At 45.4% G+C, this 139,423-nt stretch overlaps 1 protein-coding gene and 1 pseudogene across 1 annotated transcript; one reads left to right on the forward strand and one right to left on the reverse strand.

The window, feature by feature from the left end:
* Positions 1-21,429: 21,429 nt before the first annotated feature.
* Positions 21,430-88,522, reverse strand: LOC142588257 (uncharacterized; annotated as a pseudogene).
* A 14,443-nt stretch (positions 88,523-102,965) lies between these two features.
* Positions 102,966-133,379, forward strand: LOC142587230 (ribosomal oxygenase 1-like). Its single transcript, XM_075698100.1, has 5 exons — positions 102,966-103,065; positions 111,179-111,283; positions 118,950-119,091; positions 127,236-127,340; positions 133,226-133,379. Exons 2-5 carry the CDS (start codon positions 111,179-111,181, stop codon positions 133,240-133,242), a joined length of 369 nt encoding a protein of 122 aa, XP_075554215.1. The 5' UTR covers positions 102,966-103,065; the 3' UTR covers positions 133,243-133,379.
* Positions 133,380-139,423: the final 6,044 nt, after the last annotated feature.

Below are 139,423 nucleotides of genomic sequence, written 5' to 3' on the forward strand. Positions count from 1 at the left end.
CCGCTGGTCGTGTGTCTCCGCAGTGGGTTCAGTATTTGTTGGCTAAAAGTCGCGCAGTAGTAGTGGTGTGGCATGTCGGCTTTAAGTCTCGGTGAACTCTGGTGGTGTGAGATCCGCATTTCTGAAGAATTCATTGGTGCTGACGATTGAAATATTCAAGTGGCGTAGCGCCTCGGCAATGCAATTTGCGAACCGGCGCTGTGCAGCAGCGTCGTCGTGTTCGCCCCTTTTCGGCAGCGTCATTACATCGCACATGCACTTTTACTTGACGGGACTCGTAGGCGGAGGTATTGCACGTGTTTTTCGCCACGACTTACGTAAGTAATATAATGCATAAGGTGGTGTTTGCTCACAACTGTTCACGCGTCCTTGAAATAGGGCAGCGCATGTTTTCAATCGTGTTCAGCGCTAGTGCACTATCCGTCACTTCATGTGATTTACTTTTATCGTGGGCTTTACGACAATTATCGCGTAGTGCTGTGAACATAACGGAGCTTTAGTGATGTCACATGATCTGCCAGAATTCCACGAAATGCAGATTAGATGTTTAATATTATTCGTACTAAGGGCGCGATAAGCACAGTGAGGTGGAGCCTAATACTGTGCCCTGTAATCTTCAGCTGCATTTGTGCCCGTTTTTCGCGCTCTTAGTTTTAGCAACTGGACGCAGGGTTCGGTGCAAATTTGGGACGAATGAATGTGTATATACGTCTGCAATAGCTTCACCGCAACACATTTGTTACCCTGAACATACTGCCCCGCCCGCTTTACTATAATCTCAGGTGCTCTCGAACTCTCTATTTGCCGGTATTTTTATTTTCACGTGCTCAATGGTCCTACCGCAATACATATATATAGTGAGGTGAAGCTGATTAATGTTGCCAAGTGCTTTGACAGTGTCAGATCTAACAGTTATAGAATGACATGGCCAATACAACAGCTCACACCTTCACTTTAACAATTCTATTAGGACTGTCAAACTAATCTTACAGCACAGAAAAGCAACGTAAACACCTCAAGAGTTGATTAGCAAGTAATACTGGAAAGTTCAAGTCTAGTGACCAAGGGTGTGGTGAAGTGCTTTAAACATTCAACCAACACACCTTAAGTGCTTAAAAATTTCTAGAATATTGAAGCAGGCTGATCAGACTTACTTTGATATTGGTTGTTTTACAATGAAAATAATAGTACTGCATAAGAGGACGCAGGTGACTCGTGTGCTGCTTGGTTATGCAAACCACATGGGTGCCAGAAATACCCAAACATGGTGCTTGTTTACACACGCTGCTTGCGTCCACTAATCTAAAGCTCTCTAATGTCAGCAGTATAAAGAGAGGCTGTAAAAATATGGCTTTGAATTTCACAACTCCAATTTTGTTTCTTCTGTACTTGTACAACCTATGGTTTCGTGACAGCATCTGCCTAGCTCATTGACACATTCATTGCCACATTTTGCGACAAAAGCAGTGATGATTCAGTCAGAGTTGCCTGTCCTAATATTACTCCAATAATTCTTTAAACCATTCATTTTTTAAGCATGAAGCATGTCATGCCCAACTAGAAAATTAACCATGCAATAATCTACTTGAAGTGGCTAAAAAATCGGCAGTCTTCTGAAGTCAGCTTGATTTGCAGCTGCTAAAATTGGCTATTATTGAATTAGGGCAAGGAAGAAACGGCTTGAATAAACATATGTGTCTCATCAGAAAGTTGCGGTGGTGTGCTGCAGGCTAAAAGCCGTTTTGGCATTGGTCTACCTCTGTCCCAAAACCAGGCACCACAGCCAAGGCGACTTCACTTGGCTTTTACAGCTTCAAATTCGCTTTCACAAGCACGTAATACTCAGTCGAGGTGAGCTCAATGCACTTCACCCACACTGGGGATGCAAAGACATACGGCCAAGAGGATGCCACCTTGACGAGGCAGACACCACAGACCTCGAATTAAAAAATGACACCATCCCAAATGGTATACCCTCCATTCAAACCAGAAGGGCAGTACACTTACCTAGCTGGGCAACTAGGGCCTTCATCCAGAGTGTCAATGCGACTCTGCCCCAAGAGGCAGCGACCATTATGTGATATAATACTTGATGTAGGGGTGAAAATGTGCCACATTCACAAAATCGGGGTTTCAGGCTGGGTCCATTTCCGTGATGCACTTGATTGTGCAGAATGTGAAGGTGTTGAAGAATCGCTAGCAACATGCATCCTTTACACACTGCAAAGAGCGGCATGCTAACTAGAGCTTACTGGGCGCGTCATTTAAACATATAGACCTCAGTAAGCTGTAACACATTTCTGGCTATAACAGGATGCGCCAAATACTGTAATACTATTGAAAACATGCTGCTCGATTTTCAGTGCACATCTGAGAAATTTGAGGAACAAGCTGCAGATGTTTTCCCCGACCACCTCACAGTGACTGACCGTCACCTGAGTTGTACGCACCTTAATGACCGCTTGCCAAGGAGGGAATGGAAAGCCCCTATATACGATGGCAGAACCTGTTGTTGCTCTCGAGCATGTCAACACTTAAAGTGCACATGGCAAAGATGAAGTCATTTTTCAGATGTTGAGGAATCTTGCCGAAACAAGGAAGCAAGCACTATTGCTTGTAATCAATGAAATCTGGAATATTGGAATTCCCCACAGAGTGGAAACACTTGGTCATGATGCCACTACCGAAGCCAGGCAAGAAACCTGACACCATAGACAACCTTTGATCAGTCTCACTCACATTGCATATTGACTGAAGAAATGAAGGAATGAACCAGCATCTGGGAAAGACAATAGCCTCTTTCTGCATGAAACCATCGTCAATGCCAGCCGCTTTGGAGGAAAGATGTATGGGTTCTTAGTCACAGTCCAACCAAGAAGGATGTTGAGCACAGTCTGCAATGAGGAGGTACTGGTGGCCTTTCGTGAAGCCTGCCCAGTCATTAGTGGTGTGAAAGCCTCTAATGCAACCATATGTTTGAATATGAAGTTATAGTAAACAGCCAAAGACTTTTACCAACTGCACAGGTGGAAATGCAGGTAAAACCCGGACCAGCACACTTGGTTGCAGGAGTGATTCGCTGATGAGGTAAGAAGGTGACTTAACAGTTGGTGATAAGGTACACCGAATGCAGGTATGCGCAGTATGTATACATACTGTTAGGCTGAAACAGATTAATTTTCTCCAAAGCAATATCAGAAGCTCAATTTTGTTTAGGATGCCACTCATGTGCTTTAGGTAAGTGTGCACATCATCATCATCAGTCTGGTTACACCCACTGCAGCGCAAAGGCCTCTCCCATACTTCTCCAACTACCCCGGTCATGTACTAATTGTGGCCATGTTGTCCCTGCAAATTTCTTAACCTCATCCGCCCACCCAACTTTCTGCCGCCCTCTGCTACGCTTCCCTTCCTAGCAGTGTGGACAGGGTTATATACAGCGGCATAGGCAAATGATACAACTAGATACAGCTGTTATGCGTAATATTTTTTCTGGACTAAATTCTTGCTCCTTGAACTCATTCGAGATCATTAAGTGTAGCACCAAAGTAGTGGAACACTACCGAACAAAGGCATGTAGCGTGCACATCTCAATTCTTCTTATGCCAGTCTTCTTTTTTACACCAATAGCTGCTATGGGCCAACTCTCCTGGTTCTGATGTCTATTGGTGTTGTCACTCTAATTCCCAAATTTATTGCTAGAATATTGCAGATAACGTTCTCATTGTGATGTGTGGATTCAAACATATGATCAAAAGATTGGCAGACCACAATTCTACATTTCAGCCACTCTGCTGAAGGTACAGTCGTGGCGAATACCGATCCTGGAGAGTGCGATCTAGCCAACAGGTGCCATGATTGGCTAACACCTGTTCAATGTCTGCGTGCTGTATATAGAGCTGGCATCCACGCCTTCAAATTCTTACTCATCACTTTCCCCACTTGTGAAGGCAGTACTATGTTAATTTTTCTTTGTGAAGGCAGTACTATGTTAATTTTTCTTCTTACATGTAATGACAGTGATTGGGTGCATCTGCTTTGTTAATCTTCTAGTGCTTGGCTTCTCAGATTTACTGGATGGGGCTGGTTGATGGGGCAGAGCGCGAGACCTAGCAATGGGTAGCTCAAATATAGCTTTGAGAAAACCAAATTAATTCAGCAGTAAGAAGCTAAAGGGTTGTTTTTCTGGAGACCAGAGACCAAGTCTGGAGGAGGAAGAAAACTAGTCTTTCCACTTCAACACTGGGAGGCACAACTCCCACTTATTTTACTTCTTTAAAGGAGATTACTGACTTTGCACTGGCAAGTGTTCACTTCAACAAACACCGAATGAAGCAAGCTTCCTGTGCATATTTCACCATTTATTGCATCACTTTCACAGTATGAGTGAAACTCCAATTTTCCTTATGCCACAACTTGCCCAATCTTGTGTTTTGCAGTAGGATGTTAGCAGTGCTATTAAGGCACTTACATATTCGTGAATAGTAGTAGAGAAAAAAAAGTAAGAAAACAGTGGCTTTTTGTGCATCGACTATGCATGCACCTGGTGCTCTCATGTCCATTTTTTCCGCTATCTGCTAAACCATTCTAAACAAGAAAAGCTCATACGCAATTATTGTGCAGAGTCAGACAACTAAACGAGTATCCTTGGTAAGCAAGGTTTATTTATTTGGTGACATTTTCTGTGGCCTTGCTATTGAGCTTTCTTTTCATCCTTTTCCGCTGTGCAGATTCATTAAGAAGTGACAAGACAGTTTGACAATTTTAATAATTGAAAGACTTAGCGAAACCTTTTTTGGGTTGTTTTTCCTTGCTTTCAGACTCTGCACATTGCCTTTTAAGGCATGTTTTAAGTGTTTCTTTTTTTTATGGAGAGGGCATGTTAACATCTTTTACACCATGTCAATTATGTGGTGCCATAGTGTGTTCTTGGATGGAGTCGCCCTTTCATTCAGTACAATGTCGTTTTTTGTGTCGTAGGCCGTTTTACATTTGAGTATGAGTGTAGCATTTCGCTAAGTTTTGCCTCTGTCACCCAAGCTTGCTACCCACTGCTGTTGACATGTGACACACATGTGACTTTTGTTCAATAAAAGGAAGTCTGTCACTTATCTTGTGCACTGGTTGTCTTTTGTCTCTTTGAATTGCAATTTGTTGCCTATATTTGCTCTTTTGTTGCATTTCAGATTAGGAATGGCTATCATAATTGATATTTAACCATACTGCACACAATGTGGATGATATGTAATTGCAATATATGGCCACCATAAATATAATAGAAGTTAATAATTCAAGAATAGTGCCTTTGCATAGTGGTGCAGCCATGAATTGTGGCTATAAGGTACCAGCACTGCAAGTAGCACTGTTTGTGCAGAATATAGTTCAACTCTACTACTTTCAAACATCATTGTTTTTATCTGCATTTGTATAGCTCCAGTTCCTGTGAACAACACGCATCTGGCGGAAGAGTGGCTTGCACCTGCAGTGGGGCCCAATGAATAGCCCAATTTCTGCCCGTTTTCATGTTATTAGCATATTAGTTGAGGCAGTCGTTCTTATAGTAAACTGCTTGCGCAGTGTAGAAGCCACTGCGGGTGTCAGGATCTTGTACACATCTTCAGCTTTGCAGAGGGCACAGCATCTGGCACATAGTTTGTCACAGGCCATGTTTTGGGGGCAAGTTGGGTTTACTCACTTGCAAAGAGAGAACCAAGCTTGTTGGATATGAATCAAACCGCCTGTACACTCGGTGGCCTTCTTCATTTTGTGCGCCATATATGGTTATAGCTACCCTTGCTTTATGCACTTCTTGTCCGGCAGCAGTTTTGCTTTTGAAACACTCAAGATAGCTTTCAGCAAGCTGGACAGGAATAGCACTGAAAAACCAGCAGATGTTAATTGTTGCACTTGTCATGCGAAGCTTCCTACAGTATGATGGGGACGGAAATTAATGAAGGTGTTCCTCAAGGCCTTCTAGCTTGTCATGAGTTTGGAGCAATGTGATGTATAGCACTTTTCTGATCGCATACTATAGGTTCAGCAGGTGTGGCCATGGTTGAAGTGCAGTGCAAGGTCAAGAAAACAGATATCTATGAGCAGCACGCTGGTAAAGGAGACGCTGGGAAAACTAGTGGGAAGCCTGTTGAACATCAAATTGACCAAGCTGCTGGCTTCATCAGGCAAACTGTGATAAAGAGAAGGAAGTCATCAACACATCAGAAGGTTTTTGCGTATAGACACTGCTAAAGTTCTCAGGCACGTCTCTTGTAACACGCCAACAAATCTTAGTGCGCAGGCTATGCATGACCAACTACATATGCCTTCTGTTTGGACAAAGAACTGCTCATTGTAACTGATGAAGATGGAGTGGACAAAAAAAACGGCAGCTCCACTAATCTGGTTTCACTGGTATCAGCAGTGCTTTGTAAGTATGCATCGCCATACTCCCCACTGCCTTCTTGGTTGACATCAGCAAGGACCGGCTTGAGGCAAGGGGTAATAGACATCTTTACAAGCTAAAAATGCATGCATGCATGCATGGAGAGCACATTGTGTCCAAAAAGTTGGCACTTCACAGGGGAACTGGAGAAGAAACAGATTATTGACAGTGGCCAAAGGCAAGCTTATCTGCTACTAAACACCCAACACTGTTGCCATGTGACACCTCTGAAACAATCCTTCTGAAAGAAGAAATCATCCTTGTGCATCCATAAAGAGGGCGGATAGGCAAAGCCCCTTCAGCAATGCCGCCAGCTTCAAAAGGCCCACTTGGCACATCCTGAATGCTTCCTTCTTAGACTTTGCTGGGTGCAAGCATTCTACTGTCCAAAAGTTGTCATTGAGAGCACTGTTGGTTTGGTGGCAATACAGTTCAGAAGCGATTGCAAGAAACCTCCCTTCCGAGTTGGTCTGGAGGCTCATGGTGCTCACGAAGCGACACCATGAGACAAGCAAGGTGACCGGATGCCTCCAAGCCCTTGTTCGTGTATCACACTGTTCTGTTAGTAACAACCATCAGATCTGAAACCAACAAGCTCAAGTTCAGCACTCGTGTGGTTACTGTGGAGGATCCATAATAAGAAGCACAAAACAGAAAACTGAAGGGAAAGGATAAGGCACTATTTAACACCTAGTATTGCTGCAGCCCACCCCCTTTTATTTTGTCTGGTCATGCTACATTTTTTTCTATATATAGGCATGAACTTATCCTGTGCACAGCTTACTGCAGAGAGCATAGATGATGTTCCCAATCGGTGTCCGATTTTTATATACAGTATATGCTGGCTCAAAGAGGCTCGAAACACTGCAATGGAAGCTTCTAATAGAAAAGGTGCCTGGAACAAAAAAAAAGCTGTGCTGCAACCATCTTGGCAACATCTTGTCCCCTGAATAAAAATTGTGCTTCCGTATAAACTTGAGCCCTCCAGTTTAGAGTAAAGTACCAGTACACTTATGAACAATGAATCAATTCTCAAAGAGCATGTGCAGTCCAGCCAGAAGCATAGGTATGAATCCGCATTGTGCTCCTGCATTGAAGGTGAATAATGCGTTACAAAATGACGAATGTGCCTTAGTAAGCTTCCCTACAATATGCATTTGTAATGTACAAAGAATTGTCAATTAAGCTTACCAAGAGCACAGCTGCACTTGCAAATTATATCACAATTGAAAATAATGAGCAAACCTATGTGCCCTTTCCACTCTTAGTATGCTTTACTGCACAATGCTTATTTACACCCCTGTATTGCGGTGTAGCAAGCTACGAAAGAAACTTTGCATAATTAGGCTTTTTAGGATTATCTTTCTCGCAAGACACTAATATTTCGCGGTGAAGCCTAAGCAATGTACTGCGGTGAAGCATACTAAAAGTGAAAAGGGGCAAGAGTTCTTTAATCATACACTCGCGAACCCTCCGCCTCTCAGGTCGCCTAAGTGGACATACTATGCTGGCTGATAGCGGCCCGCTCCCACTTTTAGTATGCTTCACCGCGTAACTAAAATGTACTGCGGCGAAGAAGCCGTACATTTGTATTGAGTGAATAAACAAATGGTTTCTACAACAGTACAGAAATAAACGCGCACCATACATCAGTCTACCACACGGAAGAGCGTCGCAACATACGGTAGCTGATTCACACAGGCCGTGTAGCCCACTTATCAGTCGTAAAGGGTATTATGGGTAATTCAAAATTTCAGACGCACATGTGTTTATGTTTACGTTCGCACTCCTTGCGTAATAAGACTCCCAGAACTTCCACAATAGAAAGTAATTTACAACACACAAATGCAAAGAACACAGACATATGTCTCGTTTTCAACTCGGACGTCATGCAAATGACATATAGCGCGGAAAAACGTGAACATGCTGTGTGTTAGCGTCGTAAACTTTATACTAGGCAAGGCGCTAGCACACCACAGTCCCGCGACAGCCGCTAATGAGACCAAGACGGGAGCACATGCCTGTGAACGCGCAAACCCTAAGCCACACTGCTCCTCCGCCACCCCCGCTGAACGGGTGCGCCACTCGTTTCAAGCACAGCGCACCAAACACACATTCAGCGTTGAACAGTCGGCTGTCGACGCAGTTGCATTTACATGAATTGCAGCGAGCAGCACATCCCTCGATGTCCGTTAAGCAAAGTCGGACACGGCGACGCCACATCGTGGTTCGCTGAACTTCGCTGCCGAGGCGCTAGGCCACTTCGATATTTCAATCGTCACCACCGCCGGGTTCTCTAGAAAGCACGGGTCACACAACGCAGATTCTGTACTGCCAGAGTTCACCGAGGCCAAAGCCGCACTGCCGCACCACCACTACTCACGTCTTTCCGCCAAGTAACACAGAACCTACAACCAACACACAAGCAACGCACGTACAATCACATGAGCAATGTTAAACAACGCGCGGTCCAGAGAACGATCAGGCCGAGGACGAACACGCCACGGCGTCGCTCGGCGCCAGCATCGCGCCTTCTCAAAAATCCCTAAACAATGCTGTCCCTAGGCACCTAGGATCAGGTCACGTGAGGGATTTTTGTACGACAATTAGACGCACGCGCAGTGCAACGAGCCCTGTGTGATGACTGGTTGCCTGCAGCGGAACGACTGCGCTGAATTCTTGGCTGCGAGGTTTGGTGAGTGCGGGACTTTCTTCTTGTGAGCTTTGCCAGGCTTTTGTTAGTGTCAGAAACAGAGCTGGTAATTGTGGTTGTCGTTGCTGCCGGGTTAGTTTGCGGCAAGACAATAGTGGCAGTAGAGAAAGCAGCATTCAGAGCAGCCATGGATTTGAAGTCGTTGCGCAAACCGAAATTGCTGGAGCTTGCAAGAGAGTTGGGTCTGGATGTCTCGGACAAACTCAGAAAACCAGAACTGCTAAGGGCTATTCTTGAGTTAGAAGCTGAGGATGACGAGCTGTCGGAATGCCTTGAGACCATTGAGGAGAGGGAGACGGCAAAAAGACAGGAGCGCGAAATTAAAGAACAGAAAGAAAAAGAAGAGCGTGAACGTAAAGAACAGAAAGAGCGAGAGCAACAAGAGCGTGACCGTCAACACGCTTTGGAAATGAAGCGTCTCGAGGTAGAGATGGAACGCGCTCGTAATGGAAGTCGGGCACACGGTGCAGGAGAACGCGTATTGTTCAAAATGACTGACCTGATGCGGCCGTTTAAGCTTGGAGAGGACATTGGTTTGTTCCTGGTTAACTTTGAGCGGACGTGCGAGAAGCAGGGGTTCTCTCGGGAAACGTGGCCACAGCGCTTGCTCACTTTGTTACCCGGCGAGGCGGCCGACGTAGTCGCTCGCTTGGATAGAGAGGAGGCAGAGGATTTCGACAAAGTGAAATCGAGTCTGCTAAAAAAGTACAGGCTGTCAGCGGAGGCGTTCCGTCGGAAGTTTCGGGAAAATGAGAAAGGCAGAAGTGAGTCATATACGGAGTTTGCGTACAGGCTTATGTCAAACATGCAGGAGTGGCTCAAAGAAGAGAAAGCGTTTGGTGACCACGAGAAAGTTCTGCAGTGTTTCGGGCTAGAACAGTTTTATAGTCGGTTACCGGAGAACGTGCGGTACTGGGTCTTGGATAGGCCAGACGTTAGTACAGTGGCTAAAGCCGCCGAGCTAGCCGAGGAGTTTGTGACGCGTCGGGCTCGCGGAGCTAAGGACGGTCAAAAGGGTGAATTTGGCTCCAAGTTTGAGAGGCCAAAGTTCACACCCATGAGAGCCAACGGGAACACACGTAGTGCGGATGCGAGTGAAAGCAGTGCGACCGAACCTAAGGAGACGGCGGCAGCCGAAGCCGAACGCAGAAAGCGGTTCGAGACGAGGCAAGCGCGCGTTTGTTATACGTGCCAGAAGCCGGGTCACTTTTCGGCGCAGTGTCCGGAAACAAAACCAAAAGTTGTGTTTTTGTCAATATGCAGCACTGACGAGAACATGAAGCTTCTCGAGCCTTACATGCGAGACCTCCTCGTGAACGGGAAAGAGTGCCGAGTGCTTCGCGATTCCGCAGCTACGATGGATGTAGTTCACCCGTCTTACGTAGAACCCGATATGTTCACGGGCGAGTGCGCATGGATCAAGCAAGCCGTGGAAGCTCATAGCGTGTGTCTGCCCGTAGCAAAAGTGCTTATTGAAGGACCTTTCGGAGCACTTGAGACGGAGGCCGCAGTGTCATCTATGCTGCCTCCCCAGTACCCATACCTATTTTCGAACAGGTCCGATCACCTCCTGCGCGAGAAGGGGCTTTTGTTTGGTGAGGCTAGCGTTCAGGCCTTAACCAGATCGAAGGTTCGGGAGCTCGCTGCAAAGGCGGTAGTTGCGGCGCCGACGTTGTCGAACAATCAAAAAGGGTCAGAGGCGCAGCAAGCTGATATTCAGAGCACGCCCGAACTGAATAAAATTGAGTCTGTAACGTTAAAGGCACCAGATACTGGAGAGGAAATTCCCGATGCGGGAAAGTTAGAAGAGCTATCTGCAGATTTGCTCATCGCGCCTACGTCAGACGGACTTGATAGGTTGCTAAAAGTCAGCCGGTCGGCTTTGATAGCCGAGCAAAAGAAGGATGGCAGCCTAGAAAACGTGCGCTGCAATGTCAAGGAAGGTATCGCCAGGAAAAATGCGCGTTTTGTGGAAAGAGGTGGAGTCCTGTACCGGAAGTATCTAGACCGCAGGGGAGTGGAGTTCGATCAGCTGATCGTGCCTCAATGCTATCGTCAGGATCTGTTGCGCTTGTCGCACGGGGGTTCGTGGTCCGGAAACCTAGGAGTTAAGAAAACTAAGGACCGTCTCTTGCAAGAGTACTATTGGCCAGGGTGTTTTCGGGACGCAGACCACTTCGTGAGGTCATGTGACACCTGTCAGCGGGTGGGCAAACCAGGGGACAAATCGAGGGCGCCGTTGAGATTGGTACCTATCATTACGGGGCCTTTTAGACGGCTCGTTATTGATACAGTGGGACCTCTGCCGGTAACAGCCACGGGGTACAGACACATTTTGACTGTGATCTGCCCAGCGACAAAGTTCCCTGAAGCAGTGCCGCTTAAAGAACTCAGCTCAGTTGAGATAGTCAATGCACTACTGTCCATATTTGCGCGAGTTGGTTTTCCTGCGGAAATCCAATCAGATCAGGGCACAGTGTTTACTAGCGCTTTGACGACAACTTTTCTCGAAAGGTGTGGGGTAAAGCTGTTACACAGCTCAGTGTACCACCCACAATCGAATTCCGTTGAGAAGCTCCACTCCGTCATGAAGCGCGTGTTGAGAGCATTGTGTTTTGAACATCAAACTGACTGGGAGCTGTGTCTGCCTGGGGTGATGTTTGCATTACGGACCGCGCCGCATGCGGCTACGGGGTTTTCGCCAGCTGAACTGGTGTACGGTCGCTCGCTGCGATCTCCGCTTCGCATGCTTCGAGAATCGTGGGAAGGCAGGGGCGACGACCCAGTCGTGGTGGAGTACGTGCTTAAGCTCCTCGAACGCTTAAGAAGGGCACAGGAGTTGTCAGGTGAAGCAATGGCAAAGGCCCAGCAGAGGGCCAAGGTTTATTATGATCGGACAGCCAGGGTCCGTCGTTTTGAGGTGGGCGATGAGGTCATGATATTGCGCACATCGCTAAACAACAAACTAGACGTGCAGTGGGAGGGCCCAGCACGGATTGTTCAAAAACTGTCGGACGTTAACTACGTGGTGAGTCTGCCAGGAAAGCGGAAAGCACAGCAAGTTTACCACTGTAATCTGCTCAAACCTTATAGACAAAGGGAAGCAGTGGTGTGCATGATGGTAAACGTTCCTGAAGAGCTTCCGGTCGAGCTTCCGGGACTAGGCTCAGTGACGAACAGGAAAGACACCGATCAGGTCATTAGTGACTTAGTCAGTGGAGCATCGCTGTCGCCTGAGCAGAAAACCGAACTACACCAGCTCTTACAAGAGTTTCAAGGTCTGTTCTCTGAGAGGCCTGGTAGGACTTCTGTCCTTACTCATGACATAGAACTTACCTCCCCAGAGCCAGTACGATCCAAGGCGTACCGGGTGTCACCCCGCCAGAGCGATATTATGGAGGCTGAGGTAAAGAAAATGCTACAGCTCGGTGTTATTGAGGCAGGTGAGAGTGATTATACCTCCCCTTTGATTTTAGTTGAGGTACCGGGCAAGGAACCTCGTCCTTGCGTCGACTACCGCAGGCTTAATTCCATCACTAAGGATCAAATTTATCCGATCCCTAACCTCGAGGAGCGCCTTGAGAAAGTTAGTAGCGCTCAGTTTATTTCCACCCTAGATCTTGTCAGGGGTTATTGGCAGGTTCCACTTACAGAAGAGGCTAGTAGGTATGCGGCGTTCATTTCACCAATGGGAACATTCCGTCCTAAAGTGTTGAGTTTTGGTTTGAAGAATGCGCCATACTGTTTTTCAAGCCTCATGGATAAAGTGTTGCGGGGACAGCAAGAATTCGCTCTACCGTATTTAGACGACGTAGCGATATTCTCCGCATCCTGGTCTGAGCATATGGCACACTTGCGGGCAGTATTAACCCGCCTGCGCGAAGCGGGCTTGACAGTCAAGGCTCCCAAGTGCCAGTTAGCACAGGCCGAGGTTGTCTACCTCGGTCACGTGATTGGTCAGGGTCGTCGCCGCCCCTCTGAAATAAAGGTGGCCGCTGTGCGAGACTTCCCGCAACCGCGCACGAAGACCGATATTCGGTCGTTCTTAGGTGTAGCCGGCTACTATTAGAGGTACATCCCCAGGTACTCTGATATCGCGGCTCCCCTGACGGATGCTCTAAGAAAGACAGAGCTGCAAACAGTCGTCTGGGACGAGACAAAGGAAAGAGCTTTTAGCGCCCTAAAGAGTGCCCTAACAAGCCAGCCTGTGCTACGATCGCCCGACTACACAAAAGGGTTCGTTGTTCAGTGCGATGCTAGTGAGCGAGGCATGGGCGTTGTACTGTGCCAACGGGAAAATGGAGAAGTAGAACACCCCGTCCTGTATGCTAGTCGTAAGCTGACCAGTCGTGAGCAGGCGTATAGCGCCACCGAGAAAGAGTGTGCATGTCTCGTGTGGGCCGTTCAGAAATTGTCATGCTATCTAGCCGGCTCGAGGTTTATCATTGAGACGGATCACTGCCCTCTCCAATGGCTGCAGACCATCTCTCCCAAAAATGGCCGCCTCCTGCGCTGGAGCCTCGCTTTGCAACAATATTCCTTTGAGGTGCGTTACAAAAAGGGGAGTCTCAACGGTAACGCCGATGGCTTGAGTCGAAGCCCCTAACGTAGGAATCAGCCTCAAAATTGTTTGTTACTGATGTTTTTCTTCCTGAGGCAGGATTTTTAACATATTGTTTTTGTGTAGTGTTTCAAAGTGATGATATGCTTTCTAGTGCAATTTTCCAATTTGTGGACGCGTTCTGAGTGCTGCTAGACTACTGTAAGGAACTAGGCAGTGGTATAAAAGGGGAAAGAGCCTGGCAGGGCTTAGTGAGGGTTGTGCCGTGCTTGCTGACTAAGCGGTTGAGTTTCAGCGTAGTTATAACGCTTGCCGGGAACGAGAACAAAAATATGAACTCTCCCGAAGTCACTTTGTAGTGTCCTGTGCGAACCTGAACGAGAGAACGAGGCCTTCTCTGTGCGCTGCGCTCAAGAAACGTCGAGGGACGCCCGACTTCGGTTATGAGCATCATCGAGCGACATCCCTCCGGACAGCGGATGCAGTCCCCTGACCATCGGGATCTCCTTACCCCGGCGGGGCGGTCTGTTACGTTTCGCCTACGACGCGCGGTTTAGCCGGCGCGGATGCAACGGACGCCGGGGCTTCGTTCAAAGCGGCAGACATTTTGGCCCGTTCGGCGCCGCCGCTACGCCTCCCCGCCAAGCGCGTCCAGGCATGTTCCGATGCCACGTGTCTTCATGTGCGTGTGTGAGTGTATGTGCATATTGGTGCCCACGCTTGTCGAAGCGCGGCAGCCGGGGAGAGGAGCTCCCAACAACTGTGAAGCGAGGGGGTCTGACAGGCGCCGACACGACGTGTGAGCCACCTTCCCCTCCCCATTGTGCCCGACAGGCGCCGACACGACGTGTGAGCCACCTTCTCCTCCCCATTGTGCCCGAACGGCGCCGGCACGACGGCTGCGCCACCTTATCCCATTGTGTCCGAGCGGCACCGTCACGTGCTCGTCTATAGAGGGGTTCCTTCTTGCCCTCAACGTATAAAAGCAGCTGCCCCCGGACGCCAAAAAGAGGGCTCCGATTTCTTCTGTTGAGTAAAGTGCACTCCCGTCTCTCTACTTCGGTCAACCTGACCGCCAACTCTTTGCGATGTTAGAATAAACAAGTTGTTTTGTTGTTACCAGTCGACTCATGCTTTGCCGGGACCTTCAGATGCTTCCAGTTGTTTCCCAGGCCGCCAGGCCAACGCTACCCTTGGGGCTTGCGACCCAGGTGCAACAACGGGCGTCAGCGCCGAGTTCCCAACAACTCGTACCAGCGGTGCGATTACAACAAAACTCAAAGAAAGGTCTAGTGCAATCCGCCCTACAGGCCAACTGGAACAGCTTGGCGACGGTTGTTGGCAGAGGTTATGCTCAAATTCCGGCATGATGCAGAACTGCCAACGTTTTCTTAATTACTACTTTGTTCGTGTTACGTTGAGGCTCTCGAATTATGCAAGTGACAGATGCACATGCTGGAGAGCGCGCGAAATAGCACTGTAACACGTGCTACTCAGCGTTTCCTTTTATTTTCTTTCTCCTTTGTTTTTTCTTTTTTCTTTAAGTGTTCACTTTTCGAAACAAGAATCACTAGATTTTAAGTTTGTCTTTTAAATGCCACAAGCCTCGTCAAAATTGGTGCAGTGGTTGCCGAGAAAAACGAATTCTCCTTCTACATGTATTTAGATAGGAGCACCCGAGCTAAATCTTCCTCATATGAGGGGCTGCTATCAAAGCACATGGGAAAAAGAGAAAGCGTTTTTCTAGGCAATCACTGCACCAAATCTGATGAAGTTTGTTGCGTTTAAAAGAAAAAGTTGGAATGTAGTGACTGTTGGAAGCAATGTTTTGATTTAGGCCGCCGCTATTTTTAATAAAAATTGTTGAAAATTGGAAACTTTCAGAAAACGAAACTGTACAGTTTACAAGTCTAGCTCAGCAATGAAACTGATATCACAATTCTATTAATTACCTCTAATAGCACATTTAAAGCGGACAGAATTGATATTGTTATGCATCTCTTTTCAATGCACCTCTAATACGCGAGTAGGACTTTTGCAAAACCCTTGTAAGCATTGTAAGAAATTCACGTAAGATTTAAATCAACAAATTAAATTTTTCCGGATTGGTTGGTTTCACGGATGCAATTTACAGAACTATGATAGCTGTTCTTGATGCACCATTACGGATTCATAAACTTCATGCTTCGATACATTCAAACTTACCGATGTTCGGCAACATGTGTAAAAATATCCAGGCCCTAAATCAATATTCCGCGTGCAGCAGTCGCTAACAATTTAACATTCTCTCTGAAATTCAACAAATTTCGTTAAAATCGGCTCAGGAGTTGGCTCAGAAAAGCCTTCCTGCGTTTCGCGTGTGTTTGAATATAGGCGGCATCGGAGTTGGGTCCGAGCTGAAGCTCAGCCTTATAACAAAGCATTACAGGCTGACTGCACACAACTTGTAGGTATCCATCTAACGAAATATGTGGCCCGATCCCGAAGACGATCAAGCGTAGCAAAAAGGAATGCGGGCCCATCCCAAATGCAGTACGTGCTATATGGCCGCTCGATCAAAACGCACAAGGCTGCGCGTTTTGATAGAGCGGCTTGCGGCAGTGATGTCTATGACACTGCAGCGTTTCAAAGCGCTACCTGTCACGAGCGAACGATGCGAGAAACTTGCATATGCGACGCGCGGGTCAGACGTTTCCGAGAGCGACGGGGGCGACGTGCGCGTGTGGCAGTGGCCCGAGTCGAACAGACGACTCGGGCCACTGCGCATGCGCGGCCGGGCATTTGACTATACTGGAACTTGCATGTGCTACTTCGTATGTATGTTCCCGAAGGAACAAGCATAGAAGGAAGCAAGAAGCAAAAGAGTCGGCTACAAACAAATAAGTACAGAAGAAGTTGGTTGCAGAAAAGTGAAGAAAAAAGTAGAAAGCAGAAGTAGCCGTGCGTTGAGAAAGGAGTGAACAAACTGAGACCAGGGCGAGCGTTGAGCGAGAACCGCCGATCTACACTGAGAAGTTAAGTTGGCAAAAGAAGCATCGAGTGTATAGCATTTGCGTCATTGCCTCGCGCAAAGATGAAGATATCGACTGTGTGTACGTTTTGGCTCGGGTCTGGTCTGGCTGTGTCCCCTATATGTTATTCTCGCAATGTACGTGAATATTTTCAGCACTTCTTTTTTTTCTCTCGTGACGCCGATTTTTAAAACAAAGAAAGCCTTTAGAAGTATCTCTTCGGTAACTTAGGCTATCGCTAATATCGCCAGCCATTCTCTCTTCTGGGGCGGGGCGTCCTCAGTGGAATTCAGTCACAGGAAGGCTTCTCTCGAAATTTACAATTTTGTTAGGGATACAGAAAATTACCTTCTTGAACCTGAAATCATCATTTCTATTATTTCATTTCTTGATGTTAAATTATCCTATCTCAAATTTCTTAAGCTTTCATTTTCACATTTCTAAATTTATCTTTCCTTTATCTCTGCCGTGTAAATTTTATTATAAAATAAAACACGTGAAACCGCCTGCTTCTTGGCTAATCCCTCGTAGAGGCATTTGCCAAGAAGCGTTTGCACACAAGAACAAGTGACCGCCGAATGACTGCGAGAATGACAGCAGAATTGCTCGGTTTTACAGACTCGTCCGTCCGCCGGATTCTGACTGAAGTTTAACAAGTGTCGTCAATATGCTATTTGGTATTTTTCATTAATAGTATGTGGGCACAATCATTGTTATAAATATGTACACGCTTTATTCTTCATTGTATAAATCATACATGATACAACCATGTGCCAACCTGCTATGGTATCGCAAGGAGACTTGCAGTATCCAAAATTGCACTCTAAAAATTTTATCACCCTTAAGGGTGTAAATGACTTGTCCCATGGGTGACACCCTTTTTGGGTGTATTGATAAACCCCAAGCAAAGGGTATAAATTAACACCCCACAAAAGAAGGGGTGTTAATATGACGTCACCTCGCCTATGGGTGTAAAACAAACAACACCCTTTCTAAATGGGGTGTAACACAGACACCACCCTTTCAATATGGGCGTAGCATGGACAACATCCTTCCAAAAGGGTGTTATTCCTGCAAGTATTTTAGCGTTCACTACAGCTATGTAGTTAATGGGCAGACTAGCTGTTGTGAATGCTGCCTAGCCTTAGCTATGGTACTACCTTGTTCAGTATGAGCCAGAATCTGTGAGGCGTCGTCATATTGCGCTTCTGGTCCGTCATGTGGTAGCATAACGTGCGACCCTTTCAGGCAAACAATTTAAGGTTTCGCCATTGCAGCAAGGCACACACGCCATGCTTTTCGTAATCTTCCTCTGCAGTGACAGTACACTGCCGGCAGGATGCAGAGCGCAATAACAATGCGCGCTGCACTAAGGACACAGGATCTCCCACACCTTGGTGCACCAGTACTTATAACCCCGTGGAAACAGCACACAGCCAAAAGCATAGTTACATGCATTTCAGAAATAAAAAACCTCCACTTTTCTTGGTCAAAAATTTTCGCAACACCAGCTCGACCGGGAGGGAAAGACACCACAGCTCGTTGTTGCAGCTCATATTGAATGCAATAGAGCGCAAGCAATGCATGCATTGGCGACGGTAACAAGTGCAGTACTACAGAAGCATACATTTGCCTGTCAATCAGTTTTTTGCCGTTTTAAGCACACATTTTATACCTCTATTCATCAAAGTTGTCATTTATCTCCACGGGATGCTTCTACTAGTACTTTCACACATATGACTTAAAGGTAGCACTGAAAGCCAAAGAACAAAGTGCTTCCACGTCGAATGTTTCAGCATTTACGAACAAAACAGCATGTGTAGCTGTGCATGCTGTTCAATATATAAGCAAGCACTATTTCCTGAAATATATGTATGCTCCATTTACTGACAGTGACCTGCTTATACCCAATAACTTAGTTTATTTTTCACCATGTGCTTGCATTGAATATTCCACAGGCATTGTAAGTTAAGCTACCAGAATAACAATCAGCTAGTCTAAGGTTACCTAATTGAACAAAATCATTGTAAAATTTGTGACGAAATGTCAGTGTTTATTTCATTCAAGAGAAATGGTTACATAATAATGTTTGCACATTTTAAAGGTAAAAAGGAAGATGAGTAAAACCGTACTAATACAAAGACATAAGCACCGAATAATGGCACAGGCTTGTTCAATTAAATTTTAAGCAGAACAGTTTTTTTAAATAACCTCACTACGAACCATCACGTTTTCATTCGAAAAGCACTGCACCTTATTATAAAGCATAGAAATAACCAGTCACATAAGTAAGAACAAGTCTGAGTGTGTCTTTAACACAAGGATAAAAAGTTGGGCGAGTTGGTACAGTAACATGATCTTGGATTGTAGCGCGAAGTGACACAGACACAGACACAGACTAGAAGCAGACAGGATGAGCCCTAACTCTCAGCTAAATTTTTATTGAAACGACGAACACACACACACACACACACACACACACACACACACACACACACACACACACACACACACACACACACACACACACATATATATATATATATATATATATATATATATATATATATATATATAGTTGACTGCAAAAACCGCAGCACATCATGACTATTGAATACATAGTAGTAACATGAAGACGACAAACAAAAGCTATCAGCCATCAACTGCATGGCAAATCTGAGTGCAAGCTATTCTCTTATCAAGTATACCTGTAGGCATTGCGACCAATGTGCTCCCAAGATGTACGAGGCATTAGTCATTGCAGAGTTGTAAGGACATGGCAATCCTAGGATGATTATGTTCTTGAGGCTTTTTTCCCCACTTTCCATCTTTTGAAACTTGTATACTTTAGTCATGAAAACAAAAATGCTATAACTGGCGTGTGATAAGTTTTGCATCTTATTTCCTAGCAGCTCATTGAAACGAGCCACGATGACAAATTTAAATGCTGTTACCTCATCAGACATTCAAATTTCTTAAACACAAACAAAACCAGATAGGCTTTAGAGTGAGCATCACTTTAAACCAGTGTAATGTATTTAAGTTATTGCACCACTTTGTGCCAGGTAAAAACGTTAGAAACACAAAAAATGCTAAGATTCTACGGCCAACCGTGAAAACTAAATAAAAAAAATCATAAAGCTTTCTTAAACGGGTACAGGAGCTTTACAACTGGCCGTCTTGGTGATGGACACGCAGATAGATGAGCAGCCATTCCACTGAGACGAGAATGTTGAGGGCTTCGCATGGAAGTCTGTGAGATGCTGCAGAGTAGTTCTTGGTCCACGTGAAGGAGGTTGCTTGCATACACGTCTGGGCCACCATACTGAATGCATGGTGTTACCGGAACCTTTTCCCCCTGCATTGTGGTAAAAAAGCATGGTTAAGTTTATACGATATTTAATATGCAAAAAAAAGAGGTGAGGCATGCAGACAGGACACGAGAGTAGAGAAGTGAACACGAACGCGAAAAACATGAAAAATTTCATGAAATTGTTTTATTAGATAAAATTTTTTATACTATGTGTCATTCATTATGAGGGTTCATAACCGCAACACATTTAATACAGAAGCAGGTAGAATTATCGGTTTGGTCAGTTTGTACAAGCTCGTTTGAGGCAAGAAATCGAGTTTCACAAACACAACCTCAACATTCTTGATTGAAAAAGGAACACCTCACATGACATGCAGTCCTGTGAGTGGGAATTGCACAGTTCAAGAAAAACAAATTAAAACTCACAGACCGATCCTGAAAAAGGAATAAGCACCTGCTACTGCAAAAAGCGAATTAATTGATAGGTTTTAGTAGCACAAGGGCATTTTTGGCCAATGAGCGCCAAGTCTATACTGCAAAAGATAAACTTAGTGCATCTTTACAAAGCAAATATATAAAGATGACTAATGCCTCTCTGCACTACAGTTGCTTTGCTCTAGCGTGAAGTCATTTTAATGCATGCACACGTACATACACATGCTACATCCAAGTGTAACAGCTGCAGAATTAAAATTCGGCAGCAACAAAGTCGCAACCTTTAACCACTGATCTCAAGCTGTACTAGTGACTGGATGTAGTACCAATATCGCCAATGACGAGTTGCACTCTTTCTGCCCGATGTTATGCTGCTCTTATGTCAAAGATGAGTTACAGTCGGCATTGAGGGAAAGCTGCCCTCAAGAGCAGCTCTTTTTGTGTTATTTCTAACCAGAGACCAATGAATTAATATATTTTTAGAATGAGAATGACACAGAAAAATTGAGTACGTAAAAAATTTGGTACATTTTTCTGGAATTAACTTGGGGGTTAACGGCTAAAGCGGCAATCCAGACACTAGAACAAGTTTCGACATGTTTGCTACCAGTGAATGCTAGAAGATATGTTGGCATTCTGTAGTTTTGTCCAACAATGCAAAAGGGATTCTTAATAACTGAGGAAATAAATGGAAAAGTATCATGAAGTATATTTCGTGAATGTAATGCAGAATCACTGTAATGCAGAATCACTCAACTTCTGTTACTATATAATCTCCACTTGATTAACCTGCACTTTCTGAACTAGTTCAGGAGGTGCTGCATTTCACTACTCATTCCACCAGTTCAACGTGGCAGCAACTGCACGTTGTGATTTGTTCTACTTAGTGCAGGCTTTGTACAGGGCGAGTTCACAGCATTAGAAGGCAATGTCCAATGTGATTTCTGCACCATTAAATCTGGCAAGAAATTGTGGAGTTCACTTTATTAATCAAGGGCAAAAGTTTGTTGACACAGCTGTCTGACACCATACAAAAGAAAAAAGTTAAGCCTAGAGTTCAAATTTTTGGATTTACGGAGCATGGTATGCACTCATACACCGGTGAGTCAGGATGGCACTTTCTAGCTGCTCTTCGTACAAATGCACAGCAAATCTTCTTGTAGACCAAAACTTTCATCGAGGCCTTTTAAGTAAATCAGGGAAAGTACACAGAAACAGCTGGTACATACATGTCTATTAGTAGAATTAAGGAAAAGCTTTAACTCCAGTTTTAAACGCAGCGGAGAAAAAAATGCTGCCAGAGGTGACTCAAACGTAGCACTGAACCCTGAAAAAAACCAGCTGTGAAAAACACATTTCCCAAATAGCTTACGATTGAGTCGATGACATATGCATGGCTGCACAATGCGGCTGAGGCGGGACCAATTCGCAACAATTACCCCAAAGCTCTACTGTCACATCCTTTGGTTTTTCCAAAGTGCTACTTTTCAACTAATTGGTTGCTGCTCATCAACGTGCAGTTTTCGCATAGTGGCAAGAGAACAGGGGCAATAAGGGGGAAAAAAACATTTGATGCACTCACAGGCCAAAAGTTCTCTAGCACACATTAGCACAGCTCGTATGACGTCCCCATCACAAAGCATTTCTTTCTTAACACTATTTCTGTGATGGTGCTCAGTTATCGTCCCCCTTCCACCCCCTACCCGACCCCACCCCCACTGGCAACACAGGGTCACTCAGTCAGTTCACTTCGCAAAATTCATCTCAGTCCACATCTTCTCGGTCCTGTAAGGCTAGGGGCCAAAGCTGCGCTAATCCCAGTTGAGCGCCTTTCGAAGACACCTCAGTAGTCTACCAATGCCTTGGACGATGACCACGACGATGTCGTCGGTGGTCGTGACCGGAAGTAATCTTGCGGTGGAGACCGTGACCTTGATCGGCTTCTGGATAGATAATAACCGCAACTAGATTAGAAGCAATATGAAATTTACTGTTTTAGGACTTAAAGAAAAGAACATCGCCATTGACCTAATAATGCTTACGTCCACTTCCTAGATTGCAACCAAATCTTTATTGCTCTTTTAGCTCACATATTAATGGCTATCTCGCTTTGTCTGCATCATTATCTGACTATATAGTATGGTCACAACCTAGCTTGCAACAAAGCCACTACAACTTGAACAGTTCTGCACAGTCACAAGAGAAAGTACGATAGGATGCATTAGGCCATCATGTAAACATTAAAATATACTGTAGATGACAACTACATGCCTCTTGCAGCTGCAATCTTATACTAAGTCTTATAATAAGTGGGTGTTCCTTATAAAGGTGCACCGTACTACTGGAAAGGCAGTGCTCCAAATAAAAATCTACAGTCACCACAGATCCACGACTTCCACCCACCTTCGTCGTGAGTAGTAAGCTGGATTTCTTGTGTGCTCTGGAGGGGTGGGCACGTATGATGACTCGCCTGGGGGGCGGGGTTCAGGGCTTAGACTTTGGCTTCGCGAGCGGCTGCCAGAGCGACTGGAGTAGCCGTCACGGCCGTCTCGGCTTCCATCGGGTTCGTAGTCATAGTCGTCCCTTTCCTTGTGCCTCTTCTCCCATTCCCTAGGTGGCAGCATTGCAAAAACTAAGTCAGCCTGTGGACACAGGCTCACAGTGAAAGCAGCATCATTATGCATCCCAACTGCAGCAAGCTCCAGTTTACTCCAGAAAAAGAATGAAGCTTAACAGAACTCCCTGAAAGTTGAAGGGACACTGACGGGAAATTATCAAGCAGAGTTAGGTCAATAGACTATTCATCTGGAAGTCCATCATCACTTCCTGCGTTACAATATATAAGACTTCGTTATGTCGACAATTGCCACTGAAGGTCCAACTACTGATGCTCAATTTAAATCTCCCACAGCAAATAGCACGAGCTGACAATCGCCCACATGACCTTGCCCTTTGCGGCTCTCTGTGAATCGGGCAGTACCGATGTCATGCGACAGCTACCACAGTCCAAACTACTAGGCAGCACCACTCAGGGTTTCCCATTTTCACCATTTTCTCACTTAGAACTGTTCACGCTACAAATGACTGATTTGTTATTACAGAAGCTTACTCTTTCAATTCAGCTTGACTTAGTAGTTTTCTTAGTATCCTGTTAAGGGCACCAACATGACTGTGAATTAACAGAATAAGGGGAAACGTGTGGGTACAAACACTGCCAGTGATATAAAGGCCAGGAACCTCTGCCAAAGCAAGGTGCCAATGGCCAAGACATATGTTGATCAGATAAGTAGATATGTGAGGTATGGAAATGTGTGTTGATGTAGATCTAATGAATTGACCGATTCTATCCTGCTGACTTTCTCGACAAATGCTATTTCTTACTACTTTCCAGCCACCAAGACAAAATTCCTTCTGATCCATTAAAAAACCCAGCACTACCAGTTTCAATTTCCGAGACCTGAGTGGCTTTTTTCCCCACTGTGAACCTCTCCTAACCACAGCTGAAGCTCTAAAGAGTGAACATGGATCTATATCACCAGTGAACATGGCATATCACATGAAATGAACATGGAAGTCAATTTAAAAATTTTTTCGCTACTATCAGCACGCAATAAATGTACGCTTATGACATATATTTGGATATAAAAACACATTCTTTTGGTTGACTTTGTTATTACTACGTTGCACTATATAACTTGTACGCATCTCCTTTGAAGCTGTCATGCTAGTCTGGTCAATGCCCAAATGTTCCTTTTCATGAATCTTCCTATATCAATCATGACGCCTAGGCTATATAAATTACATTGAAGTTTGCCTTCAATTGCTTAAACCTATGTATCCTGCCAAGTAGGTGTTTGGAGGTCAGTTCTGGCCATGAAAAACACGATCACGTGGAAATTGAATATATCTTTCAGCTACTAGCATGCACACAATCTTCTCTATGCCTTCTTTTTGATATGACACCGACAGAAATGCATAATTAGGAATGACTGGGCCTTAACCCTTTGAGGGTCGAATTATTTTGAAAAAAACTTTCCCAGGTGGTCAAATTACTTTATTGCGGACCTTGAATGTACAAAATATGTTAGGTCGGGAATAAATAGTCAAAAATAATTAGGAACAGTATTTTGGTGTCTGCATCACTCAGAACTGCAAAATGTTCAATAGTATTTCCGAGCATGGAACTCCTTGAAACACGGGTCTGCGCACAGCGCCTTATCGCAGTCTGCACACCTAAAATGCGTGTCTGTTCTCTTGAAGCGAGTAGTTGTGTTGGCGCACACATGCCATCTCTGCGTACGGCTGCCTTGGGCAGAGGTCTGAGGCACCCTCTCACGTAAGCGCGTTGCCGCGGAGAGCGAGAATACCTTGTGAACGGCGCTGATAAGCAAGTGGTGATAAACAAGCTAAGAGCAGTGCCAATCAAGATAGAAATCAACTTCCGCCGCCCCTGCGAGAGCGTGCCGACAAAGAGAAAGACCACGTTTCAAGCGCCTCCGTTGCGATCACGCGGCGGAACCGAAACCGCGTTGCCACTGAGAGCGAGAATACCTCGCGAACGGCGCTGAAGCAAGCTAAGAGCAGCGCCAATCAAGATAGAAATCAACTTCCATCGCCCTGCAAGAGAGTGAAGACAAAGAAAAAAATGACGTTTCGCGCGCCTCCGTTGCGATCACGCGGCGAAACCAAAACCGCCAAAGGGGCGTTGCCGCAGTCTGAGCGACGCGCTGAAGCTAGCAATCAGCTCTGTTTATCTCCCCAAGAAAGTAGCACCAAGTTCAAACGCATCTTGTAAGTGCTAAGAGGTGGCAGCACCTCCCGATGAGCGTTCGTCATTATGGCGCGAAATTTCAAACGGAGGGTCGGAACCGTATCCGTATGGCAAAGACCTTGCGGGACAGAAAACCGCCGCCGTACATGTACGGCGAAAACCTTCAAAGGGTTAAAAGTCTGGAAATCATTCACACACGGCTTTTCACTCTCCTACCAGCACCACAGCCCTCGATTCTCCAGAGCAAAAGTGCAGCCAACTACTCAATGGTACTCGAGTGTAGTGTGACAAGGATGTTGTGCAGTCATTCTAGTATGGTGAGGCAACTGCATAACGGTGTATTGCAAGATACCGCTAGCCAAGACAATGTTCTGCAGAAACAGTAGGCGTTTTTGGGGGATGCGTGAAAGTTTTTTCAAAACTAACACAATGCTTCTGCACAGCTGGCATTGTCTTGAGCACTTCAAAAGCCGTTGCAGGCACTGTTTACCGACTGAAACATTTTGTTATAATGTACATGAGGTTCGTTCAATTACCAAAGTTTCTTCAATTACTACCATCGTCTGACCAAGCAAGCTCATGGCCAAGCACTGCGGATGTGTTTTTAAAGATGCACTGGAAACAAAAAAAATACACTTGAGCTAAAATAAAAATAGACTAAATTTGTTGCAAGTGCCAGGCCAATGAATTGGTGGTCGTGCCAAATGCATGACATAGCCTCCGCATAACATGCACATAGCTGGCCATGGACTTGGCACTCAACTGAAAAGGAGCATGCAACGCTACGCACTAGCACCATGCGAAGCACATTAAATAGCAGTGCCATGAATCGTACAGCTTCCTACAGAAATCAATAGAAGGAACTCTGATGCCAGTGCCTACGCGAGCTGCAAGTGTGGCAGTCCAGCCAGCACAGGAATGATGGATAGTGTAGGCAGATGTGCCTGAACTCCATACTTCTAGCTTCAAACGGCCTTGTGGTGTTGCAAATTACTCATTGTCAACAAAGGTGGTAGCTCAGAAATTGTGGAAGACAGTGTGCCATTAAAAAAAGAACAAAAAGCCGCAAGAATGTTTGAAGCAACAAGCACGGAGATTATACAAATCTATGTACTACCCCCGTCATTCCCACGGCAGCTTAATGATAGCAGTGACAAGTGTTCCCTCTAGTTTTTCGTCAGAAACTCTACGCCATGCTTAGCCTTTTAAAACACAAAAAAAAACACAGCAACAGTATAAAATACATATGCACTGTTTTCATAATCTTGTGGTTCAATTATTTAAGCTGGTTTTTTACCGTAAATACTGTTTTCCTTCTTGCTTGTTCGCGTCACAATTTATCAAGTTTGTGCAAATGCACTTGCGCAAGCTTTTTACTCTGTCCGCTATGTGACGCTCGTGAAAATACAGTAAACGACCGATTTTCCGGAAGCCAGATTTTTTGAACATGCCCGATAATTCGGATGGCTTCTCGGCACCACCACTATACAACAGAGTCAGCGTATAAGAGCACCTAAAATTTCGGACGCTAAACCTTTCACCTCCGATTTTTGCTCTGACCGTAGGTCCGAAACGGCATTAATCGAAGCCACCACCGCCGCCATTTTGATTATCTCACCACCTCGAACCGGCGCTCTGGCACGCCGTAGCCGTAGCCACCACCGCAGCAATGCTACGCCTAGCTGCTTCGACGTTCGCTATTAAGCTTTTGACGTTCAGTGCTGTGCTTTTCATTGAAAGAATTCGCCACTGTCCACAATGGCATCGACTCCACCTTTGTAATCCTCGCCGTTGGCTTCAAAGCTCGAAAAGCACAACACGTTGAATAATGCCAGTTCCCGAAAGTCAGCCTCAGCTCCATACAGCAATGATACGCGGTGAAGCATACGCGAAGTGTTGCGGTGAAGCATACCAAGAGTGGAAAGGAACAATTGTCACAGGACGCAGTATGTATACCTTAATTATACACGCGTGCACCCACAGTCTTCCGTCACAGTACGAACACCGATATGACTAATATTAAAGTCTACTGGCAGGTATTCAGAGCTTCCTCGGTAGTGCCTGTGGCGATTTGAGCCCTCCAGGGTAAGAAAGGCATGCATTGATTTTTTTGGATTGCGAAATTTTTCGGATGCTTTCGCAGCCCCTAGGGAGTCCAAAAAATCTGATATCGACTGTAAATGCATTGGATGTGAAAGCTTTATACTGCCTCTGTGTTTTTCATGTGCTAAAAGGCTAAAATGTAATATTGGCATGCCCAAACTGGCATTCTTTCAAGTTATATCTCTATGCCATGATCCATGTGCAGATCTAACGAACCTCATAACAGGCTCGCGTGATAAGCCGAGTTTTTTCCTAAAACCATTTTTCCTAAAATTTAGGATTCGCTTGATATCTTCAAGAACATCAATTTTGAGCCCCCTAAAAGGATGCCCTCTAATGCACCCCTACCCCCTCCTTCGGCAGTGAACATTTAAACTAAAATGCGGGGACGAGATGATGCGGAATGACAGCAGTGGTGGCAGCACGCAGAGAGATGGGGGCATGGCTTCTGCACTTGGCACAGAGCTGTGGGCACAATTACCATCTCTGTCATCATTGGATCGGTCCCGTCCAACGGGAGATTTTCGGCGAAGGAGGAGCAGTTCGAGAAAGACGCCGGACCTACCTCTGGCGAAGACGGAGGGCCATTCCCCGCAGTTCCTCAGCCCGATCCTGGTGGAGCAGAGAAAATGGTGGGATGCAAGCATCAGATTAACTGACTGTATCATCGAGTGTCCATACAGGTATGTCAATCAGGCAATCGCGAAGTGCCTGACAGACTGATCAAAATAAATAAATTAATTTTGAGGCGCTATGTGCCAAAAGCACAACCTGATTATGAGGCACGCCATAGTGGGGGAACTGAAGATTAATTCTCACTATCCATGGTTCTTTTATGTGCATGTAAATGTAAATGCGGCTGCCCCGGCGGGGTAGAACTCGCGACCTTGAGCTTAGCAGCTACCACAGTGGTCAAGTGTCCGACTGGTTGAATTTATAAGACTCGATATAACTGTTTAAACCAACTCCTGGCTTGATAGAGATGCTACTCTCATATGACTAAGCCGCCGAGCATTTCTACGGGGGTTGGTCAGTTGATTGAGCTGAATTGCACAATAGAAACCTTCTTCGAATGGTGGTGTCCAAAACATGATGCCTATTTTGTCATTATTTCCAAAGCCTGTTCTCGCAACCGTTGCCCCTGCTAAAGCTGGTAGCAGAGGGCGTCAACAAAGGCAAACAGGCTATGGTGTGTAGTTTGGAGATTCACTGTAGTTTCAGCACAAAAGCCTCAAGAACAACTAGGATTTACTGTGCCTACCCATCCTAGACGTTTTCGAGCAAGTGCTTATGGAGTTTAATCATGACTGACCACCATGCCCTTTGACACTGCATAGAAAAGCTCATGGAGGCTGCATCTCGCTCATATAAGTGGGAACAATCACGTTATACAGAAAACCATGGCATCCAAGATTTCAATGCATCACATTGTATGCAACAGGGGCAAAATTTAGCAATCACAAAGGGCCACGTGTGAAACTATTGCAGGTTTCAGCAAGCAGTTTATCAATGAAATGGCTGCATACTGCTTCCCGACCTTATTCCACAAACAAGCAATTCCTTAACACAATGCCAAACCTTTATTCGACGTTACCAAAACTTGTGACATCACAGGAGGCCGGTGCAGAAACATCTAGGTGGCATCGCCACCCTCCTTTTGTTTATTTTTCATCATTTCTGGCTTGCCGAATTTTCACCTGCAGGAAGAGGCTCACCGATTTCCAACTCCGATAGTAGTACAGTTGAACCCAGTTATATCGAACTTTCAAAAAAACACCTATCAGTTTGATATAAGTTTGCTAAACTGGTCGTCGTAAAATCACATACGAGCACTTTGTTGATAAAACTAGCTTAGTTTCACATGAAATGGTCCCGTACCTGCTTGGGCAACTTCGCTGCCCTGCGACAGCGCGCACTTCTCCACACTGCCTAAGAGTTGGAGCAGCTGAGGCCACAACCTTCCACATTTACGCAGAAGTGCTGGACTAGCGCGAGTGCAAGAATTATCTCAGAGGATGTGGGAAAAGGATTGTCGCTGCTTTTTTCATTGTGCCCGCTTTCACTTGTGCTCGATACAATGTCGGCAACGTAGTTTTCGTTTTCTGGCTCTCTCGTGGTCCCGGCACCATCATCCGCACTCATAAACTCATCGCCTGTCGATTTGTCAAATGCTTCCGGAAATTCTGACAGCTAGCTCCAAGCTTCGGCGACACCTGAAATGGCTTCGTCACACTCATAAGCATTTTCAGAGTAATCACGAGGCACACGGAAGCTGGCACGTCTGAAGCAGTTTCGGATGAACCACTTGTACACGGCCACCTTAACGTCTTATACATGGCCGTGCGTACATGTCGGATGCTACAGGCACAGTGTCGTTTGCCTGCCTTAGCACCTAATCTCGCTTTTATTCTTCAAGATTGTGCTGAGAGTGCACCTCAGAATCTTGTACACCGTGGTGACATCAGACTTCTTACCGCATTCGACTCGATATATGACTTCGAGCTACATGGGCCTGCCGCTTCGCGCTAGCCATCATGGCAACACTACAGAAGGCCCACAAGTCACAAACACAATGAACGAGAAAAGCAGCGAGGCATCCATCTCGCACAAGGGCACAAGAGCCTCTGATTGGCTATCTGAGCAAGCGCTGCGGGCGGGCCAGGATCACATTTTGCAGGGGGAGTCGCCAACTCACCCGATGCGGTGCGGTCATGGTAGGGAGAGCAGGTGGATGGAGACGCGCCGCCGGGCTAAACCAATTTTGGCATGTGTCGGTGGGTTTCCCCGCCGCCACAAGGGAAAGCGAACTTCCAGGGCCACTTTTGCTCTATATGACGTTCAATATATCAGGAGTCACTGATATTTTTGTTCAATGTAACCGTAAATTTCGCTATATATACTCGTAACTATACCTTGTTCAGAAATTGTTCGATATACAGGATAACTTGATGCAAACGGTTTCGATATAGTCGGGTTCAACTGTATAGTAATCCTACACATCTCAAATTAGTGTGTATCCAGGGTTCTCCCCAGAAGTTTTTGAGGCTTGAACATCTTGCAACCAGAGGGAAGGGAGGTTACACATGCAACTGAGCCTCTCTGTCTCTCTAGTACTACCATTCTACCATTTTGAATTGTAAATTGCCTAATTTTACATTTTGGATGTATTAACAAAACTAACACAAGCTAGCAATGCAGTTTATCTCGGATGCCAAGCTTCACTGGGACAAAGAAATGCACAGCTTGCCCCTGTCAAAAGGTGCCCGAAACACACGCCGGTGCTTCAAATCTGCATGAGGCAATCAGATCGAGCACTTCCTGTGCCCACGTGGCAGCAGTAACGAATTGTGATGCTAGTTTCATCATTTTTTTTCTCTTCTTTTGCTTTAATTTCTGCACGGCAAAGGCTCTGTGGCTATCTGAAGCCCAGATCACTCCTGTTTAAGAAGGATCCGAAACAGGGGTGTTGCATCACCGGAAAGTCGCACAATCAGTGGGGCGATGGCACCTGCTGATGGACAATTTTCTAACAGACTTTTGTTGACAGCGCACCAAAAAAAAGTGATCTCTTTCAACTTTGACATGACTTATCCTTTTAACATTTCCCCACGTGATAAAGGAACGGCCGAGGATCACCCTCCCCCAGAAATAAAGAATATTGACTGGTTAACTGGAGCAGTGGGCAGCAAATTGCACATTTCCACCACGACATTTCCAAGCTCTAGCTCAAAAGCTCCCATCTAATAAATGGGAACAGAGAAATTTCTTTGGGCAACCAATGCACTGATTTTGACGAGGTTTGCTGCACTTAAAAGAAAAAGTTAAAATATAGCAACAGTTGGAAGTAGTTTTTCAATGGCACTGCAACTCTCCCCTCAGCAGCGCCGTTCAATATTTCCATCTCCCCCTGCACGACCCTGTTATTAACGACGCAAAGTGCTTGTAATTAAGCGTTGTGTCGTGCAATGTATTGGCATGGCAAAATATCAATGAATTGATCAAAATCAATAGGAAACCCTGTGCTGGTCTGCAAAAGGCATCAAGATTGCATTTCTTTGACAGAGACCCAAACAATTTTTTTTGTCAATGTCAGCATGTACGTATAAAAGAATATTGAATACAGTGCAGTCCACTTATAACGATACCACATATAACGATATATTGGTTATAACGATGGGTCGACATGAGAGTGTCATTTTATGCATTAGGTCTATGGGGAAAAAAACCATTTATAACGATAGGTTATTCACCGCATACCGGATATAACGATCAAAATTTTGCCGTCTGGACGGCGTTTTCCGTGCCAAATAATCGTAACATTTGCGTTGCTTAGTTCCCTGAAACGAACGATGTCGAGACGAGGCGATGTTTACCTCCGTAAGTTCGTATCTGCTGCCATTACCGCGTAGCGCGCCCCGCCTCGCCCCGGCGCACCGGAGAATAGCTGAGTAGGCGCAGCGCGCCACAAGATGGCGCTAGCTGCTTCATGCACGTCGGCCACAGTTGCTCCGAAAGATAGAGAGAGAGAAAAAAAAAACGACAAGCAAAGCGGTGCGGTGGCGAATAAAGCGTCCTTCCTTTTCTTAGATCACTATCATCCGTCCCGCGTCTCTCTTTCTCGCGATAGGAGGCTGACGCCACCGAAGCAGCGTGCAAACAACGGTTCAACCCTGTTCGAAGATGGCGCCGACAAAGCCCAAAGCTGTGTCGCTTGACACGAAGATGGATATATTGCAGGACTCTCGATGCGGCTTCAGGTGAGCGCCCTTGTGAAGAAGTATGAGCTCGCCCAGTTAACGATATCAACCATCTTGAAAACCGGGAGCACCGCAAGTGTGAAGGCAGGAGCTATCAGCGGCCATGCCGATCAGCGGAAAAGGGGTTAGAGATCCTTTGTACGCCAATGTTAAAGAGGCGCTTTACCAGTGGTTCATCACCAATTTCTTCAAAAATGCGGGCTTTGTGCGTAAAGACTAACTTCCCCAACCCACTGAGACCAACACGGTGGAAGCCGTTGACATAACTGAGCTCTGGGAGCTCGTTCCTACCGTTGACACAAGTGGTGCGTCGAAGGAGGAGTTTTGACTGCAGACAGGGCTGCCTCGTTCCGCGATGAGGTCACCGACGAGGCGATTGCCGAAGATGTGCTGTCTCGACAGACGGCAAAGTTGTGCGACGGTGGCGACGGCAGCAGCGACAGTGACAACGAGATTGAAAGTGGCTCCTTGACACCAACCTCGATGTCCATGCAAAGTGAACTGTCGTCGATCGACTCCTTAATTGATTTTATGCATGCTGAAGGATTGCCGCCAGTGTTCGCGCAGCAGCTGGAATCCATGCACACCGCGGTTGTGAAGCTGAAGCTGCCGCAACAGCAAGTGCGATTTCGGACTATTTCGGCGCGCCTAACCCTTGACACGGTCATTGGCGCTAGAAATAAAGTTTGTTTTTCACGGCCTACTTTCTACATCATCTATTCTTTAAAGCAAGTAGCGAATTCGAAGCTGCAAAGGTATGTTCCACGTTTCTTTTTTCTTTAATAACTGCAGTCCAGATATAGCGATCATCGGTTATAACGATCATATTTTTCGTCTTTCTCGATATCGTTATAAGTGGACTGCACTGTATAATGAACCCATCCTCATTTTGACATTGACTTCAGAGTATTGAAGTTCAACTTACCGTATTTACTCGCACAATGATCACACTTTCTTGTCAAAAATAAATTGATGCAAATTCAGGGATGCGATCATTACGGGGGTTAAATTTCCCACAAAGAAATTTTTTTTTTTCATTTTGCATTTGCTGCGGGATGACAACAGATCAACAAATAGGCGGCTGCCCCTGTATGTAGTGCGGGGCACGAAAACAAAGGTGGCGGCCGGCGGAGCAAGCCGAACGCGATTTTTATTCTTCTCGTGAGTACATTACGTGCATTGAAACAGTTTCTTCCGTATCAATAATGAATAATATCGTTAATATCGGAAGTTTGCAGCAGTAACATAGCCATGTCCACTTTGAGGGGACAGATACAGATGGGCGCGCTTAGCTGCCAGTGACATCAGAACACATGGCGGGCATGCTGCGGAAACTGCGGCATTTGTCTTCACTACTATCCTAATACGGCACGTTTCCGCTAAGGGTAGGCAAATATCTTAGCCGTGTTACAAGCGTCGGCGTATGAATAGGGTACACTTCTAACATATCAGTGTAAACGTGGCTGCTATCGTTGCCGCTCACGATTTATTGCGTGACCATGAGTGCAGACGAGAAGAACCGAAAGGCACTTTTTTTTGTTGTTGTTGACCACAGCCATTATAAAGCCTACACATAATAAAGGCGAGCTTGGTTGTAGCCTTTTTTTTTTTTTGTCATGGAAATGCAGAAAGTAATGAAAGGAATGAAATGGGGCATCTGCTTGAGAATGGTTGGTGCATGCAGACCGCTTGGTTTGTCTTGAAGAGTCGTTCGCGTAGCATTCGACAGATAGCGCGATTATTATTAGCTAGACTTGGCACACAACATATCGCTGCGGCAAGTTCGGGGTGCGATCATTAAAAGGGAAATAAGAAAGAGCGAATTTTGATGACAAAATTCAGGGGCGCGATCATTACGTGAGTGCGATCATTATGTGAGTAAGTACGGTACTTGGCATAAAGCTAATGTTGAATTCCAATGGCGGAGTCGGAGCAAGTTTTCTGCTCATTTCGGAGCAAGTTTGTTCCAATGAGAGAGTCGGAGTGGATTCAGAGCGGGAGTCACTCCGTGGAGCAGAAAAAGATGCCCTACCAAAATCGACGGAGTGGACCAGAACTCTGCGTGACGTATTTCCTTTACCATGTTTGTCTGCTGGGAGGCGCCACCGGTCACGACTCGCGAGGAAGCAAAAGCTGCTGCACGCTCAACGAGATATCCATTCCGCACATTTAGAAAAACAGGTGAGCGGCGCTGAAGAGACAAGTGACCGGTGCGGTGGTGCTGGGAGCAAACAGAGGAAGGAAATGACAACCCGCAAGGCATCCTGGGTAACTCGGCGATAGAAGTTCCGCTTCCGCTTTGCTCCGGCGGCACAGGTTGTGTTCCACTTGCGGATATAGAGGCGTTGCTCTACGCCAGAGTCGAGTGCTCGCTCGCGGTGTCGGTCGGCTGCTCCGACTCCGCCATTGGAATTCAACATAAGTGGTACAACTAAGCCAGCACATTCAATAGCACACTGTACTCAACTAAGAACGGGAAAACGGCGATACGACAAGTTGTCTCAGGGCGTGCTCACCCAGCGTTCCTGCTGAATCTTGTCCTGCTTCTCACGCTCAGCCCGCTTGTCGGCCTTGTCTGTGGAGCGGGGAGAAAGTTAAAGAAAAAGGGGAGAAAAAGATTAAGCTAGAGGCACGTGGCAAGAGGTGCTGTAGCACATAAAACGATGTCTTCAGAGATGCTCACACAAGACCTACACATATGCAGGGTGTTCCAGCTAACATTAGGGAATGCGTTGCAATGAGCGTAGTTATTTCTTTTTTCAGTAACGGGTGTTACACCGTGCAGTTGCATAATCCCGCTGTAGTTTTTTTGTAATACATTCACTACGAGTAAATCGTGCAGGAAATAGTTACACGCCCCATACTAGCATGATGAAAACAACGAAATACCATTATTCAGGACACAACAACTTCCCTATTGAAACACACACACACACACTTTATTTATTTATTTGCTTAATCTCTAACTAGCCGAGTATTTATTTGCTTAATCTCTAACTAGCCGAGTAATTATGCAATGAAAGCTCGTTAAGTTGAAATTTCCTAATTCCAACTGACAATTCGAATTGCTCTGTTGGTCCATGCAAAGTCTTACGCATTTGAATAGAAAAACTCCTGCAAATTCAAACTCCAAGAACTGTGCAACAGTTATTTCGAACAAAGGTCCTCACTCCCACGGGCCGCTCTTCAGGCAAACCTGAGCCAAAAGTGAAATTTCGATGTGTTGCTAGCTACCTTAATTAATATCACGTGCCGTTAAAATGGCGAAGGATGTTGGACACGTGGGAGCACGACATGCATCCCGCCTCCATAGCTCACGGTTCCCCCCCGCACGGTCACCCTCGCACCCACAGCAAGGCACACGAGGGGCATTCTTATCGCACTTGTACTTTATATGGAACCTAGGCTTTTTCAAGCACGCGCTGATGGTGGAAAGATAAGAACTTTTCAATGTGAGCCCAGTGGGGGTGTTAACACGGTTTTGTGCGCCATACCGCACAATCGATCGGGCAGTATATTTAAAGGGGCTCTTTTTAGTTGGAACTTCATTTTATTAGAATAAATTTCTGGCCCCCTCGACGAGATTCTACTATACAAAAAATACTCCTAGTGGTGGAGGACTACTGATGACCGAACACTGTCGATTCCATGCTCATATATACAGTGGAATCTCGATGAACGGAAATCGCTTAAAGGGCCACTGAAAGTGTTCGGACAAATTTTGTAGACGCGTAGGGTACAGCTAAGGTAATCATTCGCACCACAATTTGTGTGAAGCATCTCATATTAAGTAAGCTACGGACGATTACAAGTTGCCTTCCTCCACAATCACGAAATTTCTCCTCAACTCATTCGCCGAGTGATCGGGGCTAAGCTCCACCTTCATTGGCTCTGCGTCATGATGGCCACGTCGTGTCATCGACTTCCTGTTCTCTAGGAGCGAGCGCGCGAAGCCTCTCCAAACTCTCCATGAGCTGCTTGGCAGTCGACCCCAAGCGAGAGCTATCAAAGCAGTGTGCGTTGCAAGCATTCTGTTGCAGCGGCGGACATGTCTGATATTCCAGAAACCAGAGGCGAGCTGGGCGTTTCGACGGATGGGTGAAGGCATAAACTCAAGCTGATGAAGGAACTTTAGTGTAGATGAATGTGAGCAGCCTGATCGGTCTGCACAGTCCAGCCACCTGGTGGCACAGAGCTTACCCAGCCAAACAAAGAGCTAATATTGCATTAACCAAGTGTAAAACATTTAAAAGAATTACAAAAACAATGTGTTAACGATTACATTCCTGTGAAAAATTTGCACCAGCAGCAAAGAAGAATGCACTTCGTTACTGCTACTGTGTTTGGTTGAGCTGTGCCACCAGGTGGCTGCACCATTCATGTTTGCGCTTCTCCTCTACCCGTGAACTGGCTCGGTCAAACGGCCCGGCCTAGCCTCCTTGCACTTGCGTTTACCCAACTACTAGACTCACTAAACGCTCTAGTGGTAGTAATCCACCGGTGTAGAGTGACGACCGCAAACGCGGAAATCCTGGCGCCAATCGAATAGCGACTGTCCGATGCACTGCAGCCACTCCTCTCATCTTCTGCCTCGTAGAGGGACACGATGTCGCAGCTTGACATTTTGCCAGTTGCTATGTTTGCAGCCTGCAACGGAACAAAGGCAAATCACGGTGCTCACGAAAAGACTGAGACCGACACTGACTGTGGAGCTCTCGTCAACTCGGAGCACATGGTAACACATGCAGACGACACTTGCTGTGTGCCAGAAGTGCTCAAGTGCAGTGAAGGCAGAGTGCATTCTCTTTCTGTTACTTTCTTTTTACAGAAACAAGTTAAATAACATTCTAATTATTATGAGCAACATTAGTTCACCATAAAGTTGGAAAAATTATTGATGATGTGCCCTGGGCAGCCAATCGAAGAGCTCGCCCTACTAGCATCATTAAGGCAATTCAAGTCAAATGGTTAGGGGCGGCTGAATATTCAGCCGAGCGGTGTGCTGCGATCAGCAGCGATGTAGATTTTCAAAACCTTACAATAAATTGCACGCTTTATGTGGAGCACTTAGATGCGCCAATGATCAGACAGATCTACTCCAACGACTCGGTATGTTTGTACAAAATCGTCAAAATCGTTACAGGGTCCCTTTAAACCGAACTGCCTCAGACGGAACACCATCCTCATGGTTGGTTGACTTTTTATTCATGCAATGCTCAAGCTTTGTCTCTCAGTAAATCAAACTCCTGATAAATGGAACCAATTTCCCTGGACCCTTGAGGTTCCGTTTAAAGAAAGTTTACTGTACTAAGTTTTTTTTTTCTTCTTTTTGGGGCTTCCACTAACATTAACTGGGACACCTGTAGATTGACTGATTGATTAATTGATTGATGTTGAAGAAATAAAACAACACAGAGCACTTACACTGCTTGTTGAGAGCAGCCTGCATCTTTCGCTTGAGCTTCTCCCTCAACGTGAGACCTCTCGTTCCTCCACCAGCAGCTGCACTGGCACCTGCTGGTGTCTAGAAACAAAGAACGAGCCACCAACATTCAGTCAGACAAGAGCACCCACCAGCAACACACACTGCAGTCACTCACGCCGCTGGCACAAGCGCAGAACAAGCCACAAGCTTGAAAGAAGTATGAAAGGACCACCTGAAGCGCAATCTTATTTTACCACTAATTACAGCAGCAGCTGTTACGCAACTTGGCTTTAATGATTTGTTTTTATGTCTAGTAGCAATTGCTTGTCACTATGACTACCTTGTAGCTACAGCAATGTCATGAGCAACTTGAAACCAGGTGCATGTATTTGGGAGTAGGGCATCTCTACTGTTAGCTGCAGCATAGACGTTCCGCTTCATTTGCTTTTATTTCTGCTCCAAAACTGGCTTGCTACAACACATGTATGTGATATGGTTAGAAAGATGCATCTATGTAGTGTGGTTAAACAATTAGATGTAATTTTAGTAAAAACTCACATTAGTATGGTAACAAATCAGTAATTGGTTTGATGAAGTATCTACTAATAAAAACTTGTTTGAGAATATCAAGTACACTACTTCAGACTATGCAAGAAGTTTCCCGTGGTTAAATCAAAATTTTGACATATAAAACTCTGCACAGGATAAATGATACATTGAGCATTACAGAGTTAAATAGATTCTCCTGCCTGGCACAATAATACAGCAAGGAAACACAAATGAATTGCACGCTACACAAATCTGATCGTAAACTGGGTTTGAACAGCAATTGAAGTACAGCCCTTCAGTTTCAAAGTGCAAATGGGTTCAAGCTGTCACATGCCAATGTTTAAAGAGGCCTGCAATTGCATTGAAAAGATGGTTGTGGCAATTTAAGCCAGGTGTGAGCTTCAATACTACCACTTCACACATTGCAAATATGTACAGTCACAAGGTAAATATGAAGATATCATCAGCAAAAAAAAAAATTAATTTCTTCAAGCACCATTGCACCAAGTGAATTTTTTTTCAGAGTACTGCATCACTCGAACACGCACATATGGGTTGCACCACGACTTTAGTCTGCATGACTAAGCTCTGAATAAAAAAGGAAGAAGGGACAACCAAGTGTCAATGCTAAAGAAGACAAGGTCAACATACATGCTTGTTCAAATGATTAAATGAATGAATTTTAATTATACGGCTCTATTCGGTCTGTTTTTCATGCTTATTATTATACTTATTTTGTACCTTAATCGTACTGTATTTGACAGGTGCCCTCCTTCCCATCGTGCACGGTGGTACAAGTGCATCAAAGCACCCTCCCTCCGCGCCATCTGGCGGAGGACGTAGCAGTTAAGTTAGATAGCACTTGGCGCAGCACGACAGAGGGTGACAGAAACATCCTGTTTATGACTAATTACAGTCGTTTTTGATTATATGCTTGGTTGCCAACTATTTCTGCGTGTTCTCAGCATGAGGAGGCATCTAGTAATGCCATTTTCTTGTTCATATGACATGTACAAGTCACCTAACGGACAATTTTTTTTCTTGCAGTGGTTACAAGATACCCAGAACCTACATACACCAACTCTATCTTAACTCAACTAAGACCTCGGCTTCAAAAAAATTTATTTCATGCTGGATGGGGTCTCTAAAACCTTTGCTTGCGACTGTACATATTTAGGCATGAAGTACTACCTGCAGTCTTCAGTCTTGTAATGCAAATGGCAAACAGAGGAGTTCAGAGCAAAAATAAAGTTACCCAATAACTAATCAGGTCTTCACACAAACAGGTGAGCACTATTTCTTGAGAAAGAGTTCAGCTGCTTTAGTTTTTTTCATTGTCCAAGGCACTTGTAAAAGCAACAAGACAGCGTCCGGCGTACATGACATGCCATTTCTTGCTTACCACAACATCTTTCCAGTGGTCAGAAACATACCATTGAACAAACAAATATACACAAGGACATGATGACACACATTAAGAAAGTAAAGATAGCCAAAATGTGACACACAGAGTTCTCCTACCAAGAAGAGGAAAGATACTTCCTTTAGTGACTATCCAAGAAAAACATTTATCTCCCCAAAAAAAGGCTTGAGAAAATGTTTTCACACTGGACGGCAGTTCCATATCAACATCAGCGAGGGCATGGTGAAATTTGTAATGCCGAAATTCAATAACCAAACAAATTAAGTTTTTCATTTAAGAAATGTTAGAAAAAAATATATCTGCGGGTTTTTTTTCGTAGCCCAGAGGAATGAATGCTGCTGTTTTTGTAAACTTGGTTGTGGGGGAGAGGAGGTAAGTAGAAGAGAAAGTGAGACCAAGAGCTTACTGACTTTGGAGGCAGGACCTGGTTTACTCACAGAGACGTTGGGTCTGCAAGAGGAGAGAGAGGGCAAGAACACTTACTGCAACGAAAGATAATTAATAAGTCTCACTAAAGTTTGCATTATTTCATCCACACATGCACAGAGATGCTTCACAAGTCGTCACTGACGAATGACAGGGCCATCATTTAGTGCATGATGACATTTAAAGAATTCTTCACAGATGCACGCCAATCCGACAATTGACACATCAAAGACACCAAAGCTATATAAGTGAGCTCTCAACACTTTAGAAATACTAGGGATCTGTCCGCTGGCTCATGACCGCACTCCAACACAGCTGCAGCATAAAGCATGATTAGGGCTAGCTGTTCTTAGCGACGATCCCACCAATTGCAGCACCATGGCATCAGCTTTCACCATTGCAGCTGTACAACCTCCTAGCTGACCTCCAACATGGATCCTCTATAATGCGACCCAGGAAACAAAATTACTGATTAACAAAAATTGGGTATTACAAGTGGTCCATTTGAATGAGATGTACGCAAAGTAACTTTTATGGCAAATCAGTTCTGTGGAATTCCGCAAGGTGGAGGAAGGTTCATGAAAGGAAAAATTGATGTACACCCGTATGTAGCACGAAGCTACCAAGGAAACCCACTCAGGTTTCACAGAAACAAAGCTTCAATTTTGAAGAAAACTCTCTGGGACCAGGATGAATTTTTCCTCCACTATGAAGCTTTGTAACTGAGGAACCCGTGTGGGTTTCCTTTGTAGCTTCATGATACATACGGGTGGATGGCAATTTTTCCTTTCATAAAGTAACTTTTAGTTTAAAATCATTGATCATTGCATTTTTAATCAAATTTGGGGCTCCAACACCTGTTGCATTGCATTTGTTATCGACATGCACCGTCGCATGTTGGGCTCTGCGACACAAAAAATGTTGCGGAACTGCTCTTAACAGCTTCATTGTAAAATGTGAAGAGCAGCCCTGAAACACCTTTGTTTGTGAAGGTGAGCAACACATTGGAATGAGTGCATTGCCTTTCAAGGAGTATATTCCCAGGTAAACTTTTTAAGAGGACCTAACCTGAATGAAATTACAAAGGTGAAACGTAGACATAGCCTAACCCCATTTCGTCTCAACTCGCCAATTCATATCGGCTCGGGCGATGCCAACCGCAATGCACCGCCTATTGTTCCTACGAACTACTACTAACGCTGCATTTCTGAAGCGAAAGTGCAGAATTTATATGGTATTTCGTGCATCTAAATGGCAAAAGAGCCAAAGAGTGAAAAAAAAGAAGACATTCTCAGTGCAGATTTTAGCAATGCACCAAAGGCTTTTTGATGACGTCAGAGGTAGCTTACGATTCTTTGAATTTCTCATTTCATTTCACAGTCATAATGACGCGAAGTGTGGCCAAGAAGATATTTATAGACCATTTTTGTGCCACCCTGCACAATTGATAACGTAAGGCAGCACCCTCCAAAGATACCATACACAGGCCTAACTTCAGCATGACAACGCATGGACATTCGCAAAAAGTCAGGGAGACAAGATTATCGGTGGCACCAGATTGACAAGTCATGCCATTAGAGTGGCTGACACTCGCATTTCCAAGATTAGTTTTGCTGTTTGCTTTTCTCCACGTCGAATACCTGTTACAGAATGTTACGGTACCTACAGGAATCACTGAACCAGAAAAGGTTAAACTGCTTTGTGCTATGTTAATGCGCCAGTATAACTCGCCAGTGTAACAGCAATCCTTACTGCTCATTTTTCTATTTGTGGTGATCCTCTGTTAACCACTTGATGCCGGCATTCGAGAAAAGCACCTGACAACAACAAAGCAGTTTTGACAGGACAGGCGAGATGCAACAACTAAGGCTACTTTGTTCCCTAGAAAATCTGGAAGGGCATGCATGCATATGACCAGTGGCTGGCGTCTATGAGCTGTCGCACTGTCGTATGTCATCGCAGACATGGCGCAGAGGGAAAAGGATGCAGGAGCCTAGAAAGTCGTAGGAGCGAGAGCAAACAATCTATTACGCGAGGTTGCAGGCTCTCTGCTGCAAGCGGCAGTGTGGCACTTGGCTTGCATGTTCACAGCAACATTGTCTACAGATCGACGTTTCTGTTTTGTTTTTAACTGTGTTCAAAAAGTGCTTCGTGCGGCTTTAAAACACACACCAATGCATTTCCATAACCGTATTAAACAGAGAGAAGCAATTAGGTCACGCAACTGCACCTAATTCCTTAATACAACAGGTGAAATAAATCATTTCAAATACTAGTCCCTAAAAAGGGTTGAATCATGTGCAGTTGACAGGCAAGCATCACGGAACAAAGGACAGATAAAGCATATTTTTTTTTTCTCTTTTGGTCTTACAATAACAGCTGGTAAAAACCGACATCTGCTTAAGGTTTCGCAGCGACAGCTTAAGAGTGCTTCCTTTGGTTTTCTCAGCGTGTATTAGTGGTACACAGGCAATGGCAGATCATTCAGACACCAATATTTAAGACATCCTTGATTACTCGGACAGCTCCCATGTACAATTAGCATGGAGGAAAGGCTGCACGGCTTATGAAAATTATTGTTTGGGGACAAAATAAACCCCAAAGGGTGCGAACTTTTTTTAGTGTGCTCACAGAATCATTCTTGCAATAACCATCACATCTTTCTTGCCACAGGAGGCCTGCGCTTTGTTTCTGAATGCATGAATTGAATTCAATGAACGCCTTTGAAATGTTCTTAAAATAAGCAACAATTCACCAGACATAGGCACTGCATTTAACGAAGAAACAGCGGCTTTACTACAGTTCTTGAAGCAAGCAAGTACGCTGCTGGTAGCATTGCCACTTCAGCTCGTGCAGCAACAGCCAACCAAAAGGAGCTTAAGCTTGTCGGTGCACTCAGCCAATAGGAGGTTCGCATTCACCGAAAGCTTTGTCAGGCCAATCCCCCAACAATTTTTTGTTTCTGCTTTCCTTATCCTGCCACTGTAATTGACGGAGACGAAAACAAAAATGTAAGCTTCAAGCTGTCAGTTGACACCAAGATTCGCGATGCTCGACAGTGTTGGAAAGACAAGACTGCTTCGTGAACTTCAGCGTACTTGCTCTGTTTTCGCTGTCTGATCTCGCTTTCCCGCCTAACCTGAAACTGAATGCAAATGCAAATTCACAAGCATGGTGCCATGCACAACATGGAGAAACAGACCTCATGTAGCAATAGAATCAGCATACAGGCCGGCCCATGCTAATTAGGGACAACGATTAACTTAATACAGTATTACACAGAAGGTCAATTTTACTAACAGCACATGTCCGATAAATCAGAAAGCAAAAAAAAAAGAGAGGACAACTGACAATGCCCCTTCCATTACCAGGAGCAGCTCTCTGTTACATTAAAGACTGCAACAACAGATACCTGAGGCTAGCTCACTATCGCCTATCACTACATGAAAAATTACTTTGCAATTGTAATTGGAGGAATCCACCAAGTTTTACCACCTTCTACTACAGGCAGAAGTGCTAAGCTGCAAAGATGCACTAAAATGAGCAAAATCCCTTCTTGCTCATCGATTGGCCACCAACCAGCAAGACACTTTGCAAAAACTCCGGCACAAAAAAATTGCGCCAATTTGTAGTATCATTAGAACAAAGTCTTGACACTGAAAGAAAACTCCGGGTTAGACTGCAAACATGGAGTACACAATCTTTTATCTCTCGTCATTTACTTTCTTATATTTATTTACTGCCCCCCCCCCCCCCCAAAAAAAAACGGTGCTTAGGGTTTTTCAAGAGGCGGCCCTGACAGCAGCATCACGATGCAGAGATTCTGTGTACTTTGTGCAATAAACATGATGTCAAAATTTATTGTGCAATTTACGTTCGCACGATACTGCAAGTACTAAGCAAAAAAAAATAAAAAATGCGGCATTACATTTTACTGTAACCATTTCAAGTACTGCCTGATTATCACACAGCCATGAGCGGAGTGTTGCAACCACGGGAATGAAGCTTCGCAACATGCTGGCCACATGGCACCACTACAGCTACCTTGGGAATGCGGTTAAAACCATACAAGCGAGGGGATAGCCTCCGAGATCAAACCGCACAGATCGCAGAGGGCCTGGGAATGCCATCAAACAGCTCAGCAGGCTCGGCAACCATGGCGCGCCAACTTTATGCAACATTGATGCTCTGCAGCTATATCTATCAGGCATCACCTTGTGACATCATGAAAGAGTGAAATAACTAGTGCCCCGAAAATTCAAGCTGAGGGTTATTCTCATTTAGCTTGTATTTTGAACATTCTGTGACTGATAACTTGGGTTTGCATGCATTGATTATTGTAATCTCTTTTGCTGGTAGTTCTTTTACATGCTAAGAAGAGGCCCAGAGCAAAAATGGTGGCCTTAGAAAAGTGTTGCAGGGCCCCTTAAAAGCACACAGCATAAAAAGGCAAAGTGCCATGCAGAGCAAGGCAGATGAGAGAGACATCACTTTTAAAAATTATTTTCTTGTCTATACAAAAATTGGCAGTTTCACTCAAAGAGCGAAGCATTAAGAGTGACAGCAAGGTTTAGCATTGTGCTCGAACGCTTAGGATGGTGTTCTAACAATACGCGCAGTAAAGAAAATTCAGCGTGAGCACATTGTGAGCACGTTGTTAGCACGCCATTCAAGGAGCTTGAACGTAATCCTAAAGCTTGATAATGCTTCACCCATCGCATGCAGCGTAGTTAGGAAAGCCAATATCAGTATTGCAGGCGTAGCACCTCAACGGTGCTCAAGACGAGACCAACGGAAAACTGTTGGCATTTGACAGCACTAAATGAAAAGATTGAAGGGACACTAAAGGCAAATATTAAGTTCACGTAGACTGTTTATATACCATCCCAGAAATCTCGCAACGCTTGTTTGATGCTAAAATAAAGACTTCGTTCACGAGAAATTTGGATCTGAAGGGTCCAAATAACTTTTTCGTAATTCAAATATCCCGCCACCTAACTGGTGGAGTGGTGACGTTGCATTCGCCATCACCACCCTTTGCTGCTCTCAGTGAGTAAAACGGCACCCGACAGACGGCGGTACCGAGCCAAGATGTTCCGTGGATTTGCCGCTGCAGCTGCTTTTTGGTCAAGTGGCGTAGACCGTTCAGGCATCCCTCAACATCACATGGAAGCTGAATTCTCTGCTACTTTCAGTTTGTGCTAGTTTCACGAGCCAGCAGAACTAGCGCAGCACTACGCGATAACGATACGGAAACGTGAAAGCGTGGGCAGCACGGAGTTGGGCGAAAGCGAAATCTTTAGACCGCCCGCGTCGTTAACGGTAACTTCAATGAGTTCTTTTTTTTAAGAATGAAATATAACTTGTGGACAAGTAGCAATTTATTTCATCTTATAATACAACACAAGCATGTTTTGTGCAAGGGGTAGTTGAGTACCACTGACAGAATTTAACTGAGGGGTGCTTTCGTCATCAGGAAAGTACTTGAATGCCCTGGGGCAGTCTCTAATCATGTCCTGCATTTACCTCAATTTCTCGTTTATTAAGGCTCTGTTCGCGATAATATTGACGCCTTAGCAATTCTCGAGCACTGATCTATTACCTTAGTTGACTTAATATTTGCCTTTAGTGTCCCTTTAGCTGGACGTTTACTGTCCGTTACCCTCATACCAGTATATGCACACAACTGCTCGGTGGAAACGCTAATGTTTATGAGCACAATGATCATGCCTGCAGCAGAAGGCAGAACATTGCTTCCCCGTCTCTGCTGCAGAGCCAATTGAGCGGGAATGACATCCACCTTGCTGTATCGCTTGTGCAGCCTAAAGCACCGCGCATTGCTCGCGTCTATGAAGACATAATGTGCTTATCAAACAAGACGCCAGCAATCTCGCCATCCTCACCGTCGCGCAAGCAGTAGATAGCACACTCGGCATGCGGGCCTGCGCATGCGCCATCGAAACCAGGACAGCACGGCAACGATATGTACACACCTCAACTGTTTGTATAAATGCTACACAATAAAAAGTGTTAATCTTTCAGAATTAATCATTCTCTTCCTGCCTAAAGAATGCGCTGAATTCGAATAATTTTACTGCACCGCCTCATTACGCAATTTGTGAGATGATTAGGCAGTGAGCCTTTCTGTTAATACATTAAACATTGTTCTTGCACACTTCTTTTCCAAGAAGCAACATTTTTTTTCTGCTCATTCGCACTCATCTCATTCACAAAATGTGTCAGAAAAGAATTTAAGGGGGGACACGGGTTGTGGCGACCAAAAATCGCGAAAAAAACCCGATTTTTTTTCTTGCATTTTTGGAATGTACAGCTATTATTGCATCTATATTGTTAATTTCATACCGATAACATCAGTATTTTAGCCGCAGTGACGCCTTATACGACATGTACTAGCTGAATTTCAGGCGGAACTTGCGCTGAAACGGCATATTTTCTGAAACGCGCGCCTGCTCTTCCACGTGTGCTAGCGCGGACATCTTGGTCTCATTTGAAAGAGGCGACTTTTCCCTTCAAGTTCCCGCCAGAACGGGCCCCATTCAGCCATTGGCCACTTATAAAATGCGCGGCAATGGATGGATGGATGGATGGATGGATGTTATGAGCGTCCCCTTTGGAACGGGGCGGTGGCTTGCGCCACCAAGCTCTTGCTACTATGCTGCCTAATATCCTACCTAGGTTAACCAATGAAGAAAAAAAAAAAAAAAAACACTATGAACTACCACGTCCAAATTTTCTGATCCCCTATTGCGAACTGTGCTTTTGTACGTCTCCATCTTTTGTCGTTTCCCTACTTTTCTTCCACCAATCTTCCAATCGCCTCTTACTGATGTCTATTGCGGACCTGTTTGCTTTACCACTGCTCCTGCTGAACCCAAGGGCTTCAAGGAGGCCAGTGGTGCCTAAATCGACCGCTGGGTACACGTCTTCACATTCTAATAAAATATGCTCCGTCGTTTCCCTAGCTTTACCACAGCAAGCACATGCTTCTTCTTCCTTCTTATATCTCGCTTTATAGGTGCGTGTTCTAAGGCATCCCGATCTCGCTTCGAAAAGTAATGAGCTTCCCTTTGAGTTATCATAAATGGTTTCTTTCCTAATTTCGTTTTTTCCTCTTAAGTAGTTACTCATGGCAGGTTTCTTTTCCATTGCCGCCACCCATGAGATTAATTCAGCCTCTCTGACTTTCCGCTTGACCTTCTTTGTTGCTGTGTTGCCCACCCCACAGGCCGCATACTTGCTGGTAAGCTTCCTAGTTCTTTTCCTCCACTGTGAATCAATGTTTTGCCTGTACAGATACCTGAACACTCTCCCAGCCAATTTACTTTCCTCCATATTCCTCAGCCGTTCTTCATACTCAATTTTACTGTGAGCTTCCCTCACTTCAAAACTAGTCCAGCCCATATCCCCTTGCACAGCTTCATTTGTAGTCTTCCCATGAGCGCCCAATGCGAGGCGACCCACTGACCTTTGGTTCCCGTCGAGTCCTGATTGTACCCCTGATTTAAAGCAAACAACCGCATTTTCAAAAGTAAGTCCTGGAACCATTACCCCTTTCCACATACCTCGGAGGACCTCGTACCTATTGTATCCCCGTAGCGCTCTGTGCTTCATTATGGCTGCATTTCTCTTCCCCTTGACTGTTATGGTTTTTTCCTGTGTTTCCATATATCCGTTGCCTTCGTTTATCCATATACCAAGGTATTTACATTCTGTTACCCGAGGTATTTCTTGGCCCTGTATCTCCACTGTCTGTTCACTGTTTTCATTGAATACAATAACACCTGATTTTCTAACACTAAATTTCAAACCTAAATTATTGCCTTCCTGTCCACAGATATTAGCCAGACGTTGCAAATCACTTTGCTTGTTTGCGAGCAACACAATGCCGTCCGCATAAAATAAACCTGGGAGTTGCTGCTCTATTACTGTACCTGCCTGTTTGTATGAGAGATTAAACCCGATATTACTTCCTTCTAGCGCCCTCTCCATCCTCACCATGTACATCATAAACAGCAGCGGGGATAAAGGGCACCCTTGCCTCAGTCCCTTGTTGATATGAACTTTCTCCGCGCTCCTCATCACTTCCCATTCAACGCAAACAGTATTTTCTAGGTAAATCTCTCTCAAAAGCTGTATACAATCGTTACCTAAGCCTTCCCCTTCCAGAATATCCCACAAAATGTTGCGGTCTACGTTGTCGTAGGCTCCTGTAATGTCCAAAAAGGCCACATACAAAGGTCTGCTTTCTGCTTTTGATATTTCAATACACTGAGTAAGAACAAACAAGTTATCATCCAAACGCCTACCTACTCTAAAGCCATTCTGAAGCTCTCCCAAAAATGCCATTATTCTCTGCCCATGCTTGAAGCTTTAATTTGATTGCCTGCATTGCTAGCCTGTATATTACCGATGTAATGGTCAACGGTCTATACGAGTGAATTCTGTCTTTCTCCCCCTTACCTTTATAAATTAAATTCATTCTACTTTGTCGCCAACTGTCTGGTATTCGTCTATCTTTTAAAGTTTTTTCCACTGCTTTCACCAGAGCTTCCTTACTTTTTGGTCCTAGTTCATTTATCAGCCTAACGGGAACCTCGTCTAGCCCTGTGGCTGTGCGCTTAGGAATTTTCTCTTCCGCTTTCTTCCAGTTTAAGTTTGTCAGCACCAGGTCCTTTTCCACTTGGGTCACTTTCATGCTCTTTTTTTCATCAAGTACAACCTCGTCATTGCCTTGGAAAGATTCGGCTGTTGCTTTTCGGATGTAATTTATTGCCGCTTCTCCTTCCAGTCTGTTTTCATCTTCGTCTAGGATATGTTGTTGTATTGTTGTTGACTTCCTGCCTAATAATTTTATGTGATTGCAGAATATTCTAGGTGCGGCCTTCTTTTTCTCACATATTTCTGACAACCAACGTTCACTTTCACCTTTTAATTTTGCTTGCACCAGTATTTGAACCATAGACTTTTTCGCCCGGTATATTTCCCATTTACTGGTTACTTCATCCTGTGGCAACTGCGCCTTCTTTGCCTGCCTGTGCTCTCGAGATGCTTTCTGTCGTTCGGCGATCGCTTCTCGTATCTCCTTGTTCCACCAGCTTTTCGGTTTCTTTTTTCCTTTCCAACGAACATGTTGTTTCTCTTTCCGTATTTCCGTCGTTATTACACTTAGAAGCTCACCATATTCCCACTCTTTACTTGGCCATTTGCCAAGTTCTTCCTCGACTCTAGTGACTGTATTTGCTATTTGTTCAGCATTCAAATTTGGACTGGCCATGTTGCTCTCCTTGCTCTCTTTCCCAACTACATATCCCATATTTAAAATGATGCGTTTATGGTCACTCCCTATGCTGCTATGCCCTTCCTCATCAATAACCATTTCTCTCAACTTATCATGAATTCCTTCTGTCATCAGACAGTAATCAATGGTTGATTGCCGGTTTCCCACTTCCCACGTGATCTGCCCTTCACACTTAGGCCCTGTATTCACGATCACGAGGTTATGTTGTTCGCAAAGGTCTAGCATTGACTTCCCGTTATTGTCGGTATAGCCATCTAAATCCTGTATGTGGGCATTCATGTCACCTGATAGGACAACCTCAGCACCATTCCCGAAACCCTTAATATCAGCGCTTATGCATTCCACTAACTCTTTATTCTGCTCTGTGCAATTTTTTCCGGTCCACAAATACGTAACTCCCAGCCAAGTTTCTTTCTCACTCATTGTACCTGATAACCAAAGATGCTCTTGACATTGTGAATTTACTCTTTTCCATTTGGCTCCCTGATGGATGAGCATTCTGACTCCCCCTCCCTTTCTTTCAGACTTAGTTCTGTTGCACCCTTCCCATACATAATTCTCAATAACTGGCGGCTCTTCTGAGTCTCTAAGGTGCGTTTCTGTAACCGCATACACCCCTATTTGTTCTCTATGTAACTGCTCCTCAATCTCTGCCCACTTTTCCTTTCTTCTGCCGCCCTACATGTTTATGTAGCCTATTGCATGGCAAGCTGTTGTTCTTGCTTTCCTCCTTTGTCTGTTATTGACGGCGATGCTCTTCTGGTGTTCCCCTAGAGGACCTTCTTTATTACTACCTACTCTGACCTCCTGAGCGCCCGCGGGCCCCCTAAAAAAGCAACAGCACGACCCCCAAGTCGCCAGCCCACTTCTCGTGCTAACCTGTAATTGAAGTGGATCCCATCTCGTAAAGAAAGGTACTAGAACGCCCTCCTATTCGTCACTCGGTGCACGTGACTTGAGCTTGCCTCCCGATTGGCGGAACTGCATGGCCATCATCTGCTCCGCGCTTGGAGCCGCGCACTGAGGTGCGCCATCTTGCCCCAGTGTCAACGCGATATCTGAAACGGAACGCAAATTTCGAACGCGGCACAAGCTTGGTGCGCAAAAAGTGGGACGGACACTCATCGAAAACTTTAAAAAACGCTGCTCAACACTGCAAAACGCTCAGGACGCCACAACCTCAGCGACTGATGCCGAAATCGTCGATGCAGCAACGGCAGGCCTAACGACCGCATCGGCTGCTGCGGATACTGTGACAAGTCCGCCTGCCGTTGACCGTTCGACCTAGCGCTCACGTACGGCAAGATACGATCTATCGGCAACCCTCCAAGCAGGAGGAGGAGGAAGCGAAAGCCAAAGCAAAGCTATCGGAGTTGTCTTCCGCTCCAGCGACGGAGAGGAAACGCGAGTGTGGGTGACAGTACCGATGATGCACTTCGCCCGCCTGATGGGACTACGTTTACGATTGTGGATTTGAGTGCCATGAACACTTTATAAACATTTGCGAACTGCAACATCTGCAGTGGTGCCTTATAAATCGTCCGAGACGAGCGGGAATACGGACTCGCTGTGAAGCAGCATTTTATGTGCGCAAATTGTGGAGAGATTGCGTCGGTGTGAAGCTCGCCGCGCGTTCACAGTGCTGAACGAATGAAACCCTTTGCTGTGAACGTTTTGGCTACGCGTGCCATGCAGGCAACGGAGAACCGACAGACCGCGCTCAATGACGTTTGTCTCGTTGATGGGCATCAGCCGTCGGGCTCTTCACACCAAAACGTGCCAGAGCTACGTGAAGACGAAGTTGACGCCAGCGGCCGATCGCGCGGCGCGTAATCTGACGAGCGACTGCGCACGGTCGGTTCGCGAACTTTACGCCGAACTGAACGTGGGTCATACTGGGAACATCGTTGTGTGCAAGGGCAAGGGCCTCAAAGGACATAATGAAAGAACTATGTCTAAATCCGAGAGAGCAAAGTCGCACCCTCATGGCCGAGAAAGATAGGCATCAAATGACAGCATCAGCCAAGAAATGCAAAGCATCAGAAAATTTGCACCAGTCCCTCAAAAAGCGGCACACCGGGGCTGGGAGTCAGCAGGACTACATGCCTGGTGCCTACTGAGCTGTTACAGCTGTAAATTTGTAAATAAAGTAGGGTTTTGCATGTTTTCTCACTTTTCTCAAAACATGTTTTTGGGTCACTTCACTAGACTGTCGAAGTGATATCTCATGATCTAGAACAGCTAGAGCACTAATTCTTTCTTTAGCAGAAAGCCTAATCTACATATTACAAAGTGCTGAGAGCAGAATTTCAAATTTGTGCGTATGTATATTTCCATTTTATGAATTTTCTTTTGGTGTGGTAGCCTTAGGTCAAGGAAAGAATTTTGATCACCTGCAGAATGGCTAATTAAAATTTCATTTGAAAACATTTTGCAGCATTGCAGTTATTGCACATTATAGTATCTAGCTATGCAATAATATTCACTTTCTGCTGAGCAGTTTCTTTTCCATTGTCTCCGGAAACAATGGAGTGGCAGCACCGTCAATCTCCTGAACTAATGAACCTACAAGAAAGATTATTGTATATTTGAAATCAGCACGAAAAACTAAGTAAGCTTGTATATTTTCATCAGATTTGGCCATAAGATGCAGGTAATAATCTTCACAACCCATGTCCCCCCTTAAAAGAAGTGTACTATGAACAAGCGCAGTAAGCATTGTTGATTTTGCGCCTTTTCTTGCCAGTGTGAACCATTAAAAAGTCATACACTGAGCCATCAGCTCAACAAAGAACACTTTATCAATCATTCAAGAAAGTGAGCGCAATGCACAACAAATTCTGTACTTTAAAATTTTATTTTATCCCCTTAAAGGAGCATTTTCAACACCTCTGTCAAAACAAAATGGCAGCCAGAGACTGAACAAAGTCAGCCAGAAATAGCTAAATACTGTCATAATAACATCAATCACACTTTTTTATAAGTAAATCAGCAATGGTTAAGCTCAATGTCTGGTGCGATTGGCAGGAAATAATCCTTATCTAAAAAGTGGCTAGCACCATGTTTTGTACATCAACACCAGCAGGACAATGAAAATTCCTTTCAGACAGGCCAGAATCTTGCCTCTTTTGCCAAAGTTGTGCCACGCTTTGCCAAATGTGAAAGCAAGCTCACCTCACTGCGTCCGCCGACGGCCAGTTGTGGCGAGTGCCGTTGGAGGCACCCGCCGAGCCCTGCTGACCCTTTGACGTCTCACTGCTGGTGCTGTTGCTGCATGACCGGTTCTTCTTCTTTTCCTCGTCGTCGCTGCTGCTCAGTGACTTTGACCGCGACCGTGACAGGCTGTGACGGTAGTAAGACTTTCGGAGTGGGCTCGGCAGCTTGCGTGGGGCAGGCGGCGGTAACGATCGCGACCGCGACCTTCGCTCCCGCTCATGACCCTTCGGCGACCTCGGAGATGAAGTGGAACGCTTCCGGCTGTGCCCCCAGTGCCTGGACCGCGACCTGTATCGTCGACATCGTAGTTATTCACCAGCCTATTTTCACACCCACTGCAGGACGAAAGTCTCTCCAATTACCTACCCGCGTCTCATACTAGCAAATTCCACATTATAGACCGTTTTTTCGTAGGCGCCGCCATATTGTGAACGCAGTGGCGCCGCCTATGAGCAGCGCCATACTGGCTTGGGTGAAAGCGGTCTTTTGCATGGCAGGTATACGCTCGGCGGTAGGTTCTGGCGTTTGTTTTCGCGGTCGTGCGGTCTGCTTAGTATGACGTGCGTCTTCTACGTGGTAAGCGGTTCTGTGAAACGTGCTGAAGTGGTTTAAGGCGTCATGGCCGGAATTTCTGCTGGCGTTGAGGTGGACGGAACACGCAGCGCGATGTGTGCGCGCATATATGAGCCTATACAATCAGCCTCGGAGATCAATTGTGTATTTCTGAATGTTCCAATCACTAATGTGACCTTATTGCAGTATTATCTTCTATTTCTAACTGCGGTTTATGAGCCATGAAACATACGCGACCATTGTAACAGCGTGGGTACCGTTCTGCTACGATGGGAACTGTGCTGTTATACTTTGACAAGCGTTCAAACTGTTCGCTGCAGGTGACATTGCGTGACTACTTGGTTGGATGGATGAGGTTTCCACCTATGAATAAAATAGTTTTGCCTAGTAATAGCAGCATACCTTATAGTCTGAATTAAGCTTGTCCAGTAAAGCGACTATTTACGAACTGCGCAAGCGTCCTAAGCAGTAGTAGGTGCCGGATTAGATATTTTTGTTCTATATAGCGCATGGTCCAAGCATACGGTATCAGCGGTTATATATTTATAAACATTGTGCGGCATTAGCCCGTTTTCTCTTGCTTTTTAGAGAAAGAGGATGGCAACCGATTTTTTTTTTTTTTTTCCGGTTGTGTTCGTTCAGTTCTCTACGACACGCTCACACGTATTAAGGAATTTGCGCTGAGAAATAGCCATCGCATTCTTTTTAAGCGAACCCTCTCATATATTATGGCTGTATACAGGCCAAAAAAGGCAATGCCGAAGCACACAGCTTATATATGTATCGTGCTGTCTCACCAACCGCAGTGATCGCTGTGTTGAGCAGCACCATGGGCCTCATGCAGCAAGGCTAGCGTAGACATATGGTAATTTGAAGCATACTTGAAATGCGTGAGAACGATGCCAGTGTGTCACAAATATTTGATAAAGCCTGCCGCTCAGATGGTTCGTAGTTGCCTTAGGTTGGCCGTGCACGAGCATGCACCCTTATGTTTTATGTTTTACTCCCTACACCAATCGATCAGTGAGCTGATTTACCATTTAATGCTGGTAATGCAGAGACGCCGGCTTTCTTTGTTGAATTAAAATCAATATAAGCAAAATAGTAAACACGCACCGCGACTGATAATGCGCGTACATCGCGGGTGATTATGCGCATCACATTTTTGCGCCCCCAAGACATATTTCTGCCTACAGTATAGTTACCGATGCACCGAAAGGCTTCACTGACGACCTTATATGAACGAACATGGCGTAAAGTTCACAAAGTGAGGTCTAAAACATCTCGAAATCGTTCCGCAGCACGCGACAGCAATACTTTCAAGTAGCGCCGCGCCGGATCGCCCAAGCCAGAGAGGAGGAAAACTCTCCGCGCGCCCTATCCTCCTCGCCCGATGAAACGGTCTATACCTGTAAACTTGCCCATTTTGTTACACTAACTGTAGTAAACCCACGTTTTAAGGAAATCAATTATTCAAAATATCGCTTTACTTGTAGTCTTCCATGTTTTTGCGTTTCTATGACTCTCCTTCACCACATCTGCTTTTAACAAAGTACTCCTTATAATGAAGTAAATTTTGTGTACAGGTTACTTTGTTACAATGAAGGTTTAGTGTAGTTCTTTGCCAATCCTGGTCACGCTTCCTTTTGCTTGGCACTCATTCCTAACTCTTCCAACTCCATTCTGCAACCAGTTGCCTGCCTCGCGTACTACACGGCCTGCCCAACTCCAATGGTCTGTCTTAATCTCAACTGCACCATCGACTACCTCTGTTTTCTCTCTCATCTACGCCCCTGTCTTACTGCCAAAGTTCGGCCGTAAATTTACATTCCATTTCTCATTATTAGAGACCCGATGTTCACGCACTAAAGAAGTTATGTTTAGGTGCCTATAACAGTCACTGAAGCTGTCATTAAAGGCATATATAGGTGCAAAAAGCTTAGTTTAGGCCTAATTAATATGAACTTCAACTTTGCATCTAAGTATAAATTATGATTTTCTAAGAAACACAGCCCACTAAACACTGGTTTTGTGACATTCAATTTATTTTCTCGATAAAATGGGATGAGGCAAGTTGTGTGGGTTACAATATTTATCTGAAGTAAATCCAGTGTGACTACACACCATGAGAAAAGTTGTGAAAGCAGTGACAAAGAAGCGTCATCTAAAAAATTTCTGGGTTCACATTGTGTCTGGAGAAAAGCAGAAAAGGAGCACTCTCAACATCTACAAAGTTAGCCGCACATACTTGTACTTCGAAACATTCAATGGTCCACTGCCCTCTTCCGGTCAGAACCTTCGACATATTTGTAGTGAAAGCCAAGAAATTTTGACCGAGACAGGTTGAAGTTTCGAACAAACCCTCAGCAGCAGGTAAATGTATATTATAGCGAACGTTTCCTGAACGCCCAAAAATTTGCTCCCCATTCCAGGTCAGAGCTGCACCCAAGCAGTCAGCTTTTTCGATTACGTCGGCTAAATATGTGAAGTGAGCAGACAAGTATGCTAGGTCACCTTGAAGCGTATCATTGTGTAGAGCAGTTTGAGCCCTTAGAGTATCGAGAATAAGCATATTTAAACATATAGGTGAACATGCTTACTGCAACAGGGCCAGTGGCGATAGCTCCGAATTTGGTGTGCAACAACCAGGGAGGAGATTTGATGGTAGCGGAATGAAAAGCCAAGCGTGTGCCGACGTTTTCACATGAAATGACAGGGCAAGTATGGCGAGCGGCTACGGTTGTCGTCGCACACGCCTTGTGCCTTTTCTTGCTTACATGGGGTCTAGTGACCGGAAAACGTATTATACAGTCACATTTTGGCAATGTACCAAACTTCAGTGCCAAAAAATCCTGTTTTCCGAGAACATTTGAACCGGTAAAAAAGAAGAGTAACTGTATTGGGTTTTTTTTTGTGCTTCATTAGAGAATGTTGGTGCCAGAAAATTGTAGGTAATGGGATCATATCAACAAGGTTCTACTGCATAAACAGGATAAGACTAGGGTAAAAGATCGAAAAAGACATTTTGAGGCCCTGACAACCCAATACAGTAAAACCTTGTTAAACTGTACCCGCTTAAACAGTAGTTGCAGTGAAGTCAAATCCCAACTCAGCAGCCATTGAACATAATGCGTTTTGTACCCACATAAAATGTACCAGCTTACTGCGTACGTATCGGTTAAGATGCAGTGCTTCCACTTTTTGTCAAGAAATCATGGTGGTACGGCGGCCTGGCAGAACAACGAGCCTTGGAGATCAGAACAACCTCCAAGCGCAAACGCAGAGGGCACTTGGAAGGGTGAAGCTACATCAACATCAGCATAATTTCGACGCCATGCCAGATTCGAAGCGTTGTGGCCCAAGTTGTGGTGTCATGCAAGCTAGGACAAAAACTGGGTGCTCACCATAGAAGAAAAATTGGACATCGTGCTGTCAAACGTGGCACGCAGAAGTCGGTGCTGGCACGCGAGAGGGATCTACCATTGACTATGGTGTGTGGAAATCGAAATGCGAAGGATAAGTCGGTCGGCAATGCTGCTGCGACCGTCAAAATACGTCAGCTACAAGGTTAGACTTTTCGAGGTTTGACTTTTCGCCATCGTTGCCTCTGTCGCTGCCGAAGTGTCACCTAACGACAGTGATGAGGACGACATGGAAAGCAACGGCCTGAGCTATTTAAGCCTGACACAAGCAGATGCTGCATTTTATGCCAGCCTCGTATGGGTGTTTGCCGAGAAGAGGGGGCTGGTGGAAAAGCTCGCTCATAGCTCGGGCGAGTTTGAGGCTGCTGTCGTCGCTGCTAGCCCGCCGCGGCATCAAACGAAAATAGCATGCTTTTGTCGTGCAAAGTGAATAAATACTGCACGTTTTCTGCCCTTTCATCACACTCTCTCGTAGTTCCGTTTCCAACAGATAAGCGGGCGATGCCACACTATTTCAGTTAAGCGGTACTACCGCTTAGTACATACTTTTTCTGAGCACCAGCCAACTACGGTTTAACGACGTTTCATTGTATAGGCACCAACATCAATGGGCATTTAGAGGCACGATAAAGGTGCCACTCAAATGTTTCCAGGTTGATAGTTCACGCTAATGTATTGAATCGGCACAATAAGGATGCAAGAAAAAAGGCATTTTGCCTGAAGTTCTGGTCTCTGCTGATTACACAGTGCTTAGTTCCTTCTCGAGATCTTTTTTTTTTTTCCCCTTTCTTCTTTTTCTTTTTTTGTTTTTCTAGATTTTCATCCCTGGAGTGTGTCAGTTGCACAGATTAGTACAGCTGGCTTTTATTAATTTGACCTTGATGAAGCCAGTGGGATTTACCGAATTATCCAGCAAGTCGAACTATTAAAGACAGAAAAAGAAAAGAACATCCAAACACACTGCAACAATGTCTGGCAGTATTCACCCATTTCCAAGGGCTCCTAAATTTAACACGCATCCAGTTTTTATGTGTTCATAGCAGAAAACAATGCGCACATAAATCTTCCACGCCCACAACTTTATAACGTAAAAAAAAAATAGTAAGTCTCCGATTCTGGCAATCGGAAATTACATGAATACTGCAGTAGTAACTTTACAGAACAGAAATCTACACTACATATATATCATTGCCAATCTCAGCATTTTATTGCTGTGTACTGATAACGACATGTTGCTCTCCTTTTGGTCCATTCGCTTGATAGTCCGTTTTTCTCAAACTGCTCCACAACAATCGTAAACAGCATGGTGGTCAACGCCCAGGTTAACCACTTCGCAAGTTGGTGACACATTCAGGTCTCCTGGGACACATTCAAGTCTTCAGAGTGTCCAAAGCACAAGATGCGACACTGCTGTCACTGGCCTAGCACGTAAAATAGCTATCCTTAGAATGAGCCTTTGTAGTGAACGCCAGAAGGCGGCGCACCGTCGTCGTCACTTTCGTGCATGAGACCTTGTTCTGCCACCATATTGTGATGACAACGGTAATGATGCTGGGTCTGATGGTAGGCTGCTGCCAATGCTGTGACAGCGCCCTTGGCTTGTGAGAATTGGCATTTTCGACAGAAGACAATGTGTCTTTGACACACTGTTCTCTGAACGCCAACGAGACGGATGCTGCAACGACTGCGGCCACCACTGTGCATGCTTGCTGACCAGTCAAGTTTAAGTTTTCTGGCGAAGGCAAATTTCATGATCGAAATAATGAAGCTTTTGGCCCACAATGAAATGTACCGACACCGGCCTGGAACCTTGGTGATGATCAAACAAACTGAAAAAATCATACTAGCTGGAGTCGAATTAACAGGAGTCTACTGTTTTAATTCGGTAGACCTATTTGTACACTTCTCAAGGGCAACAATCAAATCAGTACATCCTATCAGAAGAAGTATGGCAAATTCTCAAACCTTGAACGACTGCGTGATGAAGTCCAGCGGCCCCGATGACGTGGCGAGCTCAGTCGCAGTGACCGGGATCGCCGCCTGGAACCTCGCCTGGAACGGTACGATGCGCGGCCTCGGCTACGGCTTCTGCGGCGAATCCTGCCGCCAGACGACGACCTACAAAGAAATAATGAGGATACCAGATAAACAGCAACAAACTCAGTACAGCTCATTTTACTTCATTGATCTCAAAAGCAGGGGTGTGCAAATATTCAAAACTTCGAATAATGAATAGACTATTGTCAAATTTCATTCCGTCTTCAAATCCAAGTCACTATTCATAAATTCAAATATCTTTTGAATTCTTTTGAAATATTTCACAACGTCAACTGCGCCCTAATTAAGATAAAGTAGGAGCAGAAATGCAGTAGATTTTCACTGCCGTGGGCATAGTATAGACATAACACATGGCAACTCGTGTAGTGTAGCTGGCTACGTCACTTACGTAGTCATACTTTATAGGCTGTACAGCGATCATTCGCACTCTTCAAGAGCCCTGCGCATTGAAGAAACTACTTCTTCGCTTTTAATGCTCCATTTCTGTTTTTAACTTTCCTGACCTCACCTATACCAATCGATAGGCCATTATTGATGGTTCGAACTTCAAATTGCGTCTCGATCGGGGCACTTTGGTATAGCTAGCATGATCCAGCACATAAAAGAGGGACTATTTTTCCAGTTTCACTTTCGTGTAATTTTATTTCACTGTGGGGGGATTTTTAATGCGACTTTTGGTCGGCCGTGACAAGCGCTCGTAGCTTTCAACACGGTGTTGACGTCAAGCGCAGATGCGCTTTGGAAACAGTGAATTTCGATGGATTCCGATGAGTCTGCGTCATAATTTCTTGATTGTGGTGGCGGCACACATTTGGAAGATGATTTTGAATCATTGGACTTCAGCACAGACGGCGAAAGTGTGTCGAATAGCTACGAGAACGTCAACAGGTATCCGCGGACAGGTTTCGTTTTTCTACTCTGAGGCGTTTCGTCGCTGCCACACTCAGATCTAAAGATATCCGGCATGTTCTAAAGGTCACTGTTCTTATCTGCAGAGTGCCAACGTCGTTTGAGCAAAACCACTTGCCAGTGGCGGAGCAAAGAGTAAATTGTGCGCAAGAAAGCGGCCAGCAGAGGACCTTGGCATTGCAAAATTATTTCGCTCTGCAGCGCCGTGTGGTGGTTCATGAAAGGCGCCACACGAGCGCGACAGCCACTGGGCCTAACATTTTCCTTTATATGTCAAGAACTTCTACAGATAGAAAGCTTACATTTACAGGAAAGTTGTATACAGCTTTTCTTGTTTAAAAAGTATATTTCAAATTTTTTTAATGTTCTCTTGGTGCAAAGCAGCATCTATGTTTCTATGGAGTTTTCTCGTTTCCATAACATAGACTTTTATTAAATAAATTTTTGAATTGTTAATAAATGTTCGCTCGAAAGTAATACCATTAGAAAGCACATTCCTTCCTTCTACAAATTGATACCATACATCTTAATATCAAGCATTTGCTGTAGCAGTAAAAAAAAAGATATCATTTACTAGACTACCCAAGAACTGCCTAATTTCCCGAGGAGAGGAAAGTGTTAATAAAATATGCTTCATAACATACTACATAGTGACAGAAGGTGCTAACCTTACGAACACTGGGATGTTAACCTCGTTTTATATGAATTTTGATAACAGCTATTCATCACTCGAAAACTATTCGATATTCGATTCGATTCTGCTACTGTTGACACGACACACACATATAACGCTAAAAGTGCATCTGCAAAAGTGGACAGGCGCGCACATAGTTTCCAAGACAAGCAACTGCTTTAAAACTAGAAAACGTTTGCAAGGCGTACAAATAAAAGTTCCACTTATTTCATCTATGAGCAAAACAAATAAGGTTATAAGAAAAATTTATCATTTCCATATGCATTTTCTGAATAACCGTGGATACAGTTGCACAGACATTTCAAGAAGGAGAAAGGAGGGAGGGAGTGCACATGATGGCGTGCCCTGCCCCCCCATCACCCATTAACCAAAATATGTAGTTAACCAGGGTCGAATTAATGAGCGTCTACAGTACTTCATGTGCAAAAGAAAAACCATAAACCGGCATGAAAATCATTAGCACATTCTAACAGACCAGGAAAAGCTCTACGAGGGTGACCACTTTCATTAAAACTCAAACAAGTATTAAAGAAAATGCTTTCTCGAGTAGTGTCTCCCCTTAATGCTTCTGAACTTGGAGTTCAAAACTTGATGACCGTCGCTCTATAAACTCCACACGTACCTGGAACTTGAGGAACGCCTTCTGGACGACAGACGCCCTCGGCTCGAACCATGAGATGGGCCAGCATGACGATCCCTAGACCTGCAACAAAAGTCAGCATCGTTCACACATCTGCCAACCTGTGAACTCGAAGATTTTAGGGGTGTGCAAATACTCCAATATTCAATTTCGAATCAAATAATGGACGTTCTAATAATTGGATTCGCGAATCGAATATTCGCAGGTTCACGATAGTGTTGGCTCTTCACAATATAGTCATCCCGTCGTCCCACTACGTGCAACACTTTCAGCCGTTGGAGCATAGTGGATCCAATAGCGTGGCTGGCTTCGCTTCATAGCCCCAATGAGAAGATACTGTTGACACAGCATGAAACTGCATCTTTCGTCACTGACTCTCAATTTTACTAAGATGAATTCCTTTCTCTTCAAATTTGATTTTTCCAATTTCCAGATAATTTGGAAGACGTTGCAGCTCCTTCCATGTAAGAAAAACCCATTGGCGACTGCACTTACTTGCATAAAAGGTGAAACTTCAATAGAATGAAATTTCAATACCATAGACTCCCATTAATTTGACTCCGGTAAGTTAGATTTTTCGGTTCCAATCCTGACCAAAGGTCCCAGCTGGTGCCCATGCATGCATTTCTATGGGCCAAACTTTAGTTACAGTGAAATCTCGATAAACGGAAATTGCTTAAACGTAATTGTCCCTTAAATAGAGCACCATCCTCAAGGTTGGTTGGTTTTGTATTCTGGCAATTATATTCAGCTCTGTCTCTCAGTAAATGGAACTCCTGATAAACAGGAGTTCCAATTTCCCTGGTCCCTTGAGGTTTCGTTTAAAGAGAGTCCACTGTATTCAGATCCTAAAATTGGCCTTTGGTGGATAATCCGAACTTGAGTCGGCACGCAAGCGCCTGAACCCTATGGTGACTCAAATAGCGACCTCTTCGGTGGCAGTGACCGTCTTGGTGGAGCTTAGGGCACAGAGAATGCATTTAGCATACGCCATCTCAGTCAAGAATGCCTACCCTAGGAAATTTCCAAGTAAGAACCGTAGCTCACAATGTCTCATTTTACACAATTCTAATGCTTGCCTTCTTTTTCTGGCAATTTGGGTTTAAAATTGCCTGCTCGGTGCAATCGGATACGAAACCAAAACCGCCATTGCAGTGCTTACATGTAATACAAATGTACTGCGATGAAGCTCGCTTTAGAAAACTGGCTGCTATTGTGCAATAGTACCTATTTTTCTTGCTAAAAAATTGGGTGCACATTAGATTTCTACTTTGTTCAGGAGCTTCAATGTAACTTCTACGTTAGTTTTCTGCTTTAGACACGTAAAAAAAAATTGTGGGGTTTTACGTGCCAAAACCACTTTCTGATTATGAGGCTCGCTGTAGTGGAGGGCTCCGCAAATTTCGACCACCTGGGGTTCCTTAACGTGCACCTAAATCTAAGTACACAGGTGTCTTCGCATTTCGCCCCCATCGAAATGCGGCCGCCGTGACCGGGATTTGATCCCGCGACCTCGTGCTCAGCAGCCCAACACCATAGCCACTGAGCAACCACGGTGGGTTGCTTTAGACACGTAGAATGTGGGTGTGCATTTGAGTCGGGCACATGTTAGATTCTGGCAAATGCTGCCAAATGAATAAGTGGTGTGTTTTGACATTTTTAATGCATCGTGTTTAATTCCACCTGCTGGACAATTCAACCAATATTGTCGGTTCCGTTTGGGTCAAATTAACGGAAGTCAACTGCATAACGAATCAGATTGCCAGTTTGCCAACTTCACTATATCAAAGTCTGTAGTGGTCTTTAATTCTTTCTCAGTCTATAGCAACCTGGACTACACTAATTTCCACATGTCAAGTGGAATCAAGTCTCTTTGTTTAAGGTGCGTCCCTGTTAGCAACACAGCAACTCACCACGCGCCTTTTGGAGTTCATGGACCAGGCGAGATCTGCCTGTCACACAGTACAGAGGATCTTCCAGCAGCACAGTGACGTGGGCACTCAGCGACAGAGGAGTGGTTGTGGCTACGCTCACCACCGCTGATCGCTTTCCACCGATATCGTCACTAAGATTTGTGACGATTGGTTTGAATGTTTGTCCCCTCTGTTTTTGTGCAACCTTGTTATAACAATTATCAGTTATAACAATGGGATTTTTATTAGCACATGAATATGTGCAAAGGTGGGTTGGACTGTATGCGTCCTATACCATAAAATCCCGAGCAAGCGCCCCCACCCGTGCAACTGCCCCCCTGCCCGCCCCCCCCAACTTCACTGCTAATTTCAAGTTTCCACACCGTTCTGGGAAAGCCTCCCCCTCTCCCCACTCAGGAGACGGGGGGAGTGGGGAGGGGGGGGAGGCTTTTCGCACCTCATCTGGACAACACTGGCCTGCCAAATCCAGCTCATGAAAGAAAGTGTCTGTGGCTTGTCTCTTTGTTTAAGGTGCATCCCTGTTAGCAACACAGCAACTCGCCACGCGCCTTTTGGAGTTCGCGGACCAGGCGAGATCTGCCTGTCACACAGTACAGAGGATCTTCCAGCAGCACAGTGACGTGGGCACTCAGCGACAGAGGAGTGGTTGCGGCTACGCTCACCACCGCTGATCGCTTTCCACCGATATCATCACTAAGATTCGTCTGGCTCGCTTCAAATTTGTAGCAGAAGGCGCTTCAGAATGAACCGCCAATGCTCCCAAGCAGCAATGTTTTGCTACCATTGTTGCAGCTTCACCCTTTTCTTGCAATAAATTCACACGAAGAAGAAAACATGCCGATACCTGCGGAGATGCCAGCTGCAATGCAAGCATGGCCAATCCGCGGTTCACTGTCCGCCGTCGGAAGCCATGCACTGCAGCTGAGCTCGACTTGTTTTGAGTGATGAACAGCAATAACAAATATTTCGCTTAATAACGTTCCTGTTCAATAAAATTTTAAATCCATGCCCACACCATTTTTTTTTTTGGAAGAGAGGGGTAAATTTTGTTGTCGCCATCTTGAATTTTGGTGCCGTTCCAGGATTGAACCCTCCTCCCTCCCACACACTTTGCCAGTAACCACGACTTGCTTGAGGGGGGACGCTTGCTCGGAATTTTACAGCAATTCAAATTAACACTCATCCCTTTGCGTCACAAGATATGGCATAATTATTACATGGAAGGGGTCACAGATCTGAACCTATTTACCATAGAGCAGGAGGACTGACATGTTTCTGCGACCACCAGCCTCCACACACTTGCGCTAACGGCCAAAAGCACCACACATGGCATACTAGTGGCACAAAGAAGCACAATAATAAGTGATTTGGTGTAACCCTTACATCAGCTAGTTCCAGGTGTAATACGAGTAGTATATGAAGTGGTTATTCAGCAGAAATCGTGGGACACACAGAAAAGTGAAAATAACAGCACTGCAAAACACACGGAGCAAAACATTTATGACCACGCTACAGTAATACCTCGTTAACTTGAAGTAGTAAAAACCGGAAAAAATTTTGCAGCAAAAATTCGAGTTCTTTCTAAAAAATTCCCAACTACTGACCAGCTTTTCAACAAGAGCTTCTAAACTGCCTCTTCGTAAAGGTTTCAAAGAAAGAAAAACATACCAGAGATATCAACCAGCTCCATTTTGCGGCACTGCCATTTTATTCAGCGCAGGAAAACTGTGTAAGGCTGGTCTGCTTTGTGGTAGCACTTGGACATAGAAAGGCATCCTCGAGCTGATTCAAACATCGCATGAGCCGATCGTTACCGCCGCTGCACTCAACTTTATTTCACAGCAAGCGAAGCATGTTTCTTGTTTTAGCTGATGTAGGCACCTCTCTATGTCCTTCCATCGTTGTCAACCCCTTCACCTGTAGCCGTCCCAGCGATTTCGGCTTCAGTAAGTCCATGCCGCATGCGTTGCTTAGAATATAATTAAAACGGAAATCAAACCTCTGACGGCAAATCACATGCGTTCCATAAAGCAAACAAAACGAACAGTGTCAAACGTGTGTCAAATGCGTGCTGCCACTACGCACGTCAATCCCATCACATGACATGCCACATGGTTGCTTGACAAAGTTGCTATGCCACTAGGTTCAACTTGGCATTCGGGGGAAATGTCCGCTTTGTGGCAGGCGCGGCAGCCTCATGCGAAGCGTGTTAACGTTCTGGCGGCAAAGTTTTTCCACTCTCAGACAAGATTTCGAGATATCCGCAATTTGGCCCAAAAATACTTCCGAGATAAAGGACAATAAATACATGGCACGTATGGGAAATGGTTCGGTGCCGCGGAAAATTTCAACTTAGCCAATTTTTCTAGATGTGCGAGTTCGAGTTAACGAGGTATTACTGTACTTGTGTGGCTTCCACAACATTGCCTGCTTAGTACAAAACAAAGTACAGCCCCACATGATGCTCCACTCCGTAAACCCCTTAGCAACCGAACAAGTCAAGCCCAAACGGACCTTCCTAACCTCAAATGGTCTCGTGACCTTCGCCTGGAGAAGCCACCACTTCCACGACCGCCGTCACCCCTGGAGGACGCTGCGGCAGCCCTGCTTCCCGACGACGAAGCTCCACCGCCGGCACCAGCTGTTGAAGGTCCGCCAGCTTTCGCATGGCCTTTCTTGGCGGCGCCATCATCGTCGTCGGACCCTTCATCACCAAAGCTTGTGATGAAGGTGATCTCACCCATGTTCTGGGGAGATCTAGATCGTGACCGGGAACTTGACTAGGCTCTGAGGAGACCAAAAGAAAAGAAAAATATTCTTGGCAATTCGAAGTGACTCAGTAAAGTGGAAAGTATGCAGAAGCCTTCAAGACCACTTGCAACGAAACCTTCACTTGACTATATTCGCAAATGTGAATGTCACTGAGAACACTTTGACAGAGCCCTTAAAAGGCTCCTCACCAGAGCCCATAGCAAATTTTGGTTATAGGGTGGGTTCTGCCGCAAAAATTTTTCAAATCGGCTCATTAATAGCCGAGATAGAATTATTTCAGAGCCATGAACCCATGATTTCAGGTGGTGTGCTCCACTGCCAAGTGAAACACTCTCTCCACTTGCCCCGTCTAGCCTCAGCAAGTGAAATTCCTTCCCCGCATTCTCCCACACCGAACCTCGAGGATTGCCTGACACATACATCACGAGCCCCGACTTCATTTTATTTCTCTCTCGCTTTTTTACGGCGTGGCGCTTTTCCACTGACGGCATCACGCACGAGCTGTTGTGATTGTCTTGTTTCGCACAGCACCCAAGCACACCTGACTAGCGGTATAAGTCAGTGCGACACGAACACCGAGGCGGATACAAGCGGATCACAGAGCATGATCTCGCGCTGGAACCCGGTAGAAAATGACATAGTTTCAGTGTCTGCATGCGCGACTGCACGACGTGGGATCAAGCAGATGGAACGGAAGTACATCTTTCTTGCTGCGGTGTCAAGTAAAAAAAAAAAAAAAAAAAAACATGCAGACATTCGGTTTGGGTGTTTTATTATTTCTCTAATCTTTAATTTGTCGACTCTAGCAACATATTACACAAATAACAGATGTTGGCTTGAATAGTTCTCAAAGTTACGTGTTACCTCAAGCAACGTCACAGTAAAAACGTGTACATAGGCGCACTAGCGCATGTACGTCATCCTCCGGCTTGGAGCATGGTGGCCGTGAGGAGAAGGGAAAACAGCATTTCGTTTGAAATTTCAGACCTTTCTGCAGGGCGTAGCAATGTACTACTTTGCAGCCACGATTATTGTCACGCATTGTATGCTCTGCGCTTGTCAGCTCAAAACGGCCAGACCTGGTGAGGGGCCCTTTAAAGGGCTGCTAAATCATTCTCAGCTCGAAATTTTGTTATATGGTGACAGCTGTGCACGTCTACAATGAACATAGAGCCAATAAGGCTTCAACTGAGAGCTAGTTGTTACATCACTCAGTAAATTGTGCACACGTTCCTCTGTCCTTTTCATCATCTTTTCTTCGATATACCAGCGTAGTAAATCAAACATACAGCCATGAGAATTTTCCTAAACGATGCCATAATAGGAAAGTTACTGGGGCTCAATGAACAACACTGTGGCCACGGCAGTTTATCATTTTCACTACCTTTATCATGGGCACTTTCTCCTCTTTGCCATATATACTTCTATATGCTCAGTCTTACCAAGTATGTGCCATACAGCAAAAACTACATCTCGTGTCAGCAGAGCAACACATGAGACCAAAAGATTTGCTCCACCTCTGTCCACCCCTGATCGTCCTCCGTGTGACGTCGACTGACTAGAAGCTTCAAGGAATGAACAATGGCACACAATGGACGAGCACCCATCTCTGTTCTCAGAAAACACAGCCAGCTCTCCACCCCATGGCTCTCGTTCCTCATCGGTTGGCCAATCCACAGCTTTTACCTTGATGAATTCATGCACATGATCGTCACAGCATCTTGTACACTATGCGTGTTTATTTAAAGTGCGTTAAAAATGTCGGAGGTTGTTTAGGTGCCCTTCAGGCTTAGTACACACTTGTTTGTGCTGTCACGTAGACAAGTGAGCAATACCACTCGCCTAAAGTTCTGCGTCACGCGAGCACTGCCGTTGTTTGCGGGCACACTTTCTGCCCACCCTTGTCAGCGAGATGAGCGAGTTGAGTTTACACAGCACAACTGTGTGTGTGTGTGTGTGTAACATATTGGCATGAATGCAGTGTATTCAGGCACAGCTTCAGCGCCCATCTGATTGGCTGGCAGCGAACACCGGAATCAATCTCACAGCAATTAGCTGGACAGTGGAACCTTACACTGAATCAACCATTGGAGATGTAGATTTTGTTCGTCCTATTACCCCAGTGAGAGTAAGCCCTTTGGGCTGGTAATTGGGTAGTTTTTCTAAATACCAGCATTTCAACAGCCCCACAGTAGATGGTGCAAGAGCACCTGACAGTACGATGTGCAAGACAGATATGCGATTCTCCAAACACCCCACATTAGCTAGTGCTTGTATAAAACGTGCATTTAAGCTCTTTGGTAAAGGTAGCGCAAACTCTTTAGAAAGTTTTGAGCAGTTATGGAGTCTAACACTTCAGAGTTACCACTGTTCAACATGATATTAACACCTATTTGCCTATCTGATTAGCAGTAATTTGCATTTCTGCATATATAACTTGAAAAATATACAAGATTTTTGGGTGGTTAGAATGGGAGGTATTCAAGGACAACTAGAGGACCCAATCAATTAGCTGGCTACAAATGTGCCATTCAGTTTTATCCCTCATAATCACATTTCTCTGTCGGTAGTGAAAGTCCCTACCTGAATGGCTTGTACGTTGGGCTGGCTCTGGCTGCATAGCTGCAAGAAATGAAGGAGACACGTGCCAACAATTAATGCGCATGCATCCGTGTGCGTCGACAATTTTACGAGGGAATTTCTTTTTGTGCTGCACATGCACAGGGAAAAAAAAAAAAAACGAAACCTTGAGAGAAAGACGGCAAAAAAAATTCCAAACCGACCTTGGTGGGCTGGTGACCTTACGATTCTTGAGTTTCTTCTCCCGCAGAGCCCGCCTCAACCGGCGCGACTTCCGACCCTTCAACCATTGTGACTAAGAGTTAAATTCAATAGCAGCATGTCCCAACAGGTTACACCTACAACTGCCACGTAACGATGATGAGAGTGAAGCACTACAGTCCAATCACAAGGTAACAAACACAGATATAGTAAATAACTGGATATAACAAAGAAAATCCAACATGTTTCTTGTTGATATCAGCACGTAATGAGTGCTTATAACAAATATCTGATATAAGAAAGTATTGTGTCAGAAGTGACTTCGTTATAATATGGTTAGACTCTATTAGTCTTGTTGGTACTGCTTTCTTGTGCCTACAGCACAAACACACAGATGACAATGCAACAAAACAGGACACCGCTATGAAATGTGGTGCCCCATTCCATTCTTTGGCGATTCAAATGTTTGTGTTCTAGCCATAAGAAGGAAAAGCCAACGTGTGGCAGCCAAAAGCCAGCCAGCATGAGATTGCTGCTTGATGAGAATGCTCGCTTATCATGCTTATCGGGCTGGCTGGCACGAGGGCGAGACCTAAATACCGCATCACTTGTGGGCATCTGCTGAAGGTGTGACAATTGCGCTCTTCCACGGCTGAGTTTCAGTTATTGAAGTGAATTTGTCCATAATTCATTACACTGCAGAAAGTAGCAGCATCGCCGTTTGGCTCTCTGGAGCAGTTATGCTTGGATGACTGGCTTCAAATATTGCATTAGGATCAATCATCTTAACGCTGTGCCTAGCATGCCGTTTTGGCGAAGTGCCAGTAGCACCGTTGGGCATAAAGGCCGATGTGTCCAGTGCCGACACACATGAAAGTGACAGAGAACATTGCTGGTGCCATTTTGAAAAGGCTTCATGTGGTCTATGTGCAACCACCAGGATTCAATTTTCGCGATTTTGCTTATCTCGAAACACCACTCAACCTGAATATTTTTTTTCCAGGTTTTTACAGCTTCGAGTTAATGGGCACTTGCTGCACGCTCAACAGGACCAATCTAATCTTTTTTTTTAAATTAGCTGCTTTCAGCCTTTCCAAGAACTCAAGCTAGAAAACAGAGCAGTCGCACCGCTAGGCCGAACTGCCTAACACCCTCAGGAGCACAATTTGTCCTATGAAAACTCCCACGGTGCCTCACCGAGTACATGGCTTTCTCTTCTTCAAGCTCCCTAGCTTGCTTCAGTCTTTCCTGCTCCTCCTTGTCCAGGTGAAGGCACCTTCACAAAAACACCGACAACAAGACACTTGCAATAAAACACAAACTCCAGCTAACATGGACAACAGAAAACTACAGAAGCTTCGGAGTACCACCTCCGGAGCAGCATTTTCAGAACACTTCATTGGCTGACCAAGAGAACACATTGAGCTGAGGACCTCCACAGAGCAGCTAGCAGTACTCTAACAAAAAAAAAAGTCAAATAACCAGAGACTATCATCATCAGCCACATGAAGTCCACGGTGGGTTGAAAGCCCTCTCCAGCAATCACCAGTCAATCCCCAGTTCAGTGTCAGTAGACTCCACTCATTCCCGCAATTCCCCTTATCCACTTACCGGTTACTCCTTCAGCCATTCTCTACTGCCCTTCCCTTGGCACCTATTTTGTTAATCGAACCGACCACCAGTTACCTGCCCTTACACATCTCCTGAACTGTGTAACTGCTCTAGTTCGCCTTGGACTCAGCTATAATACCAGCTACCTAAGCTACCTAAGTGTACACAACAAGGGCACCCTGACCTAAGCTTGTTAAAGACTGAGTTTCAAATCAAATGTTCGAATTGCTGTCAAAAACTGCTAAATCTCGAACAACCAAGTATTTCACCAGACAAGCACTCCTGAGAGGCCCAAACAAAACAGTATAATACTACTGCCTACAGTGAAACTTTGTTAATTCGAATTTCAACGGACCAAATAAAAAAATGTCCCAATTAACCATATGTCGAATTATCGAGGGTATCAAGAAAACAATAAACATATGCATACTACATCAACACACTTTTATTTACTGAATTAATCAGCAAATCCTGTTTCTATTTTGCACAAAAGCAGTGCGGAAGCTGCAATTCTCATCTCGCGACTGATTAGCACTCGCAGCAGCGAAGGTTTCACGACTTCCTTCACAGTGCGGCCAGGCCGTTGTGGACAAAACCGGAGCCACTATCAACACGTCATGGCGACCATGCAGTCATGAAGGCACGTGACTAACGAGGTGCTAGGCGCAGCAGTAGATGCAAGAATAAAGGCTTTAAAGGCACAAATAGGCACGAAGCGTTCTGGTGCTGCTGTCATTCACGTACGATTTACGCTGATGACTATGGCAATGCAAACACCACCACTTCGTTTCAGTAGAGGCTAACGCTGTTTTTGCTCTTTTGCGTTACACATTTGCGGCACTCCGCACTTGCCGAGCTTGCCGAGAGTTGTACAACAACCGATGTGCGGCCACATACGTTCAAATTAACGAGAGTTTCATTGCATTAATGCATACGCCTGCCGGAACCAGAGGACGAGTTCAAATTATCTGATTTTCCAAATTAATAAGGGTCCAATTAATGAGGTTTTGCTGTAGTGCTGTCACATCAAGGCAACGAATGTGATTTTACCAACTAAAAAAGCAGCAGTGTCACTTACGAAATGAAATCCGTAGACTCCATGCCATAGGCGTGCGACTGGTCGTTCATCTCCCGTGCCTGCTCAATGGTGAGTTCGTTCACGTCAACAGTCACATCTGGTAAAAGAAAAGAGAATAAACAATTGGCTAATTGCCCCAATTTTACATACCACATAACAGTTGGGTTATGCATAACCACTGTAGTAGCAGTTGAATAAATTCAACCAGCTGCGATTTTATTATGTGCATCAAAGTCTAAACAAGCATTTTCACAGTTCACCCCCCCCCCTCCCCCCGTCAAAATACGGCTGCCGACACATTTGGAACTGAGCCGGCACCCTTGTGCTAAAAGCACAGCAAAATGCAATAGCTGCAGAAGGTCATGACACTTGAAATCAAATTATGGGCTTAACATCATGAAATAACAAACAATAAAAATATTCATGGCAGCAGCTGAATCATCATAACTGCAGCTTCTGCCAACAGTGTTACTAGCTGATCAGCCTACCAAACCTCTGTTTTTGTTTTAAAGGGGTCCTGAACCCCTCTCGGGCTTGGTTAAAAGACAGTCCATGGATAGCATACGCTGCTGTAAACATTTCAGCCATGTTTTGCAGTCATGCGCGGTGCATGGAGTGCGCAAGTGAAGCACGAGGTCACTTTTCTCCTAAATGCTCTCCTTTCAACAGAAGCCTGCTCCTCAATCTTTTCCGCACATTTACTGCAGATTCGCACATGCAGCTGCTATTAGCCAATAGCTGAGACGTCAATCAAGAAGAGTGTTTGGATCACTGCACTTCTTCCTACTGTTACTGTGTATATCCATTGACGAAGTTTCATAAACAGGCTGAAGTAAGTGAAAATCTGTTCTCAAATTTTGATAATACTTACTTCCAGAAGAAGCTGACTATCGTCTGCGCACGTACATACAAGAGTACTGGACAGTGATGTAAGCAGCTGACAATTTATACAGAACTTTACCTAGCCTTATTGGGACACAGTCCAGCAGAGGTATAACAGACACACAAGTAGAACACGAACATGAATGCTAGCATTTCCTCATTTGTGTTCTCGTTGTGTGTTTATTATACCTCTGCAGGGCCGTATCTAAATAATGCTACTCTAACTAGCCCCAATGCAAGCCTTAATCTAGCCAGGTCACAAAAGATAACTAGTAATCGCACCAAGATCAATGTCACTGAGGTCCTCTTTATCTTCTTCCTCTTCTGGCTCATCATTCTGATTGGACGACGTCGAGGGAGCAGGTGTGCTGTCCTCATACGTGTAGCCAATCGCCGCCTTCTTCTCAGCAAGCCTGGACAAACAGCGAGTTCATTCACTCATTACAACACATAAGTCTACAGATGAGTGCCTCAGATTTATAAGACTGAAAACTGTAACATCAGTAAAAGTTACCACGGAACTGACTGACTGACTGAAGCAGCAGCAATAAAGAGCACTAGACAAAGACGGTTGGAATGTCGCAAAGGTGTTTGTGCCACGAACGCTGGTGATGCATCAGAGTTGGTCGTGACATGACCAACTCTGACGCATCACGAAAGTGCTCATTTGCTAGAACTGTCACTGATGACACCCCCACTCCGACTTGTCAAAAATGTCACTGGTGGCACATTAGCATTGGTACTTACGTGTCGAACTCTGACGTGTCAAAAAAGGTGTTTGTGCCATGAATGTCACTGGTGACACATCAGAGTTGGGGTAACACATGACCAACTGAAAAGCGCTGATGTGTCACAAATGTCACTAGTGACACATCAGAGTTTACCACAAATCCTCCTGCCCCCCCCCCCTTTTATTTTACTATGCTGTACAAAAACCACCAAATCCATCCACTGTTCACATCTGAATCTGTGTCGGTAGTACAGCTACCAAAGAAAACCAACATGCACCAAATAAAATGTTACACATATGATGGTGGGTAGGCTACATACTGCCATGAAAGTCACCCTAACATCATTCAGTAGTTCACAACCGTACAAGCTTTAAAATATTAAATGACATTCGAATATAACAGCAAAATCAACATTTTGCATGCGGAAGCAAGCTTCACACTGTTTAAAACACTAACTTGATACAATATCAAAGATACTTGTGATTATGACTTTCCCAGTATCGTCACTACAAAAACCGAGTCTTTTAAGGGAGACAATACCCTTAAAAACATTGATCTTATTTTATTTGTGATTACACATTTACGAAACCTCATTTAATATCTGAATTCTAATGTATTTCTTTATTCATTTTGATGTACAATATGCCATTCTCAAGGTATTAAAAGATATACCTCATAATATCTCATAATAGGTAGTAATAAAGGTACAGTAAGGTATTGTGCCGCACCATGTAAAGTCAAATTATTGTGCCCCCCTCCACTCTCGCTGGCAAAACCTGCTGGTGCAGCATTGCGAGCAAGCTTTCGAGGTACGCTGCGCTCTTTCCAAAACAGCGTCCGAGGCAGCCATCTATTTTGCCTACAGGACGAAAAGTCCCTGGCCAGGAGTGCATCGAACATACAGAAATAGCTGTCAATTGTGCTGCTGAACTTCTAGAGATTTATAGTTTTGACCTCAGGTTGCAGAACACAGCAATGCTATAGCAAGCAGTGTGGTGAAAGCTGTTTCACGGCTCTACCACGGCATAGCCAGCACTGCATGCATATACTATACACAAGCATGAGGTTTTAGCAGCAATACTTAACAGTAAATTGTATTTGTACAACTTCACTCTGTCTTTAACACTGCCAGGCTTTAAAATACATGAGAAGAGGTCACTGTCTTTCATTTGATGTGTTTATACAAAAAAAGTGTGTGCATGGAAGGGGTTAAGGCTCCTTTGTTAAGCCAAAATGCTTCCTGGCATGATAAAGTGAAGCCTTGTGCATTTCAGTCTGCAGTTGCTCACTGCACTTTCAAAAGTGCAATCAGCACAAAGAGCACAGGAAAACACACAAGCAATGGTTCAGCAATTTATTTGAAACAAATGCAACTTTGTTTTACAAAAAGACCACATTCCAAAAAGCAACCACATGCTATGCAGACAATACAGCCAACTTATGTTAATTGTACAGATGTTAACATGCCCTGCCTTTATATGTGGAAATGTTTCAAGTCTCAAAGTGTGCCCCTACTTTGTAGCTTGTCCTTGGAACAATGATTCAAACAAATGCTAAATTTAGCACCATTGCTACACTGATAGAAGAAAACTACATATTAAATCTTGGAGAACAGAAAAAAGGGTATAGTAAACTTCCAATAATCTGACTCCGGTTAATTTAATTTTTTCAGTTAATTCGAACCTGGCCAACGCCCATGCATTTCTATGGGATTAAATATTCATCATTTTGATCCTAAAACTGGCATTCGCCGGATAATGCGAACTTGACCAGACCCCAATAATGACCCCTTTTAGTGGCAGCGCATGTCTCAGTAGAGCTTAGGGGACAGTGAATGCATTAAACAAATGCCATCTCTCTGAAATGCCTATTTTTGACCCACCCGAGAAAGATTTTCAAGCAGTAACGGTAGCTGACAATGTCCGGTTGTGGTACTTACCTGATTCTAACGAACACTTTTTGTTTTCGAAGGACATTGAGACGAAAATTGCCTAGCTGTGCAAACGATTGCGAAACTAAAACCGTGGTTGTAGCATTCATATGCTTTACCACATATCATGGCTGTAATACAGCGAAGCTGGCTTTAGAAAATCAGCTGCCGTTCTAAAAAATGAGGTACGCGTAGGTTTCTACTTTGGTGTGGAGTTAAGTCATTTCTACTTTAGTTTTATACTGTGGACAAATAGAAATTTGATGCACATTCGTTTCAGAGGCGTGTTACTCAAGCACATATTGCCAAATGAATCAACGGTGCTTCAGCAGGTTTTTGCATCTTAATTCGACCCGTCAGTCTCGTGAGGGTAGAATTAATGGAAGTTGATTGTATAAATTGTGTGATGAAGCACCAAGAAAGTTACCTTGCTCAGGTAGTGAAAAAGCATGGAAAAAGTGCTTCACACAACATCCACTGATGTTCTGTTGCAGATGCAAAAGCTGCCTCCTTTATCTGGAACACAATAAATTCCTTTGGAAGGCAAAATAAAAAACAGAAAGAGAAGTCATCAACGCATTCCACATCCATCTTATTCAGCCTTTACAGTGTTGCTACATCACCATTTGCTTAGCCTCCTATGCCAAAAAAAATTGTCGAAAATAAAATGACCTGATTCCCATGTTTTTCACCATCCAAGCAGTGTTTACTGCCAATTATTACTGCTTTCTGTAACCTCACCTGTAAATACTGTATTTTAACCTGTATGTTAACACTGAGCTATACGATAAGCTTAGTGAAAGTTAAAAAAGAATACTGGATGTTCATTTCTGTTTTTTTAGATATAAGAAGGGGTGCTTAAAAGCGAGCCACATTTGCAAAATGCTTGAATAAACAGCAACTACCCCGGTCATGCGCTAATTGTGGCCATGCTGTCCCTGCAAACTTCATAATCTCATCCGCCCACCTAACTTTCTTCCGCCCCTGCTACGCTTCCCCTCTCTTGGAATCCAGTCCATAACCCTTAATGACCATCGGTTATCTTCCCTCCTCATTACATGCCCTGCCCATGCCCATTTTTCTTGATTTCAAGTAAGATATCATTAACTCGCATTTGTTCCCTCACCCCAATCTGCTCTCATCTTATCCCCTAACGTTACACCCATCATTCTTCTTTCCATAGCTCGATGTGTCGTCCTCAGTTTAAGTAGAACCCTTTTTGTAAGCCTCCAGGTTTCTGCCCCGTAGGCGAGTACTGGTAAGACACATCAGTTATACACTTTTCTCTTCAGGGATAATGGCAACCTGCTGTTCATGATCTGAGAATGCCTGCCAAACGCACCCCAGCCCATTCTTATCCTTCTGATTATTTTGGTCTCATGATCCGGACTCGCGGTCACTGCCTGCCCTAAGTAGATGTATTCCCTTACCACTTCCAGTGCCTCGCTACCTATTGTAAACTGCTGTTCTCTTCCGAGACTGTTAAAAATTACTTTAGTTTTCTGCAGATTAATTTTCAGACCTACCATTCTGCTTTGCCTCTCCAGGTCAGTGAGCATGCATTGCAATTGGTCCCCTGAGTTACTAAGCAAGACAATATCAAGAGCGAATCGCAAGTAACTAAGGTATTCTCCATTAACTCTTATCCCCAATTCTTCCCAATCCAGGTCTCTAAATACCTCCTGTAAACATGCTGTGAATAGCATAGGAGAGATTGTATCTCCCTGCCTGACACCTTTCTTTATTGGGATTTTGTTGCTTTCTTTATGGAGGACTACGGTGGCTGTGGAGCCGCTGTAGATATCTTTTAGTATTTTTACATATGGCTCGTCTACACCCCAATTCCATAATGCCTGCATGACTGCTGAGGTTTTGACTGAATCAAACACTTTCTTGTAATCAATGAAAGCTATGTATAAGGGGTGGCATTAAAATTAGATCTTTTGTCTCCTGCGATAGCTTACTGGTATCCTGTCTTACGAAGTTACAACCGACTTCTACTGCACACTCCTTAATGATGCCCATAAGATTTTCGTTCATTGCTTCAACACTAAGGTTCTCTTCCCGAGTTAAAGCCCTATACCTCTTCTGTAGCTTGATCCGAAATTCCTCTATTTTCCCTCTTACCGCTAACTCATTGATCGGCTTCTTATATACCAGTTTTTTCCATTCCCTCCTCAAGTCTAGGCTAATTCGAGATCTTACCATCCTATGGTCACTGCAGTGCACCTCGCCGAGCACGTACACATCTTGTATGATGCCAGGGTTAGCACAAGGTATGAGGTCTATTTCATTTTTAGTCTCGCCATTATGGCTCCTCCACGTCCACTTTCGGTCATCCCGCTTGCGGAAGAAGGTATTCATTGTCCACAAATTATTCCGTTCTGCAAACTCTACTAATAACTCTCCCCTACTATTCCTAGAACCTTTGCCATATTCCCCCACTGACTTTTCTCCAGCCTGCTTCTTGCCTACCCTGGCATTGAAGTCGCCCATCAGTATAGTGTATTTCGTTTTGACTTCACCTATCGCCAATTCCACGTCTTCATAGAAGCTTTCGACTTCCTGGTTATCATGACTAGATGTAGGGGCGTAGACCTGTATGACCTTCAATTTGTACCTCTTATTAAGTTTCACAGCAAGACCTGCCACCCGCTCGTTAATGCTATACAATTCCTGTATGTTACCAGCTATATCCTTATTAAACAGGAATCCGACTCCTAGTCCTTGTCTCTCCGCTAAGCCCTGGTGGCACAGCATGTACCCGCTTTTTAGCACTGTATATGCTTCATTTGTCCTGCCAACCTCACTGAGCTCTATTATATCCCATTTAATGCCCGCTAATTCCTCCAATAGCACTGTTAGACTCTCCTCACTAGAAAACGTTCTAGCATTAAACATTGCCAGGTTCAGATTCCAATGGCGGCCTGTCCAGATCCAGAGACTCTTAGCACGCTCTGCTGCATCACAGGTCTGACCGCTGCAATGGTCAGTTGCTTTGTAGCTGCTGGGGACTAATGTTCTATTCATATAGAAGGTTGTGGCCAAGTACTGCACCAAGATGGGCAATCCTGCTCTGGTGAGGGAGTGCATTACCGGTTCTGGTCATCGGGGTCAGGCCACCAGGCCTGTTTATACAGCTGTATCAACATGTGGATTTTTTTTATCCACCAGTGGAAAATTGCATGGCACCGGGATTTGAACCACAGTCCTTTTGCACGTGAGGCAGATGCTCTACCTCTACGCTATCGCATCAGGGCGCATGTAGTAAGTAATTATACAGAAAGCGTTTTATTTACTGTAATTGGAGGTTTGGAGTAGATTAGTTCGACCACTCAAGGAGTGGGAATGGTTCAACTGTCAGAACTTCGACAAAAGGACTGGAATCACATAAACCACAACTCTGAAGGAATGAAGTGGTAATAGAATGGAGCGCCCCCACTCTGCAATTCTGCACCATGCCAATATATCCTGTTCTTGGGCAATGCCAGTGCAGCTCTAGAACCACAAAGACGACTGCACTACCAGGGTGAAACACATCGAAGGCCCGTCAGCTGCTGCATGAGCACGTGCTGCCAACGAGCAATCCTGCACAACACACACACACATGCAGTGCACAGACTGGTACCCTACGTAGGGGCTAGGACTCGCGAAAACTATAGTGTTCTCCACAAATGTGACGAGTACCAGGCCGCCGAACTCCTTGCCCTGTGCACGTTGCTGTCTATCTTCATGAGCCTAGATCCTGATGCAACCACTGGTGCCACGCTGCTACTTTCAAAGGCCACCACTAGGTGAAGCGCCAGGGACCACCCAGGCCAGGGGACATTGGCTTGGTCCGATACACAAACGACAGTAAACTTCGAATTGACAGGACTACGAATTGGATTAGTAAATTCTTACCTAACCGGTACCAATTTGTTACTGCTAATTAACTTTCTTCTCCGCGATCGCTAGTAAGATCTGGTGTGCCACAAAGCTCTGTATTGGGACCAATTTTATTCCACCACAAACATGACTCCACACAATAGTTTTGTTTGAAAACATATGTGAGTGCATATGCTTGTATCGGACAGCGAGAATAATTAAGAGTCAGTAAGCAATGTCAAATACATGCAATCTGGCTTACAAAACAAAAGGAACTGGTCACTATTTAGTAATAGTTTTCCGTTAAACAACTTCACCCTTGAAAAGTTCCTCATTCTACAAAGGTTTATATAGTGAAATATAGAAATATTTGGATGCATTTGAGTTATCACCTGGCCCAAGGAACTTCTAGTGGCAGCCTGTCTCGATCTCGCAATTCCTGGCACTGCCCAATATACAGCATGCCTGACTGCTGCAGTGGTCAAGTGCTCTGCGGCTGTAGGAAACCGAGGGATAAGAGTTGATTGCACAATTTATGGCATTTCCAAATTTTTAACTTAGTACCATCTCTATACTATGTCGACACTATGCCACTAGACCATTGCTCTGCTGCAGTCATCATAATATTAATTACTCATCGTATACACAAGCTATACAACTGTTTAGGCAAAATTTTAAACTGTGCGAGGAAGACAGGACGTGAACTGAAACATAGACACACAAAGCACAGGCTTCCAACTGGTTTTATTTTGTGAAAGCAAAGAATATATAAGGTACTTCAATATAGCAAAACAAGGAGCAATTGCAAATAATTTGTGCACAAGGTATTGACGAGAAATATCAAGGCCATGTCTGCATTAAGAGTGCAGGAGAGTCTTAATGTGCCCATCTAAGACTTTAATTCTTTCCTTGAGAATCTCCTCTTGCAGTGCAGGAGCTGCGACAGCAAAAGCTGCCTGCCTTATGAGGAACAGAATAAATTCCTTTCGAAGGCAAACTGAAGAACAGAAAGAGAAGTCATCAAGGCATTCCACATCGCTAAAAGGTGTGACAACTAAGTTAGCTCACCCTCTTGATCCCTATCAAGGAAAGAAATAGAATTCTTAGATGGGCACATTGGGACTCTACTGCGCTCTTAATGCACAGGTGGCCTTGCTATTTTTTGTCACTGCCTCGTGCACAATTTCTTTGCGAATGTTCTTTGTTTTGCCATTTTGAAGAACCTTATAAACTCTCTGCCTTCACCAAACAAAGCCAGTCGGAAGTCTACACTTTGTGCATGCATCTATGTTTTTGTTCATGTCCTGTCTTCCTCGCAGAGTTTAAAATTTTGCTGAAGCTACGAGCAGACTAGCCCAAAACATGCCTTACTTCAGTGTACAGCTGGGCTTGTTGGTAAAGCTACACAATGCAGCTCAAGTGTGTTTCTGCTCTTCCGTGTTCTCATAATGTGGCTCAGCCTTGAGTGCATGTGTAGTTTCAATACTGGCTACTATATTTTAACGACTAATATAATTTCAATCTTCAACTTCCAGCCAGACAGAGAACCTCATACTACATTTTGAACATTGCTGCAGTGTAGCAGGATTTCTGTCTAATGCATTGGCCTCTACCACCAAATGCCTGAGAAATTAAAAAAAAATTATGTAGATTCCAAGCACAGTGGGGATTCATGTTACAGGAGGCATACTGCAGGTAAATGGCTACATAGTGTTGGTTCGGGTTCTTCCAAACATTGCAGTGTTGACCAATGTGTTTGTGTATGGTGAGTGATTGCATATATATTATGACACAAGCTTTGTGAGGAGAGTACGAATGCAAAGGCATGGTTTCTTTGCCTCTTTCCTAACACTTTGTGGCGGCTGCAGTTTTGACAAGTGGAAAACTTGGCTTATGCAGTATGCGCGAATGGGTTTGAGACTTTTAAGACCAATTTCCTTGAGGCAAAGTTTAGCATGGAGCCAGTTTTGTCACAAGGAAGTTATTCCTACTTACACATGCCTGTTTTCTTTTTTTTTCATTTAGTTTCAGGTCCACCTAAATTATTGCCGTCATGACAGCCGTCACATATAATATGGTAGCATCAATCTTTGTATTAATCATTCGAGTATTGAAATCTAAAAGTTTGCAGCAGTGTAAAAGGACAGGAGGACAAGAGGAGAGAGGAGAAGAGAGGTTGCAGTGTAACAGAAATAGGCAAGCACTAATTGAGCGACAAGACCACTGGACACAGGAAAAGCAGATTTAGCTGAAACACAGCAGCCTGTAAGGAAGAGACGGAACATAATTCTTTGTGAAGCTTAGTCTGCATCACAGTTTTATATACCATCGGAGATCATGAACATGCCAGAGGCAAAGCATACTGTTACGGGGATGTTGGGAGTATAGAAAGACTGTATTTACAATATATATTGTCACGTGGTAGTGACGGTTGAGAAGGCAGCAAAACTATGATTGACGAAACAAGCGTTTTATTGGGCGAACTTGTGCCCTCAAAAGAGGCTACACTCAAAGAAGGATGGTAGCGGCGAACACGATCGGCGGTCGTCGAAAATCTGATGAGCGGGTCAAGCGCGTCGGCTTTTATACATCTGTCGTCGAATGTTCCGGAGCAGTCACTGGGACCTGCGTGCCTTCCACAATGTTCCACATTATTCGCGTCGCGCACACATGCAATCAGATAACACAAGTTGCGGTGAAAGACAGTGGACGGAACCATCGATAACATTCCAGAAACTTCTTTTACATGCAGGCGCGTCCTGTGCTGCGGGATAACATTTGTTAGGCGGCGAGAAGTGGTCGCCCAATAAAGATAAAGAAGTACACGTGTCAATATACAAGATGAGGCAGAGTAGTTAAGATGGCTGACCACCAACAGCACGCAGCAGGCAGCGTGCTGCGGTCTTCTTCCTCTCTTTTTTCATCCTTCCGTAACAGGACCCCCAGGTGGGGAAGCGCCGTCTCGGCTCATGGTAGGCAAAGAATCGTGAACGAAGTATGGCTTCAGCAGCGAAACATGCACGACGTCAACAGGCGTCAGACTTGAGGATGCATCAAACTGAAGTGGCGAAATCTCAATTTATGTCGTTAACTTGACTTAGGACTTCATAAGGCCCTGTGTAGTGAGACAGAAGCTTCTGGGAGAGGCCAACCCGACGACATGGTGACCAAAGGAGCATCCAAGCACCTGGTGTGAACTTAACATCGCGATGGCATCAGTCATAACTCTTTTGGTATATGCTGCGGGGCTAATAAACGAGATCGGGTGACTTGACATGCCCTGTGAGCGCGATCGATGACTTCATGAGCATGGTCAGTTGCAACACGTGGCACAGAAGGGATTACGATGTCAAAAAGCAAAATGGGGTTGCAACCATACAAAAAATAAAAGGGTGAATATCCTGCAGTGTCACGTCGGGACAAGTTATACACAAACGGCACGTAGGCCAGCGTGGTGTCCCAGTCACGGTGATCGTTGGAGACCTACATCGACAGCATCTCTGTGATTGTTCGGTTGAGACATTCCATAAGACTGTTTGTTTGTGGGTGGTAGGCGGTGGACAGCTTGTGCTCAGTGGCACAAGAGCGGACGAGGTCGTCGACAACTAGAGACAAGAATGAGCAGCTGAGGTCTGTAATAACTGTCGAGGTGCACCATGGTGGACAATGACGTCATGGAGGAGAATATCGACGACGTCTGTTGCACAACTAGTCGGCAACGCCTTTGGTATCGCATAGCGTGTCATGTAATCAGTAGCGATGGCAATCGACTTGTTAGCTCTAGTCGTCGTCGGAAAAGTGCCAGGTAAGTCAAGGCCTAAGCGAGAGAACGGTTCACAGGGAACTTCAACTGGATGGAGTCATCCGACAGGTGGTAGGGGAGGTTTCTTCAGGCACTGACACAATTCGCAAGTTGCGACATAACAGTGCACAAAGCAGTAGAGACCTGGCCAGAAGAACCGGCGTTGTACATGATCATATGTATGCAAAACTACAAGGTGTCCCACCGTCGGTGCATCGTGAAGTTGTTCAAAAGCAACAGATTGCAGATGACGAGGACGGCCAAGGAGCAACTCAGGGCCATCAGCATTCATATTGCGGTGGTAGAGGATGCCGTTGCGCGGCAAGAACATGCGGCATGTGCCGTCAGTGCTGTCAGAGTGATTGCACTCCGGCAATGATGGACTGTGAGGACTCGTCGCGTTGTTGTTCGGTGCGCATGTCAGTCATGTCAGTGAAAGCCATCACGCAGGTCACCGGATCATGCACAGAAGGATCAAGTGGATCCACGGGGTGACAAGAGGCAGTTAGTGTCCTTGTGGAGGCATCCAGTCTTGTAATTGCCAATAAATGAAAATTCCTGGAGCCACGAAGCCCAGCCACCAAGCCGTCCTGTCAGGTCCCGGAGGGAAGACAGCCGGCAGAGTGCGTGGTGGTCTGTAACGACCGAAAATGTACGGCCGTACAAATATGGCCGGAACTTGATGACAGCCCAAACTAAAGCGAAGCACTCCCACTCGGTGATGGGGTAATTTCTCTCGGCAGGTGACAGCAGGCGGCTGGCGTAAGCTATCACGCACTCCGTACCATTCTGTTGTTGATCGAGAACAACGCCGATGCCATGGCCGCTTGCGCCAGTGTGGACTTTGGTCGGTGCAGATGGATCAAAGTGGGCAAGTATGGGAAGGGTGGTCAGAAACCTGATGAGAGCGGCAAACGCATGAGCCTGCTTTGGGCCCCATGAGAATGGCGTGTTCTTCTTTTTGATCTGTCAAAGGCCGAGCAATGTTGGCAAGGTTTTTGATGAAACGATAAAAGTAAGAACACAGGCCGAAGAAGCAGAATGTGGCACAGGGAAACTGCGTATGGCACGAACTTTTTCCGAATCTGGTTGGACACCGGATGCGTCAATGAGGTGCCCCAACACGGCAATCTGATGGCGCCCAAATTGACACTTCGTGGAGTTGGAGGCCAGCTTTTCAGAAGACCGCAATAATGGCAGTGAGTCGGGTAAGGCAGCTGCCCAACATGGGAGAAAAAAAAGCTTCGTCAAGGTAACAAAGACAGGTGGTCCATTTGTAGCATCGCAGAAGAGAGTCCATCACAAGTTAAAATGTCGCACGAGCATTGCATAGGCAAAAGGGCATGACTTTGAAATGATATAAGCCATCCGGTGTGATGAAGGCTGTCTTCTCCAACCATTTCATCAACCGAAATCTGCCAGTAGCTGGATCAAAGATCGATGGACGATAAGTATTTAGCTCTGTGCAAGCGGTCCAAGGCGTCATCGATGCATGGTAGTGGGTAGACGTCTTTTCGCGTGATCTCATTTAAGTGGCAATAATCGACGAAAATGTGCCAGGCACCATCTTTCTTTTTTCACACGGACGACAAGCGTAGGGCTGGCTGATGGCTCGATGACCCCTTTGCGGAGCGTTTTGCCCGCCTCTGATTGGATGGCTCGACGTTCAGCATGCGATGCAGGATACGGACGCTGACAAATAGGATTTGTGTCTCCAGTGTTTATATGATAGTGAACAACAGATGTTCATCCTAAAGGCCTGTTGCCGAAATCAAAGATTCCACTGTACGATTCAAGCAGGAGACGTATGTCCCTGGCCTGTGCAGAGGTGAGGTTAAGTGCAGTCATTTTCGCAAAGTCGTCCGTTAAGGAACTAGAGCTGGGCGCTGCGATTGGCACTAATAAACCACTCTCAGAATTCAGACTCTCAATATCAAATTCAGAACCACTAGAAACGCTGTCCAAGAACATGCTGGCCGGAATCACTTGAGGGCACAGGCTGAAATTCAGAAGAGGTAAAACAATGTCATTATTAGTAACCGTGACCAGTTCAAAGCACATCGATGATGGGGCGAATCACATATTCACCATCAGGAACCTGTGGCTGGGCGGTCAAAGTGACGTAAGTAACTGCTTCGGGTGACAGACGCACATCACAAAGCGAGCACAAGTATGGTGGGGTGGTGCTCGGAGCATCGGTGAGTTGAGGCAGTTCTAACTGAAGAACGCCGGCCGTGCAGTCGAGGAGAGCAGAATGAGTGGATAAAAAGTCAAATCCTAGGATAACGTTGTGAGGGAAGATGTTGCTCACAGTAAAGAGAACAGAAGTAGGGCGGCCAGCTATACTTGCAGTACACATTCCAAGAACCAGCATTCCACCGTCAGCCATATGAAGCACTCGGGCAGCTGCTGGGGTGAGGACCTTCTTTAAACGACTACGCAGGCTAGCACTCATCACAGGTATGTGGGCTCCACTGTCGATGAGTGCTTGGACAGCTATGCTGTCTATTTTAATGCCAATTACACTTCTCCTTGTGTGCATAGACAGGGGATTTGCTGCAGCATTAGGCAATGCAGCACCACCTCTGAGGGCTGCATTTCTTAGTTTTACGAACAGATGCGGCCAAACGCCACAGGGGACGAAAGGCGACGTGGCTGTGGCGAACGCGAAGATGGGCGACGTGTTTGCGGTGAACGAGACTGGTGTCCGTGCGGCAATGGTGAGCGACTGTACCACATGTTCCTAGCAAAGTTGCCGCTGTTGGATTCGGCGGTGGGCATAACATTGCGGGCATTTTCATCAAAACGGCTCAGGTTGGTTGGCATGTGAAGTGTTAAGGGCCACGAGTTGTGAAAGTATTGGCGACATGACCAATGTGCCAGCAGGTGAAACATATCGGCTGGTCGTCCGCAGTTCTCTACTCAGTCGGGCTGCGATAACACGGAGAGAAGCGTCGGGGTGGAACAAAAATAGTAGAAGGGCGTTTGTTAGCTCTGGGATTGGCAACAGCACAGACAGAACGTAAGCCAATGTTTTCCTGGTGAATGATGGCTTGTAAGAAGGGGACTGAAAATGTTGTAGCATCAGGGATAGGCAAACAGAAATGCAGGCGCCATCGCATCCAGTTCACGTCAACGATTCGCACCACATCCTCCGATGGCGACGCAGGCTGGTGTGTGGGTTGATCTTCACACGTTGGCGTTGCAGCAGTAGTGGGAAGTCTGGCAAATGGTTGCAAGACGCATCGGCTTTTGGCGTGCTGGAATTGTCGGCACTCTTTAATGATAACATCAACTGTAGAGCAGCTTTTGCACATGAGCAGATTAAAGGCGTCGTCAGCAACCCTTAAGCACATGCCCGACCTTCTCAGCTTCTGTCATGTCGTGATCGGGTTTGCTTTACGACAAAGTGCCAGCATGTCTTGGATGTACAAGAGATAGGACTCCGTGGGGGATTGGGCACAGGAGGCCTGTTCCTGTTTTGCGTCAATTTTACGGCTGGCTGGTTTGCCAAACAACTCTGTCAACTTCTCTTTGCATTGGTCCCAGCTGGTTAGCTCCTCTTCGTGGTTTTCATACCACACATTTGCCGTGCCTCTTAGGTAGAACAACAGGTTAACTAGCACACGTGTGGGGTCCCATCTGTTGATTCCACTCCCACGTTCGTACATAGCCACCCACTTTTCAACATCGGTGCCATTGGTCCCACAGAAAGTTCCAGGATCCTTGGGTTGCGCAACCACAACCTTGGCTATGCCCGATGACAAGGTACAGCAAGATGCTACTTTACCCCCAGATGTCACCTCTTATGACATTTCAAGGCAGCGAGACTGAGACTGCACTGTATTCAGCGGCACTAACAACCCTGATGTAGAGGATTGACTTTCCCCCTATGTACAACGCATCAGCAGAATAAGAACAAGGAAATGCACCAAACAGGTGCATGGCACTAAACTGGACCCACTACCTGCTGTATGCAAGAGAGAATGAGGAAGAATGAGCTTCCCGTTACTCCTGAGCACCTACCTACAACTGCTTTTATGGGCACAGCATTGAAGCTGCAATTGAGGTAATGCCTAACACCACATGAAATACAAAGCACACTACGTCAACACAGAGAAACCAAAACAATTGCACACACTTCTCACCGAAATAGACACAACACCTGCTTTGTTGCATCTGAGCTGAAACGGGTGAATCCCAAACTCTATGTCACATATCTGAAAAAATTAGCTGCTACGAGATAACCAATGAGATTAATCTGGCGTGCTATGCATGCGCATCTTTAGCCTAATGGGTAAAGAATTGGGCTGCTGCACTAAGGACCCAGATTAACAACCCACCATCAGGCACATTACTAACTATTATTGAGCCTATCTGACTGGATGTATGAAGAAGCCAGGAGACAGCTCATGATAATGCTTTGCATAAGAGACAACGAAGCTGAACCCACGTTTTCTGCCTTGTGCTTGCAATGCTCTAACAAGTGAGCTTCAACGGCAGTTGTCCCAATGTCAATTTTCTTGGATAGCTGCGCATATGTACTAAGCATAGACGTGGGAGTGCTAGGCAGCAGTACTCACAGTTATGATGGCAGACGTGTAGTATCCTTTAAAACACCAACATATCAAAGCACATGATCTTAGAAGCTGACAACTCGCTAATAAACACTCGTTTTCTACCATGAGGCCCCAAGGCACCCGAAATCAAAACATTTGTATCTTATGAGCGAGAAAAATCAGGGGAATCATGCAGCTCAATTTTTTGTTTATAACAAGCATGTGATGGCAACAGACAATGAAGCAACAGTGACTACATAGAAAAATGGGTTAGAGCTGACGACAATCATTGGCAGCTCACACTATAATGCTTTCTCTACAATTTATTGTCTCAAGACATCTGGCAGCAAATCCTCTGGATTCTTCTTCTACTATGTCTCTTGCAACTGAAATTTTAAATGTGTGTAACACTTCATGGCAACTTAGAACACTTAAATGGTTAAGCATCTCCATATCTTAAATTTGTGGACTAGCTTTGTCTCCTTTCTAGAACAATAACTCTCTGGTGTCATACATCACTCAAACCAACTAATTCTCACTCAAACCACTACTTATTAAATCTACCTTTAGATGAGCAGTACCTGCATTAGACGCAGCTGCATACCCTTTTAGCAAATGAATATACATACCACGCTCAGACTGAGCAAACCAAACAAACCAACAGCAACCAGTGCTTGTGTCCATTTGTCTTCAACGAGGCAGAGACAGGCCAGGTCTCGATAAACACAACAAATATAAGGTGCAGGCAGAGGAAATAAGCAGAAGCTGTAAAGACAGCAGCAAAGTGAAACAAATTAGACAAGCTTGCATACAGTCAGCGATCTGGGCCGAGGACAATGCATAACGTTACTGCCACAATTAGAAGCAAATGCTCCTCATGTAACAAGAAAAAACACGTTTTAGCCGTAAACAGCACGACTACGCGGAGTTGGTTGATATTCTATAAACAGCACATACAACAATTAAAGCAGACACATTACTTGTGTCATCTGTCTCCTTGCTGTTTCTACAATATCAGTCACGGTTGCAAAGCTACGCACATGATCTATGAATGAAAGCAACGGACGTGCATATAAAGCTTGGTGAGCCGATTCATACTAATATATATATATGTTTAATTTTGAAAGTTCCCGAAAAGTGATAGTAGCAGCAGCAGTAAAGTGGTTTCATTTACCAGCTCGCTCACAACGTACGAATTGTATGATTTAACTCCACGGCTCGCAAAGGAGCTACTAAGAAGCTTTAAGTGAAGGAAATACGCTTTTATTATCTCACTGCAACGAATGAAAGCCTCTGACGCCCATACCGCGGTCAGCAGTGAGAAAGGTAATTAAATGCAGCAATGCGCTGCATGGGTAAATAAGAAGGGCATAGCGTAGTCATCCTATAGAGATGGAGAAAAATAGACTTAAGAACGCGATAAACATCATAGGACGACATCCACGCTAGTTGAGTGCATGCATTTCTGGCGCGTGCGCGTGGAAGATGTCGCTGTTTTTTTCATTTTTTTACATCGGTGCAACGCGTAGGAACTGCAGTGTTTAAGGCACGAACGAATAAATTATACTGCGATCACTGCGGGACCTGCGACAACCGTTTCGTGTTCCCTCGAATTTCGAGATCACATCGACCACAGCTCGAATGCGCAACCGGTTTTTTACGTGTCACCAAGAGAACGGGTAATCGCACAACACTTACCGTTGCTCCAAGTACGTCGCGGTAGCACCAGCAGCTGGGCAACAAATGTCATCAAACCCTGACCCACCGCTGTGTCCGCAACTTGAAGCTTCTAAGCATTCGCTAAAAACTAAACGCGGACCACATCCATACGAACGCGCGCGAACGAGACGCAAGCCATGCCGTCTGAGTTCGAGAGCAGTTATTTCATAAAAGCAAAAACAAACAATAATGTGACGTCAAATCCGGTAAAGTCAACTTGTCCTCCTTTCTCACCTTCTCTCAGCTAACGCATGCGCAGCGACCACGGAGCACTCGGGGGCGATGTTCAGGTGCCATCATCGACGTGCGTCCGCCGCCGAAGCTCGCACCCTCCGCAGGCAGGCGCTTCTGTCGATCTGTCGTGCGCGCTCTTCTCACCGGGGGGCGCGATGAATTGGGGGCGGAGAGCAACGGGGAGCCGCATCACCCCTCCAGGAAGCAGGAGGCGGAGGGTGTGGAGGGGAGGCAGGACCGCTACCATCCTTCCCCCGCATCACTTTTGCGACCGCCTTTTTCCTAATAGAGACACGCTGTGCGTCGGTGTCTGACAACTCCCCCGCCCAACTTGTCTCCGCTCAAACCAAACCAGCCTCATACTGCCTTCCACTCATCGTGTTTCACCAGTCGCCGGTGCAAATGTGTCGCACGCGCCGCGAATCCCGAGGCTTGGCACAACTGAGAACAATAAAGCGGCGCGTGCTGTGAATTCGAGGCGCCACGCGGCGCTATATACAGAGTGCACGTACCGAGCTAGAAAACGCGCGCACGTCGCCTCTTCCCGTTTTTGTTTCGAAGCGAGGCCCAGATCGCTGCGGGAGTAGCAGGCGCAGGAGAGCAGGAACAGATGCACCTTGCGTTTCCGCCTGCCTTTCGCGGGTGGAGGACAGGGTGGAAGGCGCGCGTCGTTTTCGCTTTCGAATTTCCTTTTTCTTTTTTGAAATTCTTGACTGCACTGAATACCTTCCGCTTTGTTCTACAGAAAGCGTAACCTTTCGAAACGACAGCTCGGCTGCAGTGCTCGCGGAAAACATCGATTCCAACAAACAGCGCTCGTTTTATCGAAGCGACATTTATAAGTTACACGTCTGTCCCAAGCGACGCGCATAACCTGGTCCAGTGGAAGCTTGACAACGGACGAGTAAAACCAACTGGAAAAATTAAATCGTTAACTGCGGCCTTTGACTTGGCTATTGTGCGCTCGACCACTAGTGACACTGGGACAACTGCTACGTCGGTCTGCTTGATGTTGCACCGCATTGCTTCAAATCTGTGAGGAGAAAGCATTCCTTCGTCATCGTTCTGCCAAAATTTTGTAGTGTCACCAGTCTCACGGGCGCGGCACGAAGCAAACAGGATTTATTCGCTTTAGCGATGACAAAATTTCAGCTAACGATGCGAGTTGTTTCTTCGTTGAACATGACGAGGGAATGTGACGCAGTGTCAAATGACCACGTCTGTCCGTGGTTTCGATCTTCTTTTCATGGTTCCAGTTTCATCGGTGGAGCTTGCCCATCTACATGAAACTATATGGACGACATTCAAGGTAACCTTTCTTTTTCTCCGCGGTCTGTTATCTTGATTTTAGTCGGTGTTCCAGATTCCTCGCAGAAACCGGAAACCTGAAGACGAGGCTAAAATAACAGAAGAACGTCCCCGCCTGGTCCCGTGTTATCGTTATTATCTCGGGCCCATGGGTATATGTGCCCACTCTTGGCCGCTTCCCTCAGAACAGATATGTACCACTGGACATGTACCCAAATAAAAGTCAAGCAGTAGACGAGGCAAGATGTGAACAAGTGTGCAATAGGAAGTGAAGTGAATAAAACTGGACCGTAGCGTGCATTGAGCGAGGAGCTGCGGAGAAGTCTGGAATGAGTCGGCTACAGAGAATAGTGTCAAATTCCGTTCCATTCGCGTCAATTTGTACAAACGTTTCCGTCATCAGCTTTATGTTTGCATAACGCTTCTTCAACACTAGCCCAAACACCAAAGAAAGCTTCGCGTAACACCGATTACCACTTAAACGCTGGAAACGCTGAACTTTTCTTCTGTAAAACTCTCCCCAGGTGAATTAGTTGGCAGTTGAGCTAAATTGACACCACCACAAGTTAGCGCACGTACCTGAAGGTAACAGACTTGAGTGCCCGACTATAGACATCCTACACCTAACTTAGTGCATGTGAAAGTGCGGTATAGACTCATTTTCTCTCTCTCTCTCTCTTTCACTCCCCATCACGCTCCCCACGTGTAGGGTAGCAAACTGGACTCAGTCTGGTTAACCTCCCTACCTTCCCTCTTTTCAGTCTCTCTCTCTCTAGCGCGCGAACGTCGAACAGCAACGGCTGATCCAGCGGGCTCGCGAAGTCGCGCATGGCAATGGAGCCCTGGACTGAGGGCCCCAATCATCGAGGAAATTACCTACTTGTTTTGCCAATGAAATGTGTGTTCTCTCTCTCTCTCGTTCTCTTGCCCACACCGACAGCGACAGCAGCGCTGTCGCCGTCGCATGTTTTCGTGACGTCACGCTTTGCGCAGTTCGTCTGCACCGGGTGTCCACCTCCTGCACCGCGGCGTTCGGACCCGCCCTGACAGAAGGCGCTCCCCGGTTCGTCTCAGCGGGAACACGCGGCGTCCCGCTGCGCCTTCACGCAGCGCGTCTCTACGTCCGAGCGGAGCTCGAGGGGCTCGGTCAAAGGGGGGAGCGGAACCGCGCGGACGACTTGAGGCGCGCGCGCTGCCGACGGTATACGGGCTCGCTTTACGGAGCGGTGGGCTTTCGGCGTGTACGCTCGCATACGCTGCTCCGTGGGCCGTGCTTAATCGCTCCCCCCCCCCCCCCCCCCGCGTCCCTCCCTTCGCGATTCCTCCTGGAACAAGTTCGCGCATGCTCGCCGGTCTAGATAAGTGCGTGCCGCCAGCGTCGGAGAAACGGTCTGGACTTCCCTTGTGCCACCTGCGGGCTGGAATAACCCGCCTCTTGAAGCGTGAGCGACGAGCCTTTGGTTAGGCTGCGCGCTGTGCCAGTGCGGTGCAGTGTCGTTACGGGACTCATTTTTTCCGGGGGGCGGGGAAGGGGGGGAGCACGCACTTGACCGGGGACGGAGTGGATGAGGGAGGGGGGGGCCTCGACAGGTGGCATCCTGGAACATGGAAATTTCGGCGTGCCTCCCCCCCCCCCTCCCATTTCTGGCTGCGACCCTGGTGCGGCGGACAGTCCACTGGAAGAAGTGAACTGAGTGCAGGTGAGTTGGAGGCGAGGAGGTTGCTTTGTCGTTGCGTAGTCAAGCAAGGCTATATAATATTATTTTGGCTTCTAGCGCGAAGTGAAACACGGACACAGAAAGGAGCAGGCTCGTCCTGTCTGCTCCTTTCTGTGTCCGTGTTTCACTTCGCGCTAGAAGCCAAAATAATGTTACCGTACCAACTCACCCAACTGCCTATCCTTTTGCTATATAATAATAATAATAATAATAATAATAATAATAATAATAATAATAATAATAATAATAATAATAATAATAATAATAATAATAATAATAATAATAATAATGAATGTTTATTATAGCGCCCAGGAACAGCTACGGATCCTTCGTACTTGTGCGCTTAAAGAGTAACACGCGAGACAAAACCTACAGAGAAGGCAAATGTAGTAGACAAAACAATGTGATAGGATAGGGAAACAGAAAACGAGGAGGCGGGCGTAAGAGGGAGTTACTCATGCACCACGATTATCGACATTCAAACAAAACACAGGAAATCAGCGCTGAAGTATATGTCAACGCAGGCAGAATACAAGTAGAATATTATGTCGATACGGAGATTCGCGCCGCCTCGGTCGTCGTCACGAACAATGGAAGCTGCGGTTCTCACGCGATCGCCACACTCGTGCAGACCTCCGATGCCTCTGTTGATATCGCTGTTAACACGCCCGTTCACTTAATGCCCACACAGGACACTTAGCGGTCAATTGTTCGTCTGGTATAAGTCTTCTCGCTTCTACTTAAGAAACGGCGCAATGCGCAAGAAAATAGCCAGATTGCCACGAGACGAGACGCATTCGTCAGCATTTGCACGAACAGACAGGCCTTACATTTTCGAGGCAACGCCCAGGATACGCGGTGGCGGCACTAGATGGCAGCGAACTTTCATGGAGATGTGGGAAAGAGTTGTTCCACTCTAGTTACACGCCTGATAATAACTCATTTCGATGGTGGCTGTTGTCAAGGTAGAATTACTGACTATATATTCCTGCCAATGGCATATTAATTCCATCAGAGGCAACGCCTGTGCGCGGGCATGCCCATTAAGTCCGTTATAACAGCCCGCAAACAATCGTGAATTTCATATCATTTGGACTTTATTTCTTTATATGGACTGTATGCACTTTATATGGACTAAGTTCGCTACGAGTTATCTGGTTCTATCATCACAACGCCTGCTAAATGACACGCCCCCTTTAGCCCGATTTCTGCTGTCAAGGCAGAATCACTAGCTATATAGTCTTGCCGGTGCCTACTACCACCACCGCAGCCAACGACTGAACGCTCACTGCGCTTGGTTTCGGCGCGGTAGGTGGCGGGAGGCAGAATGAGACTCGCGAACGCCACCGGTGGCGTGTCTGCGACCCAAGTTGGCGCCATTGCCGTAAATGGTGAGGCCAGGGTTACGAGACTAATCCTCAGCTGGGGGTATAGTTTGAAACACTGTCACCTTGTGGTTTGTTTTTTTCTTTCTTAGAATAACTTTTTACAACAAAAACAAAGCGTCGTTAGAATGCGTTGTTAAGTTACCGGTTGCTTCGCGGAAATTACGCTTGTCTTTATTTTACACGCGCACGTTTTACACGCACATGCAGTAGCAACAACAAATAATTTCCCCTGCGCTTTCCTTCGTGTCATTGTCCATGGGCTTATTATGATGGCGATTAATAAAAATCGGGCCCCCTCGGTTTCCTTTCTTCCCGTTCATTACATAGCGAGGTCCTAGAGTCCGACAGATCTCTTTGATGTCTTCAGGCAGCGTACGAGGGTTTATTGATCCGTTGCCTTCACCCAAAAAAGTTCACGTACTACGTGATGCCTGTGGTAGATAGGATGTTCACACTCCACTGCCAAGGCCCTGAATGGTGGCGCTAGGTAACACTCCCCGGGTTAGATCTAGCACACACACATACGTACTAAGAACGTGTACAGGAAAACGGCGCCGCGGCAGCTCACTTTATTAGTGCATCGCACGTGTAATGCGAAGACGTGGGTTCGTATCTCACTGGCGGTCAGCTTTTTTTATTCACTTTCGTTTCCATTTATTTATTGTTTCCCTATGCATTTATTTATGTTTCCCCTATGCTTTCCTTCGAGTCATTCTCTGTTGACTTCTTATGAATGCAGCGTTCGTGTGCCTTTTGTGAAAATCGATTCAAGAAAGTAATGAAAAATAACAAGAAAGAAGAGTGTATAAACGTAGTATTTTATCGGCAGTGGCACTACATGATCAGGCACTGTCAAGTTTTCTACCATTTTCGCTACGCATGTCGCATTCTATGCTAGCAAGCTACAGCATTCATGCTTTCGTATCTTTATTATTATTATTATTATTATTATTATTATTATTATTATTATTATTATTATTATTATTATTATTATTATTATTATTATTAATAAACAGGTGACGTTTACTTCTAGCATTACCTAACCAACTCGCAGTATCAGACAATGCCCACTTGACAACCGTAATAACAACTTGATGTCAATTAACTAACGAAGCAAGCATAACTGACTAGAGCGGCGCAGAAAATTACGTTGTTGCTGCTAATATTCGTTGCCAGGGTGCATGCCCAGTATTGAGTCACTGGAAAGTTGGCTTGTAAAGGGGGTACAGGTTGCTGCGCCGCATACGCAGCCTTTGTGTGGGGAAGCCAGAGTTGCAGTCGCCAAACAGTTTTTTTGCCTGCTTGCATTTAACTTTTCACTTTTTATTGCCGCAGCTTTTACACGCGCTCGTGGTGCTGTGCTGCCTTTATTGCTGAAGTCGGCCACTCGGTCATCTGGAGGTTGGACCACTCAGACCGTGTGGTCGATCCCAGCTACAACAGTTATATGGCAGCGTGTCAGCCATGTCAAGAGCCCAGAAAAAATCACTCCCGCCCACCAACTGGTCACTTGCATGCGAATAAGACTGAGGCATGACGTGGAACGCTAGCTCACCTGGAAATGTTATTTTATAAAAAAAAAAGACATGATTGCAGTCGCTGATTATTGAAGGTGCATAGTGGTGAAGTGTGTTGTGCACTGAAGCACGGCTGGTCGTCAGCGCACATCCAGACAGGCTGTGTTTGGAGCTACCGCTTGCTAGACATGTTCATTAGTGGGCAACAACACTCCGCCATGCACGCTACTCTGTGTGTCAAGATGCGGCATGCGTCGGTTGGCACGCTGCCTGTATATTCTAGTTTACGGTACCAAGGGGCTGTTTTCTTGGTCAGTTCCTTTCGGCGATAAGATCACTTTTGTGAGATTTTGATGGCTCGGCACCGGAAGTGTAAAAAAAGATATTAAATTATAGGGTTTTACGTGCCAAAACCATGTTCTGATTATGAGGCGTGCCGTAGTGGGGCGGACTCCAGAATGTTTGACCACCTGGGGTTCTTTAACGTTCACCTAAATCTAAGTACATGGGTGTTTTCGCATTTTGCCCCCATCGGAATGCGGCCGCTGTGGCCGGGATTTAATCCCATGACTTCGTGCTTAGCAGCTCAACACCATAGCCACTAAGCAACCACGGCGGGTTAGAACCTATGGGTGATAGGGCTTCTCGCACAGTGCCAAGCATGCTATGTATTTTGTAAATGCCAGGAATGCTGTTGCTCATAGATTCCAACATGTTCAGTTCTGAGTCATGCGAGGCAGCCATGTCCCCCCAATATTGCCTGCCTCCCAAGAAACATGTTTTGAATGACACAGTACAAGGGAGCAAATATTTGTTTCGCTATATCTGATGTTGCGTTGGATCTTGTAGTTTTGATGTCATTATAGCCGTAGGTCAGCCCATTAAAATAAAGCGTGGCCAACCAAATTTTTAATTTACTTCGTTGTACACGATAATTCGTTATATCCATTTTCGTTATGTAGAGGTTTTGCTGTATCGTTGGCTTCACTGTTTTTGGTGATTAATATGGATAGGTCTCGAACCAGCTGTATGGATAGCATCTCCTGGAATACCACCACTTTTGGTGAACAGTACGTCTTTACTTATGTATTTGCAAAAGGTGATTGCTACTCATGCCTTTCACCCAGAACACATGATTTACAGTGTGCTAAGATCTAAATTCGAGCTAGTTGGTATGGCAACATCTTTGCAAGGAATAGCACAAAAGACAAGGCAAGCGAGGCAGACATCCACAGGGTGCTGCGTGTGTATGTGTCTGCTTTGCCTGTCTATAAAATTTTACTGCGTGTGTGCAAAATAGTTTTCAACTGTCAGTACTTTGCTGGAAGCCTGCTTGCTTAAAAAAACATTAATCGGACAACCTATGTAGCCCATCAAAAGACATTAGAACTTTGTGGTGGTTTATGAATATATGGCCATCGTCCTTGTCATTTTAGTGGCAGGAAACAAGCCAAGGCGAAATGGAAAAAATGCAAGAAAAGATGATTTGGTGTCGTAATGTGTGCAGTTCGGTAAAATAGGGTGCAAGCCTGGGCTAGTAGTTGGTTGGTCATAATTAAACTAACAGTGTGAAAGTAAAACTTGGACACCAGAGAATATAAGGGGATGAAACACAACGCTGACTTCCAACTAGTTCATTCTATGTGACACGGATGCTTTTTTACAACTCACGGGCAGCTACAAAAAATTTAACAAAATTAAATGCTTAAGAGATGAAAAAATAAAAAATAGAAAACGGAAGTGATATGAACAAAATATACACAAAGGGCACCAAAAAGACGTTGGCTAAGCCAATACGATATGCATGCTATGATATTTTTGGACATTCTGCTTTCCAAGTTTGAAAGCTTTTCCTCAGATATAACAATTGGTGAAGCATTTGGTGTCGCAACGTATCATCTCGGATGTTTCAATGATTTCCTTTATTCTGTTGATGCAGTGCCGTATTCTGTCCTTTCTCTTGCGTTCAAATGCTTTACCTTTGTGCGGTTAGTTTAATTAGTTTGGTAAAGTTCTCACATATCTTGGAAATGTTTCTGTCTGGCTTTTTCACTCAAGCAATGCTGTGCGTGGCACTGGCTTGCAGTTACCATGCGTGCGCCTTAATATAGCCTCCTTTATACTGCATTTGAGGAAAGAAAAAAAAACTTAATGGCAGTGATCATAGCAGTGTGTGATCATTGAGGGGTTATGTTTCCAGCCGCCTTTTTCACTATATCAAAAGGCTTGAAACAATGAGCTTAATTGTTTCAGTAATCTATTTCAGGCACCTCTGGTTGGCATTCCGTTATTTTTCATAATTGTTTCAATATTTCTCTTTCAGATGATCCCCCAAGCATTGCAACTGGCCATGGAGGAAGATGTAGAGTACAGGAAATCTCTACCAAGAGGTTACCTAAACTACATGGGCGTGGCCAATGCAGATGTGGTTTGTAATCTTTGTCTGCTTGCTTGTTGTTAAATAGTGTGTGTGCAACTTGAAACAGGGCCTTGCAGCATGAAATCTACTACGTTTTCATGTGAGCAATTTGCTGCTATTTGCATGAAAACTGCTGTATTACAGGTTGAGAATCGAGAACTGATACAATCCCCCTCTTTCATGTTCCTGTGCTGCCCTCTGACGCATGCCGCTGGAAACGTTTTGGGAGTGTGTCGGGGATTTCGCCGGTTGATTTGTGTACCTGCGCCTATGTTGAGTGCGTGTCGGTTGTGCGTCTCATGGATCGCGATTAATTAATAATTGTTTCTCCGGGGCAGCATGTCGTTCACCCATTGACTACAGTGGGTGAATAGGCCCGAGTGCACTGTTGTGGTAACAGCGCGGCCAATAAAGGCGCGCCGAGTTCCGTCTGCGGACGCGGCTGTCTTAGAGTTCGTTATCGCTGATGCCTGCGATTGCACATCGCTTTTTGCATTCCTTTTACACATTCACTAAACATTTCGCACATTCAAGAAACCTTCGAGCGCAGCCTTCCACGTAGGATTTGCCAAAGCGGTGCATTTGTTTACATCTACAGCTTCAGATCGCTGTTAGCTTCGGATATTGTAGAAACGGTGCATCGCTGATGTGAAATAATCTCAAAACGTAGCAAAACGTAGATATCTGCACATGTGAGCCGCATTGTTCCTCCCCGAGACGAGTGAATATGAGCGGCCGAGTCACTTAATCAACTGCAACTGTGATCCAGACGCATGTATATTGCGGGCTGTTACTACTTACTGATTCTCGCTCTTGTTTAACTTCATCATATTTACAGTTTGTACGTGCTATAAAGGATTATTAGAGACAGCTGTGCTCGGCATAAGCCCCAACTTATAGGCCATGTAGTTTTCTCGCGAAACCATGGATGCCATCGCTGACACCGTTGGCAACTGAGCGAGCTTATGCTGCTGTGCCGAATGATTATTCTCTTCTTTCCCGTTTGACGCAGAGGTAAACACTGCTTCTATGCAACTAAGAAATGTGTCAGTATAACAACACACACACGCCCACCATGTATGGGAATGCGACCGGCGGCGTTCGGGAACGGTGTCCAAAGTACAAGATGCTGGCACAGCGCTGTGCCGCCGCTTGCCGCTTATTGTGTACGTAGTTATCAAATTGCTGTAGTAGTTACCAAATCGCTGTAGGGCCACAACTTAACTATAAGAGCAGTTTCCTTCGTCCTGACTGCTTTATTTTTAAGTTCAGCTCCATCGGTAGCGGCTGCACGAACTCGACAGGGTCAAGCCTAGCCCAACTCTCGCTAAACAGGATCAACGTTGACTCAAACTTCACATGCACGGCATGAGAGGACTGAAGCTCGTGCATTTCAACTTCGAAGGCATGTCGACCCATTTTGAGCTCAAATAATTATATTTATAAGTGAATCAGCTGCAGCTATCGTGTTGTTGGTTCAATGGCTGATCGCGTTGTGTTCGGTCTAGCTATCATGGTCGGCACGCTGATTTTGTCGGTGCCGTTGACAAGAAAGCCCGTCGCACTACATGACAACTTGCACCCTTCGGTTGTGTCGTTGTTGGCCTATTATGATCAAATGGTCTCAGTGACACTATGCTGAATTGTCGGCCAATCGTCGGTGTCAGCGCCTTGTCAGTCTCGTATCGACGCAGTGTTACCTTGCCTTAAAAGAGTACATGAAGCCAGGCACGCGCTGCCACCACCAGCAACAGTGGGCAGACGCTGCAAGAAGACTGCGTCAGCAACATGTTTTTTTAAGTGTCGCCCAATTGTAACGCAGGGGTTTAACGATAATTTTGACAGCCGTCAATGCAAGGCGGCAACTATGAAGCCCTGGCTCTTTGGTCTTACGCGCGTTTCCGGCACCCCACCGACGTCGAGCTACCAGCAGAGTTTCAACGCGGTACACGGCACAAGTGTTCGCTGCATTGAGCATCCATGCGATATTTTTTTACGGGGTAGCTTTTCCCGATATCTGGCTGCGTGGCCGCGTGCGCGTCCCTTCCGAAACGTTTCATAACTAATCGGCTAGGGCAGGGCGCAGGCACCGTTGCGCCGTGAAAAACGTGGATTGCTGTACAATTGAAGTGAAATGAATGAGAAGGCGGACCGAGGGGTTCCATTGTTTGTTAGTTATAACGATATGAAAACAGGAAGTGAAGCCAAGGAAGGCAACTGTTCTTCTTAATTGAAATGTCTAAAGAAATATTGTCCGTTTCGCGAAAAGGCGAAGCATTGAAAGCTACTGACTGCAAGATCAAGCAGAGTCACTAGCTGGCGGGCACCGGCTGAACAACAGAGTGTGGATTGCACCGTGCATCGTCTGCTATGCCTTACGTGTTGACATGTGCGCACGCAGCTTGCATATTAAAGCCAATTTCTTCTGTGATTGTGGCACCACCATAAATGCTGTCTGGATTTTTTTTATGATGTACAGAAGCATTTAACGTTTCGCTGTCCTTGTGCTGCAGTGAAATCAGTGACTGCCCATGTCAAGCATACAATGTGCTATCGTTGCGCTCTCTATTCGCCACAATCATAGCAATTTTATTATCGCTTTGTGTTTCTATTAAACCACAGAAAGCATTTTTCCTTGCTGTTTTAAAGAAATCTAATGAGTGCAGCGATATGTGTTTGCTCTACTTTAGCGATTTGTTGCAATATATTCATCACTCTGCCATCTTTGCGATACCATGCAACACGAATGAGGTGGGGTGAATATCACTGAGTAGTAAAAAAAAAAAGAGAGAGAATCGCTTGTCCGCACTAACGCAGCAATGGTGCTGCGACCTACAGCTCGATCTCGTGGCGAATAGTAAGGTTTAGCATTGCACTGAAGACGTCTAGGAACGCTGCCATGGTGTGCAGTGTGACAGCAGTGTCGCAACTCAATGACGCATGAGGTGAGGCCGAACGAAAACTGTCGGTGTTCGTCAGTGTCCAAGAAAAAAAAAAAGGTGGGGATTGCATAAATTTAGCTTGACATTCACTACGGTATGGTATGTACACAGCTGTTCAGCAAGAACGCTAATGTGTGTGCAGTCATGAGAGCAGTGGAAGCGACAGACCTGACTGAGCGAAGCATCCACTTGGCTTCATCGCTTTTGGAGCCAAACGCACTTTGCCTCTGTAGGCCTTCTAATCTTCCATGCGTTGGTCTTGCATGTGTCGTTGATAGCTGGACAGCATTACAAAGCCCTTGCTGGTGAGCCCGAGGTCACGAGTTCGATTCCCGATTGAGGGAGCCACATTCCGATGAAAGCTGAATGCAAAAAGCCTCCTGTACCATGTTTTTGCTGCACATTACGTAATCCCACATGGTCAATATTCATCTGGAGTGCTCCACTACAGCATCCATCATAACCCACTGTACAGTTTTGTTACGTTAAGCCCGATAATTTTTTTTACAACATTTTGTTTCTTTGCAGTAACAGTTATGGCTCTTAAAAATAATGTTGCTGCAACAGGTGTCTGTTAACCACTCTCGTTTGCGCCCTACTTTGTGTGCCAAATGCAGAACATGTGAACCACGGAAAGAAGAATTGTGGTGGATTTATCTGTTTGCTTGCAAAGCATATTGCTAGCGCAAGTGTTACCTGTGTCCTTTGTTAGTCAGCCATATGTTTGTGACTTGCCTCGATAACTTACAGAGTGTGTTGTTCTGCTGCTCAGAACAATGTTGCGAATTCAATTCCTAATCACAGCAGCCATATTCTGACGGGCTGATGAACTTTGAGTGCATGTTAAGGGTGCCAAGAACGCCACGTAGTCGAAACAAACTCAGAGGCTACCATTACGGTACCTCTCATAGCCAAGTTTTGGGGTGTAAAGCCAAAAAATTTTAATTTTAGATTTAAAGCCATATGCTTTTCACCTCAATGACCACAGTCTTCCTGTGCAAAATTGAAGTAAACACAGGTGTAAGTGAAAGGGCACATATTTAGGCCATCAAATCTAGAGCTGTCACAGCAAGTGTACTGCACATTGCGTAGGACAAATGCATATTTGTCTTTCTTGCAGTGTTTGTAGAATTAACTGCGTGTGCTGCATTACAACTGTTCAAATGTTGCCATGCACAGTGCACAGAAGCTGTAGCTTAGAGTATCATAGCTGAAGATTGCAAATTACAAGGAACAGACTGGTAACACACTGGTAAACTCAAGGCAGATTAAAATTCTTACTTAGCTCCCAATGCCTGGAAGGAGAGAATACAACTGCCAATTTCCGAGTACACAAAATGGCTGTCTCCTTAGCACTCAGAGATTAGCAAAGCTTGTAAAGCTGCAGTACTTGTGACAAGGTGGTGTTGAATGCGTTGAATTCCTTTTGAATACTAGCATTTCAACCTCAATTTCCATGTTTCTTTTATCACTGAAGGTGTTTGTTGAATTGTTCTGATTGTAGTAGATTTACCAAAACAAGCATTGAAAAACACTGGGAGTGTAAATATGAAAGCCCAAATGACGGTTAAGAACAGGCAGGCAAATTGGGGTGGGGGGTGGGGGTGGCAAATGTATTCACTGAGCTAGACACATACAGTTAATTTGGGTTGAGTAACAATATTCCGATTATTACAAGTCGGGGGGGGGGGGCAGGAAAATATTCACAACCTTTGTCTTGCTAGATCATATGACAAGAATAATGTTTCATAATGTTTTGTTGCAGTGACAAAATCTTTCTCTTGCACTCAAAGACAAAAGTGGGGTGCATTGGTGCACATCAGTGAACCGGCTTATTCCGTGCATGTGACATTTGTACAGTCTTTTTAAAAAGACTCTGCCTCACACTTGCCTATGCATGTGCCAATAAGTGGTCCCAGCCTTGCTTGAATGAAAAGAATGTTGAATGAAACAGGTGATTTAAACAGTACCCATAAGGCAGAATGAAATTGTTTTGTGAAGTTACTTACAGCACAATAAAATGGTGGTAATATACTTCAGTGTAGACATGCTTTCGCTTTCTCCTGCAAATAGAGCTGCGACATACAAGACAGCATCTATTGATGTTGTTTTGTATGTCACGCAAAAGAAACAAGAAAGGAGCGAGAATACTGGTTATGTTTTTGCTCTTTTCTGTGCATCAAAATTACAACTGGTAGCTGAATGCTGTCTACTTTAACAACTGTAGCAATGTGCATGTCACTTTTGAGCTTGTCATGCATGTAGCCATGTAGCATGTAGCCACCTTTGTCACCACAAATGTTTATGATTTCATGTTACCTAATGGAACGTTCTTAAGCCTCTGGTGAATGAAATCTTTGAGATTTAGCAACTGCAACAATGCACATGTCGCTTGTAGCCACCTTTGTCACCAGGAATGTTCTTGAGTCCAGGTTATCGAACGCGGTTATATTCAGCATCTGGTCAGTGAAGTCTTTCAACTTTAGGAACTGCAGCAGTGCACATGTTGCTTTACGAGCTTGTGACAAACATGGCCACAGTTCAGGTGCCCTTGTCACCAAGAGTGTTCCGAGTCCAACTGATCTAACATGGTACAGAGTGCGAACTGGTCGTTGTAGCAGGGACATACGTAGAGAAACTGTTCAAGTACCTCCACACACTTGCAACTGTTTCATGGATGTGTGCTCTCCATTCAGATGCGAAAAAAATTGTTTAGCCTTTCTGAACGGTGCATCCAGCCACAGTTGGCACAGCAATGTTGTATCACAGCTGCTGGGTAGTTGTGGTAGCTGCAGCTTCAGAGAAGTATAGAGAAGGTGACAGTTCAAGAGATGATCGGAGTTGTGTTTGACTAGCGTGACGTCGCAAGCCAGTGATGCTAGTTCTCTTGCAGCATCTACCCTATGCGAATGTCTTGAAGCTGTCTGGACACAAATGGGACTTATGGTAATGTACATTTTCTTTAACTTGTGCAGGTGAGCGATGCGCGTGAAGCCTTTTGGGAAAAGTGCGACACCTGGTGGAGAAGTTGGTAAACTATTGTCCTGTTGACGCAGCTGTTGACCAATGTGGCAAAGCTCACCTGCACGAAGCGCTGCCGCCACTCCTTTCACAGGGTGAGCATCCAATTCCTGCTGCAGCATCTTGGACAGCCAGGTCTCTAAAGCTACTTTTTAACAACTTAGACACGACAGATGGCCACAGGAACATGGGTACCTAAAATGATCAACATTGGTCGAATAAATGATGTCGCCAAGCACAAACCTTTCAATAGAAGGGCTTCTCTTCATCAGGGCAAGTCTTATTTTTGGCTAGGATGTGCATGATTATTTGAAAAAAAAAGCACCTGGTAATGCTTGATTCCAGGCTTTCAAAGTTTGCTGTGGCCAAAGCCTTACTTGGAAAATGTGAAGAGCATAGAGCATAAGTGAAAGCAAAGCTGAAATGACACTTTTCAACATTGTGTCTCGTTTTAAAATGCCTACATTTTAGTAAATTCTAGCAAAAGTATTTTCAGTGAGAGCTGTCTGCTTGAGGGAAAACTAAAAGTGAAAGGAACCAGAGCTTGCTTGGAAATAGCTAGAGAGTTTCCTGCAGCCCGTCTATAGGGTAACTGTGTGGATGTGTGCCAGCGAGTCTGGACCATTCAATAGGAAGCAATTACAAGAGCAGAAGATCGAAAATTGGACTGTGAAAAGGCACGTGCCCTTCTCGATCTGTTCCAGGCACATCTGCTGTAGCATGGTCTCTGTATCTTTCACTGTGGTCAATACGTACGCTACACTACAGTCACCACAGTAAATATTTGCAGTTTGACTGGCGAACAGTCATGGCAACTGCGTCACGCAATGCGACATGAGGCTTTCAAAATGTTTTTTTAAATTAAATCATACAATGAATGAAAGCACCCATTTCTAGAACAAGCAGATGACAAATGGCAGAACCCACCTGCTGTAAAGGCAGAGGCTCTTTTATTTCCTGGGACTGTAAAACAAGGCCAATTCCAGCAATGCAAATAATAATGTTCTTTGTAGCTGGCCACACTTCTGCATCCCAGTCAGAGTTGACTTTCAGGAAAGCACGTGCAGCAGCTGCTTCTGTTGCACAAAATTTTCTAACATTTACCCTTGTGTTAAACCTTTTGATATTTGGCTTGCCATGATGGTGCAGTGTCTATATTACTCTGCTGCTGAAGGAGAGGTTGCGGGATCAATTCCCTGCTACTGCGATTGCATTCCGACGAGGCTTGAATGTGAAAACGCTCACGTATAGTGCATTGAATGTTTGTTAAACAACCTCCAAGTGGCTGAATTAATTTGAAGGCTCCCACTATGGCATCCCTCATAACCTGCCAGTTGCTTTAAGATGTTATCGTTGTTATCTCGGGCCCATGGGTATATGTGCCCTCAATTGGCCGCTGCCCTCAGAACAGGTATGTACCACTGGACATGTACCCAAATAAAAGACAAGCAGTAAACGAGGCAAGATGTGAACAAGTGTGCAATAGGAAGTGAAGTGAACAAAACTGGACCGTAGCGTGCATTGAGCGAGGAGCTGCAGAGAAGTCTGGAATGAGTCGGCTACAGAGAATAGTGTCAAATTCCGTTCCATTCGCGTCATTTTGTAGAAACGTTTCCGTCATCAGCTTTATGTTTGCAAAACGCTTCTTCAACACTAGCCCAAACACCAAAGAAAGCTTCGCGTAGCACCGATTACCACTTAAACGCTGGAAACGCTGAACTTTTCTTCTGTAAAACTCTCCCCAGGTGAATTAGTTGGCAGTTGAGCTATATTGACACCACCAGAAGTTAGCGCACGTACCTGAAGGTAACAGACTTGAGTGCACGACTATAGACATCCTACACCTAACTTAGTGCATGTGAAAGTGCGATATAGACTCATTTTCTCTCTCTCTCTCTCTCTTTCACTCCCCATTCCGCTCCCCACGTGTAGGGTAGCAAACTGGACTCAGTCTGGTTAACCTCCCTACCTTCCCTCTTTTCAGTCTCTCTCTCTCTCTCTAGCGCGCGCACGTCCAACAGCAACGGCTGATCCAGCGGGCTCGCGAAGGAACATGGAAATTTCAATCATCGAGGAAATTTCCTACTTGTTTTGCCAATGAAATGTGTGTTCTCTCTCTCTCTTGTTCTCTTGCCCACACCGAAAGCGACAGCAGCGCTGTCGCCGTCGCATGTTTTCGTGACGTCACGTTTTGCGCAGTTCGTCTGCACCGGGGGTGCACCTCCTGCACCGCGGCGTTCGGACCCGCCCTGACAGAAGGCGCTCCCCGGTTCGTCTCAGCGGAAACGCGCGGCGTCCCGCTGCGCCTTCACGCAGCGCGTCTCTACGTCCGAGCGGAGCTCGAGGGGCTCGGTCAAAGGGGGGAGCGGAACCGCGCGGACGACTTGAGGCGCGCGCGCTGCCAACGGTATACGGGCTCGCTTTACGGAGCGGTGGGCTTTCGGCGTGTACGCTCGCATACGCTGCTCCGTGGGTCGTGCTTAATCGCTCCCCCCCCCCCCCCCCCCCCCCGCGTCCCTCCCTTCGCGATTCCATCCTGGAACAAGTTCGCGCATGGTCGCCGGTCTAACGCGATAAGTGCGTGCCGCCAGCGTCGGAGAAACGGTCTGGACTTCCCTTGCGCCACCTGCGGGCTGGAATAACCCGCCTCTTGAAGCGTGAGCGACGAGCCTTTGATTAGGCTGCGCGCTGTGCCAGTGCGGTGCAGTGTCGTTACGGGACCCATTTTTTCCGGGGGGCGGGGGGGGGGGCGGAGCACGCACTTGACCGGGGACGGAGTGGATGAGGGAAGGGAGGGCCTCGACAGGTGGCATCCTGGAACATGGACATTTCGGCGTGCCTCCCCCCCCCTCCCATTTCTGGCTGCGACCCTGGTGCGGCGGACAGTCCACTGGAAGAAGTGAACTGAGTGCAAGCGAGTTGGAGGTGAGGAGGTTGCTTTGTCGTTGCGTAGTCAAGCAAGGCTATATGATATTATTTTGGCTTCTAGCGCGAAGTGAAACACGGACACAGAAAGGAGCAGGCTCGTCCTGTCTGCTCCTTTCTGTGTCCGTGTTTTACTTCGCGCTAGAAGCCAAAATAATGTTACCGTACCAACTCGCCCAACTGTATATTCTTTTGCTATATAATAATAATAATAATAATAATAATAATAATAATAATAATAATAATAATAATAATAATAATAATAATAATAATAATAATAATAATAATAATAATAATAATAATAATAATAATAATAATAATAATAATAATAATGAATGTTTATTATAGCGCCCAGGAACAGCTACGGATCCTTCGTACTTGTGCGCTTAAAGAGTAACACGCGAGACAAAACCTACAGAGAAGGCAAATGTAGTAGACAAAACAATGTGATAGGACAGGGAAACAGAAAACGAGGAGGCGGGCGTACGAGGGAGTTACTCATGCACCACGATTATCGACATTCAAACAAAACACAGGAAATCAGCGCTGAAGTATATGTCAACGCAGGCAGAATACAAGTAGAATATTATGTCGATACGGAGATTCGCGCCGCCTCGGTCGTCGTCACGAACAATGGAAGCGTTCTGACGCGATCGCCACACTCGTGCAGACCTCCGAGTCCTCTGTTGATATCGCTGTTAACACGCCCGTTCACTTAATGCCCACACACGACACTTAGCGGTCAATTGTTCGTCTGGTATAAGTCTTCTCGCTTCTAGTTAAGAAACGGCGCAATGCGCACGAAAATAGCCAGATTGCCACGAGACGAGACGCATTTGTCAGCATTTGCACGCACAGGCAGGCCTTACATTTTCGAGGCAACGCCCAGGATACGCGGTGGCGGCACTAGATGGCAGCGAACTTTCATGGAGATGTGGGAAAGAGTTGTTCCACTCTAGTTACACGCCTGATAATAACTCATTTCGATGGTGGCTGTTGTCAAGGTAGAATTACTGACTATATAGTCCTGCCAATGGCATATTAATTCCATCAGATGCAACGCCTGTGCGCGGGCATCCCTATTAAGTCCGTTATAACAGCCCGCAGACAATCGTGAATTTCATATCATGTGGACTTTATTTCTTTATATGGACTGTATGCACTTTGTATGGACTAAGTTATCTGGTTCTATCATCACAACGCCTGCTAAATGACACGCCCCCTTTAGCCCGATTTCTGCTGTCAAGGCAGAATCACTAGCTATATAGTGTTGCCGGTGCCTACTACCACCACCGCAGCCAACGACTGAGCGCTCACTGCGCTTTGCGGCGCGGTAGGTGGCGGGAGGCAGAATGAGACTCGCGAACGCCACCGGTGGCGTGTCTGCGACCCAAGTTGGCGCCATTGCCGTAAATGGTGAGGCCAGGGTTACGAGACTAATCCTCAGCTGGGGGTATAGTTTGAAACACTGTCACCTTGTGGTTTGTTTTTTTCTTTCTTAGAATAACTTTTTACAACAAAAACAAAGCGTCGTTAGAATGCGTTGTTAAGTTACCGGTTCCTTCGCGGAAATTACGCTTGTCTTTATTTTACACGCGCACGTTTTACACGCACATGCAGTAGCAACAACAAATAATTTCCCCTGCGCTTTCCTTCGTGTCATTGTCCATGGGCTTATTATGATTGCGATTAATAAAAATCGGGCCCCCTCGGTTTCCTTTCTTCCCGTTCATTACATAGCGAGGTCCTAGAGTCCGGCAGATCTTTTTGATGTCTTCAGGCAGCGTACGAGGGTTTATTGATCCGTTGCCTTCAACCAAAAAAGTTCACGTACTACGTGATGCCTGTGGTAGATAGGATGTTCACACTCCACTGCCAAGGCCCTGAATGGTGGCGCTAGGTAACACTCCCCGGGTTAGATCTAGCACACACACATACGTACTAAGAACGTGTACAGGAAAACGGCGCCGCGGCAGCTCACTTTGTTAGTGCATCGCACGTGTAATGCGAAGATGTGGGTTCGTATCTCACTGGCGGTCAGCTTTTTCTATTCACTTTCGTTTCCATTTATTTATTGTTTCCCTATGCATTTATTTATGTTTCCCCTATGCTTTCCTTCGAGTCATTCTCTGTTGACTTCTTATGAATGCAGCGTTCGTGTGCCTTTTGTGAAAATCGATTCAAGAAAGTAATAAAAAATAACAAGAAAGAAGAGTGTATAAACGTAGTATTTTATCTACAGTGGCACTACGTGATCAGGCACTGTCAAGTTTTCTACCATTTTCGCTACGCATGTCGCATTCTATGCTAGCAAGCTACAGCATTCATGCTTTCGTATCTTAATTATTATTATTATTATTATTATTATTATTATTATTATTATTATTATTATTATTATTATTATTATTATTATTATTATTATTATTATTATTATTATTAATAAACAGGTGACGTTTACTTCTTGCATTACCTAACCAACTCGCAGTATCAGACAATGGCCACTTGACAACCGTAATAACAACTTGATGTCAATTAACTAACCAAGCAAGCATAACTGACTAGAGCGGCGCAGAAAATTACGTTGTTGCTGCTAATATTCGTTGCCAGGGTGCATGCCCAGTATTGAGTCACTGGAAAGTTGGCTTGTAAAGGGGGTACAGGTTGCTGCGCCGCATACGCAGCCTTTGTGTGGGGAAGCCAGAGTTGCAGTCGCCAAACAGTTTTTTTGCCTGCTTGCATTTAACTTCTCACTTTTTATTGCCGCAGCTTTTACACGCGCTCGTGGTGCTGTGCTGCCTTTATTGCTGAGGTCGGCGACTCGGTCCTGTGGAGGTCGGACCACTCAGATCGTGTGGTCGATCCCAGCTACAACAGTTATATAGCAGCGTGTCAGCCACGTCAAGTGCCCAGAAAAAATCACTCCCGCCCACCAACTGATCAATTGCATGCGAATAAGACTGAGGCATGACGTGGAACGCTAGCTCACCTGGAAATGTTATTTTATTAAAGAAAAGAAAAAGACATGATTGCAGTCGCTGATTATTGAAGGTGCATAGTGGTGAAGTGTGTTGTGCACTGAAGCACGGCTGGTCTGGAGCGCACATCCAGACAGGCTGTGTTTGGAGCTACCGCTTGCTAGACATGTTCATTAGTGGGCAACAACACTCCGCCATGCACGCTACTCTGTGTGTCAAGATGCGGCATGCGTCGGTTGGCACGCTGCCTGTATATTCTAGTTTACGGTACCAAGGGGCTGTTTTCTTGGTCAGTTCCTTTCGGCGATAAGATCACTTTTGTGAGATTTTGATGGCTCGGCACCGGAAGTGTAAAAAAAGATATTAAATTATAGGGTTTTACGTGCCAAAACCATGTTCTGATTATGAGGCGTGCCGTAGTGGGGCGGACTCCAGAATGTTTGACCACCTGGGGTTCTTTAACGTTCACCTAAATCTAAGTACATGGGTGTTTTCGCATTTTGCCCCCATCGGAATGCGGCCGCTGTGGCCGGGATTTAATCCCATGACTTCGTGCTTAGCAGCTCAACACCATAGCCACTAAGCAACCGCGGCGGGTTAGAACCTATGGGGGATAGGGCTTCTCGCACAGTGCCAAGCATGCTATGTATTTTGTAAATGCCAGGAATGCTGTTGCTCATAGATTCCAACATGTTCAGTTCTGAGTCATGCGAAGCAGCCATGTCCCCCCAAAATTGCCTGCCTCCCAAGAAACATGTTTTGAATGACACAGTACAAGGGAGCAAATATTTGTTTCGCTATGTCTGATGTTGCGTTGGATCTTGTAGTTTTGATGTCATTATAGCCGTAGGTCAGCCCATTAAAATAAAGCGTGGCAAACCAAATTTTTAATTTACTTCGTTGTACACGATAATTCGTTATATCCATTTTCGTTATGTCGAGGTTTTGCTGTATCGTTGGCTTCACTGTTTTTGGTGATTAATATGGATAGGTCTCGAACCAGCTGTATGCATAGCATCTCCTGGAATACCACCACTTTTGGTGAACAGTACGTCTTTACTTATGTATTTGCAAAAGGTGATTGCTAATCATGCCTTTCACCCAGAACACATGATTTACAGTGTGCTGAGATCTAAATTCGAGCTAGTTGGTACGGCAACATCTTTGCAAGGAATAGCACAAAAGACAAGGCAAGCGAAGCAGACATCCACAGGGTTCTGCGTGTGTATGTGTCTGTTTTGCCTGTCTATAAAGTTTTACTGTGTGTGTGCAAAATAGTTTTCAACTGTCAGTACTTTGCTGGAAGCCTGCTTGCTTAAAAAAACATTAATCGAACAACCTATGTAGCCCATCAAAAGACATTGGAACTTTGTGGAGGTATATGAATATATGGCCATCGTCCTTGTCATTTTAGTGGCAGGAAACAAGCCAAGGCGAGATGGAAAAAATGCAAGAAAAGATGATTTGGTGTCGTAATGTGTGCAGTTTGGGAAAATAGGGTGCAAGCCTGTGCTAGTAGTTGGTTGGTCATAATTAAACTAACAGTGTGAAAGTAAAACTTGGACACCAGAGAATATAAGGGGATGAAACACAACGCTGACTTCCAACTAGTTCATTCTATTTGACACGGATGCTTTTATACAACTCACGGGCAGCCACAAAAAATTTAACAAAATAAATGCTTAAGAGATGAAAAAATAAAAAATAGAAAACGGAAGTGATATGAACAAAATATACACAAAAGGCACCAAAAAAGAAGTTGGCGAAGCCAATACGATATGCATGCTATGATATTTATGGACATTCTGCATTCCAAGTTTGAAAGCTTTTCCTCAGATATAGCAATTGGTGAAGCATCTGGTGTCGCAACGTATCAACTCGGATGTTTCAATGATTTCCTTTGTTCGGTTGATGCAGTGCCGTATTTTGTCCTTTCTCTTCTCTTGCGTTCAAATGCTTTTCCTTTGTGCGGTTAGTTTAATTAGTTTGGTACAAGTTCTCACATATCTTGGAAATGTTTCTGTCTGCCTTTTTCACTCAAGCAATGCTGTGCGTGGCACTGGCTTGTAGTTACCATGCGTGCGCGTTAATATAGCCTCCATTATACTGCATTTGAGGAAAGAAAAAAAAAACCTAATGGCAGTGATCATAGCAGTGTGTGATCATTGAGGGGTTATGTTTCCAGCCGCCTTTTTCACTATATCAAAAGGCTTGAAACAATGAGCTTAATTGTTTCAGTAATCTATTTCAGGCACCTCTGGTTGGCATTCTGTTATTTTTCATAATTGTTTCAATATTTCTCTTTCAGATGATCCCCCAAGCATTGCAACTGGCCATGGAGGAAGATGTAGAGTACAGGAAATCTCTACCAAGAGGTTACCTAAACTACATGGGCGTGGCCAATGCAGATGTGGTTTGTAACCTTTGTCTGCTTGCTTGTTGTTAAATAGTGTGTGTGTGCAACTTCAAACAGGGCCTTGCAGCATGAAATCTACTACGTTTTCAAGTGAGCAATTTGCTGCTATTTGCATGAAAACTGCTGTATTGCAGGTTAATATCGGGAACTGATACAATCCCCCTCTTTCATGTTGTTGTGCTGCCCTCTGACGCATGCCGCTGGTAACGTTTTGGGAGTGTGTCGGGGATTTCGGCGGTTGATTTGTGTACCTGCGCCCATGTTGAGTGCGTGTCGGTTGTGCGTCTCGTGGATCGCGATTAATTATTAATTGTTTCTCCGGGGCAGCATGTCGTTCACCCATTGACTACTGTGGGTGAATAGGCCCGAGTGCACTGTTGTGGTAACAGCGCGGCCAATAAAGGCGCGCCGAGTTCCGTCTGCGGACGCGGCTGTCTTAGAGTTCGTTATCGCTGATGCCTGCGATTGCACATCGCTTTTTGCATTCCTTTTACACATTCACTAAACATTTCGCATATTCAAGAAACCTTCGAACGCAGCCTTCCACGTAGGATTTGCCAAAGCGGTGCATTTGTTTACATCTACAGCTTCAGATCGCTGTTAGCTTCGGATATTGTAGAAACGGTGCATCGCTTATGTGAAATAATCTCAAAACGTAGCAAAACGTAGATATCTGCACATGTGAGCCGCATTGTTCCTCCCCGAGACGAGTCAATATGAGCGGCCGAGTCACTTAATCAACTGCAACTGTGATCCAGACGCATATATATTGCGGGCTGTTACTACTTACTGATTCTCGCTCTTGTTTAACTTCATCATATTGCTACGGAACAGCCTTCACAGTGTGGCTGCACTGAGGAGAAGGAAGACGACGTGGCCACCGCTTGATATAGCGTCGCCATCATTGCCACCGCTTGTCTACGTGTAAATATATTGTAGACTCGTACGTGAGCTACACGTAACATTAATTTGGTGGAGGTGGACGTTCCCCGTACCCGTCATGTAGCTTCGCAGCGGTCGCAACGGCGACAGTGCAACTTCGGCTCCTGCTGGCGGCACTTCCTCTACGCAACCGTCTCCGCCTGCAGCCCCGACCTACGTCGCCATTTCCCCACCTCGGGATCCTGGTGTTTTCAACGGAGTCAGCAGTCCTGATGTTGCGACTGGCTCCGCTTATACGAACGTGTCAGCACCAGTCACAGGCGGGATTCGACTATTATGCTCGCGAACGTTGTTTTCTACCTCGACGGAGCTCCACTTGCATGGTTCCAGACTCACGAAGAGGAGATCTCGAGCTGGGATCTCTTCAAAGAGAAGCTCCGCGACCTTTTTGGCAATCCCTTCGGTCGTCAAGTCAATGCCAAGAAAGCCCTAGCCACACGTGTACAGACGTCGACCGAGTCCTACGTGTCCTACATTCTCGACGTCTTGGCCCTTTGTGCCAAGGCTGACCCGACCATGTCTTAGGACGATAAGGTAAATCACGTCCTCAAAGGGATTGCTGACGACGCCTTCAATTTACTGGTGTTTACCAACGTCACCAGCATCGATACGATCCTCAAGGAGTGCCGCCGTCTTGAGCATGCTAAAAGCCGCCGGTTATCCCAGCACATCACGCGACTTCCCAACACAGCTGCTACGTCATCCTGTGATGACCTCTTCCACCAGCCGTCGCGATGTGACTTGACCCGCATTATTCGCCGTGAGGTCGAAGCGGCACAACCGGCGGCCCCTTCATTTCCGTCACCTGATCATTCTCCGGTGACAATCTCCTTGATCCAGGCCATCGTCCGTCAAGAGTTATCCAACGTCGGCCTGCACTCCATTCGTTCCGCATGCTCGGAACCTCTCTCTCCACGCACGGCCCCACAGCGCCCTTCTTACTCTTATGGACAGCGCAACCCCTCCGAATGGCGAACCGTGGACGACAAGCCGATCTGTTTTAACTGCCGACGCATTGGACATGTCGCTCGCCACTGCCGCAGCCGCTGGACTTCCCCCACACGCTATTCTCCTAATTACCACCCTCGCCCCTCTAGTGCGTCCTTTTCCTTCGCCCCTTCTATGCCCAGCCCATCATCTGACCCTGCGACGCCTTTGACACGACCCCGCTACTCCCGCTCGCCTTCTCCCTCCCGTCGTCAATCTCGCTCGCCCCCGTCTCGCCGTGCTCCTTCTCCGACCTAGTCGTCGCACCCCCGACCGGAAAACTAGACAGCGCAGCTTCTGGAGGTGAAGCTGCAAAGACGACATTGGCTCAAAATCCTCGCTTCACCTTACCGACGAACAAGAATCTTTTGGACGTTCTCGTCGACAATGTTCCTGTGTGCGCGTTGATTGACACCGGGGCGCATGTGTCCATTATGAGTGCTGCTCTTCGCCGTCGGCTCAAGAAAGTTCTGACGCCTGCCCCGAACCGATTCGTACAAGTCGCCAATGGAGGGGCTGTCGCTATTGTTGGCATGTGCTCTGCCCGACTCACCATTGCTGAGAGAAACACCGTCGTGCTCTTCACCGTCATCGAGCATTGCCCTCACGAACTCATTCTCGGTCTGGATTTTCTTGCCCATCATTCTGCCCTCATTGACTGTTACAGTTTGTACGTGCTATAAAGGATTATTAGAGACAGCTGTGCTCGGCATAAGCCCCAACTTATAGGCCATGTAGTTTTCTAGCGAAACCATGGATGCCATCGCTGACACCGTTGGCAACTGAGCGAGCTTATGCTGCTGTGCCGAATGATTATTCTCTTCTTTCCCGTTTGACGCAGAGGTAAACAGTGCTTCTATGGGACTGAGAAATGTGTCAGTATAACAACACACACACGCCCACCATGTATGGGAATGCGACCGCCGGCGTTCGGGAACGGTGACCAAAGTACAAGATGCTGGCAGAGCGCTGTGCCGCCGCTTGCCGCTTATTGTGTACGTAGTTATCAAATTGCTGTAGTAGTTACCAAATCGCTGTAGGGCCACAACTTAACTATAAGAGCAGTTTCCTTCGTCCTGACTGCTTATTTTTTAAGTTCAGCTCCATCGGTAGCGGCTGCACGAACTCGACAGGGTCAAGCCTAGCCCATCTCTCGCTAAACAGGATCAACGTTGACTCCAACTTCACGTGCACGGCATGAGAGGACTGAAGCTCGTTCATTTCAACTTCGAAGGCATGTCGACCCATTTTGAGCTCAAATAATTATATTTATAAGTGAATGAGCTGCAGCAATCGTGTTGTCGGTTCAATGGCTGATCGCGTTGTGTTCGGTCTAGCTATCATGGTCGGCACGCTGATTTTGTCGGTGCCGTTGACAAGAAAGCCCGTCGCACTATATGACAACTTGCACCCTTCGGTTGCGTCGTTGTTGGCCTATTATGATCAAATGGTCTCAGTGACACTATGCTGAATTGTCGGCCAATCGTCGGTGTCAGCGCCTTGTCAGTCTCGTATCGACGCAGTGTTGCCATGCCTTAAAAGAGTACATGAAGCCAGGCACGCGCTGCCACCACCAGCAACAGTGGGCCGACGCTGCAAGAATACTGCGTCAGCAACATGTTTTTTTAAGTGTCGCCCAATTGTAACGCAGGGGTTTAACGATAATTTTGACAGCCGTCAATGCAAGGCGGCAACTATGAAGCCCCGGCTCTTTGGTCTTACGCGCGTTTCTGGCACCACACCGACGTCGAGCTACCAGAAGAGTTTCAACGCGATACACGGCACAAGTGTTCGCTGCATTGAGCATCCATGCGATTTTTTTTACGGGGTAGCTGTTCCCGATATCTGGCTGCGTGGCCGCGTGCGGGTCCCTTCCGAAACGTTTCATAACTAATCCGGTAGGGCAGGGCGCATGCACTGTTGCGCCGTGAAAAACGTGGATTGCTGTACAATTGGAGTGAAATGAATGAGAAGGTGGACCGAGGGGTTCCATTGTTTGTTAGTTATAACCATATGAAAACAGGAAGTGAAGCCAAGGAAGGCAACTGTTCTTCTTAATTGAAATGTCTAAAGAAATATTGTCTGTTTCGCGTAAAGGCGAAGCATTGAAAGCTACTGACTGCAAGATCAAGCAGAGTCACTAGCTGGCGGGCACCGGATGAACCACAGAGTGTGGATTGCACCGTGCATCGTCTCCTATGCCTTACGCGTTTACATGTGCGCACGCAGCTTGCATATTAAAGCCAATTTCTTCTGTGATTGTAGCACCGCCATAAATGCTGTCTGGATTTTTTTATGATGTACAGAAGCATTTAACGTTTCGCTGTCCTTGTGCTGCAGTGAAATCAGTGACTGCCCATGTCAAGCATACAATGTGCTATCGTTGCGCTCTCTGTTCGCCACAATCATAGCAATTTTATTATCGCTTTGTGTTTCTGTTAAACCACAGAAAGCATTTTTCCTTGCTGTTTTAAAGAAATCTGATGAGTGCAGCGATATGTGATTGCTGTGCTTTAGCGATTTGTTGCAATGTATTCATCACTCTGCCATCTTTGTGATACCATGCAACACGAATGAGGTGGCGCGAATATCACTGAGTAGTAAAAAAAAAAGAGAGAGAATCGCTTGTCCGCACTAACGCAGCAATGATGCTGCCACCTACAGCTCGATCTCGTGGCGAATAGTAAGGTTTAGCATTGCACTGAAGACGTCTAGGAACGGTGCCATGGTGTGCAGTGTGACAGCAGTGTCGCAACTCAATGACGCACGAGGTGAGACCGAACGAAAACTGTCGGTGTTCGTCAGTGTCCAAGAAAAAAAAGGTGGGGATTGCATAAATTTAGCTTGACATTCCTTACGGTATGGTATGTACACAGCTGTTCAGAAAGAACGCTAATGTGTGTGCAGTCATGAGAGCAGTGGAAGCGACAGACCTGACTGAGCGAAGCATCCACTTGGCTTCATCGCTTTTGGAGCAAAACGCACTTTGCCTCTGTAGGCCTTCTAATCCTCCATGCGTTGGTCTTGCATGTGTCGTTGATAGCTGGACAGCATTACAAAGCCCTTGCTGGTGAGCCCGAGGTCACGAGTTCGATTCCCGATTGAGGGAGCTACATTCCGATGAAAGCTGAATGCAAAAACCCTCCTGTACCATGTATTGGCTGCAATTTACGGAATCTCACATGGTCAATATTCATCTGGAGTGCTCCACTACAGCATCCATCATAACCCACTGTACAGTTTTGTTACGTTAAACACGATAATTTTTTTACAACATTTTGTTTCTTTGCAGTAACAGTTATGGCTCTTAAAAATAATGTTGCTGCAACAGGTGTCTGTTAACCACTCTCGTTTGCGCCCGACTTTGTGTGCCAAATGCAGAACATGTGAACCAAGGAAAGAAGAATTGTGGTGGATTTATCTGTTTGCTAGCAAAGCATATTGCTAGCGCAAGTGTTACCTGTGTCCTTTGTTAGTCAGCCATATGTTTGTGACTTGCCTCGATAACTTACAGAGTGTGTTGTTCTGCTGCTCAGAACAATGTTGCGAATTCAATTCCTAATCACAGCAGCCATATTCTGACGGGCTGATGAACTTTGAGTGCATGTTAAGGGTGCCAAGAACGCCACGTAGTCGAAACAAACTCAGAGGCTACCGTTACGGTACCTCTCATAGCCAAGTTTTGGGGTGTAAAGCCAAAAAATTTTAATTTTAGATTTAAAGCCATATGCGTTTCACCTCAATGACCACAGTCTTCCTGTGCAAAATGGAAGTAAACAAAGGTGTAAGTGAAAGGGCACATATTTAGGCCATCAAACCTAGAGCTGTCACAGCAAGTGTACTGCACATTGCGTAGGACAAATGCATATTTGTCTTTCTTGCAGTGTTTGTAGAATTAACTGCGTGTGCTGCATTACAACTGTTCAAATGTTGCCATGCACAGTGCACAGAAGGTGTAGCTTAGAGTATCATAGCTGAAGATTGCCAGATTACAAGCAACAGACTGGTAACACACTGGTAAACTCAAGGCAGATTAAAATTCTTACTTAGCTCCCAATGCCTGGAAGGAGAGAATACAACTGCCAATTTCCGAGTACACAAAATGGCTGTCTCCTTAGCACTCACAGATTAGCAAAGCTTGTAAAGCTGCAGTACTTGTGACAAGGTGGTGTTGAATGCTTTGAATTCTTTTTGAATACTAGTATTTCAACCTCAATTTCCATGTTTCTTTTATCACTGAAGGTGTTTGTTGAATTGTTCTGATTGTAGTAGATTTACCAAAACAACCATTGAAAAACACTGGGAATGTAAATATGAAAGCACAAATGACGGTTAAGAACTGGCAGGCAAATTGGGGTGGGGGGTGGGGGGGGCAAATGTATTCACTGAGCTAGACACATACAGTCAATTTAGGTTGAGTAACAATATTCCGATTATTACAAGTGGGGGGCAGGAAAATAATGACCACCTTTGTCTTGCTAGATCATGTGACAAGAATATTTTTTCATAATGTTTTGTTGCAGTGACAAAATCTTTCTCTAGTACTCAAAGACAAAAGTGGGGTGCATTGGTGCACATCAGTGAACCGGCTTATTCCGTGCATGTGACATTTTTACAGTCTTTTTAAAAAGGCTCTGCCTCACACTTGCCTATGCATGTGCCAATAAGTGGTCCCAGCCTTGCTTGAATGAAAAGAATGTTGAATGAAACAGGTGTTTTAAACAGTACCCATAAGGCAGAATGAATTTGTTTTGTGAAGTTACCTACAGCACAATAAAATGGTGGTAATATACTTCAGTGTAGACATGCTTTCGCTTACTCCTGCAAATGGAGCTGCGACATACAAGACAGCATCTATTGATGTTGTTTTGTATGTCACGCAAAAGAAACAAGAAAGGAACGAGAATACTGGTTATGTTTTTGTTCTTTTCTCTACATCAAAATTACAACTGGTAGCTGAATGCTGTCTACTTTAACAACTGTAGCAATGTGCATGTCACTTTTGAGCTTGTCATGCATGTAGCCATGTAGCATGTAGCCACCTTTGTCACCACAAATGTTTATGATTTCATGTTACCTAATGGAACGTTCTTAAGCCTCTGGTGAATGAAATCTTTGAGATTTAGCAACTGCAACAATGCACATGTCGCTTGTAGCCACCTTTGTCACCAGGAATGTTCTTGAGTCCAGGTTATCGAATGCGGTTATATTCAGCATCTGGTCAGTGAAGTCTTTCAACTTTAGGAACTGCAGCAGTGCACATGTTGCTTTACGAGCTTGTGACAAACATGGCCACAGCTCAGGTGCCCTTGTCGCCAAGAGTGTTTCCGAGTCCAACTGATCTAACATGGTACAGAGTACGAACTGGTCGTTGTAGGAGGGACATACGTAGAGAAACTGTTCAAGTACCTCCACACACTTGCAACTGTTTCATGGATGTGTGCTCTTCAGTCAGATGCGAAAAAAATTGTTTAGCCTTTCTGAACGGTGCATCCAGCCACAGTTGGCACAGCAATGTTGTATCACAGCTGGTGGGTAGTTGTGGTAGCTGCAGCTTCAGAGAAGTATAGAGAAGGTGACAGTTCAAGAGATGATCGGAGTTGTGTTTGACTAGCGTGACGTCGCAAGCCAGTGATGCTAGTTCTCTTGCAGCATCTACCCTATGCGAATGTCTTGAAGCTGTCTGGACACAAATGGGAGTTATGGTAATGTACATTTTCTTTAACTTGTGCAGGTGAGCGATGCACGTGAAGCCTTCTTGGGAAAAGTGCGACACCTGGTGGAGAAGTTGGTAAACTATTGTCCTGTTGACGCAGCTGTTGACCAATGTGGCAAAGCTCACCTGCACGAAGCGCTGCCGCCACTCCTTTCACAGGGTGAGCATCCAATTCCTGCTGCAGCATCTTGCACAGCCAGGTCTCTAAAGCTACTTTTTAACAACTTAGACACGACAGATGGCCACAGGAACATGGTGACCTAAAATGATCAACATTGGTCGAATAAATGATGTCGCCAAGCACAAACCTTTCAATAGAAGGGCTTCTCTTCATCAGGGCAAGTCTTATTTTTGGCTAGGTTGTGCATGATTATTTGCAAAAAAACACCTGGTAATGCTTGATTCCAGGCTTTCAAAGTTTGCTGTGGCCAAAGCCTTACCTGGAAAATGTGAAGAGCATAGAGCATAAGTGAAAGCAAACATGAAATGACACTTTTCAACATTGTGTCTCGTTTTAAAATGCCTACATTTTGGTAAATTCTAGCAAAAGTATTTTCAGTGAGAGCTGTCTGCTTGAGGGAAAACTAAAGATGAAAGGAACCAGAGCTTGCTTGGAAACAGCTAGAGAATTTCCTGCAGCCCGTCTATAGGGTAACTGTGTGGATGTGTGCCAGCGAGTCTGGACCATTCAATAGGAAGGAATTACAAGAGCAGAAGATCGAAAATTGGACTGTGAAAAGGCACGTGCCCTTCTCGATCTGTTCCAGGCACATCTGCTGTAGCGTGGTCTCTGTATCTTTCACTGTGGTCAAGACGTACGCTACACTACAGTCACCACAGTAAATATTTGCAGTTTGACTGGCGAACAGTCATGGCAACTGCGTCACGCAATGCGACATGAGGCTTTCAAAATGTTTTTTAAATTAAATCATACAATGAATGAAAGCACCCATTTCTAGAACAAGCAGATGACAAATGGCAGAACCCACCTGCTGTAAAGGCAGAGGCTCTTTTATTTCCTGGGACTGTAAAACAAGGCCAATTCCAGCAATGCAAATATTAATGTTCTTTGTAGCTGGCAACACTTCTGCATCCCAGTCAGAGTTGACTTTCAAGAAAGCACGTGCAGCAGCTGCTTCTGTTGCATAAAATTTTCTAACATTTACCCTTGTGTTAGACCTTTTGATATTTGGCTTGCCATGATGCTGCAGTGTCTATATTACTCTGCTGCTGAAGGAGAGGTTGCGGGATCAATTCCCTGCTACTGCGATTGCATTCCGACAAGGCTTGAATGTGAAAACGCTCACGTATAGTGCATTGGATGTTTGTTAAATAACCTCCAAGTGGCTGAATTAATTTGGAGGCTCCCACTATGGCATCCCTCATAACCTGCCAGTTGCTTTAAGATGTTATCGTTATTATCTCGGGCCCATGGGTATATGTGCCCACTCTTGGCCGCTGCCCTCAGAACAGGTTTGTACCACTGGACATGTACCCAAATAAAAGACAAGCAGTAAACGAGGCAAGATGTGAACAAGTGTGCAATAGGAAGTGAAGTGAACAAAACTGGGCCGTAGCGTGCATTGAGCGAGGAGCTGCAGAGAAGTCTGGAATGAGTCGGCTACAGAGAATAGTGTCAAATTCCGTTCCATTCGCGTCATTTTGTACAAACGTTTCCGTCATCAGCTTTATGTTTGCAAAACGCTTCTTCAACACTAGCCCAAACACCAAAGAAAGCTTCGCGTAACACCGATTACCACTTAAACGATGGAAACGCTTAACTTTTCTTCTGCAAAACTCTCCCCAGGTGAATTAGTTGGCAGTTGAGCTATATTGACACCACCAGAAGTTAGCGCACGTACCTGAAGGTAACAGACTTGAGTGCCCGACTATAGACATCCTACACCTAACTTAGTGCATGTGAAAGTGCGATATAGACTCATTTTCTCTCTCTCTCTCTCTTTCACTCCCCATTCCGCTCCCCACGTATAGGGTAGCAAACTGGACTCGGTCATGCTAACCTCCCTACCTTCCCTCTTTTCAGTCTCTCTCTCTCTCTCTCTCTAGCGCGCGCACGTCCAACAGCAACGGCTGATCCAGCGGGCTCGCGAAGGAACATGGAAATTTCAATCATCGAGGAAATTTCCTACTTGTTTTGCCAATGAAATGTGTGTTCTCTCTCTCTCTCTCGTTCTCTTGCCCACACCGAAAGCGACAGCAGCGCTGTCGCCGTCGCATGTTTTCGTGACGTCACGTTTTGCGCAGTTCGTCTGCACCGGGGGTGCACCTCCTGCACCGCGGCGTTCGGACCCGCCCTGACAGAAGGCGCTCCCCGGTTCGTCTCAGCGGGAACGCGCGGCGTCCCGCTGCGCCTTCACGCAGCGCGTCTCTACGTCCGAGCGGAGCTCGAGGGGCTCGGTCAAAGGGGGGAGCGGAACCGCGCGGACGACTTGAGGCGCGCGCGCTGCCGACGGTGTACGGGCTCGCTTTACGGAGCGGTGGGCTTTCGGCGTGTACGCTCGCATACGCTGCTCCGTGGGCCGTGCTTAATCGCTTCCCCCCCCCCCCCCGCGTCCCTCCCTTCGCGATTCCATCCTGGAACAAGTTCGCGCATGGTCGCCGGTCTAACGCGATAAGTGCGTGCCGCCAGCGTCGGAGAAACGGTCTGGACTTCCCTTGCGCCACCTGCGGGCTGGAATAACCCGCCTCTTGAAGCGTGAGCGACGAGCCTTTGATTAGGCTGCGCGCTGTGCCAGTGCGGTGCAGTGTCGTAACGGGACTCATTTTTTTCCGGGGGGCGGGGGGGGGGGAGCACGCACTTGACCGGGGACGGAGTGGATGAGGGAAGGGAGGGCCTCGACAGGTGGCATCCTGGAACATGGAAATTTCGGCGTGCCTCCCCCCCCCCTCCCATTTCTGGCTGCGACCCTGGTGCGGCGGACAGTCCACTGGAAGAAGTGAACTGAGTGCAAGCGAGTTGGAGGTGAGGAGGTTGCTTTGTCGTTGCGTAGTCAAGCAAGGCTATATAATATTATTTTGGCTTCTAGCTCGAAGTGAAACACGGACACAGAAAGGAGCAGGCTCGTCCTGTCTGCTCCTTTCTGTGTCCGTGTTTCACTTCGCGCTAGAAGCCAAAATAATGTTACCGTACCAACTCGCCCAACTGTCTATTCTTTTGCTATATAATAATAATAATAATAATAGTAATAATAATAATAATAATAATAATAATAATAATAATAATAATAATAATAATAATAATAATAATAATAATAATAATAATAATAATAATAATAATAATAATAATAATAATAATAATGTTTATTATAGCGCCCAGGAACGGCTACGGATCCTTCGTACTTGTGCGCCTAAAGAGTAACACGCGAGACAAAACCTACAGAGAAGGCAAATGTAGTAGACAAAACAATGTGATAGGATAGGGAAACAGAAAACGAGGAGGCGGGCGTAAGAGGGAGTTACTCATGCACCACGATTATCGACATTCAAACAAAACACAGGAAATCAGCGCTGAAGTATATGTCAACGCAGGCAGAATACATGTGGAATATTATGTCGATACGGAGATTCGCGCCGCCTCGGTCGTCGTCACGAACAATGGAAGCTGCGGTTCTCACGCGATCGCCACACTCGTGCAGACCTCCGATGCCTCTGTTGACATCGCTGTTAACACGCCCGTTCACTTAATGCCCACACACGACACTTAGCGGTCAATTGTTCGTCTGGTATAAGTCTTCTCGCTTCTAGTTAAGAAACGGCGCAATGCGCACGAAAATAGCCAGATTGCCACGAGACGAGACGCATTTGTCAGCATTTGCACGCACAGGCAGGCCTTACATTTTCGAGGCAACGCCCAGGATACGCGGTGGCGGCACTAGATGGCAGCGAACTTTCATGGAGATGTGGGAAAGAGTTGTTCCACTCTAGTTACACGCCTGATAATAACTCATTTCGATGGTGGCTGTTGTCAAGGTAGAATTACTGACTATATAGTCCTGCCAATGGCATATTAATTCCATCAGATGCAACGCCTGTGCGCGGGCATCCCTATTAAGTCCGTTATAACAGCCCGCAGACAATCGTGAATTTCATATCATGTGGACTTTATTTCTTTATATGGACTGTATGCACTTTGTATGGAGTAAGTTCGCTACGAGTTATCTGGCTCTATCATCACTACGCCTGCTAAATGACACGCCCCCTTTAGCCCGATTTCTGCTGTCAAGGCAGAATCACTAGCTATATAGTCTTGCCAGTGCCTACTACCACCACCGCAGCCAACGACTGAACGTTTCGGCGCGGTAGGTGGCGGGAGGCAGAATGAGACTCGCGAACGCCACCGGTGGCGTGTCTGCGACCCAAGTTGGCGCCATTGCCGTAAATGGTGAGGCCAGGGTTACGAGACTAATCCTCAGCTGGGGGTATAGTTTGAAACACTGTCACCTTGTGGTTAGTTTTTTTCTTTCTTAGAATAACTTTTTACAACAAAAACAAAGCGTCGTTAGAATGCGTTGTTAAGTTACCGGTTCCTTCGCGGAAATTACGCTTGTCTTTTTTTTACAGGCGCACGTTTTACACGCACATGCAGTAGCAACAACAAATAATTTCCTCTGCGCTTTCCTTCGTGTCATTTTCCATGGGCTTATTATGATTGCGATTAATAAATATCGGGCCCCCTCGGTTTCCTTTCTTCCCGTTCATTACATAGGGGGGTCCTAGAATCCGGCAGATCTCTTTGATGTCTTCAGGCAGCGTACGAGGTTTTATTGATCCGTTGCCTTCACCCAAGAAAGTTCACGTGCTACGTGATGCTTGCGGTAGATAGGATGTTCACACTCCACTGCCAAGGCCCTGAATGGTGGCGCTAGCTAACACTCCCCAGGTTAGATCTAGCACACACACATATGTACTAAGAACGTGTACAGGAAAACGGCGCCGCGGCAGCTCACTTTGTTAGTGCATCGCACGTGTAATGCGAAGACGTGGGCTCGTATCTCACTGGCGGTCAGCTTTTCTTATTCACTTTCGTTTCCATTTATTTATTGTTTCCCTATGCATATATTTATGTTTCCCCTATGCTTTCCTTCGAGTCATTCTCTGTTGACTTCTTATGAATAGAGCCTTCGTGTGCCTTTTGTGAAAATCGATTCAAGAAAGTAATAAAAAATAGCAAGAAAGAAGAGTGTATAAACGTAGTATTTTATCGACAGTGGCACTACATGATCAGGCACTGTCAAGGTTTCTACCATTTTCGCTACGCATGTCGCACTCTATGCTAGCTAGCTACAGCATTCATGCTTCCGTATCATCATTATATTATTATTATTATTATTATTATTATTATTATTATTATTATTATTATTATTATTGTTATTATTATTATTATTATTATTATTATTATTATTATTATTATTATTATTATTATTATTATTATTATTATTATTAAACAGGTGACGTTTACTTCTAGCATTACCTAACCAACTCGCAGTATCAGACAATGCCCACTTGACAACCGTAATAACAACTTGATGTCAATTAACTAACCAAGCAAGCATAACTGACTAGAGCGGCGCAGAAAATTACGTTGTTGCAGCTAATATTCGTTGCCAGGGTGCATGCACAGTATTGAGTCACTGGAAAGTTGGCTTGTAAAGGGGGAAAGGTTGCTGCGCCGCATACGGAGCCTTTTTGTGGCGAAGCCAGAGTTGCAGTCACCAAACAGTTTTTTTGCCTGCTTGCATTTAACTTTTCACTTTTTATTGCCGCAGCTTTTACACGCGTTCGTGGTGCTGTGCTGCCTTTATTGCTGAGGTCGGCGACTCGGTCCTGTGGAGGTCGGACCACTCAGATCGTGTGGTCGCTCCCAGCTACAACAGTTATATGGCAGCGTGTCAGCCACGTCAAGAGCCCAGAAAAAATCACTCCCGCCCACCATCTGATCAATTGCATGCGAATAAGACTGAGGCATGACGTGGAACGCTAGCTCACCTGGAAATGTTAGTTTATTAAAAAAAAAGAAAAAGACATGAGTGCGGTCGCTGATTATTGAAGGTGCATAGTGGTGAAGTGTGTTGTGCACTGAATCACGGCTGGTCTGGAGCGCACATCCAGACAGGCTGTGTTTGGAGCTACCGCTTGCTAGACATGTTCATTAGTTGGCAACAACACTCCGCCATGCACGCTACTCTGTGTGCCAAGATGCGGCATGCGTCCGTTGGCACGCTGCCTGTATATTCTAGTTTACGGTACCAAGGGGCGATTTTCTTTGTCAGTTCCTTTCGGCGATAAGATCACTTTTGTGAGATTTTGATGGCTCGGCACTGGAAGTGTAAAAAAAATATTAAATTATAGGGTTTTACGTGCCAAAACCACATTCTGATTATGAGGCGTGCCGTAGTGGGGGGGTCTTCAGAATGTTTGACCACCTGGGGTTCTTTAACGTTCACCTAAATCTAAGTACATGGGTGTTTTCGCATTTTGCCCCCATCGGAATGCGGCCGCTGTGGCCGGGATTTCATCCCATGACTTCGTGCTTAGCAGCTCAACACCATAGCCACTAAGCAACCGCGCCGGGTTAGAACCTATGGGTGATAGTGCTTCTCGCACAGTGCCAAGCATGCTACGTATTTTGTAAATGCCAGGAATGCTGTTGCTGATAGATTCCAACATGTTCAGTTCTGAGTCATGCGAAGCAGCCATGTCCCCCCGAAATTGCCTGCCTCCCAAGAAACATGTCTTGAATGACACAGTACAAGGGAGCAAATATTTGTTTCGCTATATCTGATGTTGCGTTGGATCTTGTAGTTCTGATGTCGTTATAGCCGTAGGTCAGCCCATTAAAATAAAGCGTGGCCAACCAAATTTTTTATTTACTTCGTTGTACACGATAATTCGTTATATCCATTTTCGTTATGTCGAGGTTTTGCTGTATCGTTGGCTTCACTGTTTTTGGTGATTAATATGGATAGGTCTCGAACCAGCTGTATGCATAGCATCTCCTGGAATACCACCACTTTTGGTGAACAGTACGTCTTTACTTATGTATTTGCAAAAGGTGATTGCTAATCATGCCTTTCACCCAGAACACATGATTTACAGTGTGCTGAGATCTAAATTCGAGCTAGTTGGTACGGCAACATCTTTGCAAGGAATAGCACAAAAGACAAGGCAAGCGAAGCAGACATCCACAGGGTTCTGCGTGTGTATGTGTCTGTTTTGCCTGTCTATAAAGTTTTACTGTGTGTGTGCAAAATAGTTTTCAACTGTCAGTACTTTGCTGGAAGCCTGCTTGCTTAAAAAAACATTAATCGGACAACCTATGTAGCCCATCAAAAGACATTAGAACTTTGTCTAGGTATATGAATATATGGCCATCGTCCTTGTCATTTTAGTGGCAGGAAACAAGCCAAGGCGAGATGGAAAAAATGCAAGAAAAGATGATTTGGTGTCGTAATGTGTGCAGTTTGGTGAAATAGGGTGCAAGCCTGGGCTAGTAGTTGGTTGGTCATAATTAAACTAACAGTGTGAAAGTAAAACTTGGACACCAGAGAATATAAGGGGATGAAAAACAACGCTGACTTCCAACTAGTTCATTCTATTTGACACGGATGCTTTTACACAACTCACGGGCAGCTACAAAAAATTTAACAAAATTAAATGCTTAAGTGATGAAAAAATAAAAAATAGAAAACGGAAGTGATATGAACAAAATATACACAAAAGGCACCAAAAAAGAAGTTGGCTAAGCCAATACAATATGCATGCTATGATATTCATGGACATTCTGCATTCCAAGTTTGAAAGCTTTTCCTCAGATATAACAATTGGTGAAGCATTTGGTGTCGCAACGTATCATCTCGGATGTTTCAATGATTTCCTTTGTTCTGTTGATGCAGTGCCGTATTTTGTCCTTTCTCTTCTCTTGCGTTCAAATGCTTTACCTTTGTGCGGTTAGTTTAATTAGTTTGGTACAAGTTCTCACATATCTTGGAAATGTTTCTGTCTGGCTTTTTCACTCAAGCAATGCTCTGCGTGGCACTGGCTTGCACTTACCATGCGTGCGCCTTAATATAGCCTCCTTTATACTGCATTTGAGGAAAGAAAAAAAAAACTTAATGGCAGTGATCATAGCATTGTGTGACCATGGAGGGGTTATGTTTCCATTCGCCTTTTTCACTATATCAAAAGGCTTGAAACAATGAGCTTAATTGTTTCAGTAATCTATTTCAGGCACCTCTGGTTGGCATTCTGTAATTTTTCATAATTGTTTCAATATTTCTCTTTCAGATGATCCCCCAAGCATTGCAACTGGCCATGGAGGAAGATGTAGAGTACAGGAAATCTCTACCAAGAGGTTACCTCAACTACATGGGCGTGGCCAATGCAGATGTGGTTTGCAATCTTTGTCTGCTTGCTTGTTGTTAAATAGTGTGTGTGTGCAACTTCAAACAGGGCCTTGCAGCATGAAATCTACTACGTTTTCAAGTGAGCAATTTGCTGCTATTTGCATGAAAACTGCTGTATTGCAGGTTAATATCGGGAACTGATACAATCCGCCTCTTTCATGTTCCTGTGCTGCCCTCTAACGCATGCCGCTGGAAACGTTTTGGGAGTGTGTCGGCGATTTCGGCGGTTGATTTGTGTACCTGCGCCCATGTTGAGTGCGTGTCGGTTGCGCGTCTCGTGGATCGCGGTTAATTACTAATTGTTTCTCCGGGGCAGCATGTCGTTCACCCATTGACTACTGTGGGTGAATAGGCCCGAGTGCACTGTTGTGGTAACAGCGCGGCCAATAAAGGCGCGCCGAGTTCCGTCTGCGGACGCGGCTGTCTTAGAGTTCGTTATCGCTGATGCCTGCGATTGCACATCGCTTTTTGCATTCCTTTTACACATTCACTAAACATTTCGCATATTCAAGAAACCTTCGAGCGCAGCCTTCCACGTAGGATTTGCCAAAGCGGTGCATTTGTTTACATCTACAGCTTCAGATCGCTGTTAGCTTCGGATATTGTAGAAACGGTGCATCGCTGATGTGAAATAATCTCAAAACGTAGCAAAGCGTAGATATCTGCACATGTGAGCCGCATTGTTCCTCCCCGAGACGAGTCAATATGAGCGGCCGAGTCACTTAATCAACTGCAACTGTGATCCAGACGCATATATATTGCGGGCTGTTACTACTTACTGATTCTCGCTCTTGTTTAACTTCATCATTATTACAATTTGTATGTGCTATAAAGGATTATTAGAGACAGCTGTGCTCGGCATAAGCCCCAACTTATAGGCCATGTAGTTCTCTCGCGAAACCGTGGATGCCATCGCTGACAGCGTTGGCAACTGAGCGAGCTTATGCTGCTGTGCCCAATTATTATTCTCTTCTTTCCCGTTTGACGCAGAGGTAAACAGTGCTTCTATGGAACTAAGAAATGTGTCAGTATAACAACACACACACGCCCACCATGTATGGGAATGCGACCGGCGGCGTTCGGGAACGGTGACCAAAGTACAAGATGCTGGCACAGCGCTGTGCCGCCGCTTGCCGCTTATTGTGTACGTAGTTATCGAATTGCTGTAGTAGTTATCAAATCGCTGTAGGGCTACAACATAACTATAAGAGCAGTTTCCTTCGTCCTGACTGCTTATGTTTTAATTTCAGCTCCATCGGTAGCGGCTGCACGAACTCGACAGGGTCAAGCCTAGCCCAACTCTCGCTAAACAGGATCAACGTTGACTCAAGCTTCACGTGCACGGCATGAGAGGACTGAAGCTCGTGCATTTCAACTTCGAAGGCATGTCGACCCATTTTGAGCTCAAACAATTATATTTATAAGTGAATTAGCTGCAGCTATCGTAATGTCGGTTCAATGGCTGATCGCGTTGTGTTCGGTCTAGCTATCATGGTCGGCACGCTGATTTTGTCGGTGCCGTTGACAAGAAAGCCCGTTGCACTATATGACAACTTGCACCCTTCGGTTGTGTCGTTGTTGGCCTATTATGATCAAATGCTCTCAGTGACACTATGCTGAATTGTCGGCCAATCGTCGGTGTCAGCGCCTTGTCAGTCTCGTATCGACGCAGTGTTGCCATTCCTTAAAAGAGTACATGAAGCCAGGCACGCGCTGCCACCACCAGCAACAGTGGGCCGACGCTGCAAGAAGACTGCGTCAGCAACATGTTTTTTTAAGTGTCGCCCAATTGTAACGCAGGGGTTTAACGATAATTTTGACAGCCGTCAATGCAAGGCGGCAACTATGAAGCCCTGGCTCTTTGGTCTTATGCGCGTTTCCGGCACCACACCGACGTCGAGCTACCAGAAGAGTTTCAACGCGGTACACTGCACAAGTGTTCGCTGCATTGAGCATCCATGCGATTTTTTTTACGGGGTAGCTTTTCCCGATATCTGGCTGCGTGGCCGCGTGCGCGTCCCTTCCGAAACGTTTCATAACTAATGCGCTAGGGCAGGGCGCAGGCACCGTTGCGCCGTAAAAAACGTGGATTGCTGTACAATTGGAGTGAAATGAATGAGAAGGCGGACCGAGGGGTTCCATTGTTTGTTAGTTATAACCGTATGAAAAAAGGAAGTGAAGCCAAGCAAGGCAACTGTTCTTCTTAATTCAAATGTCTAAAGAAATATTGTCTGTTTCGCGTAAAGGCGAAGCATTGAAAGCTATTGACTGCAAGATCAAGCAGAGTCACTAGCTGGCGGGCACCGGCTGAACCACAGAGTGTGGATTGCACCGTGCATCGTCTGCTATGCCTTACGTGTTGACATGTGCGCACGCAGCTTGCATATTAAACCCAATTTCTTCTGTGATTGTAGCACCGCTATAAATGCTGTCTGGATTTTTTTATGATGTACAGAAATATTTAACGTTTCGCTGTCCTTGTGCTGCAGTGAAATCAGTGACTGCCCATGTCAAGCATCGTTGCGCTCTCTGTTCGTCACAATCATAGCAATTTTATTATCGCTTTGTGTTTCTATTAAACCACACAAAGCATTTTTCCTTGCTGTTTTAAAGAAATCTGATGAGTGCAGCGATATGTGATTGCTGTGCTTTAGCGATTTGTTGCAATGTATTCATCACTCTGCCATCTTTGTGATACCATGCAACACGAATGAGGTGGCGCGAATATCACTGAGTAGTAAAAAAAAAGAGAGAGAATCGCTTGTCCGCACTAACGCAGCAATGGTGCTGCCACCTACAGCTCGATCTCGTGGCGAATAGTAAGGTTTAGCATTGCACTGAAGACGTCTAGGAACGCTGCCATGGTGTGCAGTGTGACAGCAGAGTCGCAACTCAATGACGCATGAGGTGAGACCGAACGAAAACTGTCGGTGTTCGTCAGTGTCCAAGAAAAAAGAAGGTGCGGATTGCATAAATTTAGCTTGACATTCCTTACGGTATGGTATGTACACAGCTGTTCAGCAAGAACGCTAATGTGTGTGCAGTCATGAGAGCAGTGGAAGCGACAGACCTGACTGAGCGAAGCATCCACTTGGCTTCATCGCTTTTGGAGCCAAACGCACTTTGCCTCTGTAGGCCTTCTAATCCTCCATGCGTTGGTCTTGCATGTGTCGCTGATAGCTGGACAGCATTACAAAGCCCTTGCTGGTGAGCCCGAGGTCACGAGTTCGATTGCCGATTGAGGGAGCCACATTCCGATTAAAGCTGAATGCAAAAACCCTCCTGTACCATGTTTTGGCTGCAATTTACGGAATCCCACATGGTCAATATTCATCTGGAGTGCTCCACTACAGCATCCATCATAACCCACTGTACAGTTTTGTTACGTTAAACACGATAATTTTTTTTTACAACATTTTGTTTCTTTGCAGTAACAGTTATGGCTCTTAAAAATAATGTTGCTGCAACAGGTGTCTGTTAACCACTCTCGTTTGCGCCCTAATTTGTGTGCCAAATGCAGAACATGTGAACCAAGGAAAGAAGAATTGTGGTGGATTTATCTGTTTGCTTGCAAAGCATATTGCTAGCGCAAGTGTTACCTGTGTCCTTTGTTAGTCAGCCATATGTTTGTGACTTGCCTCGATAACTTACAGAGTGTGTTGTTCTGCTGCTCAGAACAATGTTGCGAATTCAATTCCTAATCACAGCAGCCATATTCTGACGGGCTGATGAACTTTGAGTGCATGTTTAGGGTGCCAAGAACGCCACGTAGTCGAAACAAACTCAGAGGCTACCATTACGGTACCTCTCATAGCCAAGTTTTGGGGTGTAAAGCCAAAAAAATTTAATTTTAGATTTAAAGCCATATGCTTTTCACCTCAATGACCACAGTCTTCCTGTGCAAAATGGAAGTAAACAAAGGTGTAAGTGAAAGGGCACATATTTAGGCCATCAAAGCTAGAGCTGTCACAGCAAGTGTACTGCACATTGCGTAGGACAAATGCATATTTGTCTTTCTTGCAGTGTTTGTAGAATTAACTGCGTGTGCTGCATTACAACTGTTCAAATGTTGCCATGCACAATGCACAGAAGGTGTAGCTTAGAGTATCATAGCTGAAGATTGCCAAATTACAAGCAACAGGCTGGTAACACACTGGTAAACTCAAGGCAGATTAAAATTCTTACTTAGCTCCCAATGCCTGGAAGGAGAGAATACAACTGCCAATTTCCGAGTACACAAAATGGCTGTCTCCTTAGCACTCACAGATTAGCAAAGCTTGTAAAGCTGCAGTACTTGTGACAAGGTGGTGTTGAATGCTTTGAATTCTTTTTGAATACTAGTATTTCAACCTCCATTTCCATGTTTCTTTTATCACTGAAGGTGTTTGTTGAATTGTTCTGATTGTAGTAGATTTACCAAAACAAGCATTGAAAAACACTGGGAATGTAAATATGAAAGCACAAATGACGGTTAAGAACTGGCAGGCAAATTGGGGTGGGGGGTGGGGGGGCAAATGTATTCACTGAGCTAGACACATACATTCAATTTAGGTTGAGTAACAATGTTCCGATTATTACAAGTGGGGGCAGGAAAATAATGACCACCTTTGTCTTGCTAGATCATATGACAAGAATATTTTTTCGTAATGTTTTGGTGCAGTGACAAAATCTTTCTCTAGTACTCAAAGACAAAAGTGGGGTGCATTGGTGCACATCAGTGAACCGGCTTATTCCGTGCATGTTACATTTTTACAGTCTTTTTAAAAAGGCTCTGCCTCACACTTGCCTATGCATGTGCCAATAAGTGGTCCCAGCCTTGCTTGAATGAAAAGAATGTTGAATGAAACCGGTGTTTTAAACAGTACCCATAAGGCAGAATGAATTTGTTTTGTGAAGTTACTTACAGCACAATAAAATGGTGGTAATATACTTCAGTGTAGACATGCTTTCGCTTTCTCCTGCAAATGGAGCTGCGACATACAAGACAGCATCTATTGATGTTGTTTTGTATGTGACGCAAAAGAAACAAGAAAGGAGCGAGAATACTGGTTATGTTTTTGTTCTTTTCTGTACATCAAAATTACAACTGGTAGCTGAATGCTGTCTACCTTAACAACTGTAGCAATGTGCATGTCACTTTTGAGCTTGTCATGCATGTAGCCATGTAGCATGTAGCCACCTTTGTCACCACAAATGTTTATGATTTCATGTTACCTAATGGAACGTTCTTAAGCCTCTAGTGAATGAAATATTTGAGATTTAGCAACTGCAACAATGCACATGTCGCTTGTAGCCACCTTTGTCACCAGGAATGTTCTTGAGTCCAGGTTATCGAACGCGATTATATTAAGCATCTGGTCAGTGAAGTCTTTCAATTTTAGCAACTGCAGCAGTGCACATGTTGCTTTACGAGCTTGTGACAAACATGGCCACAGTTCAGGCGCCCTTGTCACCAAGAGTGTTCCCGAGTCCAACTGATCTAACATGGTACAGAGTACTAAATGGTCGCTGTATCAGGGACATACGTAGAGAAACTGTTCAAGTACCTCCACACACTTGCAACTGTTTCATGGATGTGTGCTCTCCATTCAGATGCGAAAAAAATTGTTTAGCCTTTCTGAACGGTGCATCCAGCCACAGTTGGCACAGCAATGTTGTATCACAGCTAGTGGGTAGTTGTGGTAGCTGCAGCTTCAGAGAAGTATAGAGAAGGTGACAGTTCAAGAGATGATCGGAGTTGTGTTTGACTAGCGTGACGTCGCAAGCCAGTGATGCTAGTTCTCTTGCAGCATCTACCCTATGCGAATGTCTTGAAGCTGTCTGGACACAAATGGGAGTTATGGTAATGTACATCTTCTTTAACTTGTGCAGGTGAGCGATGCACGTGAAGCCTTCTTGGGAAAAGTGCGACACCTGGTGGAGAAGTTGGTAAACTATTGTCCTGTTGACGCAGCTGTTGACCAATGTGGCAAAGCTCACCTGCACGAAGCGCTGCCGCCACTCCTTTCACAGGGTGAGCATCCAATTCCTGCTGCAGCATCTTGCACAGCCAGGTCTCTAAAGCTACTTTTTAACAACTTAGACACGACAGATGGCCACAGGAACATGGTGACCTAAAGTGATCAACATTGGTCGAATAAATGATGTCGCCAAGCACAAACCTTTCAATAGAAGGGCTTCTCTTCATCAGGGCAAGTCTTATTTTTGGCTAGGTTGTGCATGATTATTTGCAAAAAAAAAAAACACCTGGTAATGCTTGATTCCAGGCTTTCAAAGTTTGCTGTGGCCAAAGCCTTATTTGGAAAATGTGAAGAGCATAGAGCAAAAGTGAAAGCAAAGATGAAATGACACTTTTCAACATTGTGTCTCGTTTTAAAATGCCTACATTTTAGTAAATGCTAGCAAAAGTTTTTTCAGTTAGAGCTGACTGCTTGAGGGAAAACTAAAAGTGAAACGAACCAGAGCTTGCTTGGAAATAGCTAGAGAGTTTTCTGCAGCCCGTCTATACGGTAACTGTGTGGATGTGTGCCAGCGAGTCTGGACCATTCAATAGGAAGCAATTACAAGAGCAGAAGATCGAAAATTGAACTGTGAAAAGGCACGTGCCCTTCTCGATCTGTTCCAGGCACATCTGCTGTAGCATGGTCTCTGTATCTTTCACTGTGGTCAAGACGTACGCTACACTACAGTCACCACAGTAAATATTTGCAGTTTGACTGGCGAACAGTCATGGCAACTGCGTCACGCAATGCGACATGAGGCTTTCAAAATGTTTTTTAAATTAAATCATACAATGAATGAAAGCACCCATTTCTAGAACAAGCAGATGACAAATGGCAGAACCCACCTGCTGTAAAGGCAGAGGCTCTTTTATTTCCTGGGACTGTAAAACAAGGCCAATTCTAGCAATGCAAATATTAATGTTCTTTGTAGCTGGCAACACTTCTGCATCCTTAGTCAGAGTTGACTTTCAAGAAAGCACGTGCAGCAGCTGCTTCTGTTGCACAAAATTTTCTAACATTTACCCTTGTGTTAAACCTTTTGATATTTGGCTTGCCATGATGGTGCAGTGTCTATATTACTCTGCTGCTGAAGGAGAGGTTGCGGGATCAATTCCCTGCTACTAAGATTGCATTCCGACGAGGATTGAATGTGAAAACGCTCACGTATAGTGCATTGGATGTTTGTTAAACAACCTCCAAGTGGCTGAATTAATTTGAAGGCTCCCACTATGGTATCCCTCATAACCTGCCAGTTGCTTTAAGATGTTATCGTTATTATCTCGGGCCCATGGGTATATGTGCCCACTCTTGGCCGCTGCCCTCAGAACAGGTATGTAACACTGGACATGTACCCAAATAAAAGACAAGCAGTAAACGAGGCAAGATGTGAACAAGTGTGCAATAGGAAGTGAAGTGAACAAAACTGGACCGTAGCGTGCATTGAGCGAGGAGCTGCAGAGAAGTCTGGAATGAGTCGGCTACAGAGAATAGTGTCAAATTCCGTTCCATTCGCGTCATATTGTACAAACGTTTCCGTCATCAGCTTTATGTTTGCAAAACGCTTCTTCAACACTAGCCCAAACACCAAAGAAAGCTTCGCGTAGCACCGATTACCACTTAAACGCTGGAAACGCTGAACTTTTCTTCTGTAAAACTCTCCCCAGGTGAATTAGTTGGCAGTTGAGCTATATTGACACCACCAGAAGTTAGCGCACGTACCTGAAGGTAACAGACTTGAGTGCCCGACTATAGACATCCTACACCTAACTTAGCGCATGTGAAAGTGCGATATAGACTCATTTTCTCTCTCTCTCTCTTTCACTCCCCATTCCGCTCCCCACGTGTAGGGTAGCAAACTGGACTCAGTCTGGTTAACCTCCCTACCTTCCCTCTTTTCAGTCTCTCTCTCTCTCTCTAGCGCGCGCACGTCCAACAGCAACGGCTGATCCAGCGGGCTCGCGAAGGAACATGGAAATTTCAATCATCGAGGAAATTTCCTACTTGTTTTGCCAATGAAATGTGTGTTCTCTCTCTCTCTTGTTCTCTTGCCCACACCGAAAGCGACAGCAGCGCTGTCGCCGTCGCATGTTTTCGTGACGTCACGTTTTGCGCAGTTCGTCTGCACCGGGGGTCCACCTCCTGCACCGCGGCGTTCGGACCCGCCCTGACAGAAGGCGCTCCCCGGTTCGTCTCAGCGGGAACGCGCGGCATCCCGCTGCGCCTTCACGCAGCGCGTCTCTACGTCCGAGCGGAGCTCGAGGGGCTCGGTCAAAGGGGGGAGCGGAACCGCGCGGACGACTTGAGGCGCGCGCGCTGCCGACGGTATACGGGCTCGCTTTACGGAGCGGTGGGCTTTCGGCGTGTACGCTCGCATACGCTGCTCCGTGCGCCGAGCTTAATCGCTCGCCTCCCCCCCCCCCCCCCCCGCCCCCGCGTCCCTCCCTTCGCGATTCCATCCTGGAACAAGTTCGCGCATGCTCGCCGGTCTAACGCGATAAGTGCGTGCCGCCAGCGTCGGAGAAACGGTCTGGACTTCCCTTGTGCCACCTGCGGGCTGGAATAACCCGCCTCTTGAAGCGTGAGCGACGAGCCTTTGATTAGGCTGCGCGCAGTGCCAGTGCGGTGCAGTGTCGTTTTGGGACTAATTTTCTTCCGGGAGGCGGGGGGGGGGGGGGGGGTGCACGCACTTGACCGGGGACGGAGTGGATGAGGGAAGGGAGGGCCTCGACAGGTGGCATCCTGGAACATGGAAATTTCGGCGTGCCTCCCCCCCCCCTCCCATTTCTGGCTGCGACCCTGGTGCGGCGGACAGTCCACTGGAAGAAATGAACTGAGTGCAAGCGAGTTGGAGGTGAGGAGGTTGCTTTGTCGTTGCGTAGTCAAGCAAGGCTATATAATATTATTTTGGCTTCTAGCGCGAAGTGAAACACGGACACAGAAAGGAGCAGGCTCGTCCTGTCTGCTCCTTTCTGTGTCCGTGTTTTACTTCGCGCTAGAAGCCAAAATAATGTTACCGTACCAACTCGCCCAACTGTATATTCTTTTGCTATATAATAATAATAATAATAATAATAATAATAATAATAATAATAATAATAATAATAATAATAATAATAATAATAATAATAATAATAATAATAATAATAATTTAAATAATAATGAATGTTTATTATAGCGCCCAGGAACAGCTACGGATCCTTCGTACTTGTGCGCTTAAAGAGTAACACGCGAGACAAAACCCACAGAGAAGGCAAATGTAGTAGACAAAACAATGTGATAGGATAGGGAAACAGAAAACGAGGAGGCGGGCGTAAGAGGGAGTTACTCATGCACCACGATTATCGACATTCAAGCAAAACACAGGAAATCAGCGCTGAAGTATGTGTCAACGCAGGCAGAATACAAGTAGAACATTATGTCGACACGGAGATTCGCGCCGCCTCGGTCGTCGTGACGAACAATGGAAGCTGCGGTTCTCACGCGATCGCCACACTCGTGCAGACCTCCGATGCCTCTGTTGATGTCGCTGTTAACACGCCCGTTCACTTAATGCCCACACACGACACTTAGCGGTCAATTGTTCGTCTGGTATAAGTCTTCTCGCTTCTAGTTAAGAAACGGCGCAATGCGCAAGAAAACAGCCGCATTGCCACGAGACGAGACGCATTTGTCAGAATTTGCACGCACAGACAGGCCTTACATTTTCGAGGCAACGCCCAGGATACGCGGTGGCGGCGATAGATGGCAGCGAACTTTCATGGAGATGTGGGAAAGAGTTGTTCCACTCTAGTTACACGCCTGATAATAACTCATTTCGATTGTGGCTGTTGTCAAGGTAGAATTACTGACTATATAGTCCTGCCAATGGCATATTAATTCCATCAGAGGCAATGCCTGTGCACGGGCATCCCCATTAAGTCCGTTATAACAGCCCGCAGACAATCGCGAATTTCATATCATGTGGACTTTATTTCTTTATATGGACTGCATGCACTTTATATGGACTAAGTTCGCTACGAGTTATCTGGTTCTATCATCACAACGCCTGCTAAATGACACGCCCCCTTTAGCCCGATTTCTGCTGTCAAGGCAGAATCCCTAGCTATATAGTCTTACCGGTGCCTACTACCACCACCGATGCCAACGACTGAACGTTTCGGCGCGGTAGGTGGCGGGAGGCAGAATGAGACTCGCGAACGCCACCGGTGGCGTGTCTGCGACCCAAGTTGGCGCCATTGCCGTAAATGGAGAGGCCAGGGTTACGAGACTAATCCTCAGCTGGGGGTATAGTTTGAAACACTGTCACCTTGTGGTTTGTTTTTTCTTTCTTAGAATAACTTTTTACAACAAAAACAAAGCGTCGTTAGAATGCGTTGTTAAGTTACCGGTTCCTTCGCGGAAATTACGCTTGTCTTTTTTTTACAGGCGCACGTTTTACACGCACATGCAGTAGCAACAACAAATAATTTCCTCTGCGCTTTCCTTCGTGTCATTGTCCGTGGGCTTATTATGATTGCGATTAATAAAAATCGGGCCCCCTCGGTTACTTTCTTCCCGTTCATTACATAGCGAGGTCCTAGAGTCCGGCAGATCTCTTTGATGTCTTCAGGCAGCGTACGAGGGTTTGTTGATCCGTTGCCTTCACCCAAGAAAGTTCACGTACTACGTGATGCCTGCGGTAGATAGGATGTTCACACTCCACTGCCAAGGCCCTGAATAGTGGCGCTAGCTAACACTCCCCGGGTTAGATCTAGCACACACACATACGTACTAAGAACGTGTACAGGAAAACGGCGCCGCGGCAGCTCACTTTGTTAGTGCATCGCACGTGTAATGCGAAGACGTGGGGTCGTATCTCACTGGCGGTCAGCTTTTTTTATTCACTTTCGTTTCCATTTATTTATTGTTTCCCTATGCATTTATTTATGTTTCCCCTGTGCTTTCCTTCGAGTCATTCTCTGTTGACTTCTTATGAATAGAGCGTTCGTGTGCCTTTTGTGAAAATCGATTCAAGAAAGTAATAAAAAATAACAAGAAGGAAGAGTGTATAAACGTAGTATTTTATCGACAGTGGCACTACATGATCAGGCACTGTCAAGTTTTCTACCATTTTCTCTACGCATGTCGCATTCTATGCTAGCAAGCTACAGCATTCATGCTTTCGTATCTTTATTATTATTATTATTATTATTATTATTATTATTATTATTATTATTATTATTATTATTATTATTATTATTGTTATTATTATTATTTTTATTATTATTAATAAACTGGTGACGTTTACTTCTAGCATTCCCTAACCAACTCGCAGTATCAGACAATGGCCACTTGACAACCGTAATAACAACTTGATGTCAATTAACTAACCAAGCAAGCATAACTGACTAGAGCGGCGCAGAAAATTACGTTGTTGCTGCTAATATTCGTTGCCAGGGTGCATGCCCAGTATTGAGTCACTGGAAAGTTGGCTTGTAAAGGGGGTAAAGGTTGCTGCGCCGCATACGCAGCCTTTGTGTGGCGAAGCCAGAGTTGCAGTCGCCAAACAGTTTTTTTGCCTGGTTGCATTTAACTTTTCACTTTTTATTTCCGCAGCTTTTACACGCGCTCGTGGTGCTGTGCTGCCTTTATTGCTGAAGTCGGCCACTCGGTCATGTCGAGGTTGGACCACTCAGACCGTGTGGTCGATCCCAGCTACAACAGTTATATGGCAGCGTGTCAGCCACGTCAAGAGCCCAGAAAAAATCCTTCCCGCCCACCAACTGATCACTTGCATGCGAATAAGACTGAGGCATGACGTGGAACGCTAGCTCACCTGGAAATGTTATTTTATTAAAAAAAAGAAAAAGACATGATTGCAGTCGCTGATTATTGAAGGTGCATAGTGGTGAAGTGTGTTGTGCACTGAAGCACGGCTGGTCTGCAGCGCACATCCAGACAGGCTGTGTTTGGAGCTACCGCTTGCTAGACATGTTCATTAGTGGGCAACAACACTGCGCCATGCACGCTACTCTTTGTGTCAAGATGCGGCATGCGTCGGTTGGCACGCTGCCTCTATATTCTAGTT

Source organism: Dermacentor variabilis, chromosome 7 (assembly GCF_050947875.1).
Source record: "Dermacentor variabilis isolate Ectoservices chromosome 7, ASM5094787v1, whole genome shotgun sequence".
Classification (NCBI taxonomy): domain Eukaryota; kingdom Metazoa; phylum Arthropoda; class Arachnida; order Ixodida; family Ixodidae; genus Dermacentor; species Dermacentor variabilis.

Coding starts and splice junctions, on each gene's coding strand:
- LOC142587230 (XM_075698100.1), top strand. CDS start 111,179: ATGATCCCCCAAGCATTGCAACTGGCCATGGAGGAAGATGTAGAGTAC. Junction 111,284..118,949: donor GCGTGGCCAATGCAGATGTG/GTTTGTAACCTT, acceptor TAACTTGTGCAG/GTGAGCGATGCACGTGAAGC. Junction 119,092..127,235: donor GCCGCCACTCCTTTCACAGG/GTGAGCATCCAA, acceptor TTTCTCTTTCAG/ATGATCCCCCAAGCATTGCA.